Source organism: Coregonus clupeaformis, unplaced genomic scaffold (genome assembly GCF_020615455.1).
Source record: "Coregonus clupeaformis isolate EN_2021a unplaced genomic scaffold, ASM2061545v1 scaf1074, whole genome shotgun sequence".
Taxonomy (NCBI): Eukaryota; Metazoa; Chordata; class Actinopteri; order Salmoniformes; family Salmonidae; genus Coregonus; species Coregonus clupeaformis.
This window is the reverse complement of record NW_025534528.1, coordinates 38,594-182,772: the sequence shown is the minus strand read 5'-3', so window position 1 is coordinate 182,772 and position 144,179 is coordinate 38,594. Positions and strand designations below refer to the sequence as shown.

The 144,179-nt window shown below is 44.3% G+C and overlaps 2 pseudogenes; both read left to right on the top strand.

Annotated features, from left to right (window-relative positions):
- Positions 1-77,149: 77,149 nt before the first annotated feature.
- Positions 77,150-127,347, top strand: LOC123486228 (annotated as a pseudogene).
- Positions 127,348-140,716: 13,369 nt separating this feature from the next.
- The window catches only part of LOC123486227, a 16,385-nt pseudogene continuing 12,922 nt past the window's right edge, over positions 140,717-144,179 (top strand).

The following is a 144,179-nucleotide window of genomic DNA, read 5'->3' as shown; positions in this document are numbered from 1 at the left end:
TCGTTACTCCATGGTGAATTAAATACACCAAAGACGCAGTCGCAGACAGTAAATTGTGCATTTCATAGAGACAAGTCATTTGTGACAGGCAGTTCTCCTGTGTAGGATATAAGGGAAGTCTCCTGTGTATATAGATCCTGTGTATGATGTTTAATATTGTCTTCTGTTACATCAGTTATTACTTGTGATCAGGAAGTTGTAAATTAAGCATGACACACTATGAAATCCAGGATAAACCTGTAATTCAAATGACAGACATGATGGCATGGATTTTATTAAATCTACATTTGAAGTTCTAGCAAAAGTTGTAAATGGCCTACACATCTTTTTATGTATATATTTACTTACTGTAAATACACACAGTATACTTGCCTGTACAATATACATTTTTCGGAATAAAAAAAACACCCAACCAATATCTCAAAATGTCCATCAGATTACGTAAAATCAAAGGTCATTGTATTCTTGTTCTATATAATGGTTTATGAGAGAGTGACAAGGCAAATGCAATTAAAAAAGAAGACATTTGCAGTAATTGCTCTTAAGAAGCCCATGAAAAACTGATGCTGTTGTGTAGTGTGCAGCCTGAATGCTCACCATTATAGTTTTCAGTCATGGCGTCTCAAACTCTTAATGGACATTAAACACTGAACAGAAGAAATATACAAGTGCAATTGAGTTAGCAGGCACTTACTGGGAGAATGTTCCCAATACATTTGCGTAACAACACATAAATGTCACAGAGATTACATGTCATTAGCAAGGGGGTATAGATTCCATTTATTGCATTTAATGGTATCTTTTTAATACATGGTTAGTACAGTATTTATAGATAATGTCTAAGTTTCACTGGCTGTCCCTCTACACCAAGAAACCTGCTTATTCAATTATTATTTCAAACCAAGCAAACCTCCATTTCGATTTCCGTTTGCCATCATCTCATCAGCTTTGTGAAGATGTTAGGCTGAATGGCTGCCAGTAGCTTCCATACATGACACTAGCTCAAACTCTACTTTCCCCATAGATTCATCTTTCTCTGAGTGTCATATTTAACACTTGCGAATCAAAACCTGATTTTCAGTGGTGACCCCTCCCCTGATATGCGCTATGTTTTTTTAATGATATCGTCATCTACATTATGAACCATTAAGGGTTACACATTTTCTTCAAAAGCATTCTTAGGTCTATCACAGAAAAATGTGAAACAAAATCTGCATTATTTCCATAGTCATAAATATTTTACTAGGAGCAATCAAGCACAGAGTTCACACTCAGAGGAAGTAATGGAATGAACTGCTTGGTCAGAAACTATAGGGGACAAACTCCCCCTACTGGTCATAATGGGGAAGTGTAGTTTCACTAGCCTGCCTCTCGGCATAACGGACTTTCAGTGCAAAGAAATTACGATACTTCTGATGTAGTTTCAGGATTGGGGAAAATCTGCATGCGTATGAAAGATGCTCACAATCCATAACTTTACATTAAACCGACACTTCAGTATTATTGTTGATGAGCTTAGTTCTTGACGGCCAAATCTAAACTCAAACTGTGGACCTTATTTGAGGAGACCTATGCATATCAAATGTAGTGCCAGCTTTATCTTATAAATGGAGACTGTATCCATTGGACATGTTAAACACAGAGATATGAAAAAGAATCAACTAGAGCAATATTCTGTCTGCAACAGAATCCGGTTCTATCTCTTTAACTAACCACTTCTCCATTCATTTGAAATTCCAAGGGTTGAAACCAAAATACAGCAGTAATCTAGATGGAACAAGTTATAATCCAGACACACACAGACCACATCAGTGATATTAACTAAAGCAAATTGCCTGATTCACTACAGTGTGTCTCTGTCAGTAGTAGCATAGGCTTATTGCCAAGTGATTAAGGTCATTCAGTAATAGCCATAACTGTATGGGAGTACTTTCTCTTCAAATCTAAGGCATTTGATTTATTGCATTTTGAAAGCCATGTCATGTTATTACTTACATAGTATGATGGGGGATTAAATAATACACTGAACAGCTAGGAGCCCAAACATGGGCCCTGTCTGAGACACATATAATAGCCTCACAACCCACAACGACTGTAATGCATCCCAAATGGCACCCTATTCCTTAGTGATGGGGGGAATAATACATAGTTATATATCGCAATATTATTTTGGACAATATTATATCGATACTTTGACTGGTATTTTTCATCCAATAGCTTGTTCTCCATCTTCTTTTTAAATGTTTTCAGCACTTTTATTTCCATGACTGATTAAAACTCATTTTCTCATGTTCTCGCTTGTCTCTCTGCAGAAGACATATAGTTAGCAATAGGTTTGGAACATCAAATCGCAATAAAATTGCAGTATCGAATTGTAATACATATAGAATCGTTAGATACATATCGTATCGGCACCTAAGTATCATGATAATATCGTATTACGAGGTCCCTGGCAATTCCCAGCCTTTAACAGGGGAGACCTATGGGCCCCTGGGCAAAAGTAGTACACTAAAAGCAGGGATCATCAACTAGATTCAACTGAGGGACTATTTTTTTCTTGAGCGGCTGGTCAAGGGGCTGCAACATAATAACAAATAATTTGTAGACTGCAAATTGACCACAAGAAGCCCAGATAGATATAATATTTGACTAAAACATAATAATTTCAAACCTTGCTTATATTTGTATACGATCACATATATCTCACTATTCTGCATGGGAATACTATGGAACAGAATTCCAAAATTAAAATCACTTAGAGCCGATTTGCTGGTGTTTTTACTGTCTTATGTCCAACAAGAAAAAAAGTTTAATTTATTTTTATTTTAGAAGACTTGTGGGGCCAAATAAAAGCCGGGAATTTGGGGAACCCTGCTGTAAAGAGTCCCAAATGCCACACTATGACTATTCCCTATGTAGTGCACTACTTTTGACCAGAGCCCTATGGACCCTGGTCAAAAGTAATACAATATATAGGGAATGGGGTGCCGTTTGGGACACATATACTTGGCCTCCATGGCTGCTGTTTAGACGTTTAGATGCTAGTCAGACATGAACTGCCTCTTCCACAACAGTAAGTGTTCCTTTCCAGGCAGCTCCTCCTGCAAGATTCATGAAAGACCGGTAGAGGGCTAATTGTTGAAATTAATTTGCGTAAACGACTGAGCAAGAGATAACAGAATCACATCTGCACTTTTCTGGCATGGGTTCAACCACAACGCTAGCGATATGGGCCCACCGCCACCCCAGCCCCCCCAACAGCCAGCTGCTTCAAGACAGGCATCCTTTGCCAGAAATTAAAAGCCACAATCATTAATTAATATACTTTTTGTTACGTTAATTTGCACCAAAAAGGTTCAAGACTGAGTGAAGGAAGGGAGGGGAGAGAGAGAAAAAAATGCTGAGAAGACGAGGAACCAGGGACGGGATAATGCGAATAAATTAGTTGGATGCAACATTTTTTTAACAGCTGAAAAGTGTTTTAAAATGGGGGGTAAAGATGGGGGAGGAGGGGGGGCAGGGGGGTTATAATCGGGGTGAGAAGTTCAGTTTTGACAAGGCCATTAATCTCCATGATAATGTAGCTGTTACAATTAGAAGTATTAGGTCCCAGTGCAGTGGCGTTATCCATCACACAGCGTTATAGCAGCCCATCTGTCACTGCTCAAGTCAAATGGTGAAGGCTGTCCTTGAGGTTGCAGAACTGAGGAACCACGGAACAATAGAAGCCAAGCCCTGGGAATTCCAGAATACGTCGGAACATTCTGCAGGAGCGTGCCAGAGTCAAAGAGTGTTCCTGAGGAGCATGAACATCAATCTCCTGGCCTTCTCTCTCTCTTTTCTTGTTTCCAAATGGAGGGAGCCAGCCCCATACTTTGTGCTTGTCAATTGAGAGTGTTATCTATATGCTTAGGCCTAATGAGCCATCTCAAACTGATCTAGTGAGATATGGGCACTCGGCAGTGGTTAAAAGGACTACTGATCTGACTGAGGTTTTATACAGGGGCCTCTCACTTAGGCCTAAAGCTGTGCCTTGGTGGACAATATATTAAGATCCCATCTGAGTTTTCAGATGATATTGATGTCTGGCCACCAGGAAGATAAAAGTAGATCTTATGCTATATGCATTCATACTAGTCATACATTAACAATACATTACCAGTACAGCATACATTATCCGTACTAACCCTCACTGTCAGCCAAAGTTCATGATCACCCATCCAGGCGAACTATTTTATTGCTTGGCTAGTCTGATGTATGGGAGAAAAGTAGAGAGCCATTTCTCCTCTCCCTCCTCTCCCTCTCGCTGAAAGGGAAATCAATGAGTCTAGCACAGGGGGCTATCATTTATGTTTGCTTTTGTACGCCCCGCTCTCCCATGTCCCACGTCCCAGCGATGGCTCACCTGGGTCCTGTACATCTTGTGTTTATACATCACGTTTATATCACCCCTGAGAGGGAGGAGAGGAGAGAAACTGCTCTACCTCATACCCAGACCAGACATTGGAATGTTAACTTCATATCCACAGCTGTCAAACTCACGCCATCTCCTAGTTGTTACAGCAGGTGTGTTAAAAGGTGAAGAATAAACAACAAGTATCTAATGCTACCAAGTTGTGACTCAGGCTATGGCACATGGATGTAAACATAACATGAAAAGGTATAGACCGTGTTACTCAAAAACCTTGTCTGGATTACACCTCCCACAATGGTTAATTTATGAATCCAAATTCAAAAGATGATTGGTGGGTCATCATGGGTTTGTTTTGCATTTTTTGTCCCTCTCCTTTTCTTCTCTCTGCCTCTGTGTTAGCTAATGTATGCCCAGTCAGTGTTTATTTCCCAAATGGCACCCTATTCCCTATGTAGTGCAGTACTTTTGTCCAGGGCCCATCTGCTCTAGTCAAAAGTAGAGCACTACATAGGGAATAGGAGGCCATTTGGGACGCACACAGTCTCATCAGCGTATTCCTTCTTGATTGTGGCTGCTGCCAATTAGCCACCGTGAGGCACCATCAGTCCATCCATCAGTCCTAAAGGTTCCTTGGCACTAATTTTGATGATTGGGTCAAGTAGCCAAGGGGTCCATTAATTGCAATAATGAAGTCTTCAGTGAGTGATCATCAATGGCTTTCAGAGTGTTATTAATTCTTTTAGAAATCAGTTTTTAATGTTTAGCTTTATCTTCCATCGGTCCCAAACGGGAACTCCACCCGCCCCCTCGCCCCACCGCCCGCCGCTCGGCAACATCTCATTTACCCAGGGCTTAATAAACATCATGGATCTCTGATCCTCTCTCTCTCTGCCCTCCCAGCCCCTCTCTCTCTTTCTGCAGCACTCTCTGCTCTCTCTCCCCCTCTCTGTTGCTGTCTCTCTCTTCTCTTCTCTCTCTCTCTCTCTGCTCCCTCTTCCTCTCTCTCGCTCATGTAGTGCCACTTCAGGTCTTGAAGTTTTATTTTTGCTGCTTCACTGGACAAATAGAAGATCTATCTATCTGTGTGAAGGAAGCCAAGCCTGCGTCACTACACAATTTACTCTGTATAGAGTCTTCCCATTCATTCAGTTTCATGCCAGCCCAGTAGACAGCTTTAATAACTGAAATGACAAATAAACTGGAAATCATTCCAGCTCTTTTCACTTTACTGACAAGTTGAACACTTCTTATAATGAGGCAATGACTGCGCTTCTTCCCCCCTACTCCCCCCACCTCCCTGCTCCTCCCTCCGTCTCAGACACCCCGCCCCTCCTGTTCAGACACCCCGGCCCAGCCCCCTCCTGTCCCCCCTCCTCCCAGCCCCCCTTCCTCTTCCCACAGCCCCCCCTCCCAGCCCCTTCTCCTCTCCTGCCATAATAGGTTCATTTAAGAGCGTCAGGGGCTTGACATCTCATCATTTATCTGCATTATTTCTCATCCTCCTTCAAACAATTTGCTGGATACTACAGTGCACTGCACACATGAAAATGAACCCACCCTGCTCTAAGCCGTCACATCTTGGCTGCCTGTGAGATACAATTGTGGGGAACAAATGTTTTGTTTTGTTTTTCTCCCTCTCAACTTTCTAGGTGAGCTCAGTAGTCTACAACAGTGTGTGGCCAATACGGTGGTCTAGAAGTTTAACTCGCTGCCTCCGGAACACATGGGTTCAAATCTAATGGTCACTACCTTATGTAGCCACCAACTCAGTGGCCTTGTGGTTAGTGTCCGCCCTGAGATTGGAAGGTTATGATTTCAATCCCTGGCCGAGTCATACCAAAGACTGTAAAAATGGGAACTGATGCGTCTCTGCTTGGCACTCCGCATTAAGGAAATAGATTGAGGGTAAGTCCTTGCGATAGACTAGTGTCCTGTCAAGGGTGTGTACTGGTACATCAAGCTGCCTCAAGCTACAGAAACAGGAGATAGGCTCCTGCTCTATGAGCCGTTCCGGCTCGCACAAGGCAAGACTACTTACTTACTTTATATAGCCAGGGACTACGGGTCTTGAACAAAAACTTGGATGTAAAAAATAGATAAGTAAAAAATTAAAGTAATCCTTCTACACCCCCCTCCCCCAGTGGTGGTTGTCCCACTGGCTATCCTAAGTTGAATGCACCAATTTGTAAGTCGCTCTGGATAAGAGCGTCCGCTAAATTACTTAATTGTAAATGTAAAAATAAGAGCAGTAGTAAATTAAAATAACAGTAGGGAGGCTATATACAGGGGTACCGGTACAGAGTCAATGTGCGGGGGCACCAGTTAGTAGAGGTAATTGAGGTAATATGTACATGTGGGTAGAGTGCAATCATAACACGTCAAAGCCAGGATACGTTGGACTTCACAATACATTGTTATAATTCCGAATAGAGGATGGACTTGGTGTGTCCCGGTCGCACACGTATAAGATCTTAATTCCTTTATCTCATGGCTGAAGTGAAACTGTTCATTTTACCTCTAATCGTGTAATTTATCAAACTGCTGCTGAAGCACGGCGATATGTGTGATTACACTAACTAGATTTAAGCAAGGGCACAGGGGGGCTGCCATCATTTAACTTCAAGAAGTTCAGCAGACAGCAACTTTACTTAAATCAAAATCAACCATGGCTTTATTTTCTGCCGACCATTGTTTTTTTGGCATTGCTAACTTTGATATTCAAGATACTGTAAGTATCAATATAAACATAGCAATGTCAAATTTTAGCGATACCTCATAGAGTATGAATGTGGTATTTAATGCATTTACCTAAATGAATAGGCTATATTCAATTGATAATGATCTATATGTCCATCAGAGGGATATATGACCAGAAACTATTCATAAACACTCAACGATCAGAGTGAGAAGCTTTTGTATCCTCTAATTCCACATTCATTACAGAATAATCTAATCAATCATGTGCATACTGCAACACAAATGAAAGCAGTGATTCCCCTAGAATGTTTTTTAGCAGTGGTGGCTTTTTTGTAGAAGGACTGTGAAAAGGTCATTTCTAGTAATAACGTATTGGTTAAAAAAATATTGTAGGGGTGACTCATTTATCATAGCCTATATATGGCACCAACCATATTATCAGGTAGAATATTTATATATATATATATATATATTCAGGGGCTTAGTAAATATTACCCCCAAAAATCTGTGATTTCACATAAAAATGCAGGTTTCTGCTTTTACTTCAATATTTGTAATCTACCTTACTTAATTTTGATGTGTTCAAAAAGCATGATATTTGAAAATGTAATTTAAATTAAAGATACTGTGTTTAATTTCCAATTTTGTAAAAATATTTACTCTCAACTTAAAAATGTTACGTTTTTGCAACAACTTGCCATGTGACTCCGTTTTTTGAGGATTGTGTGTAATTCAATATTTTTAGACTTAATGATACTTTTACACACCGTTATATGCATGTTTGAAGATATAAAAGCACATTTCTATATCAGTATTAAGCAGTTTGTTGTGCTATGAGGTGTAATAGATCATGATGAAATGATATCAAAACTGTCGGGCAAATTGTCATTCAAAGATGAGACCACCCTTTCCCACCATCAAAAAGGTCATGCACACAACTGTGCACAATCCTTAATGCTAGAGACACATGCAGCATTTTAAAGAATGCTTGCAGTTCTACATCCGCTGACTCCTAGTGGAATGAGCACTGTGTTCAGCAATGCACGCTTAAGTGGTTTAAAATGGCAAATAATCAAAGACTTACATTGTTTTTTAAATATTAAGATATGGTCACTGAAAATAACTGGTCAAAAATATTAAGTTGATCTAATGAATAATAACAGTTTTGGAATTGATACAATTTAATTGGATCTAAGCCAGTTTTTAGATGCTGGATTTAATATATTAGTGTTTGTGAAACACCAAAAGTTAAGTATATTATACATAAGAATAGCTCATGTTGTAAATACTCAGAAAGCTGATGCAATATATATATATATATATATATATATATATATATATATATATATATATATATATATATATATATATATATATATAAATAGAACTAACACAACATGTTTTACAATGTAAAATGTCAAAAATGTCAAATGTGTCAAAATGTGCACTATTAGCAATAAGCAAGGTTTTTTCTAGATCAAAAAGGGGCTACTTTTCTGCAATTCCATAAATTTTCCCATGGAGCTAAGAACATTTTTGCAGTTGACAGAAAATGTTGCAGTGTGAAAGCGAATTTCCTGCAATTCTACGCATTTTGCCACGGCTAATTCTGTGTTCTTATGCTCAATTATCATAACAAAATCAATAGGTACCCCAATCGGGTTCCCTGGGCATGTGCCCTGCGTTCCCAGTCGGTAATCCAGCCATAACAAAAGCACTCCAAAATTCATAATTTTATTTTATTGCTTTCATTGTTTTAGCTTTTTTGGGTGATTTCAAGTTCTCAAATATAATATGATTTAAAAATATATACACTACAAGTCAAAAGTTTGGACACACCTACTCATTCAAGGGTTTTTCTTTATTTTTACTATTTTTACCTTGTAGGATAATAATGAAGACATCAAAAGTATAAAATAACACATATGGAATCATGTAGTAACCAAAAAAGTGTTAAACAAATCAAAATGTATTTTATATTTGAGATTCTTCAAATAGCCAACTTTTGCCTTGATGACAGCATTGCACACTCTTGGCATTCTCTCAACCAGCTTCATGAGGTAGTCACCTGGAATGCATTTCAATTAACAGGTGTGCCTTCTTAAAAGTTAATTTGTGGAATTTATTTACTTCTTAATGCGTTTGAACCAATCAGTTGTGTTGTGACAAGGTAGGCGGGGGTATACAGAAGATAGCCCTATTTGGTAAAATACCAAGTCCATATTATGGCAAGAACAGCTCAAATAAGCAAAGAGAAACGACAGTCCATCATTACTTTAAGACATGAAGGTCAGTCAATCCGGAAAATGTCAAGAACTTTGTACATTTCTTCAAGTGCAGTCGCAAAAATCATCAAGCGCTATGATGAAACTGTCTCTCATGAGGACCGCCACAAAAATGGAAGACCCAGAGTTAACTCTAATTAATTTATCCTCTGCAGCAGAGGTATCAGCCTCAGAAATTGCAGCCCAAATAAATGCTTCACAGAGTTCAAATGTCACAGACACATCAACTGTTCAGAGGAGACTGTGTGAATCAGGCCTTCATGGTCGAATTGCTGCAAAGAAACCACTACTAAAGGACACCAATAATAAGAAGAGACCTGCTTGGGCCAAGAAACCCAAGCAATGGACATTAGACCAGTGGAAATGTGTCCTTTGGTCTGGAGTCCAAATTGGATATTTTTGGTTCCAACCGCCGTGTCTTTGTGAGACGCGGTGTGGGTGAACGGATGATCTCTGCATTTGTAGTTCCCACGGTAAAGCATGAAGGAGGAGGTGTTATGGTGTGGTGGTGCTTTGCTGGTGACACTGTCTGTTATTTATATAGAATGCAAGGCACACTTAACCAGCATGGCTACCACAGCATTATGCAGCGATACGCCATCCCATCTGGTTTGGGTTTAGTGGGACTATCATTTGTTTTTCAACAGGACAATGACCCAACACACCTCCAGGTCTATTTTACCTATAAGCAGAGTGATGGAGTGCTGCATCAGATGACCTGGCCTCCCACAATCCCCCCAACTTCAACCCAATTGAGATGGTTTGGGATGAGTCGGACGGCAGAGTGAAGGAAAAGCAGCCAACAAGTGCTCAGCATATGTGGGAACTCCTTCAAGACTGTTGGAAAAGCATTCCAGGTGAAGCTGGTTGAGAGAATGCCAAGAATGTGCAAAGCTGTCATCAAGGCAAAGGGTGGCTATTTGAAGAATCTCATTTTTGTAACACTTTTTTGGTTACTACATGATTCCATATGTGTTATTTCATGGTTTTGATGTCTTCACTATTATTCTACAATGTAGAAAATAGTAAAAATAAAGAAAAACCCTGGAATGAGTAGGTGTGTCCAAACTTTTGACTGGTACTGTAGGCCAATGATCTTTTATACAAACTTTGTCTGGTTTTAGTCATTTAAGTTTACACTGAAAGTTATATATATATATATATATATATATATATATATATATATATATATATATATATATATATATATATATATATATATATATATTAAAATCTATTTATTCTCCAGGTTAGCATCCAATACTAACAAATGATTATGAAAGCCTTGATCCTGCTGATGGAAAGATGAATCTTGTTTTGATGGAAATATGTCAGTTTCAGAACGACCATGATGGATGTGATTTATCATTCTGGACAAACCTACGATCTAATGCGTCTCTTTGACAGCTCTATTGTGGCTAGAATGTCCCCAAAATGTCACCTGTTGTTCACAGAGTGACCTTCTAATTTTCTAATTCAATTTCAGCCCCCTCCGGTCCCCCTCAACCGCCTCAAACCGCCTCTCGCCACACTCTCCGCCACCTCTCCACGTCACATTCATATCATGACCGAGTAATGACAATTACATTCCGAGACTGCACGGCTCAAACCTGCAATTCCCTTTAAATCAAACCAAGTAGTATTTTATTAGGCTGCCCTGTTAAATCAATCTAAATCTAAGCATAATAAGTCTCTAATCAGGTAGTAGGAAGAATAATAGGTTGTCACGCATGAGGAAAAATAGGCAATCATGGAATGTTTTCTTTAATTAGGTCTGGTAAAGTAGAAGGGCAGGCTCCAAGCCGGGGACACATTCATCATGGCCAAGGTGGGAAATTACTTCAATTACTCAGGAAAGAGAGAGGGAGAACAGGATAATAGAGGGACGCACACAAGCAGAAGAGAGAGAGGGGACACTCTGAACCGTAGAGGAAGTCCCAACGACATGACACCCACTCAACTAAGGACAGCAAAGGAAGGAAGGAAGGAAGGAAGGAAGGAAGGAAGGAAGGAAGGAAGGAAGGAAGGAAGGAAGGAAGGAAGGAAGGAAGGAAGGAAGGAAGGAAGGAAGGAAGGAAGGAAGGAAGGAAGGAAGGAAGGAAGGAAGGAAGGAAGGAAGGAAGGAAGGAAGGAAGGAAGGAAGGAAGGAAGGAAGGAAGGAAGGAAGGAAGGAAGGAAGGAAGGAAGGAAGGAAGGAAGGAAGGAAGGAAGGGAAGGAAGGAAGGAAGGAAGGAAAGGAAGGAGGGGGACTGAAGGAGCCTCACATGGGCTATTGCACTACTATCCCAAAATGAGTCAATTGAAAATGATCTCTATCGTTGACAGATATGACAAAGCACTCCTCTGACACAGGCATGTACTGTATATGTTTGGTAATAATAAGGCTACCTGTGCATATACTGTATGTGTCAACAACAAGATTATTTTCCTCCTGTCTCTTAGAAAGGCTTAATTGCTGATAGGTATGATAGAGCAATCTGACAGGCAGAGGTATAAGGACAACTATCAATGGAAGGAGGGGTGGAGGGAAAGCGAGAATGGGGGAAAATATATTTATTGTACTACCATCCCAATAGAAGTCAATAAGGCCTTCATCGCTGAATGACAGTTCTATGTGTGAGTCAGTTCTATTTGGCTTCTATCGTTGACAGGTAAGGCACTCTCTCTGACAGTTATAGAATCTGTTTCATGGTAACAAGAATCCTATGCACCTACAGAGATGTCAAACAACTCTAAGATTCTCACGCCCCCAGGCATCTTTTCTTCTGTGTCTCCTTTGTCGGTCTGTCAGACTACCCAAAATGCAATAGTGAGGCTGAGTGACTGAGTGTCTGGGCCACATCGCACTTCCTCCTTAGATGACAAGATAAATGACCTCTTACAGTAACTGGATTTATTGATTCAGAGAGAGCGAGAGCGAGAGAGAGAGAGAGAGAGAGAGAGAGAGAGAGAGAGAGAGAGAGAGAGAGAGAGAGAGAGAGAGAGAGAGAGAGAGAGAGAGAGAGAGAGAGAGAGAGAGTGAGAGTGAGAGAGAGAGAGAGAGAGAGAGAGAGTCAGAGAGAGAGAGAGAGACAGAGAGCGAGAGAAATAGAGAGAGAAATAGAGAGAGAGCGAGAGAGAAAGAGAGAGAGTGAGAGAGAGCGAGAGTGGGAGAGAGAGAGAGAGAGAGAGAGAGAGAGAGAGAGAGAGAGAGAGAGAGAGAGAGAGAGAGAGGGCGAGAGAGAGAGTGAGAGAGTGAGAGTAAGAGAGAGAGAGAGAGAGAGAGAGAGAGAGAGAGAGAGAGAGAGAGAGAGAGAGAGAGAGAGTCAGAGAGAGAGCGAGAGACAGAGAGCGAGAGAAATATAGAGAGAAATAGAGAGAGAGCGAGAGAGAAAGAGAGAGAGTGAGAGAGAGCGAGAGAGTGAGTGAGAGTGGGAGAGAGAGAGAGAGAGAGAGCGAGAGAGAGAGAGAGAGAGAGAGAGAGAGAGAGAGAGAGAGAGAGAGAGAGAGAGAGAGAGAGAGAGAGGAGAGAGAGAGAGGGCGAGAGAGAGAGTGAGAGAGTGAGAGTAAGAGCTGAGGAGATGAGAGGATCCAGAGACTTCAGTGACTGAGCTCCTGCCAGCAAAGCTCCTCTGTAGATAAATATAGAGATTATGAGTTTTGATAACTGCAATTGAGTACCTGTCTAACCAAATAGCCTGCTTTAGTCCACAAATATATAGTTCAAATCTAGCCCCAGCCAAAACAGTGAGAGCTAGGGGCCTGATGTACACAGAATGCATCCCAAACGGCACCCTATTCCCTACATAGTGCACTATTTTTGACCGGAGCTATATGGGCCCTGGTCAAAAGTAGTGCACCATATAGGGAATATAGTTCCATTTGGGACGGAGAAACAGACTAATATAACAGTGTACAGAAGAGGGGATCTTAATAAAAATCATAAATCATAAAAAAGAGTCAAAGCTAAGAGAAATAGCCCTGATAGTGCAAAGATGGAATCATTTGAGTCTGTAGAGCAAGAGGGATGGAGGGGCCTGATCTCACAGGGATCTGCAGTTCACTGACAGAGTCAATAGTGCTATTGTGCATCACTACATGCAGCTGTGCAAGATATCCTGTTCAAATTATCAACCATGAGTTTACATCAACACCCCTGCCACGTCATCTACAACAGCATCCAAGCTATAGGTTCCTGTAGCCCATACTGAACCCCTGTTCGTCTTCACACCACTGTGTCATTAGACATGGACCTTTACTAAAATCATAATTACACTTTGACACTTGAGTTGGTACCGATATGTGAATTCTGGACTTCTAGCCCATGGAGTATCTGGGACTAGGTCCTGGGTCCCACGGACAAACAAGTACACTTAGAATCCTCCTGTCCCAACCCCACCAGTGTCACCAAGTGTTCCATTTACACAGTCCTCAAAGTCATTCATCTTGAATTAATTTCCCTTCATTACCATAGTGCCAGGGAGCAGCCCAGCCCAGGCCAGAGTGATTTAGTCGTTTACAGAGCAGGGGGCCTGGCAGAGCATAGTCTCCCTGTGCTGCTCCACCGCTCATGAAGAACCACCCCACCAATCACCTTTCTGTCATCTATCCCTGAATGATCCACCTTGTTTGAGGTGGGTTCAGCCTTTTGAAAATGGACCTGTGAAAATGAAATAAAGACTGAAGACTAGCGCTCTCTCTCTCCATTTCTCTTTTTCCCTCCTCCTTACTCTCCCCCTCTCTCTCTAGCAGCTCCCTCTCTCCCCCTCTGTCCCCTTCTCTGTCTTTCCCTCACTCTCCCTCCCCCCTCTCTCCCCCTTTCTCTCCCTCTCTCTGTCTCTCTCTCTCTCCCTCTGTCCACCTCTCTCCCTCCCTCACTCTCCCTCCCTCTCTCCCCTCTCTCTCTCTCCCTCTCTCTGTCTCACTCTCTCTCCCTCCCTCTCCCTCCCTCACCCTCTCTCTCCCTCTCTCTAGCTCTCTCTGTCTCTCTCTCTCTCTCCCTCTGTCCACCTCTCTCTCTCCCTCACTCTCCCTCCCCCCTCTCCCCACTCTCTCCCCCCATCTCTCTCCCTCCCCACCTCTTTCTTCCTCCCTTTCTCGCCCTGTCCTGCAGCGCTGTGCATGAGTGACCCGCGAGGCTCCATCATAACATTCAGCCAAACAGCAATAAATCATTTCATCTTTCATCTATTGTTATTGATGAATGGGCAATTATTTGTCATCTAATATGCTGGAAAATGATGACCTACGAGATGGATCAACTTATTTTCTCTCCGTTGCAACAATGGACAGGATTGATGGATTATATCCTTAAACTGTTATTACACTTTTAATGCCCCGCTCAGAAGTGACAGCACGGGTAGTCTCTTCCTTCCCCTATTTCCTTTCTTTAAAAAAAATATATAATTTCCATTGTAGAACAACGACGACTAGAGACACAAGGCTCATATTTCATGTTCACACACACATACACACACACTCTTTTTCAGGGCTTTGACATGGCAGGCAGTGAGAGTGAGATGAACACGTTTAGTATTGCTTCAGAGAGATTCTACCTGACTGGCCTAGTGATTGCTGCTGTTGCTCCCTCCGTTGTAAAGTAAATGGTTTGTGTGCTGAGGCAAAACTGAAGTCTGTCATATCATCATCAAACAGGCTGTATGAAAGGCAGTGAGAGATAGAGAGATAGACTCGGAGAAAGACACGCTTGACCGATCTGGTTAAATTTTCCTCCATCAATCACAGACAAGGCCATAAACCTGGACTCAGACACTGGAAAATAAAACGTTTGTTCCATTTGCACTGAGTAGACTATAGCATTGATCAATGATTTCAATCATTCAGTGATGAATTAACTTAACTGTTGTTGGTACTGTACACTGTCAGCAATAAATAAGAGGTAGGCCTACACAACACAAAGCATGCCAAGCATGAACATATTATCTAAAATTATAGAAAAATTGACCATAATAGACCTCTAAATAAATTAATCCAGGGGCGCCTTCAACAGGACACAACATTACAGTATGTAGAACAAACATGCCTCTCCAACATGTAGAACAAGAAATCATGTTGGCTCTATTCATGGCATTTCTGCAACATTCAACAACGTTTGACTGCTGAACGTGGCCCAGGTTTCAGGACAGAGACTGATCCTGCCTGTCCCCAAACGTGTTTACTTCCTGATGTCCTGATTTCCAAATGTAGAAGATACTGTGTACTGTAGGCCCCCCCCCACACACACACATTTTACATTTACATTTTAGTCATTTAGCAGACGCTCTTATCCAGAGCGACTTACAGTTAGTTATTATTTTCATACTGGCCCCCCATGGGAATCGAACCCACAACCCTGGCGTTGCAAACGCCATGCTCTACCAACTGAGCTACATCCCTGCCGGCCATTCCCTCCCCTACCCTGGACGACGCTGGGCCAATTGTGCGCCGTCGCATGGGTCTCCCGGTCGCGGCCGGCTACGACAGAGCCTGGATTCGAACCAGGATCTCTAGTGGCACACACACACACACACACACACACACACACACACACACACACACACACACACAACGGTTCAATTGGAAACAGTTTGAAAGGTTCATGCAAGCAATAGGAACCGTATTAATCAGAAGCAAATGTTACATTTGTACGCACAGTGGAACTTCATAGACACATTTGATGTTTGAACGAAAATCGAAGATTGATTGGGAGTTCCAGAGACTATGTCCTCTTTAATAATTAATAAAAGACTCCAGAGAGTGCAAAGATGAAGGACTCAGTGCTCCTACACACACGCACACACACACACACACACACACACACACACACACACACACATAAAATACCTAGTTTATAAAAAGATAAGCTGTACTGTGACTCTTCCACTACTGCTTCCACATAGATTACCCTTCTGATATCAAATAGAACAGGAAAGTATTAATAAATCATACCCCTTGACTTATTCCACATGTTGGTGTGTTACAGCCTGAATTCAAAATGGATACAAAAAATTATAAAAAATAATGACCAATCTACACATAATACCCCATAATGACAAAGTGAAAACATTTATTGAAAATTATATACAGAAATATCTAATTTAATACAGTAAGTATTCAAAACCCTGAGTCAATACATGTTAGAATCCCCTTTGGTAGTGATTACAGCTGTGAGTCTTTCTGGGTAAATCTCTAAGAGCTTTGCACACCTGGATTGTACAATATTAGCTAATTATTCTTTTTAGTTGGTTGGTTATTGGTCATTGCTAGACAGCCTATTTCAAGTCTTGCCATAGATTTTCAAGCCGATTTAAGTCATAACTGTAACTAGGCCACTCAGGAACATTCCATGTCATCTTGGTAAGCAACTCCAGTGTATATTTGGCCTTGTGTTTTAGGTTATTGTCCTGCTGAAAGGTGAATTTGTCTCCCAGTATCTATTGGAAAGCAGACTGAACAAGGTTTTCCTCTAGGATATTGCCTGTGCTTAGCTCTATTCTGTTTATTTGTATCCAAAAAAACTCCCTAGTTCTTGCCAATGACAAGCATACCGATAACATGATGCAGCCACCACCATGCTTGAAAATATTTAGAGTGATACTCAATGTGTTGTATTGTATTTTCCCCAAACATAACGCTTTGTATTAAGTTAATGTTTTTGCCACATTATTTTGCAGTTTTACTTTAGTTTTGAAATATTTGTATTCTGTACAGGCTTTCTTCTTTTCACTTGTGGAGCAACTACAACGTTGTTGATCCATCCTCAGTTTTCTCCTATCACAGCCATTAAACTCTGTACCTGTTTTAAACTCACCATTGGCCTCATGGTGAAATCCCTGAGCGGCTTCCTTCCTCTCTGGCAGCTGAGTTAGGAAGAACGCCTGTATCTTTGTAGTGACTGGGTATATTGATGCACCATCCAAAGTGTAATTAATAACTTCACCATGCTCAAAGGGATATTCAATGTCTGCTTTATTTTCTTCTACCCATCTACCAATAGGTACCCTTCTTTGCGAGGCACTGGAAAACCTCCCTGGTCTTTGTGGTTAAATCTGTATTTGAAATTCACTTCTCGACTGAGGGACCTTACAGATAATGGTACGTGTGGGGTACAGAGATGAGGTAGTCATTTCAAAAAAATCATGTTAAACACTATTATCCATGCAACTAATTATGTGACTTGTTAAGCACATTTTTACTCCTGAACTTATTTAGGCTTGCCATAACAAAGGGGTTGAATACTTATTGACTCAAGGCATTTCAGCTTTTCATTTTTTATTCATTTGTAAAAAGAATAATCTAAAAACATAATTCCACTTTGACATTATGGGGTATTGTGTGTAAGCCAATGACACAACATCTCAATTTAATCAATTTAAAATGTTGGAAAAGTCAAGGGGTGTAAATACTTTCTGAAGGCATTGTATATATCCTCTCTCTGGGATCTAGATGTGGGGAAGGATGCCTTTCAGACCTCAGTTTCTGAGAGACTAAGGTAGTGTATGAACACATACAGTGCCTTCACTCTGCTTTCCACCAGACACTGGGAGATTAATTCACCTTTCAGCAGGACAATAACCTAAAACACAAGGACAAATCTACACTGGAGTTGCTTACCAAGATGACATTGAACGTTCCTGAGGGGCCTACAGTGCATTCGGAATGTATCCAGACCCTTTGACTTTTTCCACATTTTCTTACGTTACAGCCTTATTCTAAAATTGATTAAATAAAACATTTTCCTCATCAATTTACACACAATACCCCATAATGACAAAGTGAAAAGAGGTTTTAAGAAATTTTAGCACATTTCTTAAAAATAAAAAACTGAAATACCTTATTTACATAAGTATTCAGACCCTTTGCTATGAAACTCAAATTGAGCTCAGGTGAATCCTGTTTCCATTTATCATCCTTGAGATGTTTCAACAACTTGATTGGAGTCCACCTGTGGTAAATTCTATTGATTGGACATGATTTGGAAAAGCACACACCTGTCTACAGTATACAGTGGGGAAAAAAAGTATTTAGTCAGCCACCAATTGTGCAAGTTCTCCCACTTAAAAAGATGAGAGAGGCCTGTAATTTTCATCATAGGTACACGTCAACTAAAACAGACAAATTGAGAAAAAAAAATCCAGAAAATCCCATTGTAGGATTTTTAATGAATTTATTTGCAAATTATGGTGGAAAATAAGTATTTGGTCACCTACAAACAAGCAAGATTTCTGGCTCTCACAGACCTGTAACTTCATCTTTAAGAGACTCCTCTGTCCTCCATTTGTTACCTGTATTAATGGCACCTGTTTGAACTTGTTATCAGTATAAAAGACACCTGTCCACAACCTCAAACAGTCACACTCCAAACTCCACTATGGCCAAGACCAAAGAGCTGTCAAAGGACACCAGACACAAAATTGTAGACCTGCACCAGGCTGGGAAGACTGAATCTGCAATAGGTAAGCAGCTTGGTTTGAAGAAATCAACTGTGGGAGCAATTATTAGGAAATGGAAGACATACAAGACCACTGATAATCTCCCTTGATCTGGGGCTCCACGCAAGATCTCACCACGTGGGGTCAAAATGATCACAAGAACGGTGAGCAAAAATCCCAGAACCACACGGGGGGACCTTGTGAATGACCTGCAGAGAGCTGGGACCAAAGTAACAAAGCCTACCATCAGTAACACACTACGCCGCCAGGGACTCAAATCCTGCAGTGCCAGACGTGTCCCCCTGCTTAAGCCAGTACATGTCCAGGCCCGTCTGAAGTTTGCTAGAGTACATTTGGATGATCCACAAGAGGATTGGGAGAATGTCATATGGTCAGATGAATCCAAAATATAACTTTTTGGTAAAAACTCAACTCGTCGTGTTTGGAGGACAAAGAATGCTGAGTTGCATCCAAAGAACACCATACCTACTGTGAAGCATGGGGTGGAAACATCATGCTTTGGGGCTGTTTTTTCTGCAAAGGGACCAGGACGACTGATCCGTGTAAAGGAAAGAATGAATGGGGCCATGTATCGTGAGATTTTGAGTGAAAACCTCCTTCCATCAGCAAGGGCATTGAAGATGAAACGTGGCTGGGTCTTTCAGCATGACAATGATCCCAAACACACTGCCCGGGCAACGAAGGAGTGGCTTCGTAAGAAGCATTTCAAGGTCCTGGAGTGGCCTAGCCAGTCTCCAGATCTCAACCCCATAGAAAATCTTTGGAGGAGTTGAAAGTCTGTGTTGCCCAGCGACAGCCCCAAAACATCACTGCTCTAGAGGAGATCTGCATGGAGGAATGGGCCAAAATACCAGCAACAGTGTGTGAAAACCTTGTGAAGACTTACAGAAAACGTTTGACCTGTGTCATTGCCAACAAAGGGTATATAACAAAGTATTGAGAAACTTTTGTTATTGACCAAATACTTATTTTCCACCATAATTTGCAAATAAATTCATTAAAAATCATACAATGTGATTTTCTGGATTTGTTTTTCTCATTTTGTCTGTCATAGTTGACATGTACCTATGATGACAATTACAGGCCTCTCTCATCTTTTTTAAGTGGGAGAACTTGCACAATTGGTGGCTGACTAAATACTTTTTTCCCCCCACTGTATAAGGTCCCACAGTTGACAGCGCATGTCAGAGCAAAACCAAGCCATGAGGTCGAAGGAATTGTCCGTAGAGCTCCGAGACAAGATTGTATCGAGGCACAGATCTGGGGAAGGGTACCAAAAATTTCTGCATTATTGAAGGTCCCCAAGAACACAGTGGCCTCTATCATTCTTAAATGGAAGAAGTTTGGAACCACCAAGACTCTTCCTAGAGTTGGCCGCCGGGCCAAACTGAGAAATCGGGGGAGAAGGGCCTTGGTCAGGGAGGTGACCAACAACCCAATGGTCACTCTGACAGAGCTCCAGAGTTCCTCTGTGGAGATGGGAGAACCTTCCAGAAAGACAACCATCTCTGCAGCACTCCACTAATCAGGCCTTTATGGTAGAGTGGCCACTCCTCAGTAAAAGGCACATGACAGCCGGCTTGGAGTTTGCCAAAAAGCACCTAAAGATTCTCAGACCATGAGAAACAAGATTCTCTAGTCTGATGAAACCAAGATTAAACTCTTTGGCCTGAATGCCAAGCCTCACATCTGGATGAAACCTAGCAACAGCCCTACGGTGAAGCATGGTGGTGGCAGCATCATGCTGTGGGGATGTTTTTCAGCGGCAGGGACTGGGAGACTAGTCAGTATTGAGGGAAATATGAACAGAGCAAAGTACAGAGAGATCCTTGATGAAAACCTGCTCCAGAGCGCTCAGGCCTCAGACTGGGGCGAAGGTTCACCTTCCAACAGGACAACGCCCCTATGCACACAGCCAAAACAACGCAGGAGTGGCTTCGGGACAAGTCTCTGAATGTCCTTGAGTGGCCCAGCCAGAGCACTGACTAGAACCCGATCGAACATCTCTGGAGAAACCTGAAAATAGCTGGGCAGCAAAGCTCCCCATCCAACCTGACAGAGCTTGAGAGGATCTGCAGAGAAGAATGGGAGAAACTCCCCAAATACAGGTGTGCCAAGCTTGTAGCGCCATACCCAACAAGACTCGAGGCTGTAATCGCTGCCAAAGGTGCTTCAACAAAGTACTGAGAAAGGGTCTGAATACTTATGTAAATGTGATATTTCAACGTTTTTATTTTTAGACATTTGCCAATATTTTATGGGGTATTGTGTGTAGATTGATGAGAATTAAAAAAAAATCCATTTTAGAATAAGGCTGTAACGTAACAAAATGTGGAAAAAGTCAAGGGGTCTGAATACTTTCCACATGCACAGTAGTTACAGTTTTGACTTAAAGCTCTTAGAGACTTACCCAGAAAGACTCACAGCTGTAATCGCTGCCAAAGGTGATTCTAACATGTATTGACTCAGGGGGTTGAATACTTATCTAATCTAGTGTTTTATTTTTCATAAATAAAATAAAAATGTAACAATTTTTCTTCCACTTTGACATTAGAGTAACAACAAAATGTGGAAAAAATCAAGGGGTGTGAATACTTTCTGAAGGCACTGTATCTGATTTAATTCCACAGTGAGCTCTCAAAAATATGCGGAAAAACAGAGCTAGTTCATTTACCAAAGAAGAAACTCCAGCCGATTCAAACTCTCAAGTAAACAGAAATAAATAGCCTACATTTAGTAAGTATAGCAGCACAACCCGCTCTGAAATATGTGTGATTTCATTCTCGCTGGATCAGCTGTAGCCTACATCAGCGTTAACTTTGCCTTGTCTCAATCAAAAAGTAGTGTTTCGAAGCTCCTGCAAATGAATAAAAACGTTTATTTTGTAGCCGAGTGAAAACAAAGTTTCCAAAACATGAGCCCCAAATATTCAGTCATTTAACTTAATCCAAATTCAAATAAAAGTTAAAACAATGTGATTCTTACCATAAACACACAGGTGCAGGTACAGTGAAGGAAAAAAATATTTGATCCCGTGCTGATTTTGTACATTTGCCCACTGACAAAGAAATGATCAGTCTATAATTTTAATGGTAGGTTTATTTGAACAGTGAGAGACAGAATAACTACAAAGAAATCCAGAAAAATGCAGTTCAAAAAATGTTATAAACTGATTTGCATTTTAATGAGGGAAATAAGTATTTGACCCCCTCTCAATCAGAAAGATTTCTGGCTCCCAGGTGTATTTTATGCAGGTAACGAGCTGAAATTAGGAGCACACTCTTAAAGGGAGTGCTCCTAATCTCAGTTTGTTACCTGTATAAAAGACACCTGTCCACAGAAGCAATCAATCAATCAGATTCCAAACTCTCCACCATGGCCAAGGATGTCAGGGACAAGATTGTAGACCTACACAAAGCTGGAATGGGCTACAAGACCATCGCCAAGCAGCTTGGTGAGAAGGTGACAACAGTTGGTGCGATTATTCGCAAATGGAAGAAACACAAAAGAACTGTCAATCTCCCTCGGCCTGGGGCTCCATGCAAGATCTCACCTCGTGGAGTTGCAATGATCATGAGAACGGTGAGGAATCAGCCCAGAACTACACGGGAGGATCTTGTCAATTATCTCAAGGCAGCTGGGACCATAGTCACCAAGAAAACAATTGGTAACACACTACACCGTGAAGGACTGAAATCCTGCAGCGCCCGCAAGGTCCCCCCTGCTCAAGAAAGCACATATACAGGCCCGTCTGAAGTTTGCCAATGAACATCTGAATGATTCAAAGGAGAACTGGGTGAAAGTGTTGTGATCAGATGAGACCAAAGACTTGCTGTGTTTGGAGGAGGAGGAATGCTGCCTATGACCCCAAGAACACCATCCCCACCATCAAACATGGAGGTGGAAACATTATGCTTTGGGGTGTTTTTCTGCTAAGGGGACAGGACAACTTCACCGCATCAAAGGGGACGATAGACGGGGCCATGTACCGTCAAATCTTGGGTGAGAACCTCCTTCTCTCAGCCAGGGCATTGAAAATGGGTCGTGGATGGGTATTCCAGCATGACAATGACCCAAAACACACGGCTAAGGCAACAAAGGAGTGGCTCAAGAAGAAGCACATTAAGGTCCTGGAGTGGCCTAGCCAGTCTCCAGACCTTAATCCCATAGAAAACCTGTGGAGGGAGCTGAAGGTTCGAGTTGCCAAATGTCAGCCTCGAAACCTTAATGACTTGGAGAAGATCTGCAAAGAGGAGTGGGCCAAAATCCCTCCTGAGATGTGTGCAAACCTGGTGGCCAACTACAAGAAACGTCTGACCTCTGTGATTGCCAACAAGGGTTTTGTCACCAAGTACTAAGTTATGTTTTGCAGAGGTGTCAAATACTTATTTCCCTCATTAAAATGCAAATCAATTTATACAATTTTTGACATGCGTTTTTCTGGATTTTGTTTTTGTTATTCTGTCTCTCACTGTTCAAATAAACCTACCATTAAAATTATAGACTGATAATTTCTTTGTCAGTGGGCAAACGTACAATATCAGCAGGGGATCAAATACTTTTTTCCCTCACTGTAGGTCATAGGTGTGTAAGCGAATCTAGCCCTACAGAGCTCGCCTTCATGTATACAGTAAGTACAGTTATTTTAACAGTAACGCTCCGTCTTAGCGCATAACATTGGAGAAGTGTTTGCGTTAAGGACGCTGCAAATGACTGTAATTGTTTAGCAGCACGTGTCCGATGTTGAAAGGTATGTCCATAATTAGTAGGCGGTTCTGATTATGAGGTCCTCATTTGCATCCCCAAGCAGTGCCCAAAAAAGAATGAAATCCAATTGTTAGATGCCCCTCCAAATCAAAACCAAACATGGCTGTCAATGTTGCGTGCACGCGCTCCATTCTACTTCTTGTTTGCTTCCTGTCTGCGGCCGCATGGTGACCATATTGTGAGGCTGATTAGCTAGGATAAACAGGTGTGAAGTACAGACAGGTGTGTGCGCAAAGCGAGAAAACAACATGGAATCCATGTTTGGTTCTGATTTGAAGGGGAGGTGGTAGCATCTAACAATTGGACTTAATTCATTCTTGGGCACTGCTCAGAGATGCAAACAAGAACCTCCCTAATCAGAACCCTCTACCGATTATTGATATAGGCTTGGACGTGGGAAAAGTGTTGCCAAGCAGCTACAGGCATGGGTTGGCAAATAACTCGCCAGGTGGGTGGGTATATGTTATAATACTAGACCCGAGTTCCAATTGGGTCTAGAAACCTGGGCTAGGGCAAACTGAAAGATCAGCCATTTTGCAAAACATAGGAAAAAGGGCAAGCCTATGTGCTGCTATATAGCTACATAAAAAAGAAATAAGCCAACCTAATTAAACTATCGCTTTTCTCTGCATTCTGCCATTTGTCATACCTGTGTGGACAGAAGGCCTAAACATAGGACCGTGAGGGTGTTGTTTGTGTGTGGGCAGAGTATCCTATCCCTTTGCTTTGTACCACACTTCTAACGTAGGCTGCTTGCTCTAGTCTAGACATAGCTGCAACCAGAACCACATTATAGAAAATAATATAGCCTAAATGTATGGCTGTGGCTGGAATTAACCTAAAATTCCACTAGATGTCAGTAATAACACATATACTAGAAGCCAATTAAATCAACCATTCTACCCATTGCTTGGCTTTTCATGGTCCCTTATTGTGGTATTTTGGTAATACTTAAAAAATGCCACCAGAGGGCAGCATTTGATAAAGCACTGCATTTTATACTATATAGAAGATCATAGACTATATCCCAACCTGAATCACCTCTCTTGATGTTAAAATAGGGTCCTTTCTCAAATTGCCTTAGCATTGAACCAACATAAATGGGATGTACTGTACTCTTGGTACGGCAAAAGACTACCTATAAACATCACCATCTCTCTGCTTGCGTAGGCACTAGGTACTATAGATCCATTCACATCTCTATATGAAAGAAGAGAAAATGCCCAGAGGCCATATCTGCTGTATGATCATTCTATCAATTCCTATGATTCATATAGGATATTCAAGAGGCCTCTGCTTTGTCGTTCGGTAGTAGGTAGCAAAGCTCAAAAGCTCAAAGCTTCTCAGGGTTAAATCTGGAGATGGCTTGGTACTTTTGAAGGTAAACATTTTACATTAACGTTCAGTAATAAACCATTTATAAGGCAGTTATAATAGTGTGTTCACCATTTATTAATCATTACTCCCACATTTATAAACAATTTACTAATCATTAGTAGTGTTTTTGCAGTCCCTAATCTAAAGTGAGCACTGTTTATACTTTATAAATGCTTTATAAATGTTTTGAGTGACCAGTGTAATTTCTCATGCCATTGGTAGACATTCCAGCAGTACCTGATGCCCCTTAAAGACATGCTCCGGAACTTTTGCGTTTTTAAACCTCCAGCTTTGCGCTGGATGTGTCAATGTGTAGTTCATACATGCATAATCTATGAGCAGAATTACTGTTGTACTTAGCCACGAAATCCCTAGTTTGAAAGCAGCTGTTTTTCTGGAGCTGTGCTGATGCCATATACCCTACATTTTCTCCCACATGGGCCAGCCCCCTAGCAATTCAAGTTCTAGCCAATGAGCTTCAGCCCCTCGCCATTTGAGTGACAGCTAAGCTAGCAAGATGAATAACTAGCTCACTAACATTTACAAATGTGGGAGTCAAACTATTCGTAAATGCCTTATAAATGTATTGCTGAATGTTAGTATAAAGTGTTACCCTTTTCAAACTATTTTGATTGTAGAGTTTGCGAGGGTATTGTCTTCTTTCTTTTTCTGAGAGGACATTGTTTTCTTGTTTTTTTTGAGAGGACATTGTTTGTGTAACCTATTTTTTTGTATCAATTTTTACATTTGAGTGGCTTGGTACAAGCATGGGGACATACTGTACATTTGGACCCCTGTGGCTTACTGCCTTAGTCAACAGAATCAAGCAGGACATGGCATTTAGGGTGACGGCATCTATGATACTGATGCCAGCAATACTCCTGTTGCCATCTCCATAGAAATAGAATGATTCTAATTCTGTGGCCAGCTCACTCCCCACCAGATTTCCCTTTTGACTTGGGTTTTGGACGGTGGGGCACGGGGGACATGGGGACATCAGTCAGAATGGTAAAGCCAGCAGAAACACTGCATCTCATGATGAAATGAATGGGAGGATCAGAGAGAGAGCGAGAGAGAGAACCCAGACCAAGGGCGAACCGATGAGCTCATGCTGGCTGGAGTGGGAGGAGCCCATTGCCTAATTTATCTTGTGCATGACATCACCACTAGCCAATCGGCTGCTCTCACCCTGGCTGGGGACATCCATTTACTGTACTGTAGACTCCCAATGCAGCATGTTGGGTTTTTTCATCCTTAGTGTGTCAGATAATAAGGGGAAATAACAGGGAAAAGTAGAAATAGAGCAAATGTTATTTCAAGTGATGCACCTGAACTGCACGTTTCACCACAGCTAGAACTTTAAATGTGTGCCTCTTCATCGGCATCCTGCACTATAGAGACATTTAAACTCATGAAACCAGTCCAAACTGTGTTAAACATGTTTTAGTTTGAAGCCTCAAGGCAAACAGGGCCCATATGAAATGACACTGTGTACACAGCAACAGGAGGCATGTTTAATCTTTCACCGTTGAGCTGCAAATGAGAGAGGGGCCTCACACACACACACACACACACACACACACACACACACACACACACCTCATCAATCATACCGTTGGTGGTATCTGATTCCTAGAGTGACAGGACTCAAGGCCTCACCCTCTCAGGGGGACGATGGGGTGACCAAGGTCTCTTTCTGTCAAAAAAAAACATATTGGGAACAAGAAGAGTGTGTGTGTGCAAGCAAAATAACTCTCCACAACTCACACACAGCTCCTCATGAACCCCCTGCCATCCTGCAGAAACTTAATAGCCGCACATTTCTCTGTCAATCAAAGCAAGGTTTATTTTGCCTCGACATCGCTGTGTACCTTGGTAGCAGCGCTCTCCAAAATAGGACCAGGCGTGACTGTGATGAGAGAGAGGAGATCTGTAGGCTAAAGGCTACCTTGAACAGAATGTAATGTAGAGTGACAGAGGGAAAAACACAGGGAGTCTTGACCCTGGTGGTGTAAATGTGGTGTTGTCATATAAAGAGAGGAGAGATGCCTATCAGGCTGTGGTGCTGTTTTAGTAGAACGGTCCCAGCTGTGACTGTCAAAACCTCCTGTACACCACACAGGGCAGGCACACAATGGCTAGTAGCCCATCACAGTAGCCAGTCTTGTCCTTCACTTGAAGAGAAGGGTTCACACAGTTCAACAGTTGAGACATTTAAAACCCTTAGAACCAGTATTCAACACGATGTCAGTGTCACATTACAAAGCAGGCCTCTTTTCATACAGTCAAGGTTCTGAGGGAAGCGGCGGCAGCCTGCGATATTGTTAAACAGCAGTCAGTGTGGTGTTATAAATGACAACCAGCCATGTGCTGTCCTCATTCCCGCTTACGTTTCAGTCCTTCAAAGACAAGGTTACATGAGGTCACCCCTCATCTACTGTATCCCCCTACCCCCTATCCCTTACCACCCCTAGTTGTGGGGTAGGGTGTGTGTGTGTTTGTGGGGGGGTTGTTTGCGTGTGTGTGTGTGTGTTTCTCATTGGGCACAGAAGTCAATTCAACGTCTTTTCCACATTGGTTCAACATCGGTAGAAACAACATTGATTCAACCTGTGTGCCCAGTGGGTCGTGTGTGTGTGTTGCACATTGTTGGACACTGACAAGGCGCAGCGCGGACTCGGAGAGTGACCATGTAGTGATGTAAGCTGGCGGGGAGCCAGCAGAGCGGGTGGCGTGTGATGATGGTGCATGGCGCCTGCCTGACTTGTTGGCCAGGGTGTTGGGGTTCAGGGGCAGGATCTGGAGCGGCAGCGGTGGCTGCAGACACACACACACACACACACACACACACACACACACACACACATACACTCACACACTCACTCTTGAGCTGGTGGCTGTTGCATTAGCATCTCTAATCCTGGTTTCTCTGGCCCAGGCGAGGAATGCTCAGGCTATTTCTGCCTCCAACAACAACATGGATGGGGCACGAAGGGACATGGAGGGACATCAGAGAAGCAGGACATCTAAACACAGGGCCTGCAACAACCCTCTGACCTCTTACTGTATCATGACACACACACACTCTCTGATTCTCTTCCACACGTGTAGAAACATACAGTACATACAGGCTGAGTCCCAAATGGCACCCTATTCCCTATATCCCTCAAACTCAACTCCGGACATCAAAGCCAGTTCCACTGCGTTTTTCCATTGTTCCCCTCTAATCAGGGACTGATTTAGACCTGGGACACCAGGTGTGTGCAATTCATTATCAGGTAGAAGAGAAAACCAGCAGGGTCCGGACCTCGTAGGGTCAGAGTTGAATACCCCTGTCCTATATAGTGCACTACTTTTGAGCAGGGCCCAATTGGAGGAACAGTGTGTGTGGTTTCTCCCGCAAATCAAAAGCATTAGCATTGTTTCATTTCAGCATGTCACTTTGTTTTCACCACTGACTGGTGGATTGCTCTTGATGATGTCTGATGGGATGTGTTGTGGCAGTGTTGGGAGAAACTTGTCAGTCCTGCTGAATTGTCTGTAAGGCCACTCTTAATCACTAGCAGCACACAGTACAGAACCTGTAGTGTCTCCACTGAATCTTTTCATCTTTATGTTCTGACGTCTCCTGAAGATGGTGGACGGTTGGAGAGCTATATCGTCGGATGACTAGCTTGATATCATTCCAAATAAATCCCATGTTAGAACTATGGTTCTAGGTAGAACAACATTGGATTTCTACCCCAATAAAGAACTGTCACAGCAGTGGATTCTCTTCAAATAAAAAGTCACAAGGCTCTGAACCTGTTGCTGTGATGAGAGATGGCAGCAACGGCAGGTCGGGTCGTAATGCATTGTCAGAAGTGATGCCAGTGCTACAGATTAAGGAATGAGTCCCAAATGCCCCACCTCCCCATCCCCCTCCCCTCCCCCTCCCCTCCCCCCTACCCTATATTCCCACCTACCCTCCAGTCCCCCTACCCCTTTACACCCCTGCACCCCCTAACCCCTTTACCCCCCTGCACCCCTACCCCCTTTAACCCCACCACTACCCCCTTTACCCCTACCCCCCTTTACCCCCTGCACCCCTACCCCCTTTAACCCCACCCCTTGAACCCCACCCCTACCCCCCTTGGATGATTAGAATTCCATGTCCTTTAAGACAGTACATTGTGTACCATGTAGCTCTTCCTAAAATAGAGCCAGGACCGGCCCTGGATAATGGGCCCACCAGGAGCTCCTGGACAGCCACATTAATTACAGAAACAAATGGATCTCATCACCAACCACAATTGTGTCTGTCCCACTGGGCACAGATGTCAATTCAACAACTATTCCACGTAATTTCATTGAAATGACCTGGAAACAATGTTGATTCAAACAGTGTGCCCAGTGGGGTGTGTGTGTTGCACACTGTTGGACACTGACAGGGCGCAGTGGGACTCGGAGAGTGGCCATGTAGTGATGTAAGCCGGCAGGGAACCAGCAGAGCGGGTGGCATATGATGATGGGGCATAACTTTTTTTTTTTTAATACATTTGTCATTTAGCAGACACTCTTATCCAGAGCGACTTACAGTAGTGAGTGCATTTTATTTTTTGTACTGGTCCCCCATGAGAATCGAACCCCCAACCCTGGCATTGCAAGCGCTATGCTCTACCAACTGAGCTACACAGGACCATGGTGCCTGCCTGACTGATTTGTTGGCCAGGCTGATGGGGTTCAGGGGTAGGATCTGGAGCAGCTAGGGCATTTGGGTGTTTTGTGTTTGATGAAAATAGTCCCTACAACCCCCAGCCAGCTCCACACAGCCACACACACACACACACACACACACACACACACACAAACACACACACACACACACACTCACTCCTGAGCGGGTGGCTGGTTCATCAGCATCTCTGATCATGATTTTTTCTGGCCCAGGCAAGGAATGCTCAGGCTATTTCTGCCTCCAACAACAACATGCATGGGGCTCGAAGGGACATGGAGAGACATCAGAGAACCAGGACATCTAAACACAGGGCCTGCAACAACATCCCCCTGACCTCTTACTGTATCATGACACACATACACTGAGTGTACAAATCATTAGGAACACCTGCTCTTTCCATTACAGACTGACCAGGTGAATCCAGGTGAAAGCTATGATCCCTTATTGATGTCACCTGTTAAATCCACCTCAATCAGTGTAGATGAAGGGGTGGAGACAGGTTGAAGAAGGATTTTTAAGCCTTGAGGCAGTTGAGACATGGATTGTTCATGAGTGATTCAGAGGGAGAATGAGCAGGACAAAATATGTAAGTGCCTTTGAACAGGGTATGGTAGTAGGTGCCAGGCGCACCAGTTTGAGTGTGTCAAGAACTGCAAAGCTGCTGGGTTTTTCACACTCAACAGTTTCCTGTGTGTATTAAGAATGGTCTACCACCCAAAGGACATCCAGCCAACTTGACACAACTGTGGAAAGCATTGGTGTCAACATGGGCCAGCATCCCTGTGGGAACGCTTTCTACAACTTGTAGAGTCCATGCCCTGGCGAATTGAGGCTGTTCTAAGGGCTAAAGGGTGTGCAACTCAATATTAGGAAGGTGTTCCTAATGTTTTGTACACTCAGTCTATATAGTGCACTACTTTTGAGCAGGGCCCAATGGGAGGAACAGTGTGTGTGTTTTCTCCTGCAAATCAGAAAGCATTACCGTTGTTTAATTTCAGCATGTCACATTGTTTTCACTGCTGACTAGTGGATTGCTCTTGATGATGTCTGATGGGATGTGTTGTGGCAGTGTTGGGAGAAACTTGTCAGTCCTGCTGAATTGTTTGTAAGGCCACTCTTAATCACTAGCAGCACACAGTACAGAACATGTAGTGTCTCCACTGAATCTTTTCATCATTATGTTCTGACGTCTCCTGAAGATGGTGGACGGTTGCAGAGCTATATCGTCGGATGACTAGCTTGATATCATCCCCAAATAAATCCCATGTTAGAACTATGGTTCTAGATAGAACAACATTGGATTTCTACCCCAATAAAGAACTGTCACAGCAGTGGATTCTCTTCAGATAAAAAGTCACAAGGCTCTGAACCTGTTGCTGTGATGTGAGATGGCACCAATGATATGTCGGGTCGTAATGCATTGTCAGAAGTGATGAACAGTTCTACAGATTAAGGAATGAGTCCCAAATGCCCCCATACCCCCTCTACCCCTATACCCACCTACCCTCCAGTCCCCCTACCCCCTTTACCCCCACCCCCTTGAACCCCACCCCTACCCCCCTTGGATGATTAGAATTCCATGTCCTTTAAGACAGTACATTGTGTACCATGCAGCTCTTCCTAAAATAGAGCCAGGACCCGGCCCTGGATAATGGGCCCACCAGGAGCTCCTGGACAGCCACATTAATTACAGAAACAAATGGATCTCATCACCAACCACAATTCATGAACACAGCATGCGTTATAGCCTAAGCTAGGCTGTTCCATGTTTGCAGCAGTGGTGACAGGGTTGGCACATTAGTGTAGGCAGAGTTGTGGGGTAGGGTGTGTGTGTGTGTATGTGTGTGTGTGTGTGTGTGTGTGTGTGTGTGTGTGTGTGTGTGTTTGTTTGTGTGTGTGTGTGTGTGTGTGTATGTGTGTGTGTGTGTGTATGTGTGTGTGTGTGTGTGTGTGTGTGTGTGTGTGTGTGTGTGTGTGTGTGTGTGTGTGTGTGTGTGTGTGTGTGTGTGTGTGTGTGTGTGTGTGTGTGTGCTTGCTTGCGTGTGTGTGTGTGTCCCACTGCAGATTAAAAGCATTACCATTGTTTCATTTCAGCACATCACATTGTTTTCACCACTGACTGGTGGATTGCTCTTGATGATGTCTGATGGGATGTGTTGTGGCAGTGTTGGGAGAAACTTGTCAGTCCTGCTGAATTGTCTGTAAGGCCACTCTTAATCACTAGCAGCACACAGTACAGAACCTGTAGTGTCTCCACTGAATCTTTTCATCATTATGTTCTGACGTCTCCTGAAGATGGTGGACGGTTGCAGAGCTATATCGTTGGATGACTAGCTTGATATCATCCCAAATAAATCCCATGTTAGAACTATGGTTCTAGATAGAACAACATTGGATTTCTATCCCAATAAAGAACTGTTACAGCAGTGGATTCTCTTCAAATAAAAAGTCACAAGGCTCTGAACCTGTTGCTGTGATGTGAGATGGCAGCAATGATAGGTCGGGTCGTAATGCATTGTCAGAAGTGATGAACAGTTCTACAGATTAAGGAATGAGTCCCAAATGCCCCCATACCCCCTCTACCCCTATACCCACCTACCCTCAAGTCCCCCTACCCCCTTTACCCCCACCCCCTTTAACCCCACCCCTACCCCCCTTGGATGATTAGAATTCCATGTCCTTTAAGACAGTACATTGTGTACCATGTAGCTCTTCCTAAAATAGAGCCATGACCCGGCCCTGGATAATGGGCCCACAAGGAGCTCCTGGACAGCCACATTAATTACAGAAACAAATGGATCTCATCACCAACCACAATTCATGAACACAGCATGCATTATAGGCTAAGCTAGGCTGTTCCATGTTTGCAGCTGTCACGCCCTGGCCTTGAGAGGCCGGTTGTCTTTAGTTGGTTTGGTCAGGGCGTGAGTATCTATGTTAGAATTTCTATGTTTAGTTTCTAGTTTTCTATTTCTATGTCTGGCCGGGTATGATTCCCAATCAGAGGCAGCTGTCACTCATTGTCTCTGATTGGGGATCATACTAAGGTAGCCCATTGCCTACTGTGTATTGTGGGATCTTGTTCCTGTTAGGCTGGTGTGTTATAGCCTTTTGGACTTCACGTTACGTTGTTTCTTGTTTTGGTTTGTATGTTTATTGGGTGAATAAACATGTACGCTTTTTACGCTGCACCTTGGTCCGACCCATCTCTCAACGTCCGTGACAGAAGATCCCACCAAACGAGGACCAAGCAGCGTGCCGAGATGGAGCGAATAGCTTTGTCACAGGTGGGCAAATGGTGTTCATGGGAGGAGATATTCGCTGGGAAAGGACCCTGGCCGAAGGTACAGGCCCTGGCAAGAGAGGATCAACGACAACGCCAACGGGACCAACCGCCGAGAAGCAACCCCAATAAAAAAAAATTGGGGGCTAGAGGGGTGGTCGGGGATCGAGAGAGAAGAGCCCCGACCACTGCACCTGGTGGGGTTCCAGTTGGAGTCCCTACGACCATGGGAACAGGAATGGGAACAGTTTTACACTGAGGAGTCGGAGGATGACGACGACGATGAGGTTCTGTTCCCTAACTCGTGGGGGCTTCCGGAGGAGTCCTCACTGGAGGAGAATTGGCGAGAGCGAGAGAAGGACTGGAGCAGTCTGAGAGAGGAGGCCACCACGTTACGGGGGCTGTTAGCTCAGAGGGAGCAGGAATTATCCGTTCAGAGGGAGGCGCTACAGGAGGCTCAAAGGGAGAAGGAAGTAGTGGAGGCACGGAGAGAGGAGCTGGTCAGGCTACAAAGGGAGCGTGTGTTCAGTAAGGAACCTAGGTATGCGGAGATACGCACTGTGTCGCCCGGTGCGCATTCAAAGCCCAGTGCGTCCTGTGCCAGCGCCCCGCACGTGCCGTGCTAAAGTGGGCATCCAAACAGGATGGGTTGTGCCAGCTGTACACTCCAGACCTCCAGTACGCCTCCACGGTCCAGTATATCCTGCTCCGGTTCTACGCACTGTGTCACCAGTGCGCCTACCCAGTCCAGTACGGCCCGTCCATGCTCCCCACACCAAACCAGTGGTGCGTGTATCCAGTCCGGCACGACCCGTGCCTGCTCTTCGCACCAAACCGGTGGTGCATGTCGCCAGCCCGGTTCGCCCCGTACCTGCACCCCGCACCAAACCAGTGGTGCGTGTGTATCCGGTCCAGTACGGCTCGTACCTGCTCCCCGCACCAAACCAGTGGTGCGTGTATCCAGTCCGACACGGCCCGTGCCTGCTCTTCGCACCAAACCAGTGGTGCCTGTCGCCAGCCCGGTACGCCCCGTACCTGCTCCCCGCACCAAACCAGTGGTGCGTGTATCCAGTCCGGTACGGCCCGTACCTTCTCCTCGCACCAAACCAGTGGTGCGTGTCGCCAGCCCGGTACGCCCCGTACCTGCTCCCCGCACCAGGCCAGTGGTGCGTGCATCCAGTCCAGTACGGCCCGTATCTGCTCCTCGCACCAGACCTGTGGTGCGTGTCTCCAGTCCGGCCCGGCCCGTTCCTGCTCCTCACACCAGTCCAGTGGTGCCCAGTCCAGCTCCGGTCAGCGGTTCCACTCCAGAGCCAGAGCAGTCCGCTCCACCGGTGTCCAGTCCAGCTCCGGTCAGCGGCTCCACTCGGAGCCAGAGCAATCCGCTCCACCGGTGCCTGATCCAGCTCCGGTCGGTTGCTCCATTCCGAGCCAGAGCAGTCCGCCCCACCAGTGCCCAATCCAGCTCCGGTCAGCTGCTCCATTCCGGAGCCAGAGCAGTCCGCTCCACCGGGGCCCAGTCCAGCTCCGGTCAGCGGCTCCACTCCGGAGCCAGAGAAGTCCGCTCCACCGGTGCCCAGTCCAGCTCCGGTCAGCGGCTCCACTCCCGGACCCAGAAGTCAGCCCCTCTCCAGGGTCGGGGCCTCCCACACCAGGGTCCAGACAGGGCTTGGTGCATCGTGGGGGATTGCCGATCCAGGCCCAGACATCAGCCCCTCTCCAGGTTCGGGGTCTCCCACACCAAGGTCCAGACAGGGCTTGGTGCATCGTGGGAGGAAGTAGAGGGGAAGCATTGCGTCGAGGTCCAGACCAGACCAGGGGCGCAACGGGAGGCAGAGAGGAGAGGTCGTCACGCCCGGAGCCGGATCCGCCTCTGAGGCTGAATGCCCACCCGGACCCTCCCCTGATGAGTCAGGTTGGTGCGGCCGGAGTATGCACCTTTGGGGGGTACTGTCACGCCCTGGCCTTGAGAGGCCGGTTGTCTTTAGTTGGTTTGGTCAGGGCGTGAGTTTCTATGTTTAGATTCTAGTTTTCTATTTCTATGTCTGGCCGGGTATGATTCCCAGTCAGGCAGCTGTCGCTCATTGTCTCTGATTGGGGATCATACTTTGGTAGCCCATTGCCTACTGTGTATTGTGGGATCTTGTTCCTGTTTGGCTGGTGTGTGTATAGCCCTTATGTTTATTGGGTGAATAAACCTGTATGCTTTTCACGCTGCACCTTGGTCCGACCCGTCTCTCAACGTCCGTGACAGCAGCAGTGGTGACAGGCTTGGCACATTAGTGTAGGCAGAGTTGTGGGGTAGTGTGTGTGTGTGTGTGTGTGTGTGTGTGTGTGTGTGTGTGTGTGTGTGTGTGTGTGTGTGTGTGTGTGTGTGTGTGTGTGTGTGTGCTTGCGTGCGTGCGTGCGTGCGTGTGTGTGTGTGTGTCCCACTGCAGATTAAAAAGCATTACCATTGTTTCATTTCAGCACATCACATTGTTTTCACCACTGACTGGTGGATTGCTCTTGATGATGTCTGATGGGATGTGTTGTGGCAGTGTTGGGAGAAACTTGTCAGTCCTGCTGAATTGTTTGTAAGGCCACTCTTAATCACTAGCAGCACACAGTGCAGAACCTGTAGTGTCTCCACTGAATATTTTTATCTTTATGTTCTGACGTCTCCTGAAGATGGTGGACGGTTGGAGAGCTATATCGTCGGATGACTAGCTTGATATCATCCCAAATAAATCCCATGTTAGAACTATGGTTCTAGATAGAAAAACATTGGATTTCTACCCCAATAAAGAACTGTCACAGCAGTGGATTCTCTTCAGATAAAAATTCACAAGGCTCTGAACCTGTTGCTGTGATGAGAGATGGCAACAACGGCAGGTCGGGTCGTAATGCATTGTCAGAATGCAGATGCCAGTGCTACAGATTAAGGAATGAGTCCCAAATGGCACCATACCCCCTATCCCCTACCCCCTCTACCCCCTATACCCACCTTCCATCCAGGACCCCTACCCCTTCACCCCCCTGTACACCTCTGCTACATTTTCTCCATCTCAAATAGCACTACTTTTGACCTATGCTCTTTAGGGAATAGGGTGCCATTTAGGACGTCAGCAGGTTTCGTCCCAAATGGCACCATATTCCATATATAGTGCACTACCTTTGACCAGGGCCTTATGGACCATCTGACCCTGGTCCAAAAGTAATGCACTACATAGGGAATAGAGTGCCATTTGGGACACAACTCGCAGTTGGGTCCACAGGTCTCTGTGTAAGTACCAAGTGCTTATCACCATATCTTAAACCCATAATAATTGGACCGTTGTGTGTGGCTTTTTGCAGCGTTGTCACGCTGTCCCTACAGCAGCTGCTGTAGCACCCTTTGAGGGCCCAACCAAAACATGGATGGATGCCTTACTGCAGAGTAAGAACACATGTAACTCACTACGGCACAGACTCATTACATGGCATTTAGATTTGACAGTTCAGTCTCTCTGGATAAGACTTACAATCAGTGCATTTAAGTAAAGTAGGAAAAACAACCAATGAACATGATCAAAGAATGTAAAACCTTCTTCAAATCTAGCAACCATCTGCAACATCAGTGCTACTAAGAGTGAAGGAAAAGACAAGTGACATAATATAGTTTATCCAAACTAAATTATGTGTGCATGCATTTTACTTATTGGTGGTCCCTGTAATCGAACCCACTATCCTGGCATTGCAAGCGCCGTACTCTACCAACTGAGCTACAGAGGACCCATTCCCCATCAGAATAGGCTGTTATGTAGGAGAGGATTTGTCTCTGATATTAACCTTAGCTGAAGCTCTCTGATGTTAGCCCCATGAGGATGGGGAATATGTTTAACAACAACAGCAACAACAAATCTGTTGAACTAACTGGGTAAGTAATATGGCAGCTGTGTTGTGTTTTCCCCTCCCTGTATCTCTTGTTACCCACCTCTAGCTCTCTGATTAATTGAAGTGGCTTAATTTGTTGTCAAATCAGGATAATTATAATCTACTGTCTAATTGACTCTGCAATTAGAAGAGGTAATTTCATAAATCAAGTTCCCTTATTAACGTGTGTATAAAAAACAAAGTTATTACCAGAAAGCCCATGATGACAAATGCATCAATTATTTTCGATAACGATATGAAGTGAAGTCAACAGCAGTATTGTAGTAGCATATAATAATAGCTACCGTAGTGCAGCTTACAAACATGGGCTTTAACTGTGCTTTCATATGGTCTAAATGTTATGACAGTTATAGGCTCACCAAGTGCACTTAACGCTAGAATCTGCAGTTGCTACATCCATTTTTGAACTTCAGCTGTTATACCCCATCAGAACCCACAATAAAAGCTTGTTTTACTCCAATGTTTGTAAACAACAATAGCCTCAAAACATGGTTAAAACTATAATTTTGATATCTTGGATGGTCAGTGCTTGCATCCATAGCTCTGTCTATGAATTTGAGAGTGGCTACATTTCTCCAGGCCCATCCCTCAGCTTTGTTATTGTTTCACCTCAGGATTCTAGCTTTAAGTTCAGAAGCTAACATAATTGTGGCCTGTCTATACATGGTGTCAGAAGTGGGAATCGAACCAACACCATACCAATACACTGATTTACAGTTCTAGTGATCAAATGTCAGGAGTGCCCACATAGACCCTCATGGTGAAGGGTTTCCCTTCTTCAGACTGAAGCCAGAGCAGAAAAAGTGGTGCCAATGATGGGGGTAGGCCACTAGGCCTATTCTAATTGTTTCTATGATCAATGTCTCTATTTTGACTATTGAAATATGAAAGACTGAGGAAGATATGTAAGGCTTGCTCAGCTACTCTCTGATCATTTTGACAGAGTCACTCAGGTAGTTATTGATCTCAACCGCCATGCCAAGATAACAACTGCTGCAAATGGACCTGGTTGAAAGCACAAGTCTCCGGGAATGATTATTTTGCTCTCAAAATGTAGAAGCTCTTCATCAGTAACCTTATCCCTTCTCCGTGGAAACTGGGCTGTAGGCCAGTGGCTGATCTGTGAATGCATCCCAAATGGCACCCTATTCCCTATATAGTGCAATACTTTGACAAGGGCACATAGGGCTCCATTTCAGATTTAGACTGTGGCTCTTGTACTGTTTTGTTTTTATCAGACAGACAGCTCTCAAACATACATTTCACATCCCAGACCCGTCGTCTAGGCTATTTGTTGGATGACGGAGAGAGTTTTCAGTCCTGTGAAATATTTAAGTGATAATGCCAGAGAAGCCAGTGTTTGGAGAATATATTGGCACGGGTGTTGTTAGGCCCAAGACAAAGTCAAGGGCCGGCAAACCGTGCCAATATATCCTCCAAACACCGGCTTCGAGGGCATTATCACTTTTATACAACTGGTTAACAACATCTTTAAATAATGATTGACATATTTTCATAAACGTCACTTTGAAGAATTTATTCATACTATTTAATCCTTCCACGAGATATAGTCCCGACACAAATCTAAGGTTGCTACCCAAGCCGGCTGATCGTTCGTTCTATCGGTTCGGTGGCAAGAGACGCGACCCAGTCGATGAGTCTTTTTGTTCTGTATCTATGGACGCGACCCAGTCGTTCGTTCTAAATGTTCTATTGCCACACTGGCTGGCAACGTTCTTATCCCTTGCTTGCTAGCTAGCCAACTACGGCTAACTTACAGTCACGTCAAACAGTGCAGCCAGAATAACAACAATGTAGCTGCATTTGTATTTCTTTAAGCTGTTTTCTAGTGACATTTATTTGGATACATCCATAACAATGAGCTAATGACGCGCAATTTCACTTGGCATAAAACATTCGCTCTCTAGTCAGGACACTGTTGTTCAAAGGAGCTAGCCAACAGCACAGCTAACACAATCACGTCAAACTGAAGCTGGAAAGACTGCAAACAAGCTGCATTTCGCTTCGTTTTAGCTGTTTTCTATTGACATTTTTTGTATATATCCATAAAAATGATGCCAGCTGATTCATGATTTCGACTGGCTGAGAAAAGCTGTCTGCCTGTCTGTCTCGGCCCCAACTCCCCGACACCTTCATTACTATGGGACAGCTGGAGATCGAATTTCAATATTGAATGTTACAAATGTCGGAGAGACAGACAGCAAGGTTTATACAAATCTCCGCTGTTGAAAATCAAATGCTAGTCTAAAAGAAATGGGAGATAATGTCTAGATGCTTTTTACAGTGGTGATCAAGTTTATAAATTGTCTGGCTGGGCTGATGAGACAGTGGATTGCGCAGTGAGATAGAACAGAGTAAATAGGCATTTCAACGTCATAGCTTTAGCAGGTGGTAACTTGTGGAACAGACACCGGCTGTAATGCGGTTTTAACCAATCAGCGTCCAGGATTAGACCCACCCGTTGTAAAATTAAGTGATAATGCCCGAGAAGCCGGTGTTTGGAGGATACTGTACCCTCAACTTCGTCTCGGGCCTAGCAACACACGTGCCAATATATCCTCCAAACACCGGCTTTGAAGGCATTATCACTGTCACGATCGTCTAAAGGAGCGGACCAATACGCAGCGCGTGGAGTGAACATAATGACTTTATTTCATAAAGCAACCACGAAAAAACAACAAATGACGATAGTGAAGTCCTCTGTAACACTGACAGAAACATGGAACAAAAACCCACAAACAAACAGTGAAACACAACAGTATATATATGGCTCCCAATCAGAGATAACGAGCCGACAGCTGACACTCGTTACCTCCGATTGGGAGTCATTGACCAATCACCACTAAACACAAACAAAATGAAACTCACCCAACCCCAACACCACCAAATGAAATACACCCTGGCTCTAACACACAGTCCTGGAGCCAGAGTGTGACAGTACCCCCCCCCTAAAGGTGCGAACTCCGGGCGCACCAGCATACAGTCTAGGGGAGGGTCTGGGTGGGCGTCTGTCCACGGTGGCGGTTCTGCCCCTGGTCGTGGTCCCCATCCCACCTTAGTCACCACCCGCTTCCCTAGCCTCCTCCACATGACCACCCCCCAACTAAACCCCACTGGGTTAAGGGGCGGCACCGGACTAAGGGGCAGCACCGGACTAAGGGGCAGTACCGGACTAAGGGGCAGTACCGGACTAAGGGGCAGTACCAGGCTGAATGGCGGATACTGGCTGGACGGCTCTGGTGGCTCCCCGGCTGGTCGGCTCTGGCGGATCCCGGCTGGACGGCTCTGGCGGATCCCGGCTGGACGGCTCTGGCGGATCCCGGCTGGACTGCTCTGGCGGATCCCGGCTGGACGGCTCTGGCGGATCCCGGCTGGACGGCTCTGGCGGATCCCGGCTGGACGGCTCTGGCGGATCCCGGCTGGACGGCTCTGGCGGGTCCCGGCTGGACGGCACTGGCGGGTCCCGGCTGGACGGCTCTGGCGGGTCCCGGCTGGACGGCTCTGGCGGATCCCGGCTGGACGGCTCTGGCGGATCCCCGGCTGGACGGCTCTGGCGGATCCCCGGCTGGACGGCTCTGGCGGATCCCGGCTGGACGGCTCTGGCGGATCCCGGCTGGACGGCTCTGGCGGATCCCGGCTGGACGGCTCTGGCGGATCCCGGCTGGACGGCTCTGGCGGATCCCGGCTGGACGGCTCTGGCGGATCCCGGCTGGACGGCTCTGGCGGATCCCGGCTGGACGGCTCTGGCGGATCCCGGCTGGACGGCTCTGGCGGATCCCGGCTGGACGGCTCTGGCGGATCCCGGCTGGACGGCTCTGGCGGATCCCGGCTGGACGGCTCTGGCGGATCCCGGCTGGACGGCTCTGGCGGATCCCGGCTGGACGACTCTGGCGGATCCTGGCTGGACGGCTCATGGCTGGCTAACGGATCTGGCTGCTCGTGGCTGGCTGACGGATCTGGCTGCTCATGGCTGGCTGACGGATCTGGCTGCTCGCGGCTGGCTGACGGATCTGGCTGCTCGCGGCTAGCTGACGGATCTGGCTGCTCGTGGCTGGCTGACGGATCTGGCTGCTCGCGGCTGGCTGTACGGGTCTGGCTGCTCGTGGCTGGCTGACGGATCTGGCTGCTCATGGCTGGCTGACGGATCTGGCTGCTCATGGCTGGCTGACGGATCTGGCTGCTCATGGCTGGCTGACGGATCTGGCTGCTCATGGCTGGCTGACGGATCTGGCTGCTCATGGCTGGCTGACGGATCTGGCTGCTCATGGCTGGCTGACGGGTCTGGCTGCTCGTGGCTGGCTGACGGATCTGGCTGCTCATGGCTGGCTGACGGGTCTGGCTGCTCATGGCTGGCTGACGGGTCTGGCTGCTCGTGGCTGGCTGACGGATCTGGCTGCTCATGGCTGGCTGGACGGATCTGGCTGCTCATGGCTGGCTGACGGATCTGGCTGCTCATGGCTGGCTGACGGATCTGGCTGCTCATGGCTGGTTGACGGATCTGGCTGCTCATGGCTGGCTGACGGATCTGGCTGCTCATGGCTGGCTGACGGGTCTGGCTGCTCATGGCTGGCTGACGGGTCTGGCTGCTCAGCTAGCGGTGGAGGCGGACCCCAGCCTCGGATTGCAGTCATCACCTCCAGCAGGGCGGCTCCCATCCGCATGAGCCGCTCCTGCCCGTCACGAACCCGAGCCTCCAGTCCAGCATAGGCTGCGTCGGCTCCCTGCTGATTCCATAGCAGGTGTATGATTCTGTCTGGCGGAAGGCTCTAGCGGCTCCGGGTCTGGCGGACGGCTCTGAAGGAACAGGCCGGGCTGGGCTGGTGACGCACCGTAGGATACGTGCTTGGAGCAGGAACAGGCCGGTCCGTCACCGGGAACACACACCACTGGCCTTAACTGGGGATCAGGAACGGGCCGGACCGGACTGGTAACACACTTCAGTCTCTCATGCCGTGCGACAACAACTTCCCTCCCTCTACTCGCCAATGGCTCCCGTAATCCGATAGCCTTCTCTCCACATCTCCCTGTGGCAGCCTCCTGCTGCCCAGGCGCCCAAGCCATGTGCCCCCCCCAAAAAAATTTTTGGGTAGTACTCCCGGGCTTCCAGCCTTGCCTCCGTGCTGCCTCCTCATATCGCCTCCTCTCGGCTTTAGCTGCCTCCAGCTCTTCACGAGGGGAGGCGATATTCTCCCGTTGTGCCCAAGGACCCTTACCATCCAGTATCTCCTCCCATGTCCATGAATCCTTTATGGGTGGATATAAATCCTGTGTAGGTGGATCCTGTTGCCGCTTGACACGCTGCTTGGTCCTTTTTGGTGGGTTTTTTCTGTCACGATCGTCTAAAGGAGCGGACCAATACGCAGCGCGTGGAGTGAATATAATGACTTTATTTCACAAAGCAACCACGAAAAAACAACAAATGACGATAGTGAAGTCCTCTGTAACACTGACAGAAACATGGAACAAAAACCCACAAACAAACAGTGAAACACAACAGTATATATATGGCTCCCAATCAGAGATAACGAGCCGACAGCTGACACTCGTTACCTCCGATTGGGAGTCATTGACCAATCACCACTAAACACAAACAAAATGAAACTCACCCAACCCCAACACCACCAAATGAAATACACCCTGGCTCTAACACACAGTCCTGGAGCCAGAGTGTGACAATCACTTTTATACAAGGGGTTCCCAACATTTTCAAATAATGATTTACATATTTTCATTAACTTTACTTTGCTGAATCTATTCATACTATTTCATTCTTCAACTAAATAAAGTCCCGACAAATCTAGGTTTGCTACCCAAGCCGGCTGGTCGTTTGTTTTATCGGTTCCGTTGCTAGAGACTTGATTCAGTCGTTAAGTCTTTTTGTTCTGTATCTATGGACGCGACCCAGTCGTTCATTCTAAATGTTCTATTGCCATACTGGCTGGCAATGTTCTTATCCTTTGCTTGCTAGCTAGCCAACTATGGCTAACTTACAGTCACGTCAAACAGTGCAGCCAGAATAACAACAAAGTAGCTGCATTTGGATTTCTTTAAGCTGTTTTCTAGTGACATTTATTTTGGTACATCCATAACGATGAGCTAATGATGCACGATTTCAACTGGCATAGAAAATGTGCTCTCAAGCCAGGACACTGTTGTTCAAAGGAGCTAGCCAACAACACAGCTAACACAATAACTTCAAACTGAAGCTGGAAAGACTGCAAACTAGCTGCACTTTGTTTAGTTTTACCTGATTTCTATTGACATTTCTTTGTATATAGCCATAAAAATTATGCCAGCTGATTCATGATTTCAACTGGCTGAGAAAAGCTGCCTGCCTGTCTGTCTCATCCCAACTCCCGACTCCCGACACGTTCACTACTATGGGACAGCTGGAGATCGAATTTCAATACTGAAACAATGTTGCAAATGTCAGAGAGACAGACAGCAAGGTTTATACAAATCTCCGCAATTGAAAACCAATTGCTAGTCTAAAAGAAATGGGAGATAATGTCTAGATGCTTTTTATAGTGGAGATCAAGTTTATAAATTGTCTGGCTGGGCTGATGACAGTGGATTGCACAGTGACATGGAACAGAGTAAATAGGCATTTCAACGTCATAGCTTTAGACGGTGGTAACTTGTGGAATAGACACCGGCTGTAATGCGGTTTAACCAATCAGCGTCCAGGATTAGACCCACCCGTTGTATAAACTGTAGCGCCAACAGTTTCTCTGGAAACGTACATTTAAAAGGAAGGGCTCACATAGCATGCGAAAACCAGGAGTTGTTCAGTCAAATAATTGAATTGAAGTATTTTGTTCACAACAGTAACAATGGAACAGCTGTAGTAAGAATGAATATAAGTGAAGTCTAGGTTCTATGACACTGTTATGATAACTTGACCCTGACTTGTACAGGCCTACAGTATGGCCTGTAACTAATGCCAACACAGTTGAAAATCAAGCAAATATAAAATGAAATCAAACATGGAATAGTCACGATAGCAACCAAATCCTCATATAATACCTAAGATGAGATGATCCGTCCTGATTACAGTTTATCAAGGCGATGCCAGTGGACTTTAGCATAATGACAGATTAATGAAAAATAGCTTTTGGTGAAAAGAACCTTTGACATGTAATACATTTTATCCAACTGGCTACATTTTCTCCATCTCAAAAAGCAATCAGACATACAGTGCTGAAGCATGCAGTTATGGATGGTAGCTTTAGACACTCACGTACAGGAATGCCATAGGAAATGTTATCGTTATTTGTTTTGTTTAATTTTATAGCAACTAACATGTAGAATGATCCATGGCCATGTCCCAAATGGCACCCTATTCCCTATATAGTGCTCTACTTTTTACCAGAGCCCTATGGCCCCTGATCAAAATTGGTGCACTATGTAGGGAATAGGGTGCCATTTGGGATGGAGACTGTGGCTCTTGGACTGTTATATTTTTATCAAACAGACAGCTCTTAAACACAAATGTCACATCCCAGACCTGTCGTATAGGCTATTTGTTGGATGAGGGAGAGAGTTTTCAATCCTGTGAAATATACTGTAGCATTCAACAGTTTCTCTGGAAACTTAAATGTAAAAGTAAAGGCTTTCACGGCATGCGAAAAGCAGGAGACATTCAGTCAAATAATTGAATTGAAATATTTTGTTCACAACAGTAACAATGGAACAGCTGCAGTAAGAAGGAATATAAGTGAAGTCTAGGTTCTATGACACTGTTTGATAACTTGACCCTGACTTGTACAGGCCGTCAGTATAGCCTGTAACAAATGCCAACCCAGCTGAAAATCAAACAAATATAAAATGAAATCAAACATGGAATATTCACAATTGCAACCAAATCCTCATATAATACCTAAAATAAGATGACCCGTCCTGATTACAGTTTATTGAGGCGATGTCAGTGGTCTTTAGCATAATGACAGATTAATGAAAAATAGCTTTTGGTGAAAAGAACCTTTGACATGTAATACATTTTATCCAACTGGCTACATTTTCTCCATCTCAAAAAGCAATCAGACATACAGTGCTGAAGCATGCAGTTATGGATGGTAGCTTTAGACACTCACGTACAGGAATGCCATAGGAAATGTTATCGTTATTTGTTTTGTTTCATTTTATAGCAACTAACATGTAGAATGATCCATGGCCATGTCCCAAATGGCACCCTATTCCCTATATAGTGCTCTACTTTTGACCAGAGCCCTATGGGAATAGGGTGCTATTTGGGACATAGCTTACGTTAGAAGTATTGCGGCCATAGAGTATGGCGCTGCATACGAAGAGACTAATGTTCTGATATGGGCAGCAGAGGAACACTGTGACCCACATATTGCAGTCAGAAAACATACAGTAAAGCCCACACTACACTACACCACACACACACACACAGAGCTACACTAGATCCCCCTCCCCCCACCCTGCACAGCCGCCTAAAATTCAGGAATATTAATCAAGTAGAATGCTGTTAGTGTGTGCATGTGCATGTGCTCAGCCAACAAGCTGTCCACCTCCTATTCCTCCTCCACAATGCAATCTCTAGATTCAGAACATGTCATACCACGTTATATAAACTATAGAATGGAAAACAAATTAATACATTTAGGGCATTATAAAATACAAAAAAACACAATGTCTACCAGGAACACTCTTAGAAAAAAAGGGTTCCAAAAGGGTTATTCGGTTCTTCTTTTTTCTAAGAGTGTAGGTTTACCAGAAACCATATTCATAGAACACCACTGGTAGTGAGGGAATCTTACCTAATGTAACAGCAATCTAACAACATAAGGCGTCTTCTCAGAGCCAAAGGGTGAAAGAAACCACAGGCTGGGTGAGAAGGGACCACCAGATGACTTCGTCAACCATTTTGAAAAGAAGGTTGACGACATCCGTCCTCATTTATTAAGTCAAATGACACCGCTGGTCCTGCTCACACTGCCCTACCCTATGCTTTGACTTCTTTCTCCCCTCTCTCTCCAGATGAAATCTTGCGACTTGTGAGGGCCGGCCGCCCAACAACCTGCAATGGTGGAACAAGCTCCCCCACGACGCCAGGACAGCGGAGTCACTGACCACCTTCCAGAGACACTTGAAACCCTACCTCTTTAAGGAATACCTGGAATAGTATAACAGTAATCCTTCTACACCACCCTCCCCCAGTGGTGGTTGTCCCACTGGCTATCCTAAATTGAATGCACCAATTTGTAAGTCGCTCTGGATAAGAGCGTCTGCTAAATGACTTAAATGTAAATGTAAGGTAGTGAAGCCAGTTGTGTGGTGCTATTGTTGGTATACCAGCAGAGGGGGCTAGAAATGCCTGAAAGCATAAGATTATCATGACTGTCAAAGAAACATTGGCTTGTGTATTGGCTTGGCTGAACACACAGATGACTGACTAAGGTAGGAAACAGCATGTACAGTATGAACAGATCGAGGTCCACCTGGAATCGATAATGCTGTGGGATGTTGCTACAGTGAAGAGGTTCCACAAAGATCGTATGACAAGCCACATCCTGTAAAACGTAGGGAGGAGGAGTGAACTATTTAAGGTTGGCGGACAACAAAGCTCACACAGTGCACTTTGGCATGCAGCTACCTGGATGAAGCAGAGAGAGCTTGGCTGTGACTCACTGGGTATTGATACAGCCATGATGCAGATAATGAAATTACCAAGAGTTAATCGCTCCCTCCAGGCCTCCTCTCCTCCGGCAGCGTGGGCAGCATGGCAGGCCTTGGATGCATTTCAAAGTGCACTCTATTCCCTATGTAGTGCACTACTTTTGACCAGGGTCCATTTGATTTATTCCAATGAATATGTCTATGCTAAGAGATTCAACAATTAGATGATAGTCTAGCAGAGATAATGTCATTGTTTTGCAACACATTCACCAATACCTTTGGGGAAGGATAATGATCATTATTAAGACTGGAGAGGCTGTTATCACTAATCTGATGGATTAAAATGGGATTCAGTATTTTTATGACATCTGGTGGATCTTTAGAAGAGGAAGGAGTGAGTAAAGCAAGTACAAAATGATGATCGTTAACTACCAGGGAGTTCAAACGTTATCATATGTGATATTATATACAGTGCATTCGGAAAGTATTCAGACCCCTTGACTTTTTCCACATTTTGTTACATTTATTCTAAAACCGTTTTTTTCTTCTTCTCATCAATCTACACACAATACCCCATAATGACAAAGCAAAAACAGGTTTTTAGAAATGTTTGCAAATGTATTACAAATAAAAAACAGAAATATCACATTCAAATCAAATCAAATCAAATCAAATAAATTTTTATTTGCCACATGCGCCGAATACAACAGGTGTAGACATTACCGTGAAATGCTTACTCACAGCCCTTAACCAACAATGCATTTATTTTTAAATAAAAATTTTAAATAAAACAACAACAACAAAAAAGTGTTGAGAAAAAAAGAGCAGAAGTAAAATAAAATAACAGTAGGGAGGCTATATACAGGGGGGTACCGGTGCAGAGTCAATGTGCAGGGGCACCGGCTGGTTGAGGTAGTTGAGGTAATATGTACATGTGGGTAGAGTTAAAGTGACTGCATAAATAATTAACAGAGTAGCAGCACCGTAAAAAGATGGGGTGGGGGTGGGGGGTCAGTGCAAATAGTCCGGGTAGCCATGATTAGCTGTTCAGGAGTCTTATGGCTTAGGGGTAGAAGCTGTTGAGAAGCCTTTTGGACCTAGACTTGGCGCTCCGGTACCGCTTGCCGTGCGGTAGCAGAGAGAACAGTCTATGACTAGGGTGGGTGGAGTCTTTGACAATTTCGAGGTCCTTCCTCTGACACCGCCTGGTGTAGAGGTCCTGGATGGCAGGAAGTTTGGCCCCAGTGATGTACTGGGCCGTACGCACTACCCTCTGTAGTGTCTTGCGGTCGGAGGCCGAGCAGTTGCCATACCAGGCAGTGATGCAACCAGTCAGGATGCTCTCGATGGTTCAGCTGTATAACTTTTTGAGGATCTGAGGACCCATGCCAAATATTTTCAGTCTCCTGGGGGAATAGGCTTTGTTGTGCCCTCTTCACGACTGTCTTGGTGTGTTTGGACCATGATAGTTCGTTGGTGATGTGGACACCAAGGAACTTGAAGCTCTCAACCTGTTCCACTACAGCCCCGTCGATTAGAATGGGGGCGTGCTCAGTCCTCTTTTTTTTCATGTTGTCCACAATCATCTTCTTTGTCTTGGTCATGTTGAGGGAGAGGTTAGGTCTCTGACCTCCTCCCTATAGGCTGTCTCATCGTTGTCGGTGATCAGGCCTACCACTGTTGTGTCGTCAGGGAAACTTAATGATGGTGTTGGAGTCGTGCCTGGCCATGCAGTCATGGGTGAACAGGGAGTACAGGAGGGGACTGAGCACACACCCCCGAGGGGCCCCCGTGTTGAGGATCAGTGTGGCAGATGTGTTGTTACCTACCCTTACCACCTGGGGGTGGCCCGTCAGGAAGTCCAGGATCCAGTTGCAGAGGGAGGTGTTTAGTCCCAGGATCCTTAGCTTAGTGATGAGCTTTGAGGGCACTATGGTGTTGAACACTGAGCTGTAGTCAATGAATAGCATTCTCACGTAGGTTCTCCTCTTGTCCAGGTGGGAAAGGGCAGTGTCGAGTGCGATAGAGATTGCATCATCTGTGGATCTGTTGGGGCGGTGTGCAAATTGGAGTGGGTCTAGGGTTTCTGGGATAATGGTGTTGAGCCTTTCAAAGCACTTCATGGCTACAGACGTCAGTGCTACGGGTCGGTAGTCATTTAGGCAGGTTATCTTAGTGTCCTTGGGCACGGGGACTATGGTGGTCTGCTTGAAACATGTTGGTATTACAGACTCAGTCAGTAACATGTTGAAAATGTCAGTGAAGACACTTGCCAGTTGGTCAGCACATGCTCGGAGTACACGTCCTGGTAAGCCGTCTGGCCCTGCGGCCTTGTGAATGTTGACCTACTTAAAAGTCTTACTCACATCGGCTACAGAGAGCGTGATCACATAGTCATCTGGAACAGCTGGTGCTCTCATGCATGCTTCAGTGTTGCTTGCCTCGAAGCGAGCATAGAAGTGGTTTAGCTCGTCTGGTTTTTATTAACCGAGTCACTGGTGTTTCCTGCTTTAGTTTTTGCTTATAAGCAGGAATCAGGAGGATAGCGTTATGGTCAGATTTGCCAAATGGAGGGCGAGGGAGAGCTTTGTATGCGTCACTGTGTGTGGAGAAAGGTGGTCTAGAGTTTATTTTCCTCTGGTTGCACATTTAACATGCTGGTAGAAATTAGGTGGAACGGGACCAGTCAAAGTTTGCACACACCTACTCATTCCAGGGTTTTTCTTTATTTTTACTATTTTCTACATTGTAGAATAATAGTGAAGACATCAAAACTGACATCAAACTACACATATGGAATCATGTAGTAACCAAAAAAGTGTTAAATAAATCAAAATATATTTTATATTAGAGATTCTTCAAATAGCCACCCTTTGCCTTGATGACAGCTTTGCACACACTTGGCATTCTCTCAACCAGCTTCACCTGGAATGCTTTTCCAAAAGTCTTGAAGGAGTTCCCACATATGCTGAGCACTTGTTGGATGCTTTTCCTTCCCTCTGCCGTCCGACTCATCCCAAACCATCTCAATTGGGTTGAGGTTGGGGGATTGTGGAGGCCAGGTCATCTGATGCAGCACTCCATCACTCTCCTTCTTGGTAAAATAGCCCTTACACAGCCTGGAGGTGTGTTGGGTCATTGTTCTGTTGAAAAACAAATTATAGTCCCACAAAGCCCAAACCAGATGGGATGGCTTATCGCTGCTTCATGCTGTGGTAGCCATGCTGGTTAAGTGTGCCTTGAATTCTAAATAAATCACAGACAGTGTCACCAGCAAAGCACCCCCACACCATAACACCTCCTCCTCCATGCTTTACGGTGGGAACTACACATGCAGAGATCATCCCTTCACCCACATCGCGTCTCACAAAGACACGGCGGTTGGAACCAAAAATATCCTATTTGGACACCAGACCAAAGGACACATTTTTCCACCGGTCTAATGTCCATTGCTCATATTTCTTGGCCCAAGCAGGTCTCTTCTTCTAGTGATTTCTTTGAAGCAATTCGACCATGAAGGCCTGATTCACACAGTCCCCTCTGAACAGTTAATGTTGAGATGTGTCTGTGACTTGAACTCTGTGAAGCATTTCTTTGGGCTGCAATTTCTGAGGCTGATAACTCTAATTAATTTATCCTCTGCAGCAGAGGTAACTCTGGGTCTTCCATTCTTGTGGCGGTCCTCATGAGAGACAGTTTCATCATAGCGCTTGATGGTTTTTGCGACTGCACTTGAAGAAATGTACAAAGTTCTTGACATTTTCCGGATTGACTGACCTTCATGTCTTAAAGTAATGATGGACTGCCGTTTCTCTTTGCTTATTTGAGCTGTTCTTGCCATAATATGGACTTGGTCTTTTACCCAATAGGGCTATCTTCTGTATACCCCCCCTACCTTGTCACAACAGAACTGATTGGCTCAAACGCATTAAGAAGAAAGAAATTCCACAAATTAACTTTTAAGAAGGCACACCTTTTAATTTAAATGCTTTCCAGGTGACTACCTCACGAAGCTGGTTGAGAAAATGCCAAGAGTGTGCAAAGCTGTCATCAAGGCAAAGGGTGGGTACTTAAAGAATCTCAAATATAAAATATATTTTGATTTGTTTAACACTTCTTTGGTTACTACATGATTCCATGTGTGTTATTTAAAAGTCTTGATGTCTTCACTACTAGTCTACAATGTAAAAAATGTTTTTAAAACTTGAATGAGTATGTGTGTCCAAACTTTTGACTTGTAGTGTACGTATTCAGACCCTTTTCTCACTCCTTTGTTGAAGCACCTTTGGCAGCGATTAAAGCCTCAAGACTTCTTGGGCATGACGCTACAGGCTTGGCACACCTGTATTTGGGGATTTTCTCCCATTCTTCTCTGCAGATCCTCTCAAGCGCTGTCAGGTTGGATGGGAGCTTCGCTGCACATCTATTTTCAGGTCTCTCCAGAGATGTTCGATTGGGTTGAAGTCCGGGCTCTGGCTGGGCCACTCAAGGACATTCAGAGACTTGTCCCGAATCCAGTCTTGCATTGTCTTGGCTGTGTGCTTAGGGTAGTTGTCCTGTTGGAAGGTGAACCTTCACCCCAGTCTGAGGTCCTGAGTGCTCTGGAGCAAGTTTTCATCAAGGATCTCTCTGTATTTTGCCACGTTCATCTTTCCCTCGATCCTGACTAGTCTCCCAGTCTCTGCCGCTGAAAAACATCCCCACAGCATGATGCTGCCACCACCATGCTTCACCATAGGGATGGTGCCAGATTTCCTCCAACTGTGACTCTTGGCATTCAGGCCAAAGAGTTCAATCTTGGCTTCATCAGACCAGATAATCTTGTTTATCATGGTCTGAGAGTCTTTCGGTGTCTTTTGGCAAACTCCAAGCGGGCTGTCATGTGCCTTTTACTGAGGAGTGGCTTTCGTCTGGCCACTCTACCATAAAGGCGTGATTGGCGGAGTGCTGCAGAGATGGTTGTCCTTCTGGAAGGTTCTCCCATCTCCACAGAGGAACTCTGGAGCTCTGTCAGAGTAACCATCGGGTTCTTGGTCACCTCCCTGACCAAGGCCCTTCTCCCCTGATTGCTTAGTTTGGCAGGGCGGCCAGCTCTAGGAAGAGTGTTGGTGATTCCAAACTTCTTCCATTTAAGAATGATGGAGGCCACTGTGTTCTTGGGGACCTTCAATGCTGCAGACATTTTTTGGTACCCTTCTGCAGATCTGTGTTTCGACACAATCCTGTCTTGGATCTGTACGGACAATTCCTTCAACCTCATGGCTTGGTTTTTGCTCTGACATGTGGGACCTTATATAGACAGGTGTGTGCCTTTCCAAATCAGGTCAAATCAATTGAATTTACCACAGGTGGACAATCAAGTTGTAGATACATCTTAAGGATGATCAATGGAAACAGAATGCACCTGAGCTCAATTTTTTGTCTCATAGCAAAGGGTCTGAATACTTATGTAAATAAGGTATTTCTGTTTTTTATTTGTAATAAATTAGCAAAAATGTCTAAAGTCCTGTTTTCGCTCGTCATTATGGGCTATTGTGTGTAGATTGATGAAGGAAAAAAACGATTTAATCAATTTTAGAATAAGGCTGTAACATAACAAAATGTGGAAAAAGTCAACGGGTCTGAATACTTTCCCGAATGCACTGTCCAATATCTTAGCTTTGTCTATATCTATATATCCATATGTACTGTATATGTCTACATACAGTGCCTTCAGAAAGTATTCATAACCCTTGACTTATTCCATATTTTGTTCAATTACAGCCTGAATTCAAATTGGATTAAATTGATATTTTTCTCACCCATCTACACACCATACCCCACAATGACAAAAGTGAAAACATGTTTTTAGACATTTTTGAACATTTATTGAAAATTAAATACAGAAATATATGAGTCAATACTTTGTAGAAGCGCCTTTGGCAGCGATTACATCTGTGAGTCTTTCTGGGTAAGTCTCTAAGAGGTTTCCACACCTGGATTGTGCAACATTTTCCCTTTATTCTTTTCAAAATTCTTCAAGCTCTGTCAAATTGGTTATTGATCATTGCTAGACAACCATTTTCAGGCCATAGATTTTCAAGTAGATTTAAGTAAAAACTATAACTCGGCCTCTCAGTAACATTCACTGTCAACTCCAGTGTAGATTTGGCCTTGTGTTTTAGGTTTTTGTCCTGCTGAAAGGTGAATTCATCTCCCAGTGTCTGGTGGAAAGCAGACAACCAGGTCCATAACAATTACAAGCATATCCATAACATGATGCAGCCACCACTATGCTTGAAAATATGGAGAGTGGTACTCAGTAATGTGTTATATGGGTTTTGCCCCAAACATGACACTTTGTATTCAGGACATAAAGTTAATTGCTTTGCCAAATGTTTTGTAGTATTACTTTAGTGCCTTGTTGCAAACAGGACGCATGTTTTGGAATATTTGTATTATGTAAAGGTTTTCTTTTTTCACTCTGTCAATTAGGTTAGTATTGTGGAGTAACTACAATATTGTTGATCCATGCTCAGTTTTCTCCTATCACAGCCATTAAACTGTTTTAAAGTCCCCATTGGCCTCATGGTGAAACCCCTGAGCGGTTTCCTTCCTCTCTGGCAACTGATTTAGGAAGGAAGCCTGTATCTTTGTAGTGACTGGGTGTATTGATACACCATCCAAGGTGAAAATTATAACTTCACCATGCTCGAAGGGATATTCAATGTCTGCTTTTTTTTTACCCATCTACCAATATGTACCCTTCTTTGTGAGGCATTGGAAAACCTCCCTGGTCTTTGTGGTTGAATCTGTGTTTGAAATTCACTGCTCGACTGAGGGACCTTGCAGATAATTGTATGTGTGGGGTACAGAGATGATGTAGTGATTCAAAAATCATGGTAAACACTATTATTGCACACAGAGTGAGTCCATGCAACTCATTATGTGAATTGTTAAGCACATTTTTACTCCTGAACCTATTTAGGCTTGCCATAACAAAGGTGTTGAATACTTATTGACTCAAGACATTTCAGCATTTAATTTTTTATTCATTTGCGAACATTTCGAAAAACATAATTCCACTTTGACATTATGGGGTATTGTGTGTAGGCCCGTGACAAAATATCTCAATGTAATCAATTTTTTATTCAGGCTGTAACACAACAAAATGTGGAAAAAGTCAAGGGGTGTGAATACTTTCTGAAGGCACTGTATTTGTGGACTCTCACATCTCTCTGTATCGCATTTACTCCAGTGACAGTCTGTCCTTGCCTGCAGCGATGGAGACAGAGAGTAGTCAGTAGATTCCTCCTGTTGCTTCTCATGTTGTTTTTCACATTACATAATGCCTCCCTCAGGCCCAATGTTCAAATGTAATAATGTTATCAAGCAATAAATCACTTTTCATCATGCCAAATGCTGCCTGTAAAATTACTCGGGGACTATTGATGTTTAGATGGGCTGCTTATGAAACTGGAGACGGCAGGTGTGGGGTTACCCTAAAAAGTGTCCAGACAGCCATGGAGGACTAGCGTGATCATCTGATCCTGTCTAAATCTCTCTCTCACACACACACACACACATGCACACACACACACACGCACGCATGCACATAGAGACACACAGAGTTGTGTATATACTGTATGATTCTCATTATGCCTACATCCCTATAATATGTATCATATAATAGTCCGAAGTGTTTTACTGCAGTGTGCATTTCATCTTCCATATTTAACACCTTGGTCCTATTTCGGGAGCTTTGGGAACACTTCGTGGCAACTGCATTTGCTTAATTACAGCAGAGCCGAGACTAGAGAGTACGGTCTGGGAGCTGGGAAGCTGGATAGAGGGGGGAGGGTGGGGGACTCTGCTGTGCTCCGACCTCTTCAGAGAAAAGTGTCTCGTTATGGTTTTGTTGGAGATATGAGGACTTCAGGAAACCTTCATGCTCATTGGATCATTTGTCATATTATTGACTTTTTTAATACTATTTCTAAGCATCAGCTCTCCTCTTGAACATGACTAATGGCTGTAACAAACTGTCTGTATCCTGTCTGTAAGTAATTACTGCTGTGAATGACCTGACAAAGGAAAACCCATTCTCAGAGTGAAAGGGCAATGCTCACCACTGGAAAATAGGCAATCTACTGTTCAGTGCTCAGACAAGGTAGCCAATCATCAGGATGTCTGGGGTAGCCATTTCCTGAACACATTAGCTGTCTGAAGGAAGGATCCCCTCTCAACATCACCCCAGGAGGTTTTCCTCATTGACTTAGCAGCAGTGTACATCACTGCCATGCCTGGCTGGATCTCCACACACGCGCACGCGTGCAGGCACACACAGAGAAACACACACATGCACGCACAGAAAGACACAAGACGTGTACATCACTGTGACACTGTCAGAAACATAAACAGCTTGGAAAGCAATCTGCAATGAGGCAAAGACATACAGTGGGGAGAACAAGATTTTGATACACTGCCGATTTCGCAGGTTTTCCTACTTACAAAGCATGTAGAGGTCTGTAATTCCAGAAAATCACATTATGATTTTTCAGTAATTAATTTTCATTTTATTGCATGACATAAGTATTTGATACATCAGAAAAGCAGAACTTAATATTTGGTACAGAAACCTTTGTTTGCAATTACAGAGATCATACGTTTCCTGTAGGTCTTGACCAGGTTTGCACACACTGCAGCAGGGATTTTGGCCCACTCCTCCATACAGACCTTCTCCAGATCCTTCAGGTTTCGGGGGCTGTCGCTGGGCAATACGGACTTTCAGCTCCCTCCAAAGAATTTCTATTGGTTTCAGGTCTGGAGACTGGCTAGGCCACTCCAGGACCTTGAGATGCTTCTTACGGAGGCACTCCTTAGTTGCCCTGGCTGTGTGTTTCGGGTCGTTGTCATGCTGGAAATCCCAGCCACGACCCATCTTCAATGCTCTTACTGAGGGAAGGAGGTTGTTGGCCAAGATCTCGCGATACATGGCCCCATCCATCCTCCCCTCAATACGGTGCAGTCGTCCTGTCCCCTTTGCAGAAAAGCATCCCCAAAGAATGATGTTTCCACCTCCATGCTTCACGGTTGGTATGGTGTTCTTGGGGTTGTACTCATCCTTCTTCTTCCTCCAAACAAGGCGAGTGGAGTTTAGACCAAAAAGCTCTATTTTTGTCTCATCAGACCACATGACCTTCTCCCATTCCTCCTCTGGATCATCCAGATGGTCATTGGCAAACTTCAGACGGGCCTGGACATGCGCTGGCTTGAGCAGGGGGACCTTGCGTGCGCTGCAGGATTTTAATCCATGACGGCGTAGTGTGTTACTAATGGTTTTCTTTGAGACTGTGGTCCCAGCTCTCTTCAGGTCATTGACCAGGTCCTGCCGTGTAGTTCTGGGCTGATCCCTCACCTTCCTCATGATCATTGATGCCCTACGAGGTGAGATCTTGCACGGAGCCCGAGACCGAGGGTGATTGACCGTCATCTTGAACTTCTTCCATTTTCTAATAATTGCGCCAACAGTTGTTGCCTTCTCACCAAGCTGCTTGCCTATTGTCCTGTAGCCCATCCCAGCCTTGTGCAGGTCTACAATTTTATCCCTGATGTCCTTCCACAGCTCTCTGGTCTTGGCCATTGTGGAGAGGTTGGAGTCTGTTTGATTGAGTGAGTGGACAGGTGTCTTTTACACAGGTAACAAGTTCAAACAGGTGCAGTTAATACAGGTAATGAGTGGAGAACAGGAGGGCTTCTTAAAGAAAAACTAACAGGTCTGTGAGAGCCGGAATTCTTACTGGTTGGTAGGTGATCAAATACTTATGTCATGCAATAAAATGCAAATTAATTACTTCAAAATCATACAATGTGATTTTCTGGATTTTTGTTTTAGATTCCGTCTCTCACAGTTGAAGTGTACCTATGATAAAAATTACAGACCTCTACATGCTTTGTAAGTAAAAACCTGCAAAATCGGCAGTGTATCAAATACTTGTTCTCCCCACTGTATACCTACAAGAGGTTCAACAAAGGGCCTTCATTTCATTCATTTCTGTAGGCAATAGTACAATAAGCAAGAAACTAGAACCATTAGAAGCAATTCCCAAAGAACAACACTATTATCCTTAAAATACCACTAGAGAGAAGTAAGTACTAGTCTTGTTCCTGATTGCTTTCTTTGTTAACTTTTCGTTTTTTATTTGGATTGATTACAGAAGGGTTGGTGTTTGCTCGCATTAAACTAATGAACATCCACTGGGCTCTGGGAGAAAAAGCAATGAAGAGTTATATATGAGGAACAACATTAGATGAGACATCTAGTTTCAGGTAAAAGCAGGACATCACTAGTCTACAATACCTGCCCAATGGCACCGCATAAAATTAAATTGTCGGCCTACTGAAAGGCTGTGAATTACAGACACTTAGTAATGAAAGATTTCCCAGGCTGGAAGGCTAGCTTCTCATCAGTCTTTGTGCTCTCCTGAAATGGCTGTAATTGATTATTGTGACAACACCTCGGAAAGCTAGCTGTCTGGCTGGTGCTTCTACTCCTGTGCTTGGAAAGCCAAGCATCTCTGCAGGGTTCTTTCCTCACAAGTTTGATCTTTCCTCAGAAGTGCTTGTATTCTATTTGTTCTGCACCAAGTGTGCAATGTAAGCCAATCTTTCCCACTGGGCACAGACGTCAATTCAACGTCTATTCCACGTTGGTTCAACATAATTTCATTGAAATGACATGGAATCAACGTTGATTCAACCAGTGTGTACCCAGGGGGTTGTCTGCAGATGAGACACGTGCATGCACACATAAACACACACGGAACACACACACACGGAATCCCAGAAACTTCCAAAAGAAGGGACATACTGCTTTAACCCATATTTACAGTCTGACAGACCATTGGCAGCAACAGGCTGAGGCCCAGTGTTGGGGATCTCCCACTTTTTCTCCCTGCAACCTCAGCAGATCTCCATCAGTCCCAGACAATTGTTGTTTCTCTTTGGAGAAACATGAAGAGGCTGTTTATGAACAGGTCCTGCCAAAGGACATGGAGGAGGAGAGATAGGGAACTATTTGGGAACTCTTTTTAGGAAATTGGCTTGCCTTCCAGGATAGGTTCACTCTGGTAATTCATATACATCCAAACACACAAGCTTGCAAACAAATGCAGAAACACACTCATACTGCACATGTACAAGGTAAGACTCCACGTCCAGCTGTTGATTGAAGCAGCAGCACACAGTCTTAAAGGTCCAATGCAGCCATTTTAATCTCAAAATCAAATCATTTCTGGGTAACAATGAAGTACCTTATTGTGATTGTTTTCAATTATAGTGAACAAATATGTAAATGCAACATGCAACAATTTCAAAGATTTTACTGAGTTACACTTCATAGAAGGAAATCAGTCAATTGAAATAAATTCATTAGGCCCTAATCTATGGATTAAACATGACTGGGCAGGGGCGCAGCCATAAGCCCACCCACCCACTTGGGAGCCAGGTCCACCCAATGGAGAACCAGGCCCAGCCAATCAGAGCTCCTCAGTACCCGGTTGTACAGTGCGGTTGTGAGGCCGGTTGGACGTACTGCTAAATTCTCTAAAACGAAGTTGGAGACGGCTTATGGTAGAGAAATGAACATTATATTATCTGGCAACAGCTCAGCATGCCAATTGCACACTCCCTCAAAACTTGAGACATCTGTGGCATTGTGTTGTGTGACAAAACTGCACATTTAGAGTGGCCTTTTATTGTCCCCAACACAAGGTGCACCTGTGTAATGATCATGCTGTTTAATCAGCTTCTTGATATGCCACACCTGTCAGGTGGATGGATTATCTTGGCAAATGAGAAATGCTCAGGAGGAGACAGGTTAAAGAAGGATTTTTAAGCCTTGAGACAATTGAGACATGGATTGTGTATGTGTGCCATTCAGCGGGACTCTAACCCGGACGCTTATAAGAAATCCCGCTATGCCCTCCGACGAACCATCAAACAGGCAAAGAGTCAATACAGGACTAAGATTGAATCGTACTACACCGGCTCTGACGCTCGTCGGATGTGGCAGGGCTTGAAAACGATTATAGACTACAAAGGGAAGCACAGCCGCGAGCTGCCCAGTGACACAAGACTTCCAGACGAGCTAAACCACTTCTATGCTCGCTTCGAGGCAAGCAACACTGAAGCATGCATGAGAGCACCAGCTGTTCCGGATGACTATGTGATCACGCTCTCCGTAGCCGATGTGAGTAAGACTTTTAAGCAGGTCAACATTCACAAGGCCGCAGGGCCAGACGGATTACCAGGACGTGTACTCCGAGCATGTGCTGACCAACTGGCAAGTGTCTTCACTGACATTTTCAACATGTCCCTGACAGTCTGTAATACCAACATGTTTCAAGCAGACCACCATAGTCTCCGTGCCCAAAGACTCTAAGATAACCTGCCTAAATGACTACCGACCCGTAGCACTGACGTCTGTAGCCATGAAGTGCTTTGAAAGGCTGGTCATGGCTCACATCAACACCATTATCCCAGAAACCCTAGACCCACTCCAATTTGCATACCGCCCCAACAGATCCACAGATGATGCAATCTCTATTGCACTCCACACTGCCCTTTCCCACCTGGATAAGAGGAACACCTACGTGACAATGCTATTCATTGACTACAGCTCAGCATTCAACACCATAGTGTCCTCAAAGCTCATCACTAAGCTAAGGATCCTGGGACTAAACACCTCCCTCTGCAACTGGATCCTGGACTTCCTGACGGGCCGCCCCCAGGTGGTAAGGGTAGGTAACAACACATCTGCCACACTGATCCTCAACACGGGGGCCCCTCAGGGGGTGCGTGCTCAGTCCCCTCCTGTACTCCCTGTTCACCCATGACTGCATGGCCAGGCACGACTCCAACACCATCATTAAGTTTGCCGACGACACAACAGTGGTAGGCCTGATCACCGACAACGATGAGACAGCCTATAGGGAGGAGGTCAGAGACCTGGCCGTGTGGTGCCAGGATAACAACCTCTCCCTCAACGTGACCAAGACAAGATGATTGTGGACTACAGGAAAAAAAAAAAAGGACTGAGCATGCCCCCATTCTCATCGACGGGGCTGTAGTGGAACAGGTTGAGATCTTCAAGTTCCTTGGTGTCCACATCACCAACAAACTATCATGGTCCAAACACACCAAGACAGTTGTGAAGAGGGCATGACAAAGCCTATTCCCCCTCAGGAGACTGAAAAAGATTTGGCATGGGTCCTCAGATCCTCAAAAAATTCTACAGCTGCACCATCGAGAGCATCCTGACTGGTTGCATCACCGCCTGGTATGGCAACTGCTTGGCCTCCGACCGCAAGGCACTACAGAGGGTAGTGTGTACGGCCCAGTACATCACTGGGGCCAAGCTTCCTGCCATCCAGGACCTCTATACCAGGCGGTGTCAGAGGAAGGCCCTCAAAATTGTCAAAGACTCCAGCCACCCTAGTCATAGACTGTTCTCTCTGCTACCGCACGGCAAGCGGTACCGAGTACCAAGTCTAGGTCCAAAGACTTCTCAACAGCTTCTACCCCCAAGCCATAAGACTCCTGAACAGCTAATCATGGCTACCCGGACTATTTGCACTGCCCCCCCCACCCCATCTTTTTACACTGCTGCTACTCTGTTAATTATTTATGCATCGTCACTTTAACTCTACCCACATGTACATATTACTTCAACTACCTCAACTAGCCGGTGCCCCCGCACATTGACTCTGCACCGGTACCCCCCTGTATATATAGCCTCCCTACTGTTATTTTATTTTACTTCTGCTCTTTTTTTCTCAACACTTTTTTGTTGTTTTATTCTACTTTTTTATTAAAAATAAATGCACTGTTGGTTAAGGGCTGTAAGTAAGCATTTCACTGTAATGTCTGCACCTGTTGTATTCGGCGCATGTGGCCAATAAAATTTGAAGTGGTAGTAGGTGCCAGGCGCACCGGTTTGTGTCAAGAACTGCAACATTGCTGGGTTTTTCACGCTCAACAGTTTCCCGTGTGTATCAAGAATAGTCCACCACCCAAAGGACATCCAGCCAACTTGACACAACTGTTGGAATCATTGGAGTCAACATGGGCCAGCATCCATGTGGAATGCTTTGGACACCTTGTAGAGTCTATGCCCTGATGAATTGAGGCTGTTTTGAGGACAAAAGGGGGTTGGTGCAATTCAATATTAGGAAGGTGTTCTAAATGTTTGGTGTACTCAGTGTATATTAAACATAGGAAAATCACGTTTTTGACTGCATTGGGCCTGTAAAGAAATATCTGGCATGGCCATGCCTGACCACACTCTACTTCCACAGCATCTGATTTTGGGATGATCTCTACATTTAACTAGTCTCCCTAGGAAGATTTTCCTGTGTTAAAGAGTGTGTAGGTTTCAGGGTTGGGGTCAATTCCATTTATTTTCCAGTCAATTCAGGAAATGTACAGAAGTTCCAATTCTCTTCAATGCTTTTCAATGAGAACGCGGTCCTCTGTAGCTCAATTGGTAGAGCATGGCGCTTGTAACGCCAGGGTAGTGGGTTCGATCCCCGGGACCACCCATATGTAAAAATGTATGCACACATGACTGTAAGTCGCTTTGGATAAAAGCGTCTGCTAAATGGCATATTATATTATTATAAGAACATTTTTCAATTGGAATTAGAATCTAGTTTACTTTCTGAATTGACTGGAATTTAAATGGAATAGACCCCGACCTTGGTAGGTTTAAGATTTCTAAAATCATTCACCACCTGCCACGTATCACTTTACTTACACTTTACTTTGGACAGATCATAATAATAATCTATTTTTTTTAAATCTAAACCTTCTCCTTTTTTTGTTCCCTTTACAGTACTGTATATCACTCTGATCATACAGGATAATATACAGGCGAACAAGATACCCGAACATGATACTACACTCTCTCTCTCTCTCTCTCTCTCTCTCTCTCTCTCTCTCTCTCTCTCTCTCTCTCTCTCTCTCTCTCTCTCTCTCTCTCTCTCTCTCTCTCTCTCTCTCTCTCTCTCTCTCTCTCTCTCTCTCTCTCTCTCTCTCTCTCTCTCTCTCTCTCTCTCTCTCTCTCTCTCTCTCTCTCTCTCTCCTCTCTCTCTCTCTCTCTCTCTCTCTCTCTCTCTCTCTCTCTCTCTCTCTCTCTCTCTCTCTCTCTCTCTCTCTCTCTCTCTCTCTCTCTCTCTCTGTCTGTCTGTCTGTCTGTGCTAAACTGCCGGACCTTTAGACGCCCACACATAGTGATTATTGGTGGTCCGCACTCCATAGCAGTCGGGGGTGTCTGATTTCAAAGGCAGTGGAAGATTTGTGGTCTCTTTAAAACCGCTGGGCTGGCTGGCGCCTCTCATTCCAGCCCATTGAAAGAGAGCAGCACAGCTCCAAACCCCCATCGACAATTACTGTACAGCAGAGGTGCCGGGTCATTGAGAGAAATTTAGGATAGATGAATAAAAATGCTCCCTGTAAGAATTTAAACTAAAATGTTTGCCTGACACACAGAACATCTTCACTGAAAAGTATAGCAACAATGCATCGGAACAGAATCCCCCAGTGAATAAATATTTTAAGAGGCAATCTCTGAATACAGAGCGTGGCCCTAGCAACACCAGGGTTGTGGATTCAATTCCCATACTGATCACATACTAAAAATGTATGTACACACTATACTGTAAGTCGCTTTGGATAAATGCCTTTCCTGCTGCTGTCATATATTAGTGTACATAGAGGCATGGCGCAGGGAGTCAGAGCAAAAACAGAAGCATCAATTCACCTGATGTGAAAAGTGGGTCATATCCCTCTTATGGAGGACACGCAGCAGACAGCCATTGACTTCCTCGCTGTAACACTGTTGCATTATACAACAGATTTGATTACATCAGTTCAGCCTCTCGATGGGAACCAGTGATGTATAGAGAGAGAGAGAGAGAGAGAGAGAGAGAGAGAGAGAGAGAGAGAGAGAGAGAGAGAGAGAGAGAGAGAGAGAGAGAGAGAGAGAGAGAGAGAGAGAGAGAGAGAGAGAGAGAGAGAGAGAGAGAGAGAGAGAGAGAGAGAGAGAGAGAGAGAGAGAGAGAAAAAAATAGGGAGAACGGGAGAGAGGGGGGAGAGGTGTGGGGGAGAAAGAGAGAGAGAGGTGTGGGGGGAGAAAGAGAGAGAGAGAGAGAGAGAGAGAGAGAGAGAGAGAGAGAGAGAGAGAGAGAGAGAGAGAGAGAGAGAGAGAGAGAGATAGAGAGAGGGGGAGGGGGAGGGGGAGGGAGAGGTGTGGGGGAGAAAGAGAGAAAGAGAGAGAGAGCGAGAGCACTACATTATGTCACAATATATTTTTCATGGTACATTGTGCAGGGGAAGGTGGTTCTTTCAGTACTGTACATGCCAAACTCACATCTGTGTTAAGACATCTGCCTGATCCTTTCAGTCGATCACTGGAGACGTGAGATGAACCTGTTCAGAACACTACTGTGCCAATGGTTTGACCCTGTCTTCTTCTCTGAGCAACTGCAAGGTTTTTCTCTCTGCCTTTCTTTCCCACATTATTAGAAAGGCAATGAGGAGAAAATGATCCACTGAAGAACATTGAGTTTCTTTGGTTTCTTTGGTTTCAGTCCTTAGTTTTCCCCAGGTGGCCATAATGGTATTATTAGTATACACAGAAACAAACCAATCAATTTATACCCAGAGACTGCTATATGGAGATTATTTTAATGCATGGCTTTGAATTACAGTAAGATGAGTCCACTAGGATAAGCTAATGCATAGTAGATACAGATAGCAGTGTGCAAAGTGCTGTTTCTTTCCACAATGGCAATTTTCCCCTATTCCTTACTGACAAATCATTGCAGGACTGATGAAAATAAATTTGTTGACAATAAAAATATACAGTCCACAAACCAATGAGTCATCAAAGAGGAAGAGAACTGGTTCTCTGTAGAACCAGTTTATTAAAAATTCTCAGAGAACATAAGGAAAACAACAAGATAACAAACATCCTTTTGAAATAAAGCACACCACTATGTTCAGCTAGTCTCACATCCCTGAGCTTGGTCGCACCTCCGCCTCCACACCAGAGAGGTGTCTAAGGAGGATAGGAAACTGCTTATCTGATCTTCTCTTCATTTAAAATCACTGTGAACAGATGAACAGATGGCTTGATTCAGCCGTCCCCTCTTCTGAGCCTCCACTATACCTTATTTACAGTGGAACGTTCAACGTTAGAAAATGAACATTAGTCAATGAGCAATGGCCGGCACGTGGATAACGTCTGTAGAGCATTGACTGCGCCTCCTCTGGAAACCAGTCGACCCAAAGAAAAATGCCAAGCTGTTCTGCCAACATACAAAAGGAAGTCAGTAGTATTGACTCCTTTCAAAGGCGAGCCAGTGGGGAAGTATTCTGCCTTTCACTGGTATGGGCGACATTCGATTGGCTACTACCTGGCTTGGCTGAAGATAATTGCCCTACTAACACTGATGGCGCTTCAGCCTCAGCTGTGTCTGTACTGCCTACAAAGACACACTGCCAGGATATATGGTGAGTGTGGACATCATGGAAAGGCTTCAGCTGTAGCTGTGAAGGTGCCTAGCTGCCACTAGATGCTATGAAGCTGGGGAACACATCCTCCTCCTCAGCCACAACAACTCTGTCAGCCTGCAACAGATGGCCCACACACACATCACCACCACCACCACCACCACCACCCCCTCCTCTCAAGAGACCCAGTCACTGGGTAAACCCAGACACTCAGACAGCGACATTACCCACTCCACTCAAACCCCATTGTTTCCAGTTTGTCCTGTTTTGTGGAAATACTTGGAATTTTTAGTGTGCGGCCTGCAGAGACTAAGGGGAGGGTCGAGTGAAATGGGCCATGTCCAGAGATTGTGAGAGAGAGAGAGAGAGAGAGAGAGAGAGAGAGAGAGAGAGAGAGAGAGAGAGAGAGAGAGAGAGAGAGAGAGAGAGAGAGAGAGAGAGAGAGAGAGAGAGAGAGAGAGAGATCGCAGTCAGGCTGGCGCCACTTTATCTACAGCAGGATCTCAGACTGCCCAGGAGTTTCCTGAATGAGTCGCTACTGCTTCCCAACTGAGGTTGAGCTGGCTGGGCTAAAAAACAATCTCTGAGCTGGACCACCCCACTGGGCTGGTGTTAGACAGAACAACTGCTAAGAAAGACAGCAACATGCCAGTGATCCTCTCCACAATAATCAGACAACCTATGTGTGTTCGTATGTGTGTCTTGGAGGGATTAGGCAGAAGACTCATTTCCATTTCCCTGTGACAGTGGACAATAGTCATGTAGCCCTGTGTAGCTCAGTTGGTAGAGCATGGCGCTTGCAACGCCAGGGTTGTAGGTTTGATTCCCACGGGGATGGCAGTATGGAAATGTATGCACTCACTAACTGTAAGTCTGCTAAATGACGTAAATGTACAAATGTTTTTCTTATTATTATCAGACAAATACTACAGGGCCGTCCTGAAGTAAATCCCATTTACCTCATCATCCTGGAAGTGTAAACGGGTTCTATAGAGTACAGCTGGCCATCACAGCATGGTAGAACAACAGCAGAACAGATGACACTTGAAGAAACCCTTCCTGTTTCCTCATTTTGTCTTTCTCCCCCTGACTCTTGACAGATATTCCAGTTAACCATGCAGCTATCTCTCTCTCTCTCTCTCTCTCTCTCTCTCTCTCTCTCTCTCTCTCTCTCTCTCTCTCTCTCTCTCTCTCTCTCTCTCTCTCTCTCTCTCTCTCTCTCTCTCTCTCTCTCCCCTCCTCTCTCTCTCCCTCTCTCTCTCTCTCTCTCTCTCTCTCTCTCTCATTATACCCCCCCAACAGGGTATAATGCTTCATGTTTACCCTGCAGCGACAGCTCCCTGCTCCCCACCCTTCACCCTCCCTCCGCCACGCCGTGGATTAGCTCGACAACAACACTTTCAATGCCTCCTGTCTGACTAGACAGAAAGGGACAGAGAGGACTGGGGTAAATCCCCTTTAGTCTGGAAATATGCAAATGCTGATGGAGGCAGGATTCCGGCAGAACTCAATGGGTACAGAACGTAGCAGGCTGATGTGGCGGACTGGCTAGTGGATGAAAGGACCCGGCCGTTGTTTGAGCTTGCAGGGTTCTCTGCTGCTCAGGCTAGCCCAATTCCTGGCTGCCGTCTGTGTCAGTGTGTGTCTGTCTGCCTGTCTGTCTGCCTGCCTGCTTGCCTGTCTGTGGTGCCAGGGCAGCTATGTGAATGTACTGTCATGTTCGAAACATGTTTGATCGTCTACCAACCAAAGCAAAACTGATATTCTTCTCAAATTAGCCCTCATGAGAGGAGCTTTACGAAAATAATAGTGTATATTTGTCACGAGTTACAAAGCCAGAACCCAGAAGCAGACCAGGACAAGGTAAGTTGAAACGAAGGTGAGTGTATATTTACAAATTCAAGAGTGATGCTGAATAATCCAGGGAACAGAGCGGGCGGCGTTGATTAGTTGTTGGGGGTGCAGTGGTTGATCCCATCATGGCTCGGCAGCCGTCGACCACCAGGCAGAGGTTGGATGAAGGTTCCGGACGAGTGATGTTCATGGCTAACGATCCGGCAGGGGAATGGATGTTAGGCCAGAGCCTAAGAAGGGTGATGATCAGGACCAGGTGTGCAGATTGCAGATGGGATGCAGGTGCGGAAATAAAGAGAGCTCCCGGAGCGTTCCAGACCCCTCGGGAAACTGGAGATCCCGAGCAGAAAAACTAGTCCACAGACAGGACCCGACTCAGACTGCCGGGATCGTTACAGTACCCCCCTCCGACGAACGCCACCGGGCGGACTCCCCGGAGCGCCAGGATGGAGGCGGTAGAAGTCACGGATGAGGTCAGCATCTAGGATCTGTCGCCGCGGAATCCAACTCCTCTCTTCAGGACCATACCCCTCCCAGTCCACGAGATACTGGAAACCCCGGCCCCGCCGTCTGGAATCCATGATGCGTCGCACCGTGTAGGCAGGACCACCTCCCGATCATCCGAGGAGGAGGAGGAGGAGGCGGAGGAGGCAACAGAGGACTGAGGAAAACAGGCTTGAGGCAGGAGACATGAAAGGTGGGATGGACTCTGAGCGTCCTCGGGAGTTTGAGTCGAACTGCCACCGGATTGATCACCTTCTCCACCACAAACGGACCAATGAACTTCGGTAACAACTTCCTAGACTCAGTCCGTAAAGGAAGATCCCGTGTGGCCAACCAGACCCTATCTCCGATGGTGTAGGTGGGAGCGGGGATCCGGCGACGATTCGCCTGGAGCTGATACCGGTCCGAAACTCCTAAGGAGTGCCTTTCTGGCCCGATGCCAGGTCCGGTGGCAACGGCGAATATGGGCCTGAACAGAAGGCACTGAGAGCTCCTTCTCCTGAGAAGGGAACAAGGGAGGTTGGTAGCCATACAGGCACTGGAAGGGGAGACATCCCAGTGGCAGATGTAGGGAGAGTATTGTGGGCATACTCAACCCAAGGCAACTGAGAGACCCAGGAGGTGGGGTTGGAAGAGGCCAGGCAGCGTAGCGTGGATTCCATCTTCTGGTTGGCTCTCTCCGCCTGACCATTAGATTGGGGGTGAAAACCAGATGTGAGACTGACTGTAGCTCCAATGGCCAAACAGAAGGACTTCCAGACAGCAGAGGTAAACTGAGGGCCACGGTCGGAAACGATATCACTGGGCAACCCGTGGACCCTGAAAACCTCCCTAACCAGGATCTCGGACGTCTCCGAGGCAGAGGGAAGCTTGGCAATTGGCACAAAGTGGGCGAACTTGCTGAATCTGTCCACGATAGTCAGAACGACCGTGTTCCCCTCAGAAGCGGGCAACCCAGTGACAAAGTCCAGGGCCAGATGCGACCATGGTCGCCGGGGAATAGGAAGGGGGTGAAGTAGTCCAGAGCTGGGCCGATTGGTACCCTTATTCTGCGCACACACTGGACAGGCAGCAACATAACCCCGAGTATCCTCGGCCATGGCAGGCCACCAAAAACGTCTGCGAAGAAACGCCATCGTCCGAGCCACGCCAGGGTGACAAGCCATCTTGCTGGCGTGGGACCATTTGAGGACCGCAGGACGAACCGACTCAGGCACAAACAACCGACCGGGTGGACCGTTACCGGGACCGGGCTGCGTCGAAGAGCCGCCATCACCTCCTCCTCAATCTTCCACCTAACAGCTCCCACGACGCAGTTCCGGGGGAGAATTGTCTCGGTCTTGGACCCACTCTCCTCCGTCTTGGAGAACATCCGAGACAAGGCGTCCGCCTTGCCGTTCTTAGATCCAGGTCGGAACGTCAGGGAAAAAATTGAATCGTCCGAAAAACAACGACCACCTGGCCTGACGGGAGTTGAGACGTCTAGCCCGATTGCACGTAAGCAAGATTCTTGTGGTCCGTCCAGACACAAACGGTTGCTCCGCCCCTCCAACCAGTGGCGCCACTCCTCCAAGGCAAGTTTCACCGCGAGAAGCTCCCGGTTACCCACATCGTAATTCCTCTCCGCAGGCGAAAGGCGACGAGAGTAGTAGGCGCAGGGATGGAGTTTACTGTCCGTGGAGCATCGCTGCGACAGGATGGCGCCAACTCCCACATCAGACGCGTCCACTTCAACGACTGAACTGACGGGCCGTGTCCGGTTGAGAGAGAATCGGTGCGTTGGTGAATCGCCTCTTCAAATCCAGAAACGCTCGATCCGCCTCCGGATTCCACTTGAAGCTCCTGATACTGGAAGTCAAGGCAGTTAACGGAGCGGCCACACGGCTGTAATCCCGGATGAATCTGCGGTAGAAATTCGCAAACCCCAAAAATCTCTGGAGCTGCAATCTCGTACCGGGCTGGGCCCATTCCAGAACCGCTCTAACCTTCTCCTGGTCCATCCTAATCTCTCCCCTGGAGATGATGTACCCGAGAAAGGATGTCGTGTGGGCGTGAAACTCGCACTTCTCGGCCTTCACGAACAGGCGATTCTCCAACAATCGCTGCAGAACCTGCCGGACATGCTGGACGTGGTCGGAAGGTTCCTTCGAGAAGATCAGAATGTCATCCAGGTAAACAAACACAAAGAGACCGATCATATCTCTCAGGGACGTCGTTCACCATACTCTGGAATACCGCTGGAGCATTGGTCAGTCCAAACGGCATCACCTGATACTCGAGTGACCCATCGGTGTATTGAAACCCGTCAACCACTCGTCTCCCTCTCTGATCCGGACCATGTGATACGCATTGCGTAGGGTCTAGCTTAGTGAACACCGTAGCACCCTGTAAGGAGTCGAAGGCAGAACTCATCAAGGGCAGGGGATACTTGTTCTTGACCGTGATGTCATTCAACCCCCGATAATCAATACACGGTCGAAGAGAGCCATCCTTCTTACCCACAAAGAAGAATCCTGCCCCCCAGGGGGTGATGACGAGGGACGAACGAGACCAGCAGCTAGGGACTCCTTGATGTAGGTCTCCAAAGCCTCACGTTCAGGGCGGGAGATACTGTATAACCTTCCCTTGGGGGTAGACAGCTCCAGGGAACAGGTTGATGGCACAATCATATGGTCGGTGGGGAGGGAGTGACAGAGCCTTCTGCTTACTGAACACTTCCCCCAAATCGTGATATGTCTCGGGAACCAGGGACAAATCTGGGGGTTTAGCCTCAATCACCTGACTGGGAACCGAATGGGGACAGGCAGTCTTGAGACAGTTAGCATGACAATCAAGGCTCCAACTCGTTACCTTGCCCGTCACCCAATCGAACGTGGGATTGTGTTCCTTCAGCCAGGGGTATCCAAGGACCAGAGGAACATGGGAAGACGGCAGAATGAAGAATGAAATCATCTCCGAATGATTCCCCGACAACAGCATCTTAACCGGTTCAGTCCTCATCGTGATACGTGCCAGACTACTGCCGTTCAGAGTGGTCGCTTCAATGGCTTCCGGCAATTGCTCCTTGGAAAGCCCCAGCTGTTCCACCAACTCGGCATCAAGAAAGCTTCCATCGGCACCTGAATCGATAAAAGCGTTAATCGCTAAGCTCTGATTCCTGTTCACAAGGGTAGCCGGGAAACGGGGTCTGACAGAGGTACTGAGAGGTTGAAACTGGCTCGCTAAAAGTCCTCCCAACTTTAGCGAGCCGGGCAGTTTGACGACCGCCGGGAACAAGTGGAGATGTAATGTCCCGAGCTACCACAGTAGAGGCAGCAGTTGGTCTTACGTCTATGTTGACGCTCCTCCTTGGTTAACCCGTGCCGCCCCACTTGCATGGGTTCAGAATCGGGAGAGAGGACCTCTCCACTAATCCTTTGTGGGGGAGAATGATCGACGTGTTCTGGTCCACCACCCGACCCGACTGGAACCTGAGAAGCTGAACGGTTGGACGGAACCCATTGCTTCTCCCTCCTTCGCTCTCGGACTCGATTATCCACCCGAATAGACAAGGCTACCAAGCTGTCCAGGTCACTAGGCTCCGGATAGGAGATCAACTCATCCTTGAGCTGCTCCGACAGACCCTGGTAAAAGGCCGCTTGCAGAGACTCCTCATTCCACCCACTCTCCACAGCCAACGTCTTGAACTCGATCACGAAGTCGGCCACGCTACGGAGTTCCTTGGCGAAGCGAAAACAGGCGCCTAGCTGCGTCCCTCCCCTCGGACGGAATGGTCGAAGAGCTTCCTCATCTCGGCCGTGAACCCCTGGTATGAAGCCATGCAGGGATCCTGTCGTTCCCAAACGGCTGAAGCCCACTCCAGCGCTCGACCACGCAGCAACTCAATCACAAAGGCTATCCTAGCCTTGTCTGTGGCATAAGAGTAGGGCTGTAGATCGAACACCAATCCACACTGCATAAGGAAGGAACGGCATCTTCCCAGCTCCCCCTCATATTTATCCGGCGTCGGAACCTTGGGCTCACGGAAGGACACAGCTCCAGAAGCGGCAGGCGAGATGGGTGAAACCGGTAGTGGATCCTCCACCGGACTCTTGCGTTGGTTCTGGACCTCCGTCAGACCGGTAGAAAGGTTCCGAACTGACAACGCGATCTCCTGTAGTACCGTGCTATGATGGCCCAACATCTTCTCCTGATGGGTAATGGCATGGCGAACAGAGTCCAGGTCCGCTGGGTTCATTACTGGCCGGATCGTTCTGTCACGAGTTACAAAGCCAGAACCCAGAAGCAGACCAGGACAAGGTAAGTTGAAACGAAGGTGAGTGTATATTTACAAATTCAAGAGTGATGCTGAATAATCCAGGGAACAGAGCGGGCGGCGTTGATTAGTTGTTGGGGGTGCAGTGGTTGATCCCATCATGGCTCGGCAGCCGCCGACCACCAGGCAGAGGTTGGATGAAGGTTCCGGACGAGTGATGTTCACGGCTAACGATCCGGCAGGGAATGGATGTTAGGCCAGAGCCTAAGAAGGGTGATGATCAGGACCAGGTGTGCAGATTGCAGATGGGATGCAGGTGCGGAAATAAAGAGAGCTCCCCGGAGCGTTTCCAGACCCTCGGGAAACTGGAGATCCCGAGCAGAAAAACTAGTCCACAGACAGGACCCGACTCAGACTGCCGGGATCGTTACAATATTTTAGGTGGTGATGGACTAAGTATAGGGCTGTCAATGCTCAGTCTGTCGTGCTGTCATCTCCCCAATGAGAGGAAACAACATGGCCGGGTCCCAAATGGCACCCCATTCCCATAAAGTGCACTACAAGACAGACTCCACTTAAAAAAGTAGCACAATTGGGAATAGGGTGCCATTTGGGACTCTGCCATGAGGACCTTATTTCAGGAGGTAGGTCTATATGTGAACAGCCATCACATGCTGTTGAATACTCTAATTTGGTAACTAAGGTTGCATTTTCTGGAGATATCACAAAACTCAGCATGAGGTTGAACCCTAAATTGGGAGCAGCACCAATAAGTGTCCTCTCAACACCAGTGGGCTCCTAACTTAGAGGCGCCTTTAGGCCCTGTTGACAGGCTAATGCTAGCGGGGAAGTATTTCAGCGTGACACCAGAACCAGCTGGAGAGGAGGAGCTGCTACTGTAGACCAAAGTCAGCAACATACAGTGGTGTATGACATATGTATGACCCTGTTGCCCTTACAATTATTTACTATGGCTTTGCAAATTGCCAAACCTGCATGTATATTGTGATGTTATTTTACATGGACGACGTAAAGAGACTACTTTTTCTCGACATTTCCACAATGTCAATATATCTCATAACATTGTGAGTTCATTATAGAGCAAATCCATCAACACATGCTTTGATTTGAGAGAAGACGGATCCTGTGATCAAATAACTCAGACTGTACATACATTATGATGACATTGCCATATACAACCATCTTCTATTTAAGGATGTGACTTTTCAATGCAGTGTCACACGATTTGCTTATCTAACATTCAGTATATCAAAATTAACTTCAGAAGTCTGTCGCTATGCATGTATTAACACCCAAGGTTCTTAGCATGAAAAGACAATGTGTGAATTCAAATTCTATAAAAGGAAATGCAAGGATTCGAATTCATGAAAGCCTGGTGAGTAATAACCTTCATTGCCCAATTCAAACTCAAATAATTGATTGCTTTCATCTGTAGATGCAATGAATGTTTCAGTGGCTCCCTGGAATATGAAAAGAAAGATGTTTATTTGTTCCAATAACGATGGGGTGAATAAAAAGGTCAATATTTGTAAGTGAATAGACCTATGAGTGGGCAGGCCTTCATCTACATGATGGATGGCCTTACAGTAAAAGCCTTTGATGCCATGAATGGCAATGGAACAGAAAGCATAAAGAGATGAAGCTGAGAAGAAGATGACATGAACGGATGCTGAGAACCCGTTGACCCCTATCAACTTGTTTCTGGTACATTTTGAAATGAGTTGAAATGACAGTGGCTGTGCAAAAATGGCCAACTTGGAAAGTGTGCTCCACTGCTCACAAAATGTTGTACACAAAAACAGTTTTGTACTTTCAAGAGTAAAATCCTTCGTGACACAAAACTCTCGTTGTGGCAAAGAAAGTGTCATCAGATTCTTTGGGAAGATCTTTGCACTGTATCAGGAAAAGATCTAGGTAATCGATCTATATTGATACAGGTATAATGCCTGTAATCATTTATCACTGCCTGTCCTGCCTGTCCTGGCAATGCCTGGTAAAGAAATATGTATTGCCTGTCTATCTAGAGTGCAACAGTGGCAACAGTAGCTAATGCTGGGCATGCTAAGATTAAAGAGACACCGATACGTGCTTTGCTCTAAAAAGCACTGAGCTTGCCAGCTTTAATGTTGAGACATGTTCAAAGCCTCCCTGCACAGAGGGACAGAGAGAGAGAGAGAGAGAGAGAGAGAGAGAGAGAGAGAGAGAGAGAGAGAGAGAGAGAGAGAGAGAGAGAGAGAGAGAGTGAGAGTGAGAGAGTGAGAGTGAGAGAGAGAGAGAGAGAGAGAGAGAGAGAGAGAGAGAGAGAGAGAGAGAGAGAGGTGAGAGAGAGAGAGAGAGAGAGATGGAGAGAGAGATGGAGATGGAGAGAGGAGAGAGAGAGTGAGAGAGAGAGAGAAGAGAGAGAGAGAGAGAGAGGTGGAGAGAGAGAGAGAGAGAGAGGGAGGGAGAGAGAGAGAGAGAGAGAGAGAGAGAGAGAGAGAGAGAGAGAGAGAGAGAGAGATGGAGAGAGAGAGAGAGAGAGATGGTACCTGGGTTCATGTAAGGACATGAGGAGAGCAGTGCCAGATATAAGCAGGAATTGGGACAGCATCCACATAGGCTTTGGGTTTCAGGTGCAGTCCCACCCCTCCTACAGGGAGGAGGAACAAAGCTGTCACTGATACCATCACTCATGTCGAGCACCACGGAGTGCGGGTGTCGAGGAGAGACAGATTCTGCCTGCTTTGACAAATAGGGGAAAGAGAGCCCCAGAAATAGCATAATAACTCTTTTGGATGATTTGCTCAATGTAGGTGTGAGTCATGTAGGTGTGAAACATGTTGAGCACACAACTAAATAATTGTATTAACTAGTATTGTAGTATGGTATGTAGGCTGTAAACCCGATGTAAACACAACATCCCTCAGAAAACCAAACATAAATTCTGGTTTCTGACGCTGAAATAGAAGTAGCTATTATGTGTCAATTTAATCAGATAGTGGAATATTCGGCCTCTAAAAATCGCTCTGAGATATTCACTAAAAACTGTTGCTGCATAAGTGTCCACTCCGCTCTTTGCTGGAGAGGCAGAAGTGATGCACATGCCTGCTCTGTACATTTAAGGGCATACTTAATGTACTTATGCAGTATGCCAATCACAAACAACCTAACTAATTAGCATCATCATATGTAATGGCTGGATGTGTAATGCCGTTACAGGAGATTTAGTTTCCTAATGAGATTATGAGGCGGGTAATACTGCATTCCAAATGGCACCCTATTCCCTATATAGCCCTATGGGCCCTGGTCAAAAGTAGTGCACTTGGGTGCCATTTGGGATGCATGCTATATCTCAGCAGGTGCCAGTAGGATGTAGCCTATATATCTTGTGATGTATGTTATCTCTATGCCATATAGCCTATGCCTGTACTTCGTTGCAAAGCACATTTTCCTATGTGATATACTATTCTATTGTCCCTTCCCATACCTTGCTCCCTTCCTCAAGAAGAGGGAAAAAGAGAAGAAGAAAAAGAAGAAGAAGAAAATACTTGTGATGTGAAAGATAGAGGAAAGGAAGACAACATGACCATGCCATGGGGTAAGGCTGTTAGCCTTACTACATGTGCTGCATCTAATCCTATACAATTTTAGCCTGGGGCCTGGGACTATAGGATAGTAATGACTTTGGCAGAGATCAGCTGCAGGCAGGTGGCAACAATTACCAGGTGTGAATAAGGTCAGGTGTGTCAATGGATCAAGCTGTTTAGAATCTGCTTCTGATCCAAACGGACTTCCTGTCACCACTTGTCTTTGACTTTTAGATTTAGCAACGTCGTCAGTGGGCATTACAAGGCAGTAATTAAGCGATATGTATTCAGTTTAGTTCAAGATCAAATTTCCATATCTTGCTATTGAATACTGGTCTGTTCATACTAGCTGTAAGGGTGCTATTTTCCACACTACTGAAGCTAATTTTTTCTCCCTAAATGTTTTGGATAAAATAATTGAACAAGCCAGGACATTGGCAAGTGTCCTTCTCAAGTGATTACTTTTATTACACACGCATGGATTATATAACAAGCTCTAGACTAGGGATAGGAATGCAGACAGTTTGTCAGAGCAGTACCGTGCTGTATGAACAATTGCACATTCCCTAACAAAAACCTAAATATAAACAAACAGCCAACTCTGCAGGCTGTCCTCCTTTTTCATCCTTCAAATACATTGAAGGTTTTTATGTTAAAAAGGAAGACAATATTCCCAAACTGGAAGACAGGGGGGTTGGTGAAGTTGGTAAGTTATAGGAAGGAGAAATAGCCAAGGTTTCTATAGAAGTCCTCACAAAGATATTAAAACAAGGAGAATTCAGACAAGTGGGGACATTTCACCAGTCTCCACAAGGAAAAAGGCTATTTTATGCTTAGGGGTTATGTTTAGGGTTAGGGTTACAATTAGGGTTAGGGTTACAATTAGGGTTAGGGGTTAGGTTTAGGGTTAGGGGTTAGGGGAAATAGTGAATGGGAATCAATTGTTTGGTCCCCGCAATAATATGTTAACAAGCGTGTGTGTGTGTGTGTGTGCGGTGGGAGAGAATGTATCTTAGTGGCACACTGTAATCTCTCCTGTGCCAAGATCCCTGGCCTTGTTTGGCGGTTGGCCCATTTGGCATGTGGAATTGTTTCAAATCTTTAAATTGTTGGTTGCTGCTGTGCTCTTGACATACATTTATATAGACTGCTGCTTGACTACAACTGACAAAGAAAGTGTTCTAGAGGGCCTCCAGAGTGGTGCAGCGGTCTAAGGCAAGGCGATCCCGGGCTGTGTCGCAGCCGACCGGGAGACCCATGAGACAGTGCACAATTGGCCCAGCGTCGTCCGGGTTAGGGGAGGGTTTGGCCGGCTGGGATATACTTGTCCCATCGCGCTCTAGTGACTCCTTTTGGCAGCCGGGCGCATGCACGCTGACTTCAGCTTTCCTCCGACACATTTGTGCAGCTGGCTTCCGGGTTAAGCGAGCAGTGCGTCAAGAAGCAGTGCGGCTTGGCGGGTCGTGTTTCGGAGGACACATGGCTCTTGACCTTCGCCTCTCCCGAGTCCGTACGGGAGTTGCAGCGATGGGACAAGACTGTAACTACCAATTGGAGAGAAAGGGGTAAAAGTACAAAAATACATATTGTTCTAGGTGTACAATGGTGGTCCTCAAACCAGTGTGCCTACTGTAACATTGGCAGGAGGACATCCCTAATCTAGTCACCTCACATTGTACTCTTAGCAAGCTACGTAACAGCAGGAGGACATGGCTGCCCAGTTGGGTCTTAGTTGAAATCCTGTGTGACCTCTTGGCCTTTTTAACTAAGCACTACTCCTCATGTAATTAGGATACTCTGCTCTAGTCCAATTACCGTTTCTAATGCAGCCAGAGATTGGGATTGGGAGTGAGAACACATCCCACGTTTAAGTGTATGCGTGTGCCTATGACCTATTGGCTCAGAATTTTTTTATCCAGAACAATAAACACTAGAGCAATAATCCATAATAATCCAAACACTTCATGTTAAAAGGTATTTCTACTGGCTACTGCAGCGCTCCTACAACACAATGCTACTGTATTTTGCCTGGCAACAAAGTACCTACCACACAGTGGTGTTATATTTGTGTAGGTATGACAACATCAGTGTAGCTTGGAAAAACACTACAGTATGACAAATCACTGTTGACATCAAAGAATTCCAATTATCCCAGACACTGAGCCTTATGTGTTACAGTAGCATGCAAGTAGAATGGGTACGACACAGCAGATGCCTTTGTGTGCTGAGGGAAGAGAGAGAGAGGGGGGGAGAGGTGGAGAGAAAGGGGGGGGGGCACTGTTGCCTGAGTACATTCATCATAGCCTCATCCATCAAAACCAATTTAGCCTGATAGATCAACTTGTGCAGTCAGAGAAATCCTTCAGCTACCAACATGCAGGAGGCAAATACATTTATTGCCCTGAGACACGTCTCAGAGTAAATGAACTCAGTCATACACAATGAGGTAGAGAGGAGATAAAGACAATCCTTTCCTCTTCCCATATTACTCACATACACTGTATGTGAATAAGTAAGCATTTCAATGCATTGTTTATACCTGCTGTAAACTGGGTACGTGACAAATACAATTTGATTTGGATTTGAAAATACAATGGGAACACTACAATAAGCCTCGGGAGGCTGTGATCATGAGACAAACGTTCATGCAAGCACAGCACATCCGGCTCTGATTACTTCTTTCACCCAAATCATTATCCACCAGTCCACCATAATGAAATTGTAAAAACCCATGATCCTGCATGTGGTAGGCCTACACCTTTCCTTGCTCCACTTACCATTGACATTTCAATCAACTCCAGGGGGGTTAGCTGACTAAACTCCACTCCATGGTGAAGGAAGTTTATGATGAACTCCTCCAATGGAGTGGAGCGGAGACCAGGCTTTGTGGAATTCAGCTCCGACTACATCAATTCGCCCAAGGTCAGTACTTCAAAAATAATAATTATGAATGCTTAACTTGTACCTATGTTTGTCCTCTATGAGTTGCGTGCCTTTCCTTGTTGCTGAAATCCATACTTTTTCAATAAATGTTAATCAAATACAACCACCGACTGTTTTCTCATTGCTGTTGCTCTAAGACTCTAGGCGCAACTCAGCGCAAATGTGCATGTGAAAATTGAATCTCAACAAGGAAACAGTTGGTGGTTGTATTTGATTAACATTTATTGAAAAAGTATGGATTTCAGCAAACAAAACAAGGCACGCAACTACATAGGACAAACATAGTTACAAGGTAAGTGTTTCATCACTAAAAAAAATTGAAGTATTGACCTTGGGTGAACTGATGTAGTCGGAAGCGAGAGGTTTTACTCTGCCCAAAATCTGTCCATGAAAATAAGCCCAAGATGGAGGGTTTATAAACAACATGGTTTTGAGAGGCTGGCTTCTTGACCGAAGGCTTTACTTAGTTTGAAGTGGAGGGAGTACGGGGCTTAGCATGTCTCTTGAGGATGCTAAAAATAGATTTCGGCTTGGAAAAGTGTAATATTGTCAGGTAATTGGTCAGGTAATTGGTTAAGGGAGGAGGATTGGAGGGAAAGAGAGAGGAGGTTGAAAAGACTGAGGGAGGCAGAGGAAAGGTTTGAATCTGTTGAAGCTAGCAATAACAAGGTAGAGGGTATGTCGAGGAAGATGGTTGTCAAGTTCAAACACAGTGGGCCGGACGCTAGTTTGAGTTCTGGAGGTGAAATGGAAGGGGTAGAAGGTGTTGTGAGGAGCTTGGAGCCGAGCCTTGCATTGATGGACATGGTTATGATAAAGTTATGTTTTGTCCAGTGGGAGTGAGATTTTTGAAGAGGGTGAACCAGGCCTTTTGGCTGATCCATGGGTGGAAAAGACGGGTGGAAAAGATGGTGGGTGCTGTTGAGTTGGTGAAGGTAACCTTAAGTAGACTTGTGATGTTTGTTTGTGTTTCTTCAGATCAGAAGACGCAGGCGCTCCATGCGACGCAACTCGGGGAAAGACCTGTATCTTGCTTTGCGCTTAAGTACAGGGCATCATTGAAGGGAGTGATTTCTGGGGTAGCGTTGTGTGGAGGTGGAGCAATTTAAGTAGAAGATTCCTGGTGTTTGTGACGCTCGCTGTTTGGTGCGACGTAGCTCCGGTGGGGGCGCATGGTGAAACAGAGGTGACACAGTCCGTTTTTTTTGCTTTGATTCAGAATCTTTACTTAACAAAGTCATGTTAAGATATATGAGTTATGCTGTTAGAGCTTTTGTGCCGAATACACTGCGGTGTTATAGGTGTCTCGTTTATGGGCATGTCACAGAAGTGTGTAGGAGGGAGATTCCAAGATGTGGGAAGTGTGCAGGAGGACATGGGACAGAGGAATGTGTAGTTTCGGTGGAAAAGTTGTGTGTCTCAACTGTAAGGGTGCCCATGTTACTAGGGATCGGAGGTGTCCGGTCCGTTAGAGGCAGGTTGAGGTGGCCAGGGTCAGGGTCAGAGTAGTGCAGAAGATGTCGTATTCTGAGGCAGTGAAGAAAGTAGAGGAGGGTGGATCAAGGGTGAGGGATTCTGAGAGGATCCCTGTGAATAGTAGATCTGTGCCAGAACAGAGGGATAGGCCAATGAGTGATACAGTAAGTTTGGCTTCTTAGCATTCATAGCAATCGTTATCAACTGTACCGCAGAGATGGAACGTAAGTCACAGAAAATAGATGTTCTGGTGGCAGCTGCAGAGAAGTACTTGGGGTTACTAGATTTGACTTCAGAAGAGTTACAGGGTGTGTTGAGTGGTAGTGTCCCGTCCTCTCAGGTCGTTGGCCTGGGGTAGGATCAGATAGGGTTAAAGTAGTGGAATAAGGTGGTGGGTTTAAATGAGTGTAGGGTTAGTTGGTAGGTTAATGAAAAATATATGTTACATTTTTTATTTCTTATTTAATTTCTCCCATTTCCCCTTTTTTGTATCGTAAAGTGTAATGGATTTATACTATAGTTCAGTTGGGTGCTTTAATGCATCATATTGGATGCCATCTGCCATAAAATAAGAAGAAGAAGTGAGGATTTTTTATATGGAGGTCAATGAGAGAGTTTCGAATTTGGTCAACAAAAAATGTAATTGCTAATTTGCTATGTGAGGCGAATGCACTGATATAAGTGGACACAAGTGGCATTTCGGGAACTTTGAAGAAAAAAAACCTACTTTATATCTGAGTTTTGCTTGTTGTCATATAGATAGAGGTCTCATCATGGATATAACCTGATTTAGCATGGACATTGCCATTGAGGGCTTCCACCATTTTAAAGTAGTCATTTGGGTAGGGATTCCTATGAGTTGGGAGCAATCAGCCAATGATGAAGAGTAAAATGGACTACTTTAAAAAGGAGATTGCCTCAATGGCATTGCCCATGCTGTCACATATGCTATAATGGCACAGATACAAAGATGATTCCTCTATCTAGCTCTATGGCCTGTTGTTCACATGCGTATCTGCCCTCTAATTGGCTAGAATGGTCCCACCTGATCTCGCCTCCTCCTGCTTGCTTTCCATCTTTGAGGACATGTATTTCCATTGTTAGAGCGGTCACTCAAATATCTTGTCAATATAATAGACAATCTTTATCTCTGTTCCACTCCGTTGGTGGAGTTAATCAAAACCCACTAAGCATTTACTGACAGCAACATCTTTTGGAAGCCTTTTTTTACCAGAAGTCTTTTTTTTGGTGTAATCCGGATAGGCCTTGATTTCAACGTCCAAGGAGACGGCTGTGTTTGGTTCAGATTTTGTCCTGTCTGGACCGGCCTTGATTTCAACGTCTACAGACGTTATTTGGCCCAAACATAGACGTCTATAATTGGTTCAGATTTGGCCCAGTCCAGACCGGACCAAATCTGAACCAATCATAGACATCTATGTTTCACAAGTTTGAACAGCACAGTACAGCACAATACTGTAGAGTAGAGCACAGCAGAGTACAGTACATCACAGTACAGTACACAGTACAGTAAAGAAAAGTAGGGTATTGTCCAGTACAATACAGTAGAGCACAGTACAGTACAGTAAATAAAAGTAGAGTATAGTACAGTACAATACAGTAGAGCATAGTAAAGAAAAGTATAGTGTACTGTATTGTACCCTACTTTACTCTATTGTACTGTACTCTACTAAATTAAACTGTAGAGTACTTTACCATACTGTATTGTACCGTACTCTACTCTACTCTACTATAATTTAGTTTACTGAATAAAACTCTAATGTGCTCTACTGTGCCGTACTATACTGTGATGTTCAAACTTGTGAAACATAGGCTAGACGTCTATGATTCGTTCAGATTTGGATCTGATCTGCACCGAGCAAATTTGTACTTTGAGGGCAGAGTTCATTAGGATAATACCAGCATGCTTTGCAAGTGTTTACATTTTGGTCATTCAGCAGATGCTGTTATTTAGTACCTGCATTCAGCTACGGTACACAAACAAAAATATAACAGTCATAGCAATAAAAATTATTTTGTAAAATTATAACAGTCATAGCAATAAAAACAATATTGTAACTGTTATTGAGAATGTTATTGTAGTTGAAGTGGTCTGTTGGTTTATTCTGTAGGTTGGACTACTTTGAACATCATTGCTGCCAGTTTTAAAGCTTTTGAAAAAGATAACATAAGTGCATGTGGCATGGGAGCAATAATAAATATGCTGTTGCAATCTTCAGTTGACTCCGCTTTCCTATATTAAAGATGTGCTCTGAGATCTTAAGAACAACAAATATGTAACATATTGCACAAATTGGATTCCCTGAAGAAGGCTGAAGAAGGCACACTGATGCCAAACGTTGGTGTTTTACCCAATAAATTATTGGGAGTTCTCTCATCTCCACAGAGGAACTCTTGAGCTCTGTCAGAGTGACCATCGGGTTCTTGGTCACCTCCCTGACCAAGGCCCTTCTCCCCCGATTGCTCAGTTTGGCCGGGCGGCCAGCTCTAGGAAGACTCTTGGTAGTTCCAAACTTCTTCCATTTAAGAATGATGGAGGCCACTGTGTTCTTGGGGACCTTCAGTGCTGCAGATATTTTTTGGTACCCTTCCCCAGATCTGTACCTCGACACAATCCTGTCTTGGAGTTCTACGGACAATTCCTTCAACCTCATGGCTTGGTTTTCGCTCTGACATGCACTGTCAACTGTGGGACCTTATATACACAGGTGTGTGCCTTTCCAAATCATGTCCAATCAATTTAATTTACCACAGGTGGACTCCAATCAGTTGTAGAAACATCTCAAGGACGATCATTGGAAACAGGATACACCTGAGCTCAATTTCGAGTCACATAGCAAAGGGTCTGAATACTTACACTACCAGTCAAAAGTTTGGACACACTTACTCATACAATGTAGAAAATAGTAAAAAATTAAGAAAAACCCTGGAATGATTAGGTGTGTCCAAACATTTGACTGGTACTGTATGTAAATACCGTATTTAAGTTTTTTATTTTTAATATATTTGCAAAAATGTCTAAGAACCTATTTTCACTTTTTCATTATGGGGTATTGTGTGTAGATTGATGGGGGGGGGGGAAATAATTTAATTTATTTTAGAATAAGGCTGTAACATAACACAATGTGGAAAAACTGAACGGGTCTGGATACTTTCTGAATTCGGGAAAGTATTCAGACCCGTTCACTTTTTCCACATTTTATTTTCATAAACGGTACCTAAAGACTCTCTGGTCTGATGAAACCAAGATTGAACTCTTTGGCCTGAATGCCAAGCGTCACGTCTGGAGGAAACCTGGCACCATCCCTATGGTGAAGCATGGTGGTGGCAGTATCATGCTGTAGGGATGTTTTTCAGCGGCAGGGTCTGGGAGACTTGTCAGGATCGAGGAAAAGATTAACGGAGCAAAGTACAGAGAGATCCTTGATGAAAACCTGCTCCAGAGCGCTCAGGACCTCAGACTGGGGTGAAGGTTCACCTTCCAACAGGACAACGACCCTAAGCACACAGCCAAGACAGCGCAGGAGTGGCTCTGAATGTCCTTGAGTGGCCCAGCCAGAACCCGGACTTGAACCCAATCTAACATCTCTGGAGAGACCTGAAAATATCTGAGCAGCAACGCTCCCCATCCAACCTGACAGAGCTTGAGAGGATCTGCAGAGAAGAATGGGAGAAACTCCCCAAATACAGGTGTGCCAAGCTTGTAGCATCATACCCAAGAAGACTCGATGCGCTGTAATCGCTGCCAAAGGTGCTTCAACAAAGTACTGAGTAAAGGGTCTGAATACTTATGTAAATGTGATATTTCAGGTTTATACTTTTAATAAATGTGCAAAAAATTCTAAAAACCTGCTTATGCTTTGTCATTATGGGGTAATGTGTGTTAATGAGAAAATCATGTTTAAAATCAATTTTAGAATGAGGCTGTAACCTAACAAAATATGGAAAAAGTAAAGGGGTCTGAATACTTTCTGCAGTTGAAATTTGGCCATAGAATCAACGTCAGGAAAATACATATTTTCACCTTTCATTCAACCCCTAAAATGCACCTGATTTCAACGTCCGTACATTTTTTATTTTCAACGTCTGGAAATTAAGTATTTTCAACTTCCACAAAATACGTATTTTCGACATCCGGAAAATATGTATTTTCGACATCTGGAAAATACGTATTTTGTACGTCCGGAAAAATACGTATTTTCACCTTTCATTCCGCACCTAAAATGCACCTGATGTCAACATCTGGAAAATATATCTAAAATACGTATTTTTAATGTCATTTTGCTTACTGGGAAACTTCCTTCATGGAGTTGAGTTTAGTCAGCTATGGCTTTTTGGCATTGTCTCTCTTCCTTCATGGGTTGATCTGAAACGGAGCAGGACAGGTAAAACAACTTCCTATAAGAATCCATCATATTTATTTCGCCTTTACGCGATTACATAAAAGGAGGAATCCACGAAGACTATTGAGATGTACCCCAAATATATGAACGGTTCTCTTCCTCTCTGATTGGATTCCAGTCATCTTTAGGCTGCTGAGCTCGCTTTCAATTTGACGAGAGGGGGTTCGAGTAAACGGAGGGGAGGGGTCTGAGGGTGGAGTAAAGAAAAAAACAAAGACAATCCTCACCAAACGCCATCTTGAAACTGTGGCACTGGTCACAGAAGAGGAAAACGTTGAGGACATCGCACGCTTGGGAAAATGCTGTACTGCCGTTCTTGTCTTGGATACACTCATGACATGACAGCAGCGTGTTGACAAAACGAATTCGCTGTTGATCTAACGTGCGTTTCCCAACGACGTTTGTTATGAAATCTTGGTTGCTCCAAAACTGCAATTGGATAAGATTTTTACAGACACTGGTTGCCAGCTTTTACGGTGTGCTCAACTAGCTCGCTAAAGCCAACTCACAGAACACATTGCAATCCATCGGGAATGGGAAATACAATGTTTCTGTTCGGAATCGGATTATGTGCGTTACATTTTGGAAGATGACAACGTTGTGAGGACCAAAATATGAGATTTATCAAATATAACGTTAGTCCACGAAATGTGGTGCATCGAAACGTCTTCGAGATGTGGAACTCTTTCTTATCTAGCTAGTTAGCTAGGTCATTTACGATAGCTAGCAAACAAAGTAGCGATTTAAACTACCTGAAGCTAGCTAACCAGCTAACTAGCTAACGTGCATATCTCAAGATTGAGGGTTAATTAGCTATGTTCCATGATATTGTTGCTAATTTGACTGCTTAGATACTTTACCTGGTATTAGTCTAACTAGGTAAGTTAACAAAAATGAATGTAAAGAAAGCTAACATTAATCTTACGCACAGTAGAATAGTTGCCTAGTAATCTTGCTAGCTACTACTGTAACATGCTACCAGCTAACTAGATGGATAGTTAGACCAACCTGCAACAAGTCAGTCAGCTACGATTTTAACCATTTTGTAGCCTCTAGTTAGCTACACAAGTATCCCTCACCTCTTCCACATGTTTGGACATAATTCTTCAGGACCTTAAACTGTGTAGTAGCAAGTCTATTGGCTGGCCAGTGCAGTGGATATTTTGGAGTGGGTCTTCTCAACAAACACCTGCCAACTGGAAAGTCAGTGTCAATACCGCACTATGTTGACAATACTAGCTTGCAAACTAGCTGGCTAGTTACATTTGTCATTTTTGCACAGACCTTCACAACACACAGTGGAGGAGCAAACCTTTGCAACTGTGTGTTGTGTTTATTTCCCGGAAATAAAAAGGATTTCAATTGGATTGAAAATGGGAGCCGCTAGCGAGCTTGCGTTTGCTGTTTTTCTCATCTCGTTTTCCTCAGGTGGGTGGATATCTGTTGTTGGTAAAATAACTGTCTTTGTATGTATGGTTGTTAGAAATATTGTACTGTAGTATTGTACACGGTCAGTGATACAATGCGTATTGGCCTTTGACAGTGACACTCGCCTCGTTTTAAAGTTTATTATACTTTGCTTGAACAGGGATCCCGATTTTTTTGCCTTTTTCATTAACAAGTCTACTGATACCTCCTGTAATGTAAAAAACTAAAACAAAGGCAATCTGTTGCATGGCAAACATTATGTGCAACAGCAGCAATGATTGAATACTTGAATGCACTTGGGTGTCTTCTCAGTCAGGGCCTTTTATAAGTGGGCAGGTATCTGTTGATTCATAATGTAAGAGAGGAATCTCTGTGTGTGGATCTACCTGGAATATTCCTCTGTGTGCAGGATTACATTTCCAGTGCACCAAGACCACTGACAAAACAAACAAATCACAAAGAAGCATCCATGATGCTATCATCTGAGGGGAACTCGCCATAAATCACCTACGCCATCTACCATTTTGTAGGGTGTTAGGGGTCAAAATGAAACTGTGGTTCAGGTGTTATACTTTGTATTCCATGTCATATAGAAGCTTCTCAGGAACACGCAACACTTTATTTCATGAGGATGGGACTGAGATCTTATTTTCAAGTGATCGGAAAAGGTCAAATGGTTGCGGACTGGTCAATGTTAATCCATAGTCAATAATGGCACCAAATCACCTGTCTGGATTCTTACATTCAACACGTTTTTTACATTATATTTTATGGTCATAGTGTGGCCTAACACCAACATAATGCAGCAGCATCATTAGTAACAGGTTATATTCAATGCCTTCAGAAAGTACTCAGACCCCTTTACTTTCTCCACATTTTGTTACGTTACAGCCTTATTCTAAAATTGATTAAATACAATAAAAAATCCTAAGCAATCTACACACAATACCCCATAATGACAAAGTGAAAAGAGATACCTTATTTACATAAGTATTCAGACCCTTTGCTATGAGACTCAATTGAGCTCGGGTGTATCCTGTTTCCATTGATCATCCTTGAGATGTTTCTACAACTTGATTGAAGTCCACCTGTGGTAAATTCAATTGATTGGACATGATTTGGGCACACACCTGTCTATATAAGGTCCACAGTTGACTGTATGTCAGAGCAAAACCAAGCCTTGAGGTCAAAGGAATTGTCCGTAGAGGTCCGAGACAGGATTGTGTCGACGGAATGCCAAATGTCTCATCTGGAGGAAACCTGGCACCATCCTTACGGTGAAGCATGGTTGTGGCAGCATCATGCTGTAGGGATGTTTTTCAAAGGCACTGAATAGTTATGTAAATGTACATTTTTAATAAATATAAATGAGCAAACATTTCTAAAAACCTATTTTTGCTTTGTCGTTATAGGGTATTGTGTGTAGATTGATGAGAAAAAAACAATTTAATACATTTTAGAATAAGGCTGTAACGTAACAAAATGTGGAAAAAAGTCAAGGGGTCTGAATACTTTCCGAATGCACTGTACATATGTACAGGATAATAAAGAAGAAAATAGAATACAACAAAGTGTACAGTGCTGTTTGCTTCAACGATTCATGTTTACACTGTGGAGTAAGGTGCCACCCATAAACACACCAGGGGTGATAAGAGTACATATAATTGGGGTTACATAATCATGAACAAAGAGCAGGGTGATTAGACCTAGAGTGCCAAATAATACACCCAAACCTGTGCCCATGCCATCTGCATACAAACACACACCACACAACCCAGACACATCCTAACACACTCACACCGCATCCCCACCAACACACACACACACACAGCCTAACACACACAGCCTGACACAGACTTCTCACTAAGTCTGAACTGTAACACAGAAAGCTACACTAGTCTAAGAACATAGCTTACTTCTAAGGTAGGCCTACACCTGAGTTGGGTTACATTGTAATGTTATGTTTGGTGTTGATTAGTTACTCTAGTGATAGGAGGACAAACTGCACCGTTTCCAGCAAATAATTACCTAATCTGAGACCGTGAGCTGCTTGCTAGCCACCTGCATAGCAAGATAGATGGGACACATTTTCAATTCACTGGTATTTGGCTTTGTTTTTATCGATTGAACGGCTGTAGCCGCTGAACTCCTGGTGGTTTAAAACCATCAATCACAAAATTCGCAACATTTGAAAAGTCAATCAATCAATAATATAATAATACTCTTAGCAAAAATGTTTGTTTTAATTTACAATCTGAAGAAACTATAAGAATAGAAAGGTTCAGAACTTTTGTTAAACATCACAGCACAATGGGAAAATATATGGCAATTAGAAATCAAAACTGGATGGTCTTCATAGATGGATGGGAGGGGTTGAGGGTAGCTGAAGGGTGGGACTAAAACAAACAAAAAATATAACTATTGTAAAATATACTGTGTCCGTAAAATGTATATAGTATGTATGTATGTATGTATAAGTTGGAAGTAGAAGCCTAAGTATTGTTGTCCATTAGTTTACTCCAATTAGGGCTGGGGTGGTAGGATTAGGGAAAATAATATAGTGCATTCGAAAAGTATTCAGACCCCTTTACTTCTTCCACATTCTGTTAAGATTTAAGCCATATTTTAAAATTGATTAAAAAAAAAAAAAAATCCCCCTCATCAATCTACACAATTACCCCATAATGACAAAGCAAAACAGGTTTTTAGATATTTTTGCAAATGTATATATATAAAAAAAAAGCTGAAATCACATTTACATATTCGCTAGGTGTTTGATCTGGTTCAAGTTTGGGCTCTGGCTGGGCCACTTGTCCCGAAGCCACTCCTGCGTTGTCTTGGCTGTGTGCTTAGGGTTGTTGTCCTGTTGGAAGGTGAACCTTCGCCCCAGTCTGAGGTCCTGAGCGCTCTGGAGCAGGTTTTCATCAAGGATCTCTCTGTACTTTGCTCCGTTCATCTTTCCCTCAACCCTGACTAGTCTCCCAGTACCTGCCGCTGAAAAACATCCCCACATCATGATGCTGCCACCACCATGCTTCACCGTCGGGATGGTGCCAGGTTCCTCCAGACGTGACGCTTGGCATTCAGGCCAAAGAGTTCAATCTTGGTTTCATCAGACCAGAGAATCTTGTTTCTCATGGTCTGAGAGTCCTTTAGGTGCCTTTTGGCAAACTCCAAGCGGGCTGTCATGTGCTTTTTTACTGAGAAGTGGCTTCCGTCTGGCCACTCTACCATAAAGGCCTGATTTGTTTAGTGCTGCAGAGATGGTTGTCCTTCTGGATGGTTCTCCCATCTCCACATAGGAACTCTGGGGATCTGTCAGAGTGACCATCGGGTTCTTGGTCACCTCCCTTACTAAGGCCCTTCTCCCCCGATTGCTCAGTTTTGGCTGGGTGGTCAGCTCTAGGAAGAGTCTTGTTGGTTCCAAATGTCTTCCATTTTAAGAATGATGGAGGCCACTGTGTTCTTGGGGACATTCAATGCTGCAACATTTTTTGGTACCCTTCCCCAGATCTGTGCCTCGACACTATCCTGTCTCGGAGCTCTACGGACAGTTACTTCGACCTCATGGCTTGGTTTTTGCTATAGACTGGTGTGTGCCTTTCCAAATAATGTCCAATCAATAGCATTTACCACAGGTGGACTCCAGTTAAGTTATAGAAACATCTCAAGGATGATTAATGGAAACAGGATGCACCTGAGCTCAATTTCGAGACTCATAGCAAAGGGTCTGAATACTTATGTAAATAAGGTATTTCTATTTTTTATTTGTAATACATTTCAATAAGATACAGTGGGGAGAACAAGTATTTGATACACTGCCGATTTTGCAGGTTTTCCTACTTACAAAGCATGTAGAGGTCTGTAATTTTTATCATAGGTACACTTCAACTGTGAGAGACGGAATCTAAAACAAAAATCCAGAAAATCACATTGTATGATTTTTAAGTAATGAATTTGCATTTTATTGCATGACATAATTATTTGATCACCTACCAACCAGTAAGAATTCTGGCTCTCACAGACCTGTTCGTTTTTGTTTAAGAAGCCCTCCTGTTCTCCACTAATTACCTGTATTAACTGCACCTGTTTGAACTTGTTACCTGTATAAAAGACACCTGTCCACACACTCAATCAAACAGACTCCAACCTCTCCACAATGGCCAAGACCAGAGAGCTGTGTAAGGACATCAGGGATAAAATTGTAGACCTGCACAAGGCTGGGATGGGCTACAGGACAATAGGCAAGCAGCTTGGTGAGAAGGGAACAACTGTTGGCGCAATTATTAGAAAATGGAAGAAGTTCAAGATGACGGTCAATCACCCTCGGTCTGTGGCTCCATGCAGATCTCACCTCGTGGGGCATCAATGATCATGAGGAAGGTGAGGGATCAGCCCAGAACTACACGGCAGGACCTGGTCAATGACCTGAAGAGAGCTGGGACCACAGTCTCAAAGAAAACCATTAGTAACACACTACGCCGTCATGGATTAAAATCCTGCAGCACACGCAAGGTCCCCCTGCTCAAGCCAGCGCATGTCCAGGCCCATCTGAAGTTTGCCAATTACCATCTGGATGATCCAGAGGAGGAATGGGAGAAGGTCATGTGGTCTGATGAGACAAAAATATAGCTTTTGGTCTAAACTCCACTCGCCGTGTTTGGAGGAAGAAGAAGGATGAGTACAACCCCAAGAACACCATCCCAACCGTGAAGCATGGAGGTGGAAACATCATTCTTTGGGGATGCTTTTCTGCAAAGGGGGACAGGACGACTGCACCGTATTGAGGGGGAGGATGGATGGGGCCATGTATCGCGAGATCTTGGCCAACAACCTCCTTCCCTCAGTAAGAGCATTGAAGATGGAGTCGTGGGTGGGTCTTCCAGCATGACAACGACCCGAAACACACAGCCAGGGCAACTAAGGAGTGGCTCCGTAAGAAGCATCTCAAGGTCCTGGAGTGGCCTAGCCAGTCTCCAGACCTGAACCCAATAGAAAATATTTGGAGGGAGCTGAAAGTCCGTATTGCCCAGCGACAGCCCCGAAACTTGAAGGATCTGGAGAAGGTCTGTATGGAGGATTGGGCCAAAATCCCTGCTGCAGTGTGTGCAAACCTGGTCAAGACCTACAGGAAACATATGATCTCTGTAATTGCAAACAAAGGTTTCTGTACCAAATATTAAGTTCTGCTTTTCTGATGTATCAAATACTTATGTCATGCAAATTAATTACTTTAAAATCATACAATGTGATTTTCTGGATTTTTAGATTCCGTCTCTCACAGTTGAAGTGTACCTATGATACAAATTACAGACCTCTACATGCTTTGTAAGTAGGAAAACCTGCTAAATCGGCAGTGTATCAAATACTTGTTTTCCCCACTGTATATTTCTGGTTTTTATTTGTAATACATTTGCAAAAATGTCTAAACCTGTTTTCGCTTTGTCATTATGGGGTATTGTGTGTAGATTGATGAGTACATTTAAAAAAATACATATATATTTTAGAATAAGGCTGTAACAAAAATGTGAAGGGGTCTGAATTTATCCAACACAACTATCACGCGCACAGCATACAGAGCCTATTTTGAGTGGGATTTCTCCTGTAGCTCCTCAGCTGGTTGCTGCTGAAATAAAACACGCTTTTATAAAACCATTCATTGCGCAACAATTCTAAATACAGATTTTTGTTAACTGTTTTTGTGCGCTATTTAAGAGCTGTTTTTGTTTCTCAACTAGTAATTGAAGCGCTCCTATTCACCATTCAAGTGCAGGCAACAGGCTATCAGTGCGTCACCAACCACTTAACAATGTGAGCTGGAGGCAGTATGCATTTGAAAACATACTTACTTGTTTGAAACCTGAATGTTTTATTTCATGTTACAGGCATGTCTTACCTTGCTTCAAAGGAGCCTATAGGCAAAGTCTGACCATGGAAACGTGAAGGCAATGATTTTATTTTATGAAGACTATTTTATAAAGTTTGAGGAAGCTTACAATTTATCCTACCATTTCCACTGTTCTGCGTGCCAGTGATGATTTTCATATGCGCATTTTCGTTGAACAAATCATCGCCTATATCTTTGCCACACACCCCCTCCCCTTCTTCTTGTCGCAACATTTCAAAGCTGCAATATGTAACTATTTGGGCGACCCGACCAAATTCACATAGAACTGTAAGTTATAGAGCTGTCACTCATTGAAGGCAAGTCTAAGAAGCAGATCTGTTCTATGTGTACTATTTCTATGCTTCCCGTTTATTTTACATTTTTGGCGTCTTTTACTTTCAGTTTTGTGCACCAGCTGAAAATACAATATTTTTGGTTATTGGAAACATATTTCACAGCGTTTTAGATGGTACACTGTTTCTCTACATTCTCTATACTTGTTTTGTCACACAAACTGAAATTAGACGAACTACTCGAATTTTAGCAACCAGGAAATGGCGACGTGATTTCTGTATAGTGCACCTTTTAAATTATTCTCAAGACACATTGTTTTCACATCTTAGATTATTTTCACTGACAGCTGAAACTCAATAATCAGCTAGGCCTATTTCCATGTGAGCTGCCTAAGTTGCAGGCTTCCCAAATAGGCATAGGCCTAGGAGCTTGTGATTTGTGACAATACACAGCAATTAAAAAAAAAGAAGCTAATGATTCTTGATTCCTCTGTGGCTAAGTCATTCTTTCTGGTGAAGTATTTTGAATGATATTATTCTGTACATTTATTTCCATTTACTTCCCTATAGGACCCACCGCTATGCCATTTCTCTCCTGTTCTATTGGGTTTTCATGTCAACAACTTTATTTTGCTGTCCAGAAGCCAAAGGCACAATCCTAGTCATATTAGCATATCACATTTTATTTGCCACATGCGCTACATCGTGTCACCTTACGTGAAATGCTTACTTACAAGCCCTTAACCAACAATGCAGTTTTAAGAAAAAAAGTTAAGTAAAAACAGATAAGTAAGAAATAAAAATAACAAATAATTAAAGAGCAGCAATAAAATAACATTAGGGAGGCTATATACAGGGGGTACCGATACAGAGTCGATGTGCGGGGGCACCGGTTAGTCAGGTAATCGAGGTAATATGTACATGTGGGTGGAGTTAAAGTGACTATGCATAGATAATAAACAGAGTAGCAGCAGCGTAATAGAGGTGGGGTGGACAATGCAAATAGTCTGGGTAGCCATGATTAGCTGTTCAGGAGTCTTATGGCTTGGGGGTAGAAGCTGTTAAGAAGCCTTTTCGACCTAGAATTGGCGCTACGGTACCGCTTGCCGTGCGGTAGCAGAGAGAACAGTCTATGACTAGGGTGGCTGGAGTCTTTGTCAATTTTTAGGGCCTTCCTCTGACACCGCCTGGTCCTAGATGGCAGGAAGCTTGGCCCCAGTGATGTACTGGGCCGTACGCACTACCCACTACCCTCTGTAGTGCCTTGCAGTCAAAAGTTATTGCATCTTTAGATTCCCCGTCTTTATAAGTTTCTAACAGATATTTTCATCTCTGTCACCATATGGAACCGCCATCAGGTGCGCTGTTTAGAATGGTGTTTTCTCACAAATTGCTTCATTACATGAGTTGCATGTTCTATTAAGATGCATTACCATAATTTAAATTAGATTTCTGTCATTCTGAGCACCGTGGATGGACGCCCTATTGGGTTATGCACCCAGTGGCCGGTAAATTAAAATCTTCCCAGTCACGTTGTCCGGCGCCACATTTTCCAAACCGAAACCCTGATACAGCCACTGCAGAGCAGCGCTGCCTCTCACCCAGAGCGTTACCTCAGCGAACGGTGTCAAGCCAACATATACTCCCTCACACCGCTAGCTAGCATCTTGTCATGAAAACAGGTGGCAATGTGAATTTGGACTAATCCCTGATGTCTCTATTTTGTAACCTGTTATGTTTTTTTTTGTGTCTCTGAAAACATCTGAATGACTGAAGCGAAGGAAAAAGCGTTTTTACCTTATATTTGAGTCCAAGGACTTATGACGACCAATAAACACCCTCAGGACGTTCCCATACTTGTTGGCAATACAATGTCACATCAATCTTACTCGGGTAGAGTGAGTAATACCAATCGCAAAAAACAAATATGAGCACACCGATTTCGCGGGTTTCATAAAGGCTGTCCCACAGGTTTCTACGTTTTTAGCACGGCCCTTTACATTTGGGCTCATACCGCGTAAATATCCTAAGGTACACTATTGGGATTTTTAGACATGGTTAACAACTTCCACATTCATGTTTTCAAATGGTTTTATTTATTTTAAGGACCACATTTTGTGAAAATGTATTTGATCATGCATAGCGTCCAGTGTTGTTTGTGTCATCTAACACCCTACATTTTGCCAGCTGAGTACCCACTGTCAATAGTTGCTATCTTAGATGAGAAATCATTGGGGACATACCATCCTGACCTGTACTGTTTTCATTTGAGTGTTGTGTCATACTGTGGCATCACATAACCTCTAGGCCTATACAGGAAATGCAAAATAAAACCATCAATGAGAAAAGGTGCCATACAGTAACGTTCTTCATGTGAAGTTATTTTCTGTTGGTCCTCATTTCAGTGGGGTCTATATGTTTTTGTCTGGTAGTGGTGGCCCTCATGCATCTTTGTCTTGGTCTTATTAATAAAGACTACAACTTGCTGACTTGAGACTATCTGGAATTAAATCAAATCCTCACTTTTGGGGAGCAAGCTGTCTAGATAATCCTTTCTGCTTTCTGCTTTTGAAAGCTGCTGCTGCCCTAACAGTTGGTCGGTCAAGCAGTGTTCATTTAGCAGCTGAGACGCGTTTTTAAATGGATAGTCATTGGCTCAATGACTGGAAGTCTATGGGAACACCTACCTCTGCTACCTTTGTCACCACTGCTGAAAAAAATCCTAGGGGAAACACTGTCAAGGTTATCTTTTCAAGGTTTGATGACACGTAATAGTATTAGCTCGATGCACTCTGGCCACGTTACACATTTACATTGTTTCTTCTACATCTTTCATTCTGTGTTAAGCCTGAATATCTGTCACTAAACGTGGGTGTGAAGTGAGTAGGAATTATGAGGACAGTAAATATGCTTACCATAGACCCTGAAGAAAGTACTACAGTATGATGCTCAATAAATAATTAAAATGTGTAGCCTCAAACAGTCCTTTGACTCTGATTTGGGACAAAGGCCCATGTGGAGTTTGATCCTCTTTGATACAAGGCTAAAGAGGTTAGGCTACACAGCCATATGCTGAGGGTAAAGTAGCTCTAGCCCAGCCGCTTAAATCCTCAGCTCAAAAATGTGTAATGACATGTTGGCTTCACCAAAGCCAAGCAACGGCACTATATTTGAATCACACTCATCTTGACATGTCATGTACAGTAATACAGACATGCTCTGCTGGACTGTAGATTTGCTACTAAAACTGAAATCAAACTCTGCTCTGACTGACTGAAGTGGTTGAGGTTTGGTGTCCACGGTGTGGGATAATAAACAGCTCAAATGCTGTCGCTTCGCCTGCCCACGGCCCATTCCTTTCCAGGCTTTGGATCCGGTTCAGGTTACCCGCTGCCTCGCTCTCTAGAGTCTGGATCTGGGTACAAATAGTATTTGAAATCATTCAAGGGTAAGCTGTGTTTGAGCTTGCCTGGCACATCAGGGCCAATGAAATAGTCCCATAAGTGCAAACTCCACTCCTTTTCTTATACTCCAGGCAGGCTCAAGCAAACACTTAAAGTATTTGAAAGAGGCCAAATACTATTTGAACCCAGGTCTGCTAGTGTCACTCTTGAGTCGGTAGTCTCCTGGGAAACCTGGAGGCCCCAGAGCAAAGCCCAGGCATTCCTCACCGTGTCAGTCAGTGAAAAAGAGCATACTCCCACCCCACCAGGGCTCATGTTGACACTTGTCAACCACCAGCAACCCAAACCAGACAAGACCAGAGATGAAGAAGCCAGACAGATGTTGCAGGCCTCGACCCCCCTTCCTCTCACAGGCTCCACTAGGTCCAGGCTTCAGGGTGGATGGATGGATTGATGGCACAGCTGGAGAACATCTCCTTAATTTTGGCTATCACAGTTTTCAAGAAGCGAGGGGAGTTGCACTATAGCTCTTCACATGTCCAAAATGTTGGACTCGTTCGAACTTTTACAGTTTATTTGGGTTAAACTATTTCTCTCAGCTGCAATATTTTGGTTGCTTACAGGAGCTGCTGGAGTTGGCTGGCACTGTGTCCCAGTTTCCTTCTTGTGTCCGTCCTGAATAATTAGGGTCCTATAAAATCTGTGATGCGGACAGAATCACGGAATCCAGACATTCAAACGGGAATTCAACAATATTTAAAAATGAATTGAATTTAGTAGGAAATCAACTAAATGCAAGTCGAGATCTACCACTCAGATTATTTTTTTACACGACTTAAAAAATGTAAGCCTATGCAACATGAAGATATTAAAAACAGTACATTAGCGATGAGGTTTGTGCAGTAAGCTATAGGCCCAATACATTATCACCGCGTATTTGCTTTGCTTGAATTGCCCTGCCAATGCATTGTTGTTCGGGCCATTTAAAAATATATATATATATATATTTGAGGTAGGCTATATGATCACACCGGTAATATATATGTTGTTGTATTGCACAGCTGAGTGAGCATACATTTTAAATCATTTGCTTTTTATTTTACTGGGCTGATGGTGCCTGCATCTGATGGTGAGTCTCAGCTGAGGCGGACCCTCAGTCTCAGACTGAGGGTCCGCCTCTCAACGTCCCTCCGCTCTCCCTTTCCTCCGCTGACACTGACCAAAAAGGGACACCGTCTTCCAGATGATGGCGAAATTCGAGTCGCACCACATTATTTCTGCCTCATGCACAAATTCATGTTACTCCTATGGACAGAGAAATCCTCGATATTAACAAAGACCCAAGCCACTAATAATAACAACAACGTAAGCGTATAGATACACTTTCTTACGCGTTCATTACTGCTGCAGTGCTTGTGGTAGCACTGAGTGGAAATAGGAAGAATGCATTTTATGGCTTATAAAAGTGTTGAATACAAAGTGTTGACAGTGCTGAGTAAGAACTTAAACATGAACTCACTCATAAAAACAGCATCTCTTTGCTGTATTCATTGACAGTCTCTCTCTAGTCATGATTTTGAAATCTCACAATATCAACTTTGCTGTAGCTTTCTTTTATGCCTGCTACATTGCTACAGACATGCTCATTGGCCACGTAGACCTATAGTGCGGGAAGGCAGAGTTTGTACCTTCAGACACTGAAATGGTTCAAAATGGCAACAGTTCGCCTATCCAGCGCGCAGGGCAGCTGAATCAGGTACACCTACCGCAACAGCCCGAGAAGAATAAAACCAAAATAGGAACACACGGCTTTATCATTGTTTTTTTTTACAGATATTTGGCGATCGACTAGGAATGCCTTGGAGATCAACCAGTCGATTGCGATCGACGGGTTGGTGATCACTGCTCTAGAAAGTTGACTTAAGTTCAATCTCGTGCTTCTCTCTGTGGGCTGATATTTCTTGCGAGGCAGTCCCGAGGAGCATTGCTCATCAAATAAAACAAATATTTTATTAAAGTAATGTGAATAAATGATGGTTAATAAGTGATAAGCAGTAATGGACAGTCACTACCATCATGGGACTTTTATTGTTTTATTCAGTGTTAAAGCATTCATCCACATAATGCAGAGTGCATTTAATGTCAAAAGAAATCATCCAAATAGAAAACCGCAATTCTTTTTTAATAATCGAACCGAAACCGAACCGACCTCAAAAAGCACTAATTGCTCAGCACTACCGCATGGTATGGCAACTGCTTGGCATCTGACTGCAAAGCACTTTAAAGGGTAGTGTGTACTGCCCAGCACATAACTGGGGCTGAGCTCCCTGCCATCCAGGACCTCTATACCAGGCGGTGTCAGAGGAAGGCCCTAAAAATTGTCAGCCACCCATGTCATAGACTGTTCTCTCTGCTGCCGCCCGGCAGGCGGTACCGGAGCGCCAAGTCTGGGACCAAAAGGCTCCTGAACAGCTTCTACCCCCAAGCCATAAGACTGCTGAACAGTTAATCAAATGACTACCCGGACTATTTGCATTGACCCCAATATATTTTTTGTTGCACTGATTCTTGCACTAGCTCTATGCACACTCACTGAACTCTGCCCACGCACTCACACATACATCAGTGGCACTCCAACACACACATACACACACCCACAAAACACACACATGCATATTGACGCCACGCACTCACACAGACACACTTTCACACTCTTCACATACGCTGCTGCTACTCTGTTTATTATCTATCCTGATTGCCTAGTCACTTTTACCACTACTCATATGTACATATTACCTCTACTACCTCGTACCCCTGCACATTGACTCGGTACTGGCCCTCCTTGTATATAGCCTCGTTATTCTATTGATAGTTGTTTTTTAGTGCACATTTTTCTTACTTTTTAGGGTTCGTAAGTAAGCATTTCCACGGTAAAGTCTACACCTGTTGTATTCGCGCATGTGACAAATAAAATTAGATTTGATTTTAAATGCATCAGTGATTTTGTATTTTCCTATAACTTTTTGAAGAGGCAACGCGGGAATTCCCATCTGTGTGTGTGCGTTTGTCGACTTTGTATAGCTGTTAATGATGATGCTAATGATAACCGTCTTTTGGTAGATGGAAAGGCTTTCCCAAAAAACCTTCTAAATTAAATGTTTAATCAATCCAGTGGCCATTTGTTTAGCGAACTCTGCAACCAGATGTGCGCTACAGAAACACTGCTACCCAAACAAGTCTGCTGGTGTGCACTTGAATTAAAGGGTATCTTAACATCCAAAAAATTTAAATCTCTTAGATTTTTAGTTGGGGACTTAGAACATCCACCCACTTGGGAGCAAGGTCAGAATGAGTTTTTCTCCACAAAACAGCTTTATTACAGACAGAAATACTCCTTCGTTTCATCAGCTGTCTGGGTGGCTGGTCTCAGACGATCCCACAGCTGAAAAAGCCAGATGTGGAGGTCCTGGGCTGGCGTGGTTACATGTGGTCTGCGGTTGTGAGGCCGGTTGGACGTACTGCCAAATTCTCTAAACGACTTTGGAGGCGGCGTATGGTAGAGAAATGCACGCTCCCTCAAAACCCGGAGACATCTGTGGCATTGTGTTGTGTGACAAAACTGCACGTTTTAGAGTGGCCTTTTATTGTCCCCAGCACAAGGTGCACTTGTGTAATGATCATGCTGTTTAATCAGCTTCTTGATATGTCACACCTGTCAGGTGGATGGCTTATCTTGGCAGGAGAAATGCTCACTAACAGGGATGTAAACAAATTTGTGCACAAAATTTAAGAGAAGTAGGCTTTTTGTGCGTATGGAACATTGCTGTGATCTTTTATTTCAGCTCTTGAAACATGGGACCAACACTTTGTTGCATTTATATTGTGGTTCAGTATAGATACGTATCGAATCGTCTTGAAGGGATAAGATGCACATCCCATATTCTGTCAATTTGCGGATATACACCCACTTATGTACTGTACACAAAGGTATGATGTCTATGGTAAGACGTGTGCATATTAGGCTAAGGTTACCGTTAGTAAACCATTGGTTTCACTTTCAGCACAATGCAATTTTCTCAGTGCCCAGGACTCGGGAGGCCCAAAGAAAAAGGCCTAGTCCTAAGTGTAATTAATATGTCCTGCAGATGTTGCCTTATGCTTCACAGGACTGCAGTAGTCTAGACAGACTGGCTGCTCAGTGTATGGCCTTGCTTAGATCCAGACTGATTCAAACTGGTTGTTCTACATTTATCATGTTCTTGTTTCAAGTCTCTCAAGACTATCTCTTTCTCCTTGCTCTTTTTACTCCCGATAAAATGTTTCATGCCTTGCTGTCATCAGGTTTTCCCAAAGCACAAAGGGAAGTCTGTTTTAAGGAGATGGGTTATCTGTGTCTGCTGCTTGGTGAACAGACGGGTTGATTTGCTTCCATTATGCTAATGCACACTAAATGGTTAGAGGGGGACCAACTACTAATAATCATGGGCTATTTAAATGCCTATTTGCAAATGTAGGCTTTTCTTGTAGAACATGAGCAATGTGCAGTTAGGTCTTTTCAAGCCCTGTGGATGAAAGAAAGAACACAGAGTACAATAGTGTATTAAGAGATGCTTTTATTAAGTAGGCCTGAAATGGTCCTTTCAGCTAAGTAGTCATTTTGCATTTTTTTTTTTACATTTTAGTCATTTAGCAGACGCTCTTATCCAGAGCGACTTACAGTTAGTGAGTGCATACATTATATAAAACAATTTTTTCATACTGGCCCCCCGTGGGAATCGAACCCACAACCCTGGCGTTGCAAACGCCATGCTCTACCAACTGAGCTACATCCCTGCCGGCCATTCCCTCCCCTACCCTGGGACACGCTGGGCCATTTGCGCCGCCCCATGGGTCTTCCAGTCGCGGCCGGCTACGACAGAGCCTGGATTCGAACCAGGATCTCTAGTGGCACAGCTAGCACTGCGAGGACAGCTATAGGTGGTTGTGAGCAGTCATTTGCTTTTACGTGGTTGAGTTGCTCTGAAGATAAGCATTGAATTATGCTTTCCCCTTTCCCTTACGGTCATAAATGAGGCTTACCACAATTTTCCTCCTCAAGATAATTCCAGACAATTTAGCTAGCTGGGGTCAGTGCCCTTACCCCCTGCCCCCCAACCCCCTGCCCCTACACCCAACACTGCTGTGGATAATTAGCAGTTTAAAAATGTTATTTCCTTCCTGTAGAATAAACTGTAAGAATGTACACTGTGCATAGAGCTGGCTGTAACCTATTAGGGGCTGGCGCAGGGCACTGGAATATGGGTATCTGTACAGTAGACTAGTTCATTGGGTGCCCTGAATGCTGTAGCCTTGGCCGTAAGCAAAGCGACTGGCCATCAGCAGTATAATTGAAGTGGAGGCTGATAGGCTGTTGGACATTCCAGCGAGGATTAAGGGGATTGGATGCTTGTTGCTGAGTTTGGTGGTTTTAACGCCTGTATGGAAAGACTGCAGGCTTTGTGAACGGGTCCGGCTAACGACTAACCGGTTCAGTGTGCTTTGTTTGAAATCAGTATCAACTTACTATGAATAGAGAAATTATTTATATTGAATAGCCAGTAAGGATACACAAGCCATTTCCAAGTATTGCTAGTTGCTACTTAACAGTCACAAGAGATGCTGCTTCGACGTTTGGCCATAAGTGGCTGATTCCAAGGGTCCAGCATCCCTCACCCTGTCACAGTAAGGTGATTACACCAGGCAGGCAGAGAGTGGAGAGCAATAGTCCTCCTGATGGGCTACAGTGGCACTTCTACTGTATATTATATAACTGTAACCCAATCCCTGGAATCCAGCCGCATAGGGGCCGTGTTTGTGTGTGTGTGTGTGTGTGTTGCAGCAGCAGCAGGGTGCACAACCACATGATTCCGCCTGCAGTGAGTCAGTCTCCTGTCTCTCTACTCATTGCATAATGCAAGCTGGCTGATAGTCAGCAGCAACCCTACACTGCAGCAGTATAGCTAACCACCCCTGTCCCTCAGCCACATCACAGACAGAGAAACCAGGCCCTATGTCGTTGATCATGGCAGAACACGGGCATGGTATTCAGTGGGTGCAATGTCCAGGACATGGTAGGTATATCTGTAGTCTCGCTCGCCAGACTCCGGGTGCTCCACAGTGGCTGTGGGTAGATCTGTAATGCATAGAACAGAACCAAAGGTTTTTGTAAATCAGATAACGCTGCAGCTTCATACTCAAGCTGGTTGTAATTGTGCAATGCAGTTGTTAGATTGAAGGAGTCAATTGAGTGTAACTGAGTAGTAATAAGGGGTTCTAGAAGTCAAACACTCCCCGGTGTCAGTAGAGCTGTTAGCTGTTTAAGGGACCCCTCTCTACACACCATATATTTTCCTGCCAGTTGTTGTTGGTGATGTAATATGATGCCCGGTACTCTCGACATAGCCGAGAAGAGAAAGAAAAACGATTTCTGCAGGCGCCTGCTACTCTGCTTCTTGACACTGCTTGAATTATCTAAACTGGACGCTAAAATGCCTGACGTAAAGGGTTTTCCTAACGTCACGTGAAAGCATAATGGTCCTGGAAAAAGAAACATTAGGCTATGTATAATTATGTCATTACAATTAGTGCTGACTCCGTAGGATCTCAGCTCTGCAGAAGTAAGCAGTGTTTCACCATGCAGATCTATGGGGCCTGGTCAAAAGTAGTGCACTATATAGGGAATAAGGTGCCAATTGGGACGCTTCCTACTTATTAGCTACGAGCCTCGGCAGCTGCTGTGCTTCCAGTCAGACAAACAGCTGACTGTAATTGACCAATTTTGCAGTTTGACAGACCGAAACAAGTCACTCTTCCAGCTAGATTAGTTGTAGTAAAGATGTTCCTGGTCCCAACTGCAGAGAACCTGGGTCGTATTCAGTAGGAACAAAACGGTAGAAAACTATCCAAAGAAACTGAGTGAAACATGAGGTAGTATCTGAACTTGTCCAATAACAAATTCTCAACCCATGTCCACCACTCTCCTCACCAAGCCAGTGGTAAGAGTCTCGTGAGACCTCTGCACACTTGCCTTTGGCTAGATCCTAGCAGCATTTCCTGAGGGTAGGTTTCCTGAAGGCTTAGTAAGCTGAACGTGAGATGGATTCAGGACTGATCTACACTCCAGCTACTGAGAAACATTAGTCACGCTGCAGAAACCTTGATATCTGGCTAGCCTGGGATGCCTACCTGTAGTACCTCTCTTTTCAAGAGAACCATATCTCCGATCGCAAAACCTGTGTTGTAGGGACTGTCCCCCCTGCCAGTCCCTCACAGAGTGGTACGTGCAAGACACTAAGCCCCTGATGATGAGGCTCTTAACTTCTCTCGTCTCTCAGTTCCATCTGAGTTATGGCTTCCTCAGTCAATAACTTTTAAATCACAAAGGAAAGGTTAGGTAAAGACAGCCAGTACTCTGTTACATCTTTTTCTTCACTTCAGTTTATCCTGGAGTGACCTCTGAAATCAGTCCATTGTAAAGGCTGGTGTAATGTTGAACTCGGGGGAGCGACTGAATGAATGACTGGCGATTTCTCAAATGAATTCCCTTTCACTCCATCTTGGCTCTGGGTATCATCACGAGGACAGGGATTATTATTTTTTTTAGGTGAAGATGCACCCAGCTTGAAGCAATTATGTGTGGAGTTAATTTGAATTCTGTAGGCCTTATCTCTCACAAAATCAACAAGCGAATCATCAATAATCATTGTTCATTAGGATATTTGCTCTGTGTCTTTGTGCCGATTTTAATATTCTTGCAAGATTCCAACATCGTAATCTACTGTCTCTGAACAAACGCATCCCAACTAATTATTTTCATCTCTGCTTAAGGCAGTTAGTAAATTATTAATTTTATTTAATGAAAGACGCGCAATTCCACCCTCTGCTATGACTACTGCCAAGTCTTTAATGAATAGTTTAGTTTACACACACAGCAGTGCAGCAGGTCCCCCATGCAGGGCCGGTTCCAGGCATAAGAGAAAAAAAGTATTTAGTCAGCCACCAATTGTGCAAGTTCTCCCACTTAAAAAAGATGAGAGGCCTGTAATTTTCATCATAGGTACACGTCAACTATGACAGACAAATTGAGGGAAAAAAATCCAGAAAATCACATTGTAGGATTTTTATGAATTTATTGCAAATTATGGTGGAAAATAAGTATTTGGTCACCTACAAACAAGCAAGATTTCTGTCTCTCACAGACCTGTAACTTCTTCTTTAAGAGGCTCCTCTGTCCTCCACTCGTTACCTGTATTAATGGCACCTGTTTGAACTTGTTATCAGTATAAAAGACACCTGTCCACAACTTCAAACAGTCACACTCGAAACTCCACTATGGCCAAGACCAAAGAGCTGTCAAAGGACACCAGAAACAAAATTGTAGACCTGCACCAGGCTGGGAAGACTGAATCTGCAATAGGTAAGCAGCTTGGTTTGAAGAAATCAACTGTGGGAGCAATTATTGGGAAATGGAAGACACAAGACCACTGATAATCTCCCTCGATCTGGGCTCCACGCAAGATCTCACCGTGGGGTCAAAATGATCACAAGAACGGTGAGCAAAATCCAATAACCACACGGGCCCTAGTGAATGAGCCTGCAGAGAGCTGGGACCAAAGTAACAAAGCCTACCATCAGTAACACACTACACCGCCAGGGGACTCAAATCCTGCAGTGCCAGACGTGTCCCCCTCTTAAGCCAGTACATGTCCAGGCCCGTCTGGTTTGCTAGAGTGCATTTGGAATGATCCGAGATTGGGAGAATGTCGCATATGGTCAGATGAAACCAAAATGAACTTTGGTAAAAACTCAACTTTCGTCGTGTTTGGAGGACAAAGAATGCAGAGTTGCATCCAAAGAACACCATACCTACTGTGAAGCATGGGGTGGAAAGCATCATGCTTTGGGGCTGTTTTTTCTACCAAAGGGACCAGGGACGACTGATCCGTGTCAAGGAAAGATGGATGGGGCCTTATCGTGAGATTTTGAGTGAAAACCTCCTTCCATCAGCAAAGGCATTGAAGATGAAACGTGGCTGGGTCTTTCAGCATGACAATTATCCCAAACACACCGCCCGGCAACGAAGGAGTGGCTTCGTAAGAAGCATTTCAAGGTCCTGGGGTGCCTAAGCCAGTCTCCAGATCTCAACCCATAGAAAATCTTTGGAGGGGAGTTGAAAGTCTGTGTTGCCCAGCGACAGCCCCAAAACATCACTGCTCTAGAGAGATCTGCATGGAGGAATGTGCCAAAATACCAGCAACAGTGTGTGAAAACCTTAGAAGACTTACAGAAAACGTTTGACCTGTGTCATTGCCAACAAAGCGGTATATAACAAAGTATTGAGAAACTTTTGTTATTGACCAAATACTTATTTTCCACCATAATTTGCAAATAAATAAATTAAATATCCTACAATGTGATTTTCTGGATTTTCTTTCTCATTTTGTCTTTCATAGTTGACGTGTACCTATGATGAAAATTACGGCCTCTCTCATCTTTTTAAGTGGGAGAACTTGCACAATTGGTGGCTGACTAAATACTTTTTTTCCCCCACTGTAAGTTACATTTTTGGGGTTAAGGAACTCAGTCTGGGTCTCAACTTACTGTTGAGAGTAAGAATAATAGAATACACAAAGTGCAATTTCGAAATGTGGTTGTGCATCAGCAGTTTTTCTCTTGTTATGTCAGTCACTGACAGTCACTCAATTAGCCATGTCAGCTATGATTGGTAGTTAGTCTAGCCAGCTATCCAAACTTGTGATAATCATGGCTAATACCAGACCTGGCACTTGCCCAGGGGCCCTGACCTCTAGGGGCCACATTGATTTTGTTAGTCATTCTCACTCCAGATATATTAATTCACCTTTTGGCTTCTGGACAGGTAGCGAGTCAGGCAGGAGTCGGGGAGCCTTTGGTGAGGCTGCCAAGTTCAGACTTACTCCCTGTACTGTAGTCCACCAGCCTGTGGAATGGGAGGTCGTCTGGTGGACAATGTTCACTTTACATCTGCTTGTACTGAAAGTAGCCAATTAATGTTCACTCAACCTTAGTTGATGCTTACACTGTGGGCATTTTTCAGTCATCTAAGGACAAAGATGTTCTCTGAGATAGAAATGGAGGCACTCTGGGCAGGGTGATAGTTAGGCTACACTCTGAGGCAGGGGGGCAGATCAGAGTAAGCATTGCTGTGCGCTGCACTGCTCTCTCTCCATGTACAGTAGTAGTACCACCATGTCTTCTGTAGCGCAAAGACCTCTGGATATTGACATTTCCTCCGACATTGCTGTTATCTTAACTACAACTACGCTCCTCTAACAAGGGATCATGAGTTGACAGAAGTGTGCAAGGTTAGCTCATTGTAAACCTGTGGTGAGGGATGTTTTTGTTAAGTCTGAATGCCTGGCTCTTGAGTGTTGTTTTTTCGAACCACAAAAAACAGCTCCGATTTATGATGGGGCTTGAAACCATATGGATCCTCCAGGCTAGTTTAGCTAAGTGTTGTGACTATTTTTGTTACATGCTTTGTGGATTACATTAATTCCAGGATTACTTTTGTTAAACAGAAGGGATGAACTACTTTCATTGAAAATATGTCACACGTATCTGTTGTGTTTAACAGATGCTTGTGGTTAGAATGGTTTGGTTTTGAGCAGTGAGCCTGGACTGCAGTCATGCTTTAGTTCTGCTTCTGAACTTCAATATCTGGATATTAGGTTTCTAAGCTATTTTGTTTGTTTTTCAGGCTGTTTTGTTTTTATTGCGCCTGTTTATTCTATTTAATAGTTATTCATATCCACGCCTGCCCAGAAATCCCTCATTGCAGTATTTCGTAAGGAAATGGCATGACGCCACAAACATCCACACCATCATTGTTTAATCTAGATTTTAACCTGAATCTCACAAATCACTACAACAAATAACTAATTGATTCATATTGAAATCTCTCACCCATATATCATCTCTCTGCAAACAAATAAATCATTCCTTTTCAATACATTTGATGTGGTTCAAACAAAGAGTTGTTTTGTACCATAAAGCTAAAATGTGGTCCCCAAATGGCACCCCTATTCCTTACATAGTGCACTACATTCGACCAGAGGCCCTGGTTAAAAGTAGTGCACTATGTAGGAATACCATAGTGCACTATGTAGGAATGTGCCATAGCTACTGTGTGCTGTTGCGTTGGAGGGAATGTGTTCTTAAGGCATATCTGACACTTTGTGTGGGCTATGCTATGCACTCACCCTGATTGGTATCTGAAGGAGCAGTAACTAGCGATCAAGTCAGAAGATGAATTGAGCAATTTCTTAGTATATACTGTAGAGCTACAGTGGCTAATTTATGTAAAGGAGAATTTCCATCTAAAAAGGACCCATGAGGACCAACGTGAAGTTCATAGAGCATGTCAAATTGGGTGTGAAATGAAACTAGTCTATATTTGGAAGTTGAGGCATGTATACATTTGTCAAGCATTTTCTATCCTAAAAATGTGGAATAAGCAAAGGCTTTGATTTCTGGTCAAACCTATGAAATAGGAGTCTTAGATGACATCTACCAGAAAAAGGTAGGCTATTAAAATACGTCAAAACACAATCATGTTGAAGTAAAGACCCCTGCCAACTAATATCAACACTTATTATTTAGTTTTGTGAAATTACTTCCCTCCTATGTTTAAGAAACATTGCCTTGTAATTCCGTTACCAAAACCCACATATCTTTAAAGGCCCAGTGCAGTCGAACATTGATTTTCCTGTGTTTTATATACAGTGAGGAAAAAAGTATTTGATCCCCTGCTGATTTTGTAAGTTTGCCCACTGACAAAGATATTATCAGTCTATAATTTTAATTACATTGGTAGGTTTATTTGAACAGTGAGAGACATGAATAACAACAAAAAAATCCAGAAAGACGCATGTCAAAAAATGTAATAAAATGATTTGCATTTTTAATGAGGAAATAGTATTTGACCCCTCTGCAAAACATTACTTAGTACTTGGTGGCAAAACCCAGAGGTCAGACGTTTTTGTAGTTGGCCACCAGGTTTGCACACATCTCAGGAGGGATTTTGTCCCACTCGCTCTTTGCAGATCTTCTCCAAGTCATTATGGTTTTGAGGCTGACGTTTGGCAACTCGAACCTTCAGCTCCCCTCCACCAATTTTCTATGGGATTAAAGGTCTGGAGACTGTCTAGGCCACTCCAGGACTTAATGTGCTTCTTCTTGAGCCACTCCTTTGTTGCCTTGGCCGTGTGTTTTGGGTCATTGTCATGCTGGAATACCCATCCACGACCCATTTTCAATGCCCTGGCTGAGGGAAGGAGGTTCTCACCAAGATTTGGACGGTACATGGCCCGTCCATCGTCCCTTTGATGCGGTGGTTGTCCTGTCCCCTTAGCAGAAAAACACCCCCAAAGCATGTAATGTTTCCCACCTCCATGTTTGATGGTGGGGATGGTGTTCTTGGGGTCATAGGCAGCATTCCTCCTCCTCCAAACACGGCGAGTTGAGTTGATGCCAAAGAGCTCGATTTTGGTCTCATCTGACCACAACACTTTCACCCAGTTCTCCTCTGAATCATTCAGATGTTCATTGGCAAACTTCAGACGGCCCTGTATATGTGCTTTCTTGAGCCGGGGGACTTTGCGGGCGCTGCAGGATTTTTAGTCCTTCACGCTTAGTGTGTTACCAATTGTTTTCTTGGTGACTATGGTCCCAGCTGCCTTGAGATCGTTGACAAGATCCTCCTGTGTAGTTCTGGGCTGATTCCTCACGGTTCTCATGATCATTGCAACTCCACGAGGGTGAGATCTTGCATGGAGCCCCAGGCCGAGGGAGATTTACGTTATTTTGTGTTTCTTCCATTTTGCGAATAATCGCACCAACTGTTGTCACCTTCTCACTCCAAGCTGCTTGGCGATGGTCTTGTAGCCCATTCCAGCCTTGTGTAGGTCTACAATCTTGTCCCCCTGACATCCTTGGAGAGCTCTTTGGTCTTGGCCATGGTGGAGAGTTTGGAATGTGATTGATTGATTGCTTCTGTGGACGGTGTCTTTTATACAGGTAACAAGATGAGATTAAGAGCACTCCCTTTAAGAGTGTGCTCCTAATTTCAGCTCGTTACCTGCATAAAAGACACCTGACCAGAAATCTTTCTGATTGAAAGGGGGTCAAATACTTATTTCCCTCATTAAAATGCAAATCAATTTATAAAATTTTTGACATGTGTTTTTTCTAAATTTTGTTGTTGTTATTCTGCCTCTCACTGTTCAAATAAACCTACCATTAAAATTATAGACTGATCATTTCTTTGTCAGTGGGCAAACGTACAAAATCAGCAGGGGATCAAATACTTTTTTCCCTCACTGTATATTTCCACACTATGAGGTTGAAATAATATTGTGAATTGTGAAAATGACAATGAGGCCCTTTTTTGTGTAAGAGCTGTTTGAAAACACTGCTGAAATTCAGCCTGTTTTGGTGGAAGGGAGTTTTGTCCTTCCATGGTGACATCACCATGCGTTAAATGAGTTAATAGGCCAACAAGGAGTCCCAAACCTCTCTGCCAAGAACAGCTACTTTTTGTTTTCCCCTCCCACTCAAACCACTCCGACAGTCCTAGCATAATTCTTGCTTCGAGAAATTGCTCTTTGCTGAGAAGCTATTTTTATTTTAATTATCATTTTACTTGAAAACAATCACTTATTCCACATTTTGTTGTTACAGCCTGAATTCTAAATGGTTGAAATATTTTTTTCCGCACCCATCTACACCCCCATAATGACAAAGTGAAACATGTTTTTAGAAATGTTTGCAGATTTATTGAAAATGAAATACAGAAATATCTAATTTACATGGTATTCACACCCTGAGTCAATACATGTTAGAATCACCTTTTTGGTTAAGTCTAAGCTTTGCACACCTGGATTTTACAATATTTGCACATTATTCTTTTAAAAAAATTCTTCAAGCTCTGTCAAGTTGGTTGTTGATCATTGCTAGACAACCAAGTCTTGCCATATATTTTCAAGCTGATTTAAGTCAAAACTGTAACTAGGTCACTCAGAACATTACATGTCTTCTTGGTCAGCAACCCCAGTGTACAGTGCATTCGGAAAGTATTCAGACCCCTTTACTTTTTCCTAGTTTTGTTACGTTACAGCCTTATTCTAAAATGGATAAAACATTTTTTAAAACATAGTCAATCTACACACAATACCCCATAATGACAAAGCAAAAACAGGTTATACATATTTTTGCACATATATTAAAAATTAATTATCACATTTACATAAGTATTCAGACCCTTTCTCAGTACTTTGTTGAAGCAGCTTTTGCAGCGATTACGGCGTTGAGTCTTCTTGGGTTCTTCTCTGCAGATCCTCTCTCAAGCTCTGTCAGGTTGAATGGGGAGCTGATATCAAGTTTATTTATTAATTATTAGGCTAAGTGATTAAAACAGGTAATTTTGTTACCAAATCGGTAGGAGAATTAATAGAAATCATAGTAGTCACAAACCACAGTTGGCTCTACCTGCTTCTGTTCTCCCTTCCATTGGCATACTGTTATGTTCAGCTCATACATGGTTTTCTTCTTCTGTCGTCTGGTGGTCAAAGCAAGACTGTGAAAACTCCGTCTGGAAAACCTCCCACACTCACTCTCACTCTCTCTCTCTCTAACTCTGTTACCAGATGTAAATCCACTTACTACCTACTGTAGTTCAATAACCAAAATAAATGTTTTCAAACTCAAGGTGTCATGTCATGCTTCGACACCCCATTCTTTCTGCAGACATTTTTCAATCTTAATTCAGAGCAGATATTTAAGAGTTGCATAAACAGAGGGAGATTTTACCGTAATTATCTTACCAAACTTTGCATCATTCTTAACAGTAAATGAGTTTTTGTGAAATAATTCTGTGGAAATTGTAAAAAGTAGTCATTGTGCATAGGTATGGTTTGTTAAACTTTTAAATCAATGGTTTTTGTTTTCCATACATTTTCAAGTGAAAACTCTGAGTCCAAGCGTAATTCCCGTTACCGTGGAATTGCCCAGGCTTCCATAAAACAGCATATTCTTGTATACAAGAAGATAACCACCTGCATCTGATTCCCAGCATTGCCTTTTGCTCCTGTGAGGAGAGTTTGGCCTCCCACCCACACATAGCAGCCCTGGCAGGCAGTGAGTAAGGCAGTGACGTGGTGTTGTTGAGCCCAGGTCTGCCAAGCCAAGCCAGGGTATGAGAAACCAGAGGGGCAGGCTGCCAGGTGACACAAACGGCCCTACAACAGCCTACAGCCTGGGCACAGAGCAGCACAGCTCCCGCTGCCAGATCTGTTCTTAGTTCCTGAGTGAGAGAACCAACGAGCAAGCTGAAGCAGCATAGGAGGACCAGGTCCAGGCCCAGTTTCAGGCTGGGCCAAGGCAAAGGAGAGAGGGCTTGAGTCTGGTTCCCAAACATGGGTCTTCTCAGGGTTGTGAGGTGGGAATTAGAGGGTTCCCACTGGAAGAATGGTAGCTAAGAGCAGTAGGACAGAGCATTGAGATGGTGCTCCTTCTCTTACCATCTGGGAAAATTATGTTTCCCACCTGTTTAATAGGTGGAAACTGAGGTCTGTTTTGTATGGAATAATCTTTTCTTGACCCCTTATAAATCGAATTAACAAATCCCCATGCATCAGGGGCAAAGCTCCTTCCTTCATGATTATTGCTGGACTTTGGCCCTCCCTGTGTGTGCAGTTCTCTAACTGTGCGTGAGGCAAGTGCAAAGCACACCAAAGGTGAGGATTGGATTTATATAGATCCTTTCTACCAACTGAGGGTACCCAAAGCGCTTTACATGTAAGGGGGAAACTCTCCTTATCCACCACCATTTTGGTAGAGTGCGCCCTCAGCCTGCATGCTGTTTACGTTGTTGTTGAAAACGACCTACTGCTGCAGCCGACTCTGGCTCAGGCCAAAAGCACTTGACTTCTGTAGCCCGTTTATTTCAGCCTGACTGATTCAGTCAGTGCCCTGCTTAAAAATACATACGTAGCTAAAGTTAGGCCCCTACCTCAGATAGCATGGAAGCTGCTGTACACATCAATAGCCTAGCTGTTCTATTTGAAATTGCACGTGTTGTTTTCCTGTGTGTGCACTGCATCTGTCTGTGTCTTTTAAGGACACATAGGCTATAACCAGAATACCACAATTAGCCCCCGTCAGTTAATCAATCAGTCAGATAGTAAAAGCTATTTGGCATCCGTACACTACTGTCCAGTGAACTGAACAAATGATATGATGAACACTAGTTGAGGCAATTTCTGCTCTGTTATGAGCTCTGTTAGCCTATGTTGTACAGTGCATTCGGAGTATTCAGACCCCTTGACTTTTTCCACATTTTGTTAAGCTACAGCCTTATTCTAAAATGAATGAATTTGTTTTTTTTCCTCATCAATCTACACACAATACCCCATAATGACAAAGCAAAAACAGGTTTTAGATTTTTTTGCAAATGTATTCAAAATTTTAAAAAAACTTAAATATCACATTCACATAAATATTCAGACCCTTTACTCAGTACTTTGTTGAAGCACCTTTGGCAGCGATTACAGCCTCAAATCTTCTTGGGTATGACCCTACAAGCTTGGCACGCCCTGTATTTGGGGAGTTTCTCCCCATTCTTCTCTGCAGATCCTCTCAAACTCTGTCAGGTTGGATGGGAGCGTCGCTGCACAGCTGTTTTCAGTCTCGCCAGAGATGTTCAATCGGGTTCAAGTCCGAGCTCTGGCTGGAGCCACTCAAGGACATTCAGAGACTTGTCCCAAAGCCACTCCTGCGCTGTCTTGGTGTGTGCTTAGGGTCTTTCCTTTGGAACGTAACCTTCGCCCATCTGAGGTCCTGAGCGCTCTGGGCAGGTTTTCATCAAGGATCTCTCTGTACTTTGCTCAGTTCATACTTTTCCCTCAATCCTGACTAATCTCCCAGTCCCTGCCGCTGAAAAACACCCCCCACGGCATGATGCTGCCACCACCATGTTTCACCGTAGGGATGGTGCCAGGTTTCCTCCAGACGTGACGCTTGGCATTCAGGCCAAGAGTTCAATCTTGGTTTCATCAGACCAGAGACCAATCTTGTTTCTCATGGTCTAGAGTCCTTAGGTACCTTTTGGCAAACAAGCGGGCTGTCATGTGTCTTTTACTGAGGAGTGGCTTCCGTCTGGCCACTCTACCATACAGGCCGATTGTTGGAGTGCTGCAGAGATGGTTGACCATTTGGAAGGTTCTCCCAGCTTCTCCACAGAGGGAACTCTGGCTCTGTCAGAGTGACCATCGGGTTCTTGGTCACCTCCTGACCAAGGTCCCTTCTCCCCCGATTGCTCAGTTTGGCCGGGCTGCCAGCTCTAGGAAGAGTCTTGTTGGTTCCAAACTTCCATTTAAGAATGATGAGGCCACTGTGTTCTTGGGGACCTTCAATGCTGCAGAAAGTTTTGTCCCTTCCCCCAGATCTGTGCCTCGACACAATCCTGTCTCGGAGCTCGACGGACAATTCCTTCGACCTCATGCATGGTTTTTTCTCTGACATGCACTGTCAACTGTGGGACCTTATATATGACAGGTGTGTCCTTTCCAAATCATGTCCAATCAATTGAATTTACCATAGGTGGACTCCAATTAAGTTGTAGAAAACATCTCAAGGATGATCAATGGAAACAGGATACACCTGAGCTCAATTTCGGGGACTCATAGCAAAAGTTCTGAATTTTTTTTTTTGTCTTATGTGGTATTGGGTGTAGGGATTGAGGGAAAATGTAATTTAATCAATTTTAGAATAAGGTTGTAACGTAACAAAATGTGAAAAAATCAAGGCGTCGAATGCACTAAATAAAGGTATTTTTATATATATATTTTTTAATAATTAGCAACAATTTCAAATGGTTTTTGCCTTGCCATTATGGGGTATTGTGTGTAGATTGATGAGGATTTGTATTTATTTTAATCAATTTTAGAATAAGGCTGTAACTCAACAAAATGTGGAAAAAGTGAAGGGGTCTGAATGCTTTCCGAATGCACTGTGTGTAGAATACAGGCTGTGAGTGACCTGTTCTTCTTGTGTATCTCCTGCTCTGTCCTGTAGGGTGCAATCCTGGGTCGCTCGGAGACACAGGAGTGCGTTTCTACAACTCTGGCTGGGAGAAGGAGCGAACCAACCGCAGTGGCATCGAGCCTTACTACGGAGACACGGACAAGAGGCTCCATTGCTCGCCACCTGGAAGAACACCTCGGGAACCATCGAGATCGTCAAGCAGGGGCTGCTGGCTGGACGATGTCAACTTTGCTATGACAGGTTAGGTAGTGTCTTATTCTGAGGCAAGACGGTAGACTTAGGGCTTAGTGGTCCTTAGTGGTCCTCTGTAGCTCAGTTAGTAGAGCAGTGGCGCTTGTAATGCTCTGGATAGTGGGTTTGATTCCCGGGACCTCCGATACGTGAAAATGTATGCACGAAAACAGTCCTTTGGATAAAAGCATTTGCTAAATGGAATATATTCTTCTTAGACTTAGGCTAGTGGTTAAGTGTAAGGGTTGGTGGTCTGAAGCACTGTACTTCAGTCCTTTCCTGCAGATGGTGACTAACACTTATTAGTTTAGGTCATACTGTCCTTTGTATGACGGTTGACTTAGTACATCTTTAAAGGCGCTGCATGGTCATTCCGACGTCTGCATTGGCCGTGCAGAATTTGCTGGTGATACGGCCTCTGCAGAAGTCAGGGAATTCATACTTCTTGCGCTTCGCGAAGCTCAGCACAAAGCTGTTGTGAAGGGAAGTTGTCAAGGAAGTGAGTTTGGGTTTATACAGGGACCTCCCGCCCTCACCTACCTCAACCAATCATGTCAATGCGGCACTATTTGCAAAATTTGAGAGGCGGACCGTCGATGCGTACGGAGCTCAATTTGGGCTCTACATCTCCGGAGGCTCCAACAAGTGAGTCACACCATCCATACGGCGCCTCCGACCACATTTTGATCAAGCCTAAATTGGCTTTTAGTATAGTGCATAAAGCTCTGCTTAGGGCCTGTCTTTTATTTCTCATTTCTACTACAGCACTTGTCAGAGTGGTTGTCTGTCTCTTCCTGTAAAGATGTAGTTCTTCCTCTCCAGAGAGAGAAAGAAAGGCGAGAGAAAGAGAGGGATCGGTTCAGTGGAGGGCTGCCAGCACTCAGCTCTCTACCTTTGTAACAGAGGTGTTCTTTTGTTTCTTTTTCTGTCTTTCTTTCTCTCTGCTGCAGTAGTGAATGTGTGGAGACGAAGAGAGTCCGGACGTCTTCTTCTACTAGCTGCGAAGGCAACATGTGTAACGAGAAGTTCTTATACAGCCCCCGATACACAGGCTGTCCAAAGTAAGTCATCATGTAAGTTCACACACAGGAAGCTGGTGTAATGTCACATCCTCTGTCAGTTTTTCAGCCAAACACAGACAATAAGTCAGTAAGAATAACCCAACCTAACCCAAGAGGCACTGGGGCAAATTCCCCAACAAACACTATAGACACAAGGTCTTCTACTTTACCAGGGCCCATAGGTCTACTGCTTTAATTAGAAACTTTGTGTCCAGGCTAGCCACTGTCCCCCCTCTCTACGGGGGCCAGTAGCAGCTAGTGTGGCCCATTGGGGCCACCCAGCCCAGCCTCAGACATCCTCAATGTCACAGGAAGGGAAACCGCAACAATAATGCAATCCACAGTCTGTGTCTGTGCTGGAGAGAACTGTGATGGCAGAGAACTGTGATGGCAGAGAACTGTGAAAGCATAGGAGTGGCTGATCACATCGAATACTACATCTTTGTGATATGAGAAGTGGGTGTACTGCACAGTAAGGCTTAGCTATTGGTTTTTTGGGTCACTTGGTTGTTTAGGCGGTTATTTTTGGCTGCTGGCTTAAATTCTCATGAACTGCATTTTACTATTAATCTCACTATTTAGAGGATTTTGTTGAAGCCTCCCAGATGTGTTGTGCTGTGTTGGAACTATTTTTAGAGTGTTGCACTACTAGTCTTCTGATACCATTTTGTATGGCGTGATGAAAATGTGAGGGGAACAAAGTACATTTGCATACCTGTATTAGGTGTATTCTCTCTCCCTCCTTCTTCCTGCCTTCTCCTCGCCAACCCCCCTTCCCTCTCTTTCCACCATCCTCCCCCCTTCCCGCGCCTTTATGTCCCCCTTACCTCTCATTTTCGTCCCCCGTCCACGCGACCTCCAACCCGTTTACCCAGAAGCCTCAACTGTTCAACACCCTGCTGTACTCCCTGGTGCCCATTATGGGCATCGCGCCATCGTCCTCTTCTCCTTCTGGATGTACCGTCATCACAAGCTGGCATACCCGCCCGTCCTGGTGCCAACACAGGTAAGACTGAAGAGTGTGTGTGTGTGTGCGTGTGATGTCCGATGATTCGTCATACTTGTCTCGGCTGTACAGAATAAATGGAAGACGCACTCCTCGGTGCTTGGTATTTTAATGTTGATATAGGAGTGACTCACTAACATTTCCAAGAAAAACGGATGCAAAAACAATGGATGGCAGAAGAGAACATTGGAACTTGCTGATCTGAACTGAACACAAATGTGATTAGCTGGAGAGTGACAGGAAGCCTAGCCCCAACTCAGACTGTGTGCGGTAGTGTGTGTGTGTGCGTGTGGTCCCGTGCAGTGTATGTGGGCACAGCCTGCCACTAACACTGTGAAATGTGTATCTGCTCAGCACTCGAAGTCCTTACTGTGGACACACACACAGGCACACGACGGACACACACAAAGCTGTCGTTTGTTCACCCCTCCTGGTTAAGCTCACTGAGGACAGGGCTCTGTGCTCATAGGTCGGACAAGGGTGGCTCCCTCAAGCTTGCTCCTGTACAGCTCTTTGTAAACCCGTTCAATAAACACAAATGTCACCAGAACACTGCCACTGCCTTCCCTCCGCTTGTTGCCCCTTTGCAGTGTGTTTGAGAGGGAGCCCACAATGCCGGAAGTGTTTGGTTGCTGTGCTTGGTTACTGTGTCATACAGAACAGTGTGTCCTAACCCCACTCCTCGGCCTCCATTTCCACCCCAGGGCCAGGCAGGCTCCCTGTGTTTGTCATCTATTTCTGGGGTGAGCTGGGACTATTCTGGCCTCCCCTAGCCCAGCAATACATGGCCACGATGCCATGGAGGAGAGCACCCAGGGTGAGGTTTAGGGCCTGAAAGGGAGAGTGAGGGGGAAAAACACAAACAAATAAATAATGCAGTCAGGCTCTCTCTCCCTCTCTCCCCCGTCTCCCCCCTTCCCCTCTCTCTCTCCCTCCCCTGGAGGCTGGCTCTAACCATGGGCCCTTAAAGCATCCATGTTTAATCCATAACACATCTCCTTTGAACAGAAGTGCTGATTGCCGTGCCTTGTGAGCAGCTGATCTCTGACACCGGACTAAACTCGCCCACTTCGACTCTTAATCACTTTGTCATGTCTGATTTGTTCCAAAAAAGCGTCCCCTCCGTATCATTTGCCCTATGTGGGTTCATTTAAAGCTCTGCTGTAGCCAGACAAGCAGCCGTGACACACAGGTGAGGTGAGCCTGGAGAATGTACAGTGCTATGAAAAAGTATTTGCCCCCTTTCAAATTTTCCTACTTTTGCATATTTGTGATACTGAGTGTTACTCAGATCTTCAACTAAAACCTAATGTTAGAGAAAGGGAACATAAGTGAACAAATAACCCAACAATTACATATTTATTTAATTCATTTCATAAACAAAAGATATGCAACACCCAATTCCCCTATGTGAAAAAAGTAATTGCCCCCTTACACTCAATAACTGGTTGTGCCACCTTTAGCTGCAATGACTCAACCAAATGCTTCCTGTAGTTGTTGATCGTCTCTCACGTCGCTGTGGAGGAATTTTACTCTTCCATGCAGAACTGCTTTAACTCAGTGACGTGTGGGTTTTCAAGCCCTGAACTGCTCGTTTCAGTCCTGCTACAACATCTCAATTGGGATTACGTCTGGACTTTGACTAGGCCATTCCAAAACCTCAAATGTGTTGCTTTTTAGCAATTTTCATGTAGACTTGATTGTGTGTTTTGGATCATTGTCTTGCTGCATGACCCAGCTACGCTTCAGCTTCAGCTCACAGACGGATGGTCTGACATTCTCCTGTAGAATTCTCTGATACAGAGCAGAATTCATGGTTCCTTCTATTAAGGCAAGTCGTCCAGGTCCTGAGGCAGCAAAGCATCCCCAAACCATCACACCACCACCACCATGCTTGACCTTTGGTATGATGTTCTTACTGTGGAATGCAGAGTTTGGTTTTCGCCAGGCATTACTGGAACCATGTCGTCCAAAAAGTTATACTTTTGAATCATCTGTCCATAGAACGTTATTCCAAGAGTCTTGATGATCATCCAGGTGCTTTTTGGCAAACTTGAGTCAACATTTTGGACGAGATGGGTCCCATTATGCCTGGCGAAAACCAAACACTGCATTCCACAGTAAGAACATCATACCAAAGGTCAAGCATGGTGGTGGTGTGTGATGGTTTGGGATGCTTTGCTGCCTCAGACCTGGACGACTTGCCTTAATAGAAGGAACCATGAATTCTGCTTGTATCAGAGAATTCTACAGGAGAATGTCGGACCATCCGTCTGTTAGCTGAAGCTGAAGCGCAGCTGGGTCATGCAGCAAGACAATGATCCAAAACACACAATCAAGTCTACATGAAAATTGCTAAAAAGCAACAAATTTGAGGTTTTGGAACAGTCAAAGTCCAGACCTAATCCCAATTGAGATGTTGTGGCAGGACTTGAAACGAGCAGTTCATGCGCTTGAAAACCCACACGATCACTGAGTTAAGCAGTTCTGCGATGGAAGAGTGGGCCAAAATTCCTCCACAGCGACGTGAGAGACTGATCAAACTACGAAGCATTTGGTTGAGTCGTTGCGGCTAAATGGCCAACCAGTATTGAATGTAAGGCAATTACTTTCACACAAATTGGTGTTGCATATTTATTTATGAAATTAATGAAATAAATATGTAATTGTTGTGTTATTTGTTCACTTATGTTCCCTTTATCTAATATTAGGTTTTGGTTGAAGATCTGATAACATTCAGTATCACAAATATAGAGAAAATTAGAAAGGGGGCAAATACTTTTTACATGCACTGTATATTAAGAGCATCCATCTATTTGTTATGAACAGAACAATGGAATGTAGGAAATGCTAGGACACCGTTAGCCCGTGTCCTAGAGGTTGCCAGAGAGTCTAGAAGCAGTACATACATACACAGGCCCAGGGCTGGTTCTGACAGGGCGTCAATTAGGACTGTCCTGCTTGGGCACAGCAGCCACTCTCCTAACCACCCGTCTTACTGTATAGAACTTGAGCTGAGGCCTCTGCATTATTAATGAGCCTTTTTAAAGGTAAACACTTACTGTGCTTTGTTACAGAGTGAGAGTGGCCAAGAAGGGATTGGCAACCTTTCAAGGGTCACCACAATCACAATCACGATCGCGCACAGATGTAGTATCTTAATTTGAGCCAGTTTGCTACAGCAGGAAAATAATCCTGTAGCAACAGGAAATGTGGATTATAATTAAAGGACATTTTTGTAGGGGTTGATACATTTTTTTGTGAGAGAAAATCAAGTTTTAATTTGAAAATTCTCGTGCAACAGGGTGATCAAATTAAGATCCTACATCTGTATAAAGACAGTTGAGTATAAAAAAAAAGGAGATGGCTGCTCTATTAGTACTCTATTAGTACTCTATTAGTACTCTATACTTTTAACTTCTATACTAGCCTACACTGAGTGTACAAACATTAAGAATACCTTCCTATTATTGAGTTGCAGCTCCCCCCTTTTGCCCTCAGAACAGCCTCAATTCGTCGGGGCATTGACTCTACAAGGTGTCAAAAGCGTTCCACAGGAATGCTGGCCCATTTTGACTCCAATGCTTCCCAAAGTTGTCAAGTTGGCTGGATGTCCTTTGGGTGGTGGACCATTCTTGATACCGGGAAACTGTTGAGAGTGAAAAACCCAGCAGCGTTGCAGTTCTTGACACAAACCGGTGCGCCTGGCACCTACTACCGTACCCCGTTTAACCTGTCTTCTCCCCTTTATCTACACTGATTGAAGTGGATTTAACAGGTGACATCAATAAGGGATCATAGCTTTCACCTGGATTCACCTGGATTCACCTCCCTCACTGAAAACAATAATTTTTTTTTGCCTCTTTTCTATCCTATAACAAGCACGCCTTTCATATAATGATAGAGGTAAGATAAGTTTAATTAAACTCCAACACTTTTCAATTTCAGTGGGTTTTGGTTGGGAGGGAGCTTGATAACTGGGCCCATTTAATTTCTGACTGCTTCCCGATTGTTGTTTTATTTATTTGGGATGGCTTTATTTTGTCTATTTTTTTTAAATGTCCTCTTTATATGTGAGTCATCATTGCTTTTATGGATGTTTTTAATTATATTTTTGCATGGACGATCATGTATTATTTTATCCTTCGTAATGCAAAATACACTGGAATCAACCAATGACCAAACAAAGTGCATGAATCAGTCAATGTACTAAATGCATTCTATTAGCATGGATGTCTACATTTGATGATAATATTTTGCACATTTTGTCTGTTGCAATGCAACCAAGGGTAGCTACTAAGATGTCTTGTGCCAACATATAAATGAAAGAGGGGTTGGAATCCATTGAATATGGAAAGGCTGCCTCTGAAATGAAACCTTATTCTCTATATAGTGCACTACTTTTGCCCAGGGCCCATAGGGTTCTAGTCAAAAGTAGTGTACTATGTAGGGAATACAGTGACATTTGGGACGCAGTCCATGTCTTGTGCTAATACATGGATGAAAGAGGCATTGGACCAATTTAAATACAAATATGGCCTTTGATGTGGCACTGGTCAACATTTAGCCAACGTTTGCAACAAAGGACTATTGTTAACCCCCAGCAGCATGTGGCGCTTTCAATGTCATAAGTCAATTGCTGTAATTGAAGTAGCTGAGATGTTTGATTGTTTGAAGGCCTCATACATCAGGGTGGGTGGGTGTGTGCAGATGACGTCAGATTTTATTTTATTTCCTGTGGTACAGTGTGGTGTGCTGACAAAGTGTAATGCACGCCATTCAGCCCCAACCAACTCGTGAACGGCGCCTGGGTCAGGTGACACTGACTGACTGGTTACTGTACACAGCCCAGATCATAACAGTTCTAGAGAAAGAGATGCTGCTCCTGCTTTTGTAGTGCTTTACTTGAACTGTCTGCCACTGACGCAGGTCTAGGGGTGCGTCCCAATTGGCACCCTATTCCCTAAATAGTGCTCTACTTTTGACCAGAGCTCATGGGCCCCAGTCAAAAGTAGTGCACTATATAGAGAATATGGTGCCATTTGAGACTCAGCCTAGGTCTTTAGACAGTCAGTGGATCTGATAGAATTGCCCTCACCTCATCAACAGGGTTACCTAGGCTGACCTCCTCCCAATTGTCCTGTGGTACAGCTGGTATCTATTATGAATGCTCCTTAGCCTCCTTGGCTGTGTCATGGTTCCTGAGGACTTAGGGCTTTTAGAAACAAAACAGTCCTTCAATGCGATCACTCCTTGTCACGTGTATTGCTACATTGCTAGCCAAGGTTGCCTCCCAAATGGCACCCTATCCCATATACTGTGCCCTACTTTTCACCAGGGTCCATAGGGCTCTGGTCAACAGTAGTCCACTATATAGCGAATAGGGGTTTCAATCAGGACACACACCAAGATTCATAACCCTCTTACCACCACCAAGGACGGACCAGATCGTAAATCGCCCGTAAATAAACAACACAATTGTTTTGTTTTTTTTTTATCTCCTTTTTCAAAACATCATAAACGGGGTGGAATTCTATTGAGGGCCTTTTATTAGCGCCAGGGCGTCTCTCCATTAAACACAATATGGTTTTCAATCCTGCTTTTTACGACTCAGCATTCAAGCGTCTGATGAATTATTGAAACTATGGGGAGGAAAAGTCAAGCGTAAGTATGTAGGGCAGGCAGGCGTCTGATGTGTTTACAGAGACCGTGGCCAATGTCAGAGCTGTTGCCTGGCTGGCTGTTGATGGCAGCGAGAGTTTGCCCCAACCTCCCCTCCCACCCGCTCACTTGTTCCTCTCTCCGTCAATGGTGGCCATGCCCTCCAGTGGACATTGAACCAGCCACTACGTATTGTTCTGTTTTGGGGCGCCACATTGATGGTGACATCTTACTCTCTCTCGAAAGTCACACATGGAAGTGATTAGTTTAATCCAGAGGACCAGCTGACTTGACCCATTTTATATTTGGAACACACACACAATTTGTAACACTTGCTCCCTCTACCACTTTGTTGATATGAGACTTACCCTGCCCTAAGCCACCACCCCACAGAGGGAGAGGCATGACCCATCCAGGCCACTCATATCAGGTTGCTCTTCATGCGATACAGTACCCAGATATAAATATGCTATATACATGGCATTACATCTGACAGCAGCCACTGCCACACCCTCCTTGTTTTCAACCCTGCAGATCACGTCTGCATCCCAAATGGCACCCTCTAGCTTATATAGTGCACTACTTTTGACAAGAGCCATATACAGTGCTTTGAAAAAGTATTCATCCCCCTTGGCGTTTTTCCTATTTTGTTGCATTACAACCTGTAATTTAAATTGATTTTTATTTGGATTTCATGTGACATACACAAAATAGTCCAAATTGGTGAAGTTAAATGAAAAGAAATTACTTGTTTCAAAAAATTATAAAAAATAAATAACAGAAAAGTGGTGCGTGCATATGTATTCACCCCCCTTTGCTATGAAGCCCCTAAATAAGATCTGGTGCAACCAATTACCTTCAGAAGTCACATAATTAGTTAAATAAAGTCCACCTGTGTGCAATCTAAGTGTCACATGATCTGTCACATGATCTCAGTATATATACACCTGTTCTGAAAGGCCCCAGAGTCTGCAACACCACTAAGCAAGGGGCACCACCAAGCAAGCGGCACCATGAAGACCAAGGAGCTCTCCAGACAGGTCAGGGACAAAGTTGTGGAGGAGTACAGATCAGGGTTGGGTTATAAAACAATATCCGAAACTTTGAACATCCCACGGAGCACAATTACATAGATTATAAAAAAATGGAAAGAATATGGCACCACAACAAACCTGCCAAGAGAGGGCCGCCCACCAAAACTCACAGACCTGGCAAGCAGGGATTAATCAGAGGCAACAAAGAGACCAAAGATAACCCTGAAGGAGATGCAAAGCTCCACAGCGGAGATTGGAGTATCTGTCCATAGGACCACTTTAAGCCATACACTCCACAGAGCTGGGCTTTACGGAAGAGTGGCCAGAAAAAAGCCATTGCTTAAAAAAATAAATAAGCAAACACGTTTGGTGTTCGCCAAAAGGCATGTGGGAGACTCCCCAAACATATGGAAGGTACTCTGGTCAGATGAGACTAAAATTGAGCTTTTTGGCCATCAAGGAAAACGCTATGTCTGGCGCAAACCCAACACCTTCATCACCCCGAGAACACCATCCCCACAGTGAAGCATGGTGGTGGCAGCATCATGCTGTGGGGATGTTTTTCATCGGCAGGGACTGGGAAACTGGTCAGAATTGAAGGAATGATGGATGGTGCTAAATACAGGGAAATTCTTGAGGGAAACCTGTTTCAGTCTTCCAGAGATTTGAGACTGGGACGGAGGTTCACCTTTCAACAGGACAATGACCCTAAGCATACTGCTAAAGCCACACTCGAGTGGTTTAATTAGAAACATTTAAATGTCTTGGAATGGCCTAGTCAAAGCCCAGACCTCAATCCAATTGAGAATCTGTGGTATGACTTAAAGATTGCTGTACACCAAGCGGAACCCATCCAACTTGAAGGAGCTGGAGCAGTTTTGCCTTGAAGAATGGGCAAAAATCCCAGTGGCTAGATGTGCCAAGCTTATAGAGACATACCCCAAGAGACTTGCAGCTGTAATTGCTGCAAAAGGTGGCTCTACAAAGTATTGACTTGGTAGAGTTTGTTTCACAAGAAAAAATATTTTGCATCTTCAAAGTGGTAGGCATGTTGTGTAAATCAAATGACACAAACCCCCCCAAAAAAATCATTTTTCATTCCAGGTTGTAAGGGAACAAAATAGGAAAAATGCCAAGGGGGGTGAATACTTTGGCAAGCCACTGTAGGCCTTGGTCAAAAGTAGTTCCGAAAATGGAGAAACATTTGGGACACATCCCAACAATCTAAGGCCCCTCTCTTTATTACCTAGCTTCATCTAAGTCCCAGACCTCTCCTCTCTTCTCCTCTGTCTCTTATTTACTCTACCTTTTATGTGGGAGGATTTGTAAAAGATACCCTTGGTCTTCAAATAGGCCTTTAATAACATGGAATGATCTAATTGAAAACGGATGTCAGTCCATTTCTTTGATAAGACAGTAGGACTGACCCGTGCTAATGCCCTGTGAAGTCCTTGAGATATCGTTGAGAAGACTCTGGGTGCGCCCCAATAGGCACCCTATTCCCTATATAGTGCACTACTTTTGACCAGAGTCCTATACATAGGGAGCCATCCTCTCTACCACCGTTGCATTCAACTTATATAGTTTCAGTCATTTATCAGACACTCTTACCCAGATCGACTGCATACATTTTCATACTTTGTTTTTCGTACTGTTCCCCCATGGGAATCGAACCCACAACCTTGGCATCGCGGACAGTGTTTTAAACGCTCACACCACTCTAATTAATACAGGCTTCCTTGATAAAAATCTTTCAGATAAATCTCATCAGGTTCCCATCAATGTCTTATCTAGTCTGGACTCTTTTTAATAATGATCTGTCTTCCCAAGTGTGTGCCCAGCAATTACACAGCTTTTAGAGTTTAAAAGGACTGTTCCTGCTAGCGCAATGACGGAACTAATTAGATACAATAAAATTGTATCCGGTGTATCAGCCTCATGTGGTGACTGAATACTGTGAGGACATGCACCTGTTCTTTCGCCACTATTCTCAACTGAGAAGCAATAGTGGAAATTAGAATTGGCATTTCAATTTACCTCCTGAATCAATTGACTGAATTGAAATTGAATTGAGCCCAACACTGAGTTGTAGCCCCTATGGCACAGCAGTAGTACAGAGCGTATTAGTGTTTTCATTGATCCCTGTACCAACCTGCTGTCTATCTGTCTTCCTGTCTGCCCTCTCCTACAGGACCCACTGGGGCCACACACCCCTCCCTCTCCCATCATGGGGCAGAAGCCGTTGCAGTTGATCGAGATCAAAGCCAGGGGGCGCTTCGGCTGTGTGTGGAAGGCTCAGCTCCTCAACGACTACGTGGCTGTCAAGGTCTTCCCCATTCAGGTATGAGTTGGATGTTGAGGTACACTGTTGATATAAAAATGACTTTATATAATTAATTTTGATAGATTGGTCGTTTGGTTACAATTTAGCTCTGTTTTAGAAAGTTGGCTTGATCCTCATGTTTTATGGCACACTGAAGTGAAACACTGTAGTACTGTTCTCGGGAGTCATTGGTAACACTGTATACGTTATTGTGTTTGATTTATGTCATATTTGTACATCACACAAGGTGAATTAGCTAATATAATATAGGCCATTTAGCAGATGCTTTTATCCAAAGCGACTTAGTCATGTGTGCAAACATTTTACATATGGGTGGTCCTGGGAGTCGAACCCACAATCTTGCCGTTGCAAGCGCCATGCTCTACCACCTGAGCTACAGAGGACCTAATGTTGTGTGTTGGTGTGTGGCCTGCAGGACAAGCTGTCGTGGCAGAACGAGTATGAGATCTACAGCCTGAGTGGGATGAAACACGAGAACCTGCTCCACTTCATCGGCGTGGAGAAGAGAGACAACAACATGGACATAGACCTCTGGCTCATCACAGCCTATCACGACAACGTACGTATACAACTTCATTGTCCATCCAAATTGACATCTGTCTATTTCAGGGATCATGAACTAGATTCAGCGGCGGGGTGATTTTTTCTTGAGCGGATGGTCAGTGGGCCGGAACATATTTACAAATAATTTGTAGATTGCAAATTGACCGCAAGAAGCCCAAACAGATATGGTACCAGTCAAAAGTTTGGACACACCTACTCATTCAAGTGTTTTCCTTTATTTTTACTATTTTCTACATTGTAGAATAATATTGAAGACATCCGTTCACCCACACCTCGTCTCAAATAAAAATTGTCCCGCGGGCCGCCATTTGGGGAACCCTGGTCTATTTGTTCTTAAAACCACAACCGACCAGACACCACACACCACAGGAGGCTGGTGGGAGGAGCTATAGGATGGACTATTGTAATGACTGAAATGGAATAAATGGTTCCACATCAAACAAATGGAAACCACTTGTCTGACTCTATTCCATTAATTCCATTCCAGCCATTACAATAAGCCCATCCCCTTATAGCTCCTCCCACCAGCCTCCTCTGCTACACATATACCAAGAGGCTGGAAGCAGCACAGGGTCAGCCCCTGAAGCGGGTTGTCTGCCCTCCAGTGGTTGGACAGTGTTACCACAACTACTAACACTAATTGTGTTTCCCCCACAGGGCTCTCTGACTGATTACCTGAAGGCCAACGTGGTGTCGTGGAACGAGCTGTGCCACATCTCCCAGACCTTGGCCCGTGGCCTGGCCTATCTCCACGAGGACATCCCCGGGCTGGAAGGACGGACACAAGCCCTTGCCGTCGCACACAGGTGGGTGGAGGATGGTATCGGCCGGCCCGGTCCTACCCTGAATCAAAAAAGCGTTATTGTTCCCCACAGGGGGAAAATTGGGTTTGTCACCAGCATAGGTCACAGGGACAAAAACAGACACACAGGCAAATATGATACAACAGAACACATTGACCGGAGCGCTGACAGCTGGTAGAACAAATACATTCCATCACATCAATAGAATTGAGGCCCACTCCTCGATTGCTTGTTCCTCTGTCTGCTGTTTTCTTATCTCCCTCTCTCTCTCTATCGCTCTCTCTCTCTGGCTCCAACAGGGACATCAAGAGTAAGAACGTGCTTCTAAAGAACAACCTGACAGCCTGCATAGCGGACTTCGGCCTGGCCCTGAAGTTTGAAGCTGGGAAGTCAGCAGGAGATACCCACGGCCAGGTAAAATAATGATGCTGGTTATTCTGATGCTGTATTAACCTGCAGAAAGAGCAGAATCGGTGAATACATTATCCACAAATGTAGTGATACAGTAGTTCACTTCAAAATCAAATACATTTTCAGACTTCAAAAAACGGTGTAATATCCCACATTGAGGTCCGTAAGAGGTGTGTGAATATCGGACAAACGTTGATTCCGGAGTGAACTATGACCTTAAGGCAGTGTGTTGTTGACATGAGACAGAGTGTGACCTTGTAGCCTTGTGTTGTGCTTCTCCAGGTGGGCACGAGGCGCTACATGGCCCCTGAGGTGCTGGAGGGGGCCATCAACTTCCAGAGAGACTCCTTCCTGAGGATAGACATGTACGCCATGGGGCTGGTGCTGTGGGAGCTGGCCGCTCGCTGCACCGCTGCAGACGGTGAGAAGGAAATCCGTGTGTGTGTGTCCTCGTGTGTTTGCAACGGTTATGTTGACCTTGTGCGTCTCAGTAAGGATCAATGACTCGGGGACAAGGCCGACTGCTGACTCCATGTAGAGCTGACGGAAGCGACCAGAATACCTACGGTGCCGAATGTGATCCCAAAAGGAGTCACTGTGTGTGTGTGGTTTCTCTGCTGGTGTGTGTGTTTTCTCTGTATCTCACGCTGTGTGTGTGTGTGTTTTGTTGCAGGTCCTGTGGATGAGTACACACTGCCCTTCGAGGAGGAGGTGGGACAGCACCCGTCTCTAGAGGACATGCAGGAGGTGGTGGTCCACAAGAAGCTACGGCCAAGCCTCAGAGAGTGCTGGCAGAAACACGCGGTGAGTGAGGATCAGTGGTGGGAAAAGTACTCAATTGTCATACTTGAGTAACAGTAAAGAAACCTTTTAAAGAAAATGACTCAAGTAAAAGTGAAAGTCACCCAGTAAAATACTACTTGAGTAAAAGTCTAAAAGTATTTGGTTTTAAATATACTTAAATATCAAAAGTAAATGGAATTGCTAAAATATACTTAAGTATTAAAAGTAAAAGTAGAAATCATTTCACATTCCTTATATTAAGCAAACCAGACGGCACAATTGTCTATTTATTTATTTTTATTGACGGATAGCCAGGGGCACACTCCAACACTCAGACATAATTTACAAACAAAACATTTGTGTTTAGTGAGTCCACCAGATCAGAGGCAGTAGAGGTGACCAGGGATGTTCTCTTGATAAGTGCATGAATTGGACCATTTTCTTGTCAAAATGTAACGAGTACTTTTGGGTGTCAGGGAAAATGTATGTAGTAAAAGGTACATTTATTTTCTTCAAGTAAAAGAAAAGTTGGCAAAAATAGAAATAGTAATGTACAGATATCACAAAAAACTACTTAAGTAGCAAAATTCAGTTGGTGGTACAGTAACCGAAAAAGGTTGGAAACCACTGGGTTAGAGCATAGAGCTAGCAACATCAGGGTTATGGGTTCAAGCTTCTGCTTCTGCTTAAATGACCCTATATATACTCTTATGCTTGTCCCAGGGCATGGTGATGCTGTGTGAGACCATCGATGAGTGCTGGGATCACGAGGCGGAGGCACGCCTCTCGGCGGGCTGCGTGGAGCAACGCATCATCCAGATGCAACGCCAGACCAACATCATCGCCCCCGAGGAGATCGTCACTGTCGTCACCATGGTGACCAACGTGGACTTCCCGCCCAAAGAGTCCAGCCTATGAATGGACGGACATTGACCGGACGTGTCAGGTGGTGGACATGGAGCGGTTTTGATTTGATGTTTTCAGGTATACATTGTTCAATCAGAGTGGCCCGTTCAGGATCATGAACTCTGGATGATCCTGGGTTAAACTCTGACCCCTGATCCCCTCAGATTGGCGTGCTGGCATGGCGTGGTGTGTTTTAGTGCTGGGCGCTACACTACTGTCATTTAGGAAAATACCTGGCTGTGCCCTCCCACACTGCTTTGGTTTCTACCCACACTTTATACTATCATGATGTGTTGGACTCCCATTGCGAGCCTCAAACTGTAAAACAGAGTCCTTCAAAAGAAAAACAGCAGCCTCTTTGAGCTGGGCAAAAAGGATCCTTCAAAAGGACAACACTAGGTACGTGGCCAAGAATCCTCAAGGAAAAAACGGTCATAACAAACCCTGTGAGCTGGGCAAAAGGGACATTTTCTTTTTATATATACGAAGAAAACACTAGGACCTCCTAACAGACTTCTGTTCTATTTTCTAAGCAAAAGAAGAGGAAGAGGATGGAGTCTCCAAGAATTACTCTCACAGCTCAGTAAAAAAAAAAGGGCAACTTGTTTTCAAAATGCATTTGCTGTTTTCTTTCTGTGTTATGATAATGATAATGACAATTGTAATGCCAATAAGAAACAGCTTCTGAATGTCACGTGTACTGCTGCTGTACATAATATCAAAACAATGGTAATCAAGTTTTATTTTTAGGGGGTGATCCATTTCCAAGCATTACTACTTGAAAGCAAAACCATAGACCTCCATCAAGTCAACAAGGTATACCTCAGTTCCATCTTCATTACAACACTACAACCATAGAAATAGAACTACTATTGTTTCTAGTTCTATTAATTATATTTCTATGACTACAACAATCTCTCTGTAAACTATTCAGATGACATCATTACTTTGGTATTATTGAACTGTATACTGTACAGCTGTGGCAAATAGAATAATTATCACCACAGTTTTAAAACTAGTCCGCAAAGAAATGTATGGCAATACATTTACACACGTGTTTCTGCCTTCTTGTTTTTGTTCTTTGTACAATTTTTTTTGTGCATTATTTTGTCCTTCCTTCCTTTGTTTTTATTGAAAACATTTTAATACTACATTTTAAAAGTATTTCAATAACCCCCTAAGTCATTGAAAATGATTTAAAAAAGCACTTCTTTCTTATTTTGATTTGCTGTGTCAACCGAGTATTTAATGATGTGAGCATGCCTTTTGGTTATCCTTTGGTCTTCTTTTTAAATAAGCTCAGGAAGCTACTCTTCTGTCTCGACTCCCTAGTTAACACCCATCTGTATCTCCCTGTCCCTAGTTATTACCCATCGGTATCTCCCTGTCCCTAGTTATTACCCATCAGTATCTCCCTGTCCCTAGTTATTACCCATCTGTATCTCCCTGTCCGTAGCTAACATCCTTCTGTCTCTCCCTGTCCCAAGCTAACATCCTTCTGTATCTCCCTGTCCCAAGCTAACATCCTTCTGTCTCTCCCTGTCCCAAGCTAACATCCTTCTGTCTCTCCCTGTCCCTAGCTAACACCCTTCTGTATCTCCCTGTCCCTAGTTACCACCCTTATGTCTCTCCCTGTCCCTAGTTACCACCCTTTTGTCTCTCCCTGTCCCTAGTTACCACCCTTATGTCTCTCCCTGTCCCTAGTTACCACCCCTTTGTCTCTCCCTGTCCCTAGCTAACACCCTTCTGTCTCTCCCTGTCCCTAGTTACCACCCTTATGTCTCTCCCTGTCCCTAGCTACCACCCTTCTGTCTCTCCCTGTCCCTAGCTACTACCCTTCTGTCTCTCCCTGTCCCTTGCTACTACCCTTCTGCTTTGAGACGTGAGTGACCTTTCACACTGACTCTCTCTTCCTGGTGCCATCTCAACCATAGAGCTAAAACATCTCTATTTCTATCATCTCTATCATCTCAACTCTGTCCTCCTCCTCAGCCTTTAATCAGTGTGACAACATTACTACTGTAGACCCACCCTGTGCAAAACAAGGATGTCTCTCGTCGTCCTTCCGGAATTTGATTTGTGAATGTGTTCTGTATTCCATTTATAGCTTGTTGTATGAGCTCAGATTTGCCTTCTGAGTGACATTGACACTGATGCGACATTGACACTTTGCATTATCTCTCTTCACACCTAGTCAGTGTTTTAACTGGAACTACAACAACAACATCAACAACGTTCAGGATTCAATACTATGCTTTTCAGTAATTACTACAGTATATGCAACCAGTGCTGAATGGTCCAAGTGCGTACATACTTGCATTGCTGCAGGAGCAACTTTCACAAAACTGTAGCATTTTTTTAAACAGTTAATATTGTCTATTGGTGTTTTAATTCTTTGCAGAGCAGACCTGAGCTTTTGAGGATTAGACAGAGAGCAGGTGGGCAGGTGCCAACTCAAACAATAACACTACTTTACCTCTTTCTGAAAGACAGTGGAAGGGACTTAGGGAAGGCCCAACTGCATTACTAGATTGTGTCTTTACTCTTGGGGGTGAAGGCTGTAGTTGGCCAGTGGTCTCGCAGCGGATGTAGGCTGTATCTCAATTCGTCTTTCCTTGACACATCCTATCTCCTCGCCTAATATGGTTGAGGTGAGGAGAGGGGATGCGACAATTCAAGGAAAGATTAATTGAGAAGCCATAAAATGGTGGCCATTACTGTGAATCCCCTCCCACACACTGGAACCCTGTAGTGCTCAGCAATAGCAACTACCAAGCAAAGGGCATTGGAGGAAGAGTGGAAGGGGCACCAGTTTCCAAGCAGTTAGCGGTGAACCAACAGTCAGATATACAATCACTACAGTACTACAGCATTATTTTGATTGTCGTATGTGCTTCTGACTGAAAAAATATATGTAGCCATGATGTGATCCTGATGATTTCTGATATTTTGTGGGTATAATTGTGTACCTGATTTTATTTTTAAACCACAGCTACTTTTACAGGGCTGATTTCACTGTACAGACGTTTTATACCCCAAACCACACTACAATCTTCTTAGTTGATCAGACCTTGGCCTTCTTGTGAGAGTTGATTTCTTTCAGATAAACTTCGAGAAAGCCCAATAACATTTGACTTCAGATTGACTGGAATATTGAAATGCACATTATGTAAATATTCATGTCGTTTTTGATTGTAGCATGAGGTTGTTTCTATTGTTTTTAGAATATATCACAAAGAAGCTGAAAAATCCCTGATCAATTAATTATTCCATAATAAGATTTTACCTGTTTATTTTGTATATCTATGTTTTTAAATTGTATCAATTTATGGCCCAAATGGCCCGAAACGGTCACTCTTCCTTCCCTAGATGAGACTCATTTCTTTCTAAGGTGGTCTGATGAAAATTCCCTCAAATGGAACCCTGAATCAACAGTTATACTATTTTCACACTACTGAGGTGAGCCAAACTAAGCCGAACCGAGTTGAACTGGGGTGACCTGGTTAAGCATCCACCATAGCTGCTGGAAGAAAGCTGAAAATTACAATGTGATCGGAAAATATCAGAGCCAGCAAAGTATGGTTCAGGTTGGCTCAGTAGTGTGAAAACAGTAATTGTTTTACCTGACATCCTAGCTCAGACCCCAGATGTTACACTACAACATTGAGATACCATTGCTACAATATTCCAGCAGTGTTGCAAGAATGCTATCCCTTGTATGTGACCAGCAGACAGTGTTTTCTCGTAACACACTTCCTCTCAAAACAACCCTAAAGCTAAACCTAGGTTAGCTTTGGTTCAGTATTTGGCGATATTCAAACGGTGCGACTTGGCACAAATTACTGTTCTATTGGCAGGTGGACTTTTTTATGCTTTGCAAGTTATTTAACAAACTTTTTCAGATGCCTGGTTGGAAGTGGATGTTAAATATTGTACAGAGAAATTGTATGCTATTCCCCTAAAATAAAGTATAGTGACTGCTCAATGTGATGTGTCATTGCTGATGTTGTCTATCTGAAATCATCTTTTTTTTTATCTGTGAATTGTTTTTACCTAATAATGTTGGTTCCGAAAACAGACCACTAGTTGGCAGCGTTTAGCATTGAATGGGTCTAAGGTTTCATCTTCATGCATCACTATAACAATTATGGGTCATACACTGATGAAAAGATTGCTTGACTTTATTCAATAAGTAGAGCCAAATCATTCTATTTACACACAGTGAATGTACACATGGCAGAAACATTTTGATCATTTATAGCGACAATTTGTAAGTCGCTCTGGATAAGAGCATCTGCTAAATGATGTAAATGTAAATTGTCAGTCCGTGAGGGATGGTTCGAGGTCCCATGTCTTTCAGTGGTTGTCCAAAACCAATCCTCAATCTGGACCCAATATTGAAGAATATTACCTTTGACAAGCATATCGACTCTCTTCAAACTAAAAGAAAACCTTTCTTCATTGTTGATGCAAATACCTTAAGAATTAACTATAGAAACATTATAAAAACGTATGATGGATAGTGTGTAGGAAATTGTCTACTGAGATGATGATTATGTCATGCGGACCCACCTTGATAACAACTTGCTTGTCAAAATAATGTATTTAATGGGATTTCCTCTGGACGAAAATGTTGCGGAAATGTATGTACAGTAATTCCCAACAATAATATACCCTCTTTTGCATAGCCTTCTGTTCATACATCCTTACCATTGTGAACCATTTGAAAGTTTAGATGTCATTCAAGTGTTTTATCACAATAATCAGACAAAGTTCAAGAATGAAAATTAGGCCAAATCATTGATGTGTAATAAAATAGTAACCCTGCCTCACAATCTATTGAATAAATCCTGAAATAATGTTTACTCATTCACTATGATAACTGAAGTTCTGAGCTCAACACAGTCTTGCTCACTGTCTCATTAACATTATTTTTTTTTACATTTACGTCATTTAGCAGACGCTCTTATCCAGAGCGATTTACAAATAGGTGCATTCACCTTATAGCCAGTGGGATAACCACTTTACAATGTGTGTTTTTTTTGGGGGGGTAAGGGGGGGTAGAAGGATTACTTTATCCAATCCCAGGTATTCCTTAAAGAGGTGGGGTTTCAAGTGTCTCCGGAAGGTGGTGAGTGACTCCGCTGTTCTGGCGTCGTGAGGGGAGCTTGTTCCACCATTGGGGTGCCAGAGCAGCGAACAGTTTTGACTGGGCTGAGCGGGAACTGTGCTTCCGCAGAGGTAGGGGGTCAGCAGGCCAGAGGTGGATGAACGCAATGCCCTCGTTTGGGTGTAGGGACTGATCAGATCCTGAAGGTACGGAGTGCCCGTTCCCCTCACAGCTCCGTAGGCAAGCACCATGGTCTTGTAGCAGATGCGAAGCTTCAACTGGAAGCCAGTGGAGTGTGCGGAGGAGCGGGGTGACGTGAGAGAACTTGGGAAGGTTGAACACCAGACGGGCTGCGGCATTCTGGATGAGTTGTAGGGGTTTAATGGCACAGGCAGGGAGCCCAGCCAACAGCGAGTTGCAGTAATCCAGACGGGGAGATGACAAGTGCCTGGATTAGGACCTGTGCCGCTTCCTGTAGAAGGCAGGGTCGTACTCTCCGAATGTTGTAGAGCATGAACCTACAGGATCGTGTCACCGCCTTGATGTTAGCGGAGAACGACAGGGTGTTGTCCAGGGTCACGCCAAGGCTCTTCGCACTCTGGGAGGAGGACACAACGGAGTTGTCAACCGTGATGGCGAGATCATGGAACGGGCAGTCCCTTCCCCGGGAGGAAGAGCAGCTCCGTCTTGCCAAGGTTCAGCTTGAGGTGGTGATAGTCTCATAACTATAGCACCAGCAAGCAGTGGTGGAAAAAGTATCCAGTTGTCATACCTGAGTAAAAGTAAAGATACCTTAATAACAAATGACTCAAGTAAAAGTCACCCAGTAAAATACTACTTGAGTAAAAGTCTAAAAGTATTTGGTCTTAAATATACAGTGGTGTGAAAAAGTGTTTGCCCCCCTTCCTGATTTGTTATTTGTTTGCATGTTTGTCACACTTAAATGTTTCAGATCATCAAACAAATGTAAATATTAGTAAAAGATAACACAAGTAAACACAAATGCAGTTTTGAAATGAAGGTTGTTATTATTATTAAGGGAAAACAAAATCCAAACCCACATGGCCCTGTGTGAAAAAGTGATTGCCCCCTATAACCTAATAACTGGTTGGGCCACCCTTAGCAGCAACAACTGCAATCAAGCATTTGCGATAACTTGCAATGAGTCTTTTACAGCGCTGTGGAAGGAATTTTGGCCCACTCATCTTTGCAGAATTGTTGTAATTCAGCCACATTGGAGGGTTTTCGAGCATGAACTGCCTTTTTAAGGTCATGCCACAGCATCTCAATAGGATTCAGGTCAGGACTTTGACTAGGCCACTCCAAAGTCTTAAAATAATAATATACCATTTAGCAGACGCTTTTATCCAAAGCGACTTACAGTCATGCGTGCATACATTTTTGTGTATGGGGTGGTCCCGGGATCGAACCCACTACCCTGGCGTTACAAGCACCGTGCTCTACCAGCTGAGCTACAGAGGACCATTTTGTTTTTCTTCAGCCATTCAGAGGTGGACTTGCTGTTGTGTTTTGGATCATTGTCCTGCTGCAGAACCCAAGTTCGCTTCAGCTTGAGGTCACGAACAAATGGCCGGACATTCTCCTTCAGGATTTTTTGGTAGACAGCAGAATTCATGGTTCCATTTATCACAGCAAGTCTTCCAGGTCCTGAAGCAGCAAAACAGGCCCAGACCATCACACTACCACCACCATATTTTACTGTTAGTATGATGTTCTTTTCTGAAATGCGGTGTTACTTTTTACGCCAGATGTAATGGGACACACACCTTCCAAAAAAGTTCAACTTTTGTCTCGTCAGTCCACAGAGTATTTTCCCAAAGGTCTTGGGGATCAACAAGATGTTTTCTGGCAAAAATGAGACGAGCCTTAATGTTATTTTTGCTCAGCAGTGGATTTCGTCTTGGAACTCTGCCATGCAGGCCATTTTTGCCCAGCCGCTTTCTTATGGTGGAGTCATGAACACTGACCTTAACTGAGGCAAGTGAGGCCTGCAGCTCTTTGGATGTTGTTGTGGGGTCTTTTGTGACCTCTTGGATGAGTCGTCGCTGCGCTCTTGGGGTAATTTTTGGTCGGCCAGCCACTCCTGGGAAGGTTCACCACTGTTCCATGTTTTCGCCATTTTATCGGTCGCAATTTGAATGCACAAAAATAATGTGACAAGATCCTGAGGTCCATTGTGAGGCCCATTTTTGAACGGTATCTGTCACCAAAATATATATATATCTGTATTCCCAGTCATGTGAAATCCATAGATTAGGGCCTAATGAATTCATTTCAATTGACTGATTTTCTCATATGAACTGTAACTCAATAAAATCTTTTCAACCTCCTGAGGGGGAAGAGGCGCTGTCGTGCCTTCTTCATGACTTATTGCGTGTGTATGGACCATTTAAAGTATTTAGTGACATGGACACTGAGGAACTTGAAGCTCTCGACCAACTCCACTGCAGCCCTGTCGATGAAGCTCTCAACCAATTTATTGCGCATATAAAATATAAATAGCTCCAATACACATATTCCTATACAAAAGGTGCAGAGCGATGCATTCTATAAACTGTATCTGTGATACGGTAAGAACTGTACGCTCTCTCCTCTCACCTGTGCTAACCCTTCCTGGTCACCTGTGCTACCTATAAACACAAGTGACCCATGACCCCAACATATAGTACCCTCTAGTGTACAAAAATATGTATATCAGAAGCCTTTTATGGATGCTATTGTGTCACCTGGTGGACACCTATGGTTAACCTGTAAAATAGAGAATGAAGGGTTATGGGTAAAAGCTGGTGTCAGTAACTCATGAGGGCAGGTGATTGCACCTGATGGAAGAGGACTAGTAGAGCTACAGTTTCCTACCATTTCTTTGGGATTTAATTTGGCTGTTGCTACCATTTCTTTGGGATTTAATTTGGCTGTTGCTACCATTTCTTTGGGATTGAATTTGGCTGTTGCTACCTATTCTTTGGGATTTAATTTGCGTGTTACTTCTTACCTTTTTGCCATTCATAACACTTGGAACCTGTTTAACCTCATCTGGATTATAATGCTTTATTTTACCACTTACCAACCTGGAATCTGTGTGACAAACAATGGAAAATTAACTTGAGAGTAATAAATACATTTGAACTGCAACAACAAATCTCCTTTTATCTATGGAAATGCGTAAGGAACCAAACCTGTATTTAGGCATTTATAGAAGTGGCGTTTTAGTATATGGAAGCTTAGCCATTACAGGAGTGGACTAAGCACACACCCCTGTGGGGCCCCTGTGTTGAGGGTCAACGTGGCGGAGGTGATGTTGCCTACCCACACCACCTGGGGTCGGCTCGTCAGGAATTCCAGGATCCAGTTGCAGAGGGAGGTGTTCAGTCCAGGCTTGGTGAAGAGCTTGGAGTGGACTATGGTGTTGAACGCAGAGCTGTAGTCAATGAACAGCATTCTCACATATGTACTCCTCTTATCTAGGTGGGTGAGGGCAGTGTGGAGTGTAATAGAGATTGCATCGTCTATGGATCTGTTGGGGCGGTATGCAAATTGGAGTGGGTCTAGGGTGTCTGGGATGATGGAATTGATGTGCGCCCTAACCAGCCCTTCAAAGCACTTCATGATTACAGATGTGAGTGCTACAGGGTGATAGTCATTGTGGCAGGTAGCCTTAGAGTTCTTGGGAACAGGAATGATGGTGTTCAGCTTGTGACATGTGGGGATTATAGACTGGGACAAGGAGAGGTTGAAAATGATCATGAATATAACTGCCAGCCGTTCTGCGCAGCTCTGAGAACGTGCCGTGGAATACCGTCCGGCCCCACGGCCTTATGAGTGTTGACCTGATTAAAAACCTTACTCACATCGGCCTCGGATAGATCACCCAGTCCCCTGGGTCAGCGGGGGCCCTCTTGCATGGCTCAGTGTTGTTTTTGTAAAGCTTGTGTTCGTTTGGTAGAGAGGCATCTTTGGGCAGATCACAGCTGGGTCTTCCTTTGTAATCTGTAATGGACTGTAGCCCCTGCCACATGCGTCAGAGCCTGTGTAATAGGATTCCTCCTTGTTCCTATATGGCTCTGCAGAGGTTGTAGCGGGAATTTTTGTACTTGTTTGTGTCCTCAGCCCCAGCCTCAGGGTTGGCTCAGCGATAGCCCACGTGCAGTGAGCCCTGTCCTTTAACTTAGCGCCAACCGCTGTGTTAATACAGAGCTTTTGATTGGGGAAGCAGCAAACATTCACTGTCGGGACAACATCAGTGATGCATTTCCCTAATGAAGCCGTGACTCAGGTGGTTAGCTTGTCGATGCTACGGCAGAGTCCCTGCACATACAGTATTCCAGTCAGTGCTAGCAAAAGTAGTCTTGTAGCATAGCCTCCGATTTGGATGACCATTTCTCAACAGAGTGCATCACGTGTACTTCCTGTTGGAGCTTCTGCTTGTAAACAGGAAGCAGGAATATAGTGTCATCTGATTTGCGAAGAGGGACGAGGAGGGCCTGTATGCTTGCTTGTGAGTAGAGTAGCAATGGTCTAGGACTTTAAAACCCCTAGTTGCAAAGGAGACGTGTTGATGAAAGTTGGGCATTACTTGTCTTAATGACGTGGAATTAAAATCACTGTCAACAAAGAAAGCAGCCTCGGGTGCATGGTTTCCTGCTTGTTTATAGCCTCATACAGTCCATTAAGTGCCAGCAGTCACGATAACAGATGAAAACTCTCTCGGGAGGTAGAAGGATCGGCATCAGGTATTTCAAGACGGGTGAACAATGGGTTGAGGCGTCCACTGCGCTAGAGTCAGCACACCATTTGCTGTTGATGAAGAGGCATACCCCTCCCCCTCTCGATTTCCCTGAATCCAATGTCCTGTCTACTAAGTGAATGGAGAATCCATCGAGTTGGATAGCCATGGGGGGTATCTTGTCCGAAAGCCATGTTTCAGAAAAGCAGAGAATATTGCAGTTACGAGAGTCCCGTTGATAGCTTCCCCTCTCCTGCCTCTTTTTCACCAACATTTACTCTTAGATAGCCCGAAAATTGTGTCGGAATTACACAAAAGAGCCCAGGAAGATGAGTCAAAGTCGAAGTTGAAGCCGGAATTGAGGTTAGTAACTGCTGATCTGATGTCAAAAGTTATTGTCGATCATAAGAAATGATAGCGGATACATTTAGTGCAAAAAAGGTAAAGATAAACGCCAAAATAATCACAAAATAGCAAAGTTGAGTCGGAGCTCGCAAGACGGCAGCCATACAGTACGGCGCCATCTTCCCAAGTGTCAATAATAATCTGGACATAACACAACTAAAAACACTGGATGAACGGAGACGTCATTCAATGCCAGCAGAACAAACCCTGATGACTTGGTTGTGCGCGACGTGTCCAAGGCAAGCAGGTAAGAGTGCTGCAAATCCATTAGGGGCGCAAAAAGACAACACAAACTCAAACTTGAATTGATGTTTGACAACTCAGACTCGAGACACGTGGCAAAGACTACAGACTGTCACAGACTACAAAGGCAAATCCAGCTGTGTGGTTCCCACTGAAGCCTCCCTCCCAGACGAGTTTAACACATTCTTTGCTCGCTTCGAGGCAAACAATACCGAGCCATCCAGGAAGACTCTTGCTACTCCGGATGACCAGGTACTTTCACGCTCTGAGACTGACGTGAGGAAAAACTCTCAAAGGTGAACACTCACAAAGCCGCCAGCCCAAGCCCAGATGGCATCCCTGGCTGCGTCCTCAGAGTGTGTGCTGACCAGCTGGCTGGTGTCTTCTCTGACATCTTCAACCTGTCCCTGTGCCAAGCCGTAGTCCCCACCTGCTTCAAGGAGACCACAATCATCCCAATGCCCAACAAAAACAAGGTGACATGCCCAAATGACTATCGCCCCGTCATACTCACCGTGGTCATCATGAAGTGCTTCGAGATACTGGTCATGGCCCACATCAAGGCCAGCATACCAGGCACACTGGACCCACACCAATTTGCCTTCCGCTCCAACAGATCCACAGAAGATGCCATTTCCATCACTATTCACAAGGCCCTAACACATCTGGACAAGGGAACACATGTGAGAATGCTGTTCATTAACTACAGTTTAGCATTGAACACTATTGTTCCCTCCAAGCTCAACACCAAGCTCAGACCCCTGGGTCTGGACACCACCCTCTGCAACTGGATCCTGGAATTCCTGACGGGTAGACCACAGGCTGTGAGGATTGGCAACAACACCTCCTCCACACTGACTCTTAACACAGGTGCCCCCCAGGGGTGTGTCCTCAGGCCTCTGCTGTACTCCATGTTCACCCACGACTGCATGGCTTTGCACGACACCAACTCCATTGTCAAGTTTCCTGACGACACCACGGTTGTAGCCCTGATAACCAACAATGATGAGTCAGCCTATAGGGAGGAGGTAAGTGAACTGGCATTGTGGTGCCAGGACAACAACCTCTCCCTCAACATCAGCAAAACAAAGGAGTTGATTGTTGACTTCAGAAGCAGAGGAACATGCTCTGATCCACATCATTGGGACTGCAGTAGAAAGATGCAGTTTAAGTTCATCTGTGTCCACATCACAGAGGACTTGACATGGACCATCAACACTACCACTTTTGTCAAGATGGCTCAACAGTGTCTCTACTTTCTATGGTGGCTGAAGAAATTCAGCATGCCCTCCAGTGTGTGGTGAAGACGGCCCAGTACATCACTGAGGCTGTGCTCCCAGTCATCAAGGACTGTATATTGAGAAAGGCCAGCAGTATCATCAAGGAACCCACACACCCCAGCTACGAGATGTTCACTCCCTTACCATCGGGGCAGATGGTATCCGGAACATGAGGTCTGATAACAAAAGGCTTAGAGACCATTTCTATCTACAAGCCATCAGATTGCTTAACACTTGAACTGGACTGACCACCTGCACTGACTCTCCGCACCTTAGCACACATGCACACACTCACTGACACACACCCACACACAGATATACACTCATCCACACACACAAACACACACACACATCTACATTCATGCTACACACACACACATCACAACTGCTGCTACCAGACTCTTATTATTTTTGCTAAATACTGCACAATTTAAACACTTGCCCCCCAATCTCACCTTCCCCAAAACACGTGTAAATATTGGACAGCTTCTACCCCCAAGTAATAAGATTGCTAAATACACTGAACAAAAATATAAAACGCAACATGTAAAGTGTTGGTCCCATGTTTCATGAGCTGAAATATAAGATCCCAGAAATTTTCCAAACGCACAAATGTGTTTACGTCCCTGTTAGTGAGCATTTATTCTTTTGCCAAGATAATCCATCCACCTGACAGGTGTGGAATGTCAAGAAGCTGATTAAACAGCATGATCATTACACAGGTGCACCTTGCGCTGGGGAAAATAAAAGGCCACTCTAAAATGTGCAGTTTTGTCACACAACACAATGCCACAGATGTCTCAAGTTTTGAGGGAGCATGCAATTGGCATGCTGACTGCAGGAATTTCCACCAGAGCTGTTGCCAGAGAATTAAGTGTTAATTTCTCTACCATAGGCCACCTCCAACGTCGTTTTAGAGAATTTGGCAGTACGTTCAACTGGCCTCACAACCGCAGACTACGTGTAGGCGTTGTGTGGATGAGGGGTTTGCTAATGTCAACGTTGAGAACAGAGTGCCCCATGGTGGCGGTGTGGTTATGGTATGCAGTTGTGTTCGTTGTCTTTAGCTTATGCCTGCCCATAGCTACAGACAATGAACACAACTGCATTTTATGGATGGCAATTGGAATGCCGTGACGAGATCCTGAGGCCCATTGTGAGGCCCATTTTTTTTCAGGTATTTGTGACCAACAGATGCATATCTGTATTCCCAGTAATGTGAAATCCATAGATTAAGGCATAATGAATTTATTTCAATTGACTGATTCCTTATATGAACTGTAACTCAGTAAAATCTTAGAAATTGTTGCATGTTGCGTTTATATTTTTGTTCAGTATAGTTAACTAAATAGCTACCCGGACTATCTGCATTGACCCTTTTTGCACTAACTCGTTTTGACTATGCACACATACTGGATTTACACACTCACACATACTTACACTGACACTCCAACACACACACACACACACACACACACACACACACACACACACACACACAGGCAAACATAACACATACACACAGGCACACATTCATACACAATTGTTATGGTGCTTTTACGACAACTGGGAACTCGTGAAAAAATTAGGTCAAATCATGAAGTCAGTGATCATCAGGTCGGAAAGTCGGAATTCTAGAAGGATGCCCGAGTTTCCAACTTGGAATTCCGAGTTGGATGACCGTTCAAAACGATTTTGCCTGTCGGAGTTAGTTTTTTTCACAAGTTCACAGTTGTCTTGAATGCACTGTAGTCGGAGATTTCCGAAATGCGAGTTCCCAGTTGTTTTGAACGTGGCATTATTCTCGTTGACTCCATGCCGGATATCGTCATCGTGTCAGGGACATACAGGAAATGAATAGGAAAAAGGCCCTAATTCGATCCAAGCAGAAATGTACAGCTCTGATAACAACACTAGTGATATTGTTCACTTTGAAATGGCGGACTAATGTTGACTCTCGGAATCCATGGAGGCCCATGAAGAAAAGCCAATAATCTACACTATGGAAAACAAGCCGATTGTGACATGTTAGTTAACCTTTGAATTGTCTCGTTAACGTTAGCTATCAATGTTAGCTTGCTTGGCTAGCTAGCTACTGTAGCTAGCTATACCTCAGTGGTTGCTGTGTTGTGTGAATCTGAGTGACATCTCAACCAATACAGTGGCCGCTGCAGTTAATCTATTTTGTCTAACCGGCATGGTAGCTAGCTGCTGTATTCAGTTTTTAAAGATTGTTGCAGAAGTGCGAAGTCCTACATTGGCGATTTTTACAAGAACATAGCTTGCTAGGCTACACTTCGTAGCTAACTAGCCAACAAAATAGCCTATTCCTCATGCAGCATTTCGGCATCCCCTCGCTGTCTTCTTTTACATAGTCGGCTCGTGCTGTTTTAGCTAGCTAGTTAACAAGCTACTAATCAAACGAGGCCTGGATGAGAGGAGCTACAAGTAGTACACTATGCGCTGACTGTTCAAGGACTGTCAATGTATCAATGACAAGTGCTAGACAAGACCCTGACAGGACACTCTTTCAAGAACATCTCTAGCAAACTAGTGTAGTTCGCTATGATCTCAAAACAAAAATACAAAATAGTGCTGTTATGTTGCCTCTGTTGCAAACCCTGACTGTTGCTATGGGTGATGTAGCCTAAGGTGTGCAGTGAGATATAGCTAACTAGCTAATAAAATGGAACGAAACAAATGAGTCACAGATCTCATTGATCCCTGAAGATTGAATAAGATGCTGGTTGGAGGTGCAGAGTGGTTGAACTATTTTGCCTATCTGCTCTCTCTCCCTTACTCTCTCTCTTCTTCACTACTCGGTCTCTCAACCCCGACACATAGGTGCTGGCGACCAGAGCCTGTTCACTTCCCTCTACACCTCTCTGGCACAGCAGTTACCCAGGGAGCCCATGGAGTGGAGGAGGTGAGCTATTGGGATGTTTGCACTTTGCTATCAGATGTGTGTGTGCACCCATGCGCAACTGTGTGGTTTGTGCAACGTTTGTGTATGTGTGAGTGTACGTGTTTGAGTGTGTGTGGCTGACTGTGTTTTAAGTTCCTTTGTTTTCAATGCCAATGTCTCCTCGTCTGAAGGTCCTACGGACGCGCACCAAAGATGATTCACCTCGAGGCCAACTTTGTTCAGTTCAAAGAGGAGCTGCTTCCCAAGGATGGAAACAGAGCCCTGCTCACCTTCCCCTTCCTACACATATACTGGACAGACTGTTGTGTGAGTAGTCAGACAGTCACTATTTGATGTGGTAGGAACATATTGGACAGACCGGCGTTGTTGTTGGTATCATAACATTCAACACTGTATTATGATTCACAAGAAAAAACTCCAATAGCCCTAATGGGTGTGTGTGTGTGTGTTCGTCTCATATGGGTGTTAATGCTATTTTTATTTCTAAATCTCAACACGTAAAGCGCGCCTCTCATTCGCCATTCGGATGCATAGGCTATAGCCTGCCTACCATTGACTATCAGCGTGTCACCCACCACTTTGCAGTGTGAACTTGAGGCAGTATAATTATTTGAAACCTGAACGTTTTACTTCAAATAATGAGGCATGTCTTACCTTTGCCTGCACGTTTCCATCCATAGAAACGTGCAGGCAATTATTTTATAAATAATTCCTCATGTCATTAACCAGCATTTCTCTCATGTTCTATTGGTTTTCATATCAACTTTATTTCGTTGTCCATAAGCCAAAGGCACAATCTTAGTCATATAGCAATCCATCATAGTAGTTGCTATTAGAATCCCCCTCTTTCTAAGTTTCTGACACATATGGAACATTAGGTGCGCTGTTTAGAACTGTTTTCAGCTAATTGCATTTTGGCAAATATTTGAAAATGACGTGTTATTAGCTGCTTCATTACAGGAGTTGCAGGTTCAATAATAGGCTATAGCCTTTTGACTGTAAGACGTAGGCTTGGTATTGTTGCATGTTTCCATTAAGCTCTTCATAAAAAATGTCCAGTCCTTGTATGCATGGACTCGTCAAAATCTGTCCAAAATAAGTCCAATGCGTTTCTATGGGTTTATTTTGGGCCTAAACTTGTTGCCTGCCTTCCCGCCTTGGGATGACTCCCATTGTTAGGGCGGAAACATAAGCATCTCGTCAATACATACAGATTTCCGATAGTGTTTTCTGTTTGTCACGTCATTTTAGTGTTTGGAAAAAATTTAACCGTTTGTTGACCGGTTAATGAGGGTCAGTTAGTCAGCAGCAAAATTGACCGTAATGTGCATCCTTAGCATGGACTCTACAAGGTGTCGAAAGCATTCCACAGGGATGCTGGCCCATGTTGACTCCAATGCTTCCCACAGTTGTGTCAAGTTGGCTGGATGTCCTTTTGGGTGGTGGACCATTCTTGATACACACAGGAAATTGTTGAGCGTGAAACCCAGCAGCGTTGCAGTTCTTGACACAAACCTGTGTGCCTGGCACCTATTAGCATACCCCGTTCAAAGGCACTTAAATCATTTGTCTTGCCCATTCACCCTCTGAATGGCACACAATCCATGCCTCAAGGCTTAAAAATCGTTCTTTAAACTGCCTCCTCCCCTATCTACACTGATTGAAGTGGATTTAACAAGTGACATCAATAAGGGATCATAGCTTTCACCTGGTAAGTCTGTCATGGAAAGAGCAGGTGTTTTTAATGTTTTGTATACTCAGTGTGTGTGTGTGTGTGTCTCAGGACACAGAGATGTACAAGGTGTCGGTGAAGGATGACATGCTGCGGTGGCAGAGAACCCTGCGGCTGCACGGCTCGGTGGACTGGCTCATCGTGGTGGTGGAGAGCGAAGCCAAGAAGAAGAACAAAACCAACATCCTGCCGCGCACCTCCACCGTGGACAAGATCCGCAGTCGACTTCTGCAACAAGCAGAGCGACAGGTCAGCAACATCACCTCTCTTATCTCTTGTTATAACAGAATTTGAGCTATTTTTTTTCTACCAAGGGACCTCCTCCTGGAGATCTACTGGGCATGCAGTCTTTGATCCAGTCCTGTTGTGTAACACACCGGATTCATCTTATCAAGGACCTGGGCAACTAATTTAGTAGAATCAGATGTGCTAGATGAGGGTTGGAGCAAAAGCCTGCAGGAGTGTCGCTCTACAATTTCACCTCAGAACCTTTTTCTCTCTAACACCACCTCCCCCTTACTCTCTCTTCTCTCCCCATGGTTCAGGTGTGGTTCTGTCGGACCCTCTGAAGGAGTCGTCTCGCTCCCAGGAGTCGTGGAGCTCCTTCCTGACCAAGCTGCGCACCCTGCTGCTCTTGTCCTTCACCAAGAACCTGGGC